The sequence below is a fragment of the Mustela nigripes genome, chromosome 3 (genome assembly GCF_022355385.1).
Source record: "Mustela nigripes isolate SB6536 chromosome 3, MUSNIG.SB6536, whole genome shotgun sequence".
NCBI classification, from domain to species: domain Eukaryota; kingdom Metazoa; phylum Chordata; class Mammalia; order Carnivora; family Mustelidae; genus Mustela; species Mustela nigripes.
The window spans coordinates 97509727-97653905 of record NC_081559.1 but is presented as its reverse complement, the minus strand read 5'-3'; the positions used below and the strand labels follow the sequence as shown (position 1 = coordinate 97653905).

The following is a 144179-nucleotide window of genomic DNA, read 5'->3' as shown; positions in this document are numbered from 1 at the left end:
GGGCAGCATGCTGGGGAGAAAGCAGAGTGAGTCACACGTGCCTCAGTTTCCATCCTCGTTCTACCACTTGTCACCTGTTACACCTTGGACTGTTGCCTTTAACCTCCCAGAGCCCTCAGTGTCCACATTCAAAGAATGGGTCTGTAAAGGGCCCAGCACAGTGTCCAGCCTGTCTTGTCCCTGAGTCAGATTCAGAATTAAGGACCCTCAGTTACGGCAGCAGGACATAGCCACTCCAATCCTGCCCCCCCACCCTGGGGTGAAATTCCCCAGCCCAGAAGATAGTGACCCTTCAGTGAAAGGATACTCCAAGGCTTAGATCCATCCCAGGCTCAGCACTCACTCACAACAAGCTCCACTCAGATAGAAGAGGAAACCAAAATCATCACACCCCCTTTCATGCCCTGACACCCAGCCATTGGTCTGGGAGAAGCTGAGAACCACAGGCCCACAGATTCCAGAGTTCCTGGCTGACCCCCCTTTCTAAACACCAGGCCTGTCCTCCCTACCATTTCCGGGGCAGCTGCTCACCTGTCATACCTGTGTCTTGGGGCCAGGTGGCAGATCCAGCTTCTCACACCTCCTCGGTGCCCTTCCAGACAGTACTTGCCACCCTTAGTCTGAAGCACAGTTGATTATCCCCTTTCCTGAGCCACCCTCAGGATCTACGGCAGAGAAGTTTCTCTCCTCCCCACTGTAGAGATCTGCACTGTCAAGTGTAGCTTGGGGGCCCTGAAATGTGGCAGTCCAACTTGAGATGGGCTATAAGGCCAAAATGTCGACCAGATTTTAATGACTTCGTATAAAAATAGTAAAATATTGAATATCTCTTCATATGGATTATATATTGAAATGAGACTATTTGGGATATATTGGGTTCAGTAAATGTACTGTTAAAATGAATTACACTAGTTTGTTTTACTTTTTTTTTAAGTGACTCCTAGAAAATTTTATATTACTTTTGTGGCTCATGTTATATTTCTGTTGTATAGCACTGGGAAGGACAATTCATCATATTATACTGTCATTATTTGTTTTCTTTTGGTCTCACCCACTAGACTGGGCGCTCAAGGAGGGCATGAAGAGTGGCTTCCAGCGTCCCGAGAGGCTCTGTCGAGGGTAATCTTCCACAAATGCTTGTTAAATGAATGAAGGTATGACCAAAACAAACACAACTATTCAGTATTTCTGAAATAATTACAAAATAACTTGGAATTATATGCTATGAATTGCTATTGAATTGCTCACTGATCTCTTTGGTGTGGAGATGACTTTCAATACATATGGTTGGTATGTATGCCCAGTTCTGCCCACAGGTGTAAATGAAATGAATATTCCAGAACAACACTGAACCTTCTGCATGCAGACTTAGGCTTGTACATTTATCTCGTAGGTGAGCTGGGATGGCTACCAATTTATAAAGCATAAGTAACAATTGCCCTTTCTCAAAATTTGGCTATTTAGTCAGCTGTTCTGTTTATTGCCTTGGGTGAGCCAAGGACCACAGCATGAGCATCACTTGGGAGCTTGTTAGAAATGCAGAATATCCAGTTGCATCCCAAACCTACTGAATCAGAACAAGATCTCTGGTTAATTGTATGCACTTAAAATTTGAGAAGCCTGAGCTATGCATTTTTGTTTCTCAACTCTAAGGAAGAGGACCACCTAGGAACTTGGCTATTATTCCCTTCTACTCTTCACACTTTTTTTTTTTTTTCTAAAAATGTGTTGAATTTTCACTTTGTATAAGATACCATCCTAGACCCTGAGATATGAGGATAAACCAGACACAGGACTGTAGTGGGTTCTGTGACTCATGTCTCGTGACTGAGCCTCACCGTGTGTGGGACAGCTGGACACACTGGGTACAGGAGTGGCTGAGAGCTCTACAGGAGGGTAGGACAGGAGTGTAGGGGTCAGAAATGGTGCAAAATGGCCCCCTGTCTTGAGCAAATCTACAGACAGATGCTTTATGAATCATGCATGCTGAGGGTGTCCAGAGGAAAGGAAGCAGCCAATATTGCCCTTCCCTTCAAGAAGAAAACTTTTCCAGAATCTGCCTGTTTCCATGGAGACCCAAGAATCTGCCAAGCTGCCATTAGTTCTCTGGTCCCCAGGCTCAAGTTCCAGCGAGCTTAATTCCCCCTTTGTCTAGTCTCTGGGGTAGTGCTAGTTTCCTTCCTTGGAGGGAATATGGGTTTGTCAGTCTCATCTGTGTGTTCCTGGAGATCCGAATCAACTCAAACTCTAACTTGGCAGCAGTCCCCAGACACTCTGTGCAGTGAAGCCTCAGTTCACTCTCATCCAAATAACCAGAAAATTGAACGACCAGGATTCTTTTCCTCTATTTCTACAATTATAATTGCCTTCACTTCATTAGTCAAATTCCTTGAGCACCTACGGAGCTTACAATAAAGAATAAAGAGATGGCCCTTCCTAACAAGAGCAACTGACAAGAAAACAAGTTATAGCCTAAAAATATTCCCACGGCTCCCATTGCTTCATATATGGAAATTATTGTACAAGTGCATGCCCTACCAGGCTCTGTTCTGAATGGCCCTGGCCCCTCTCGTTCCTCCCTGGTGCTCTGTGCATGCCAGCCATACTGGCTGTTCCCACTGCCTCCTCCCCAGCCTTCTCCTCTTCCCCTCATCTTTCTCCTCCTCCTCCTTGAAGGTCCTTATCTGGAATTCTCTTCCCTCCATCCCTCCGTATTCCTAGTAAACTCCTATTCATCTTTCATATCTCAGCTCAAGATCACCTCCTCAAGGAATAGTCCAGATGCTCAATGGACTACATGCCCTAGGTCCCTCTCTGTGCTCTTGAGCTGTTCTTCTTTATACTTTTTTCATTCGTCCCTTAGGATACACCTCTCTTTCCTACAGGTACAAACTTTATTCTGCAGGCTATGGGAATCTGAAAACTTTCAAGCCAGAGAGAGAGAAGATTAAAGTTTGCAAAGATGAATTCAGCAGCTGAGAACAGAGTGTATTTTTTTTAAAGATTTTATTTATTTATCAGAGAGCGAGAGGGAGAGAGCGAGCACAGGCAGACAGAATGGCAGGCAGAGGCAGAGGGAGAAGCAGGCTCCCTGCCGAGCAAGGAGCCCGACGTGGGACTCGATCCCAGGACGCTGGGATCATGACCTGAGCTGAAGGCAGCTGCTTAACAACTGAGCCACCCAGGCGTCCCGAGAACAGAGTATATTAAACAAAGGGAGAAAATGCAGGCATAGGAAAGAGACTGGAATGATTATCTTTGAAGTGCCAGGCCTGGGGCTATTTTTAAAATATTATCTTATTTTTTCTTCATCATAGATTTATGGGGAAGGCATTGATGTCCCCATTGTTTGGTTGAAGAGACTGAGACCACAAGGGGTTTAATAACTTGCTCCAGGCCACAGAGCTGGTGTGCCAGGTCTGCCTGGCATCTATAAGTCTACCTCCCAGAGAGACTATTGTAAATATTCCTTTATGTGAAGATATGGAAAGGAAAGAACTGACCTAGCCGAGATATTACATTGTGTTGTACATGGGGACATTGAGTGCAGGAGAGGAACTCATCAAAGATGATTGAAGTTCTCGTCTGGCCAGTTCCTCACAGAACTGTTCCAGACACATCTCCTATGTGTTCCTTTAGCACCCTGTGGATTCCCCCCATCAGAGCATGCTTCATAGATTTTTAAAATCCCCACTCTTCCCCGCCAAGCCCATTGTGGGGTTCACTGCTGGACTGATCCCCCAGTGAGGCAGCCAGCCTATAAGCACCCAGCGAAATCTTGCTAGATGAATATGAGCCAAGGAAGGAAGGAAGGACCACACGCCTGGGAGAGTGAGGATGCCAATGACAGAGTCAGAGAGAGAAGTACCTGGAGCAAAATGCCAAGCATCAGTCAGTTGAAGCAGGTGGATCAGCTGCTCTGGGGGAGACCCAGAGTGTTTGCCTAAGAGGACTTGGTGACTTAATCCCACTAAAGAATGGGACTTTTCCAGGTGCAAGTGAGGTGATCAGATGGGGCATGGTTGCAGCCGCAGAGGAGACTCAGCTCATGTATCCAAGGCTTGGTACAAAATCAATAATGCACAACTGCAAATCTCAGAGAATCCTTAGTGATTTGTTGATGGGAACATTTGGCACTTGAAGAACAATTTATGCCACAATTTTGTCAACGCCTTCCCCATAAATCTATGATGAAACTTTAACAACCCAAAGAATTGGTTTTCCTTGAGAGCTAGCAAGAATGTTCTACAGAGAGAATCCATATATTGGCTCCTAAAATGGCATCTACCTCAAACTTTATCTGTTCCCAATCTGGGGAAGTGTCAAAGAGCCTGCACACCTGTGATCACCATTTTATTCCCTCTGAAAGTTGTAAAAATCCCTCTTCACACTCTAGGGGAGTCTCAATATCTCCCCCACATCTCTCTGCATTGGCTCTCATCAACATCTCCTGAAAACACCATGCCAGTCACCTCCTTCTAATCTACAAATAGTATTTATCCCCTTCTCGCACTTTCCTCCACACTATTAATAGATCCACACTGATCAGAACCAAGAGTAGAAATTACAAGTTCTCGGGATGCCTGGGTGGCTCAGTTGGTTAGACAACTGCCTTCTGCTCAGATCATGATCCTAGAGTCCCGGGATAGAGTCCCGCATCGGGGGTCCCAGCTCCACGGGGAGTCTGCTTCTCTCTCTGCTCTTCTCCGCACTCTTGCTCTCTCTCACTGTTTCTCTCTCAAATAAATAAATAAAATCCTAAAAAAAAAAAAAAAAGAAAGAAAAGAAAAGAAATTACAAGTTCTTGAGCTGGCATTCATGATCCTTCATTCTTGCTGTCATCTACCTCCCTGGACTTAACTTCTACTGAGTCTCTTTCCAGGTTCACAGACCACAGTCAAGCCAATTTTTAGCTCCTCCTCTATCCTGTGCTCTGCTTTCCAGCCATATAGTCACTTTCAGCCCACGATGCCTTCTTTCCAAGGACTTTGTCAAAAAATCCTACTGTTCTTCCAGAATTTTCTCAAATACAACTTCCTCTCTGAAACTGATCTAAATTCTCTCAGTGAAAGTTAACCTCTCCCTTTATATATTCCCATAGTACTTCTTTTTTATGGCTGACAATGTTTTTTCAAAAGACTGCCTCGTATTGTATTAAGTTCCATGAAAGTTTATGAAACAGCCCAGTTGCATCATGGTCTCATTTTGCATAATATGGTTAAGGTACAACACATTAGCACATCAGTGGGTGGTTCTGGTGTTCTTTGCAACCTAAGAATTTCTGTATTTAATGAACCTAATTAAAACTCTCAACATATCAAAGCAATTTTTAAGAAAAACAACAACAACTAGCTTTGGAAATTTTCGCAATTTGTTAACTTTGTCAAGCTCAATAAACACTGTGTCTTTCTGCTTACAAGTCTTCCAGGGAAAGCTTTGAAATCCTGAAACTTCCCCTCTAATGAGTGGAATTAGCACGGGCAATCATTTTCAAACTTTTCTCTTTTTTCCTTCCTCTCCTATCTCAAGAGAAAAAGAGATTCTATATAGCCTTTAAGGAAAGTCAACTCAAGTATTCATTATCAATTGTCTTCTTTCTCTTTGATAGTTTTTAGCTTACAAGAATATGCTCAAATCTCCACATTTCATTACCTTCTCTTAACCTAGTTCCTCCCTCCATAAATGACAACTACGATACAATCCCAGAAAGGATTGTCTATATACTCTCTATTTATAGTTTCTCACTGTCTATTCTCTATTTTTAAATTAAATTTATACTTATATCACACTAAATATAAAATCATTGTGGAAAATTAGAAAATACAGATAAACTAAGAGAAAATTAAAAGCACTTTTATGCAAAACTGCTAAGCACATGGTAAAAACTACATTTCTCAGCCTCTTCTACAGTTTAAGTGCACACTTATATTCCACTGGTGAGTGCAATGTAGTCTCATAATCTACTCACTAATGAAATGTGAGTGGTAGTGCTATGTCCTACTTTTTGGCATGCGCCACAAACCCTCCTGCACAGCCTTCTGTGCTCTTTCCTCTCCCTGGAAGAATGAATTACAAGGACCAAGCAACTTAGAAAGCCAGGTTTTTTAAAATAGCAGAGTCAATATTAGCCTTGGTCCTAGAAGGACTTTGTGGAGAGAGACCATCTGCTAATATTGAATTCTAGCCCCAGAATACTCCAAGACTAAAAATAAACCTCCATTAAATTTAAGCCATTAAGAAATTGATTTCCAGCATTAAGAAATGACTTACTTCCCAGAGAAACTGGTGGAAATTATTTTTTAAAAATAATTATTCAAAGCCTTTGGTAATGGTCCTAAAGGTAAAAAGCAAATAAAGAAGTACCTATTCAAGAAAATCTATGAAAATTCAGAAAGAAAGAAAATCTATGGTTTCTGAGCCAGTACTGTTCCTTTCTTCTCCTTCCCTCCAGCTCAGTAGTTGGACACTTCACCCAGACTGCTTTAGTCAAGAGCCCAGGGCTCCTACTTGGGGACAAGGTATCTCTGTTTCTTATTCCATCCTCAGTACCTTACTGCCAAAGCTAAGTTTTGGGCAAGTGTCATTAAGAAGTAGAGATTCACTTCTTCCCAGTTCCTAATCTACCTTGGCTGTAGCACACTGAGTATACTAGGGCCCTGATGGTCCTTACTTTGACTCACAAATCAGTGGTTCTCCACCAGAAGAGGCTAGCTAAGGAAAACCTAGGCTGCTGCCTCCTAACAGTGTTCAGCTCCTAGAGTAGGGGTGTCCTTCAAAAATGCTTACCATTTTCCCTACTCTCAGCCTCAGAGTCCTGCCTAAGCAAAAATCTTAGGGGAAGAACAGATCATAAAACAGATAACTCCTAATCTCTTCCCAAAAGAACTGACTTCATTTGCAACAGAGCATGTAAAAGTTCAAGCCTAAGAATGCTGTCACAAATAATGAGGACTGTAGTGAAAGGCAATCAGAAGGAAATTCGTGAATCAATGAAGATACAGCTAGACTGTAGGCTGGCTACTACAGGAGAGAAATGAGGAATAACCTAGCTGGGAGGAGCTTTCTTGAGATCAGAACAAGCATCAAACACTAGCCACAAAAATCATTCCTCCCAAAGAACTACAATTTAACTGGATTAGTTTGCAGAGGAATATACACTCCAGAGCTTTGTTAAAACCCTAGAGCAATCGGGTTGCAATTAATATTAATTAATTAATTAATTAGAGAGTTAATAGCTCTGTGTGAAAGGAGAAGAAAGCTTTATCAGTACCACTGCCTTGTGGCGTCATCCTAGAGTGAGGAACGACATCAGAGGATTAATACTGTGGGAAAGGCAGGGAACAGACTTCACTAAAATGACCCAGACAGTCACTAAACAAATAAGCAAGCAAATAACAAGTAAGCAAGCAAATAACGACAAGTCTAGACAGTGTTGAGAGGAGACCAATACCCAGAGTTGCTACAATATGTTATCTAAAATGTCAGTTTCCTTTAAAAAAAATTACAAGGAATGCAAAGAAATAGGAAAGTATGACCAATAACAGGCAACAGAAGCTGCCTGTCAGAGCGAACAGAGAGAAGATTTAACATAAAAAAGGTTTCAAGATAGCCATTATAAGTATGTTCTCAGAACTATAGAAAAGCATGATTAAAGAAGTAAAGGAAGAGGCGCCTGGGTGGCTCAGTGGGTTAAAGCATCTGCCTTCAGCTCAGGTCATGATCTCAGTGTCCTGAGATTGAGCCCCACATCTGTGGGCTCTCTGCTCAGCAGGGAGCTGCTTCCCCATCTCTCTCTGCCTGTCTCTCTGCCTACTTGTGATCTCTCTCTGTCAAATAAATAAATAAATCTTTAAAAAAACCAAGTAAAGGAAGGCTTAATAACAATTTTGCATCAAATAGAGAATATCAATTTAAAATAGAAATTATTAAAAAATGAAAATTCTGGAGATGAAAGGTACAATGCATTAAAAAAAGACAGACTCAAATTACTAAAATCAGACATGAAAGAGGGAACATTATTACCAACCCTACAGAACTAAGAAGGATTAGACTGGATGAAATGGACACATTCCTAGAACAATGCAAACTACATAAACTGAATAAATTGACCTAAAACAAGTAAAGAGATAAAATTAATGATCAAAAAACTACTCACAGGGGCACCTGGGTGGCTCAGTGGGTAAAGCCTCTGCCTTCAGCTCAGGTCATGATCTCAGGGTCCTGGGATTGCATTGGGCTCTCTGCTCAGCAAGGAGTCTGCTTCCCTCTTTCTCTGCCTGCCTCTCTGCCTACTTGTAATCTCTCTGTCAAATAAATAAATAAATAAAATCTTTAAAAAAAAAAAAAAACTACTCACAAAATAAAGCCCAGGTCTTGATGTCTTCACCACTGAATCTGACCAGTCAGTTAAATTAGAATTAACACCAATTCTTCACAAACTCATCCAAAAATATAAGTGTAGATATCATCTTACAACTCATTTTGTGAGACCCAAAATTAATAACAGAACCAAGAAGATACCACAAGAAAATTACAGACCATTATTTCTTATGAATATGGATGTAAAACTCGTCAACAAAATGCTAGCAAACAATATCCAGCAGTGTATAAAGGAAGTTATACACTATGATGAAGTGGGATTTACCCCAGAGATGCAAGTTTGGTATAAAACAGGAAAATCAATAAATGTAAGCCATTATAACAATAACACAAAAACAAAAATGACATGATCATCTCAATAGACACAACAAAAGCATTTGGCAAAATCCAACATTCTTTCAGGATAAAAACACTTAACAAACTAAGAACAGAAGGAATTTCCTCAACATGATAAAGAACATCTATGAAAACCTCAGAGCTAATAATTTACTTACTGGTGAAAAATTGAAGGATCAGGAACAAGATCCGGAACAAGACAAAGATGCCCATTGTTGCCACTTCTATTTAACATTGTACTAAATGTTCTAGCTGGGGCAATTAGCCCACTTGGGCTGCTATAAGAAAAATACCACAGACTGGGTAGCTTAAACAATAAATATTTTTTCTCACAGTTCTGGAAGCTGGAAATCCAAGAGCAAGGCACCAACAGGTTCTTTGTCTTGTAAGAACATGTTTCCTGGTTCAATGATCAGTTTTCTCACTGTATCCTCATATGGCAAAAGGGCCAAGGGAGCTCAATAGAGTCTCTTTTATAAGGCTCTGCATTCAAAACTTGATCACCTTACCAAACACCCTACCTCCTAATGCCACCACATGAGAGGTTAGGATTTAAACATGAATTTGGGAGAGATACAAATATTTAGTCAATAATAGCACTTAATAAAGAAAAATAAATAAAAGGAAATCATATTGGGAAGGAAGAAGTAAAACTATCTCTATTGACAGGTGACATGCTCTTATACATAGAAAATCCTAATGAATCAATTTTAAAAAAACCATTAGAAATAATAAATGAGCTTGGCAAAGTTGTAAGGTACAACATCAATAGGTAAAAATCAATTGTATTTTAATACACTTGTAATAAATTATCCAAAGATGAAATTATGAAACAATTACACTCATAATAGTATTAAAAAGAATAAGATACTTAGGAATAAGTTTGACAATAAAAGTACAAAATTTGTATGCTGAAGACTATAATACATTATTGAAAGAAATTGAAGAATTAAGTAAATAAATAAATGTGCTATGTTTATGGATCAAAGGCTCAACATTATTTTAAGATGGCAATCATCACATGTAACATTGTGTGTCAACTATACTTCAAGAAATAATAAAAATAATAAAACTAAGTTAAGTTTTTAAAAATAATAAAACTAAGTTAAGTTTTAAAAGATGCCAATAATCCCCAAACCAACTTACAGATTCAAAGCAGGATCCATCAGATTCCTAGTGGACTTCATTGTAGAAATTGACAAGCCTTTTCCAAATTCATATGGAATTGCAAGGAATACAAAATAGCTAATAAAATTCAGAAAAAGAAGAAATAGGGGGATTATACTTCCCAATTTTGAAACTTACCACAAAGCAATGGTAATCAAGATAGATTGGTATCAGCACAAGATTAATATAAATGATGCAAATCAATGGAATAGAATTTGGATTCCAGAAATAAACCCAAACATCAATGGTCAACTGTTTTCCACAAGAGTGCTGAGACCATTCAAAAGGGAAAGAATAGTCTTTTCAACAAACAGCACTGGAACAACTGGATAGCTACATGCTAAAGAATGGAACTGAAACTTTTCTTTACACCATATACAAAGATAAATACAAAATGAATCAAAGACCTTAATGTAAGAACTAAAACTATAAAACTCTCAGGAGGGAACATAGAGGTAAATCTTTATTCACGACCTGGTATTTGGCAAAGGAGTCTTAGATATGACCGTAATGATAAGCAACATGAGAAAAAAAAAAAATGAACAAATTGGTGAGGACACGGAAACTTGAAATGTTCGTACACGGCTGGTGGGGATTTAAAATGATGCAGCCACTTTAGAAAACAATCTGGCAATTCCTTGAACAACTCAATACAAAGTGACCAATATGACCAACCAATTCTACTTCTAAGTATACACACCCAAAGTAAGTTAAAATATATTCCACACAAAAAAATGTACTTGAGTGTTTGTAGCAGCATTATAACAAGCAAGGGTGGAAACAACACAATGTCCATAGGCTGAGGAATGGATAAATAAAATGCAGTATATTCCATCAAAAGGAATGATACTGATCCAAGCCACAACATGGACCAACCTTGAACACTTGCTGAGTGAAAGAAGTCCATGACAAAAGCCCACATATTCTATGATTCAGTTTACACTAAATGTCAAGAATAGGGACATCTCCAGAGACAGCAAGTAGATCAGTGGTTACTTATGGTTGGGAGGTTAGCAATGTAGGAATAAAGGGGTGATGGTTAGCTAAGGGGGATGGGGTTTCTATTTGCAGTGATGAAATGCTCTAAAATTCGCCATGGTGGTAGCTGTATGTATCTGTAAATATACTAAAAAACCTTGAATTGCACATTTTAAATAAGATAATTGGATAGTGTATGAATTATATCTCAATAAAGCTGTTTTTAAAAGTTTGAGCCATTGACCATCGGTGTCTATTTGCTACAATGGTTCAGACTATCCTAACCAATAGAACCCATAATCTCACAACGCGGCGATACACTTATTTTGATATATATCCTCTGGACTTTGTTTTGCAGGAATATAGTTTTAAATCAAACCAATATTCTTTAAAATGCATTCTTCCACTTAATTATAACTATTTATGTCAATACATGTCTCTTTTTCATTTCATTTGCTATGCAGGACTAAAAACTTTCTGTTTTATTACAGTTTAAAATCTTGAGTTTGTCAAATAGCTAAATTTTCCTTTTCTTTCAGTTTTACTTTTCATAGTAGTATGAATTTTTTAGCTTTTCCCCCATATTTGTGTTATGTTTTATATTCTAAAGGATTTCCTTAACTTCATTACACCACTTCTTTTAGCACATTTATCTCCAACCTTCTATCTTTTTCTCTGAATATACCTTCATTATGGCATCCTATTGTTTTTCACAAACGTAAAATCTTCTCTTATGTGGCTGAAAGTATTGGAAGGTTTTGTCTGATCTCTGCATTGTCTGACTTCTCCAGGTTCTTTTTCTTTTCTTTTTCCTGTTTGTTTTATGCTCTGTGTTTCATCATAAAGGACTCTTCTGAGTATATGTTCTTCATTGGCTTTCTGTTCACGTCTAAAAGTGAGACACTAAAGCATGGCTGGAAGCTGTGTTTGAGTGCAGTATGCTAACTGGTGAGCTCAATGAGCGGTGAGGTAGTGAGTATCTGATGCCTTTACTGTGGTTCCTTAATGTCCGTATGTGGCCTTATTCTATCTCACACGAGACAGTTTCTCCAGGCAGAAGTCCTCCGACCTCCCGGCCTTCACACTTTCAGCTGCCTGGTTGCTGAGAAAGGCGACAAGGCAGAGGTTACCTCACCAATATGTGGAGTTTCCCTTGATCCTCTTCGCATCCTCCTGCCTTACTGCCTTGTGGCCACTCTTAAGTCCAGAGCTTCCCCCTCCCAGTTTCTCTCTTCAGCTCATTCTGACCAGTTTTCCAGGCCTCTGCAATGAGGAGTCTCTTATCTAAGTCCTTCATGGCCTCCATCTTGCTGAATCCCAACGATGTTTTCCTGCCCTCATCTCAGCCTCACGGAAGAATTGGACACAGTTTAGTGTTCCTTCTTTCCAGAAACTCCGTATTTACTCCAGAACAAGAGATCTCTTTGTTACCTGGCAATCCATTTCCCACAGTCTTTGTAAATATAATATAGACATGCCACTCTCCTGCTTAAAACATTTGAAAGCTTCCCCACACACTTTGAAAGCATCTGGCTTCCTCACCATAACCCACAAGGCTCCACATCACCTCTCCTTGTCTGCCCCTCACCTCATCTCTAACCACCCACTGTGCACTCACTCTGCCCCAGACACACTTGCCTTCTTTCTGTGGCTCCAAAATATGGATTCGGTCCCCAGGGGGCAAGGGGGTAGGAGTTTTTCACTTATGCTCTCCACTAAGCGCTCTTCCCTCAGATCTTTCTGAGGCTGGCTCCTTCTCATTATTCATTTCTCAGTTCAAACATCTCCTCCTCACCCAATTCAATTATGTATTCCCACCACCATTACCCCAGCTACCCTTACTGTAAGAAGCTCTTCTGCTGCCACCATGACATTTAAATAATTATGTGAGAATATCTTATTTTTTTATATACGATCTGCCTGAATTCTCCACAAGAATGAGGTGTTGTCTGATTTGCTCACAAGTGTCATCAATTGGTGCCTTGGCGTGCAGCAGTCCTTCATAAGTGTTCGCTGCATGAGGGAGTGACGTGACTCTACAGTCAAGAGCCAAGGCTTCCATGAGAAATCACTGCAGTATAGCTCAGTGAGTGACCTATTTTCAGCTCAGACTACTACCTAGAAGTAACTCTTCCCAACAGAACAGACTCAAATTCTCCTCAATCACCATGGTTCCTAGAACTACTTAGCACCTCAGAGAACACAGAACTTTTAACTAGAAAGTCAGGGGACATACCTCAAACAGACATTTCTCCTCAGTAGAAAAACAGGCAACCAGCAAGCAGGACCATCTTTCAAAAAAATTAGTCACAATAAAGTCAGCACCTTAAAACAGAACTTTGGACAAGTACACAAGTAAATATTAAGAGTCTCACACAGATAAGTGCAATATACAATTAGCAGGAGAGCATCCAAAATAGTCTAAAAGAAGGACTGTTCCCTTGGTCCCACTGGTCAGAGGTTCTTGCCACTTTCTCAGCGTAAAAGAATTAAATGTTGCCACCAAAATTTGTCTTTTAGTTTTCAAGTTATATAAATATGCAAAGTAAAGTATATAATAAAATGGTGCTGGATTAGTCACTGTCAATGAATTCTGACTTAAAGAATTTCTCTCAATATTTCTTACATACAGTACCCAAACAGATGGACTGTGCTGTGATTTCTTAAAAATTTGACCAATTTTTGGCCTTACAATTCTACTTTAAGGAAGTTAACCAAAGGAAATAATTAAGAATGTGCATTAATTTTCAGCTATAAGAATACTCAGTACACTATCATTTATAATAACAATCTAAATGTCCAACAATAGGAGGCACCTGGATGGCTCAGTGGGTAGTGCATGTGACTCTCAATTTTGAGGTTGTGAGTTCAAGCCCCATGTTGGGCATGGAGCCTCTTTAAAAAATTAAAAATAAATAAATAAATAAATATCCAACAATAGGAGATTGATTATATCCATTTACAAAATTATTCCATGGATAAATATTTATTGGCAGAGAATTAGTTCATTAGTTTGGAAAAGGCAGGTTACAAAGCAATATGATCCCATTGTATTCATACAATTGTATATAATATAAATTTAAGAAAGAGTAAAGGGGAAAGGAAGGGCATAGACTAAACTGAGATTTTAAAGAATTTTCTCTAAATAGTAATTTTATACAAGTTTCATTGTGTTTTTTTATCCTAATCTAAATTTTTTCTTATAATAAATAGTTGTTACCATTGCAAAATGAAAAAAAAAAAAAAAAAAAAAAAAAGCTGCAGCATGCCTGGGTGGCTCAGTGGGTTAAGCCTTGGCCTTAGGCTCAGGTCATGATCTCAGGGTCCTGGAATCGAGTCCCACATCAGGCTCTCTGCTCGGCAGGAAGCCTGCTTCCCTTCTCTCTCTCTCTCTCTCTCTCTCTCTGCCTCTCTGCCTACTTGTGATCTCTCTCTGTCAAATAAATAAATAAAATCTTTAAAAAAAAGCTGTAAAATTAAAATAGGAATTTTGTTGATGATCAGAATAGGCATAATCAGTTAAGAAACATTCTTCATAGTATTTCTTAATGGGTTTATTCTACCCAAAAGTGCCATATGCCACACACACAGACAATACCGACCATTAAGTCCAAAATAGCCTGACAGAGTGCAACAGACACCTCCGGTTCAGATGTTTCCCAGCACTTTCTTCTCCCTGTCTGATGCTCACCCCACGAAGCCCTTTCCATGTTTTCCCTCCAGCATCCCGGCAGTCTTCGCTTCCTTTCCCAGGAGCTCCTGTCTCAATCACCCTGGGCTGCCATTACAAAATACCACAGATTGGATGGCTTAAACAGCCGACCTTTATTCCTCATGTTTCTGGAGGCTGAAAGTTCACACTCAGGGTGCTGGCTGATTCAGTTTCTGGTGAAAGCTTTCTGTCTGCTTGTAGAGGGCACCTACCCCTCTCTTCTCATGGTCTTTCCCTGTGCATGCAAGCAGGGAAAACAATCTCTCTCTTCCTCTACTTGTAAGGCCACTAATACCATCTTGAAGGCCCCACCCACATGACTTTTTATAACAAAATGACCTCCCGAAGGCTCCGTCTTCAAATACCATCACTTTGGGGGTTAGGCCTTCAACGTGTGGAGGAGTGTGGTACAATTCTCAACCCACGACACTCCTCTTTCCCTAATTACACACGAATGTTTTCCAGGGATCTGTCCTGATGCCTTACACATTCTTCATCATTCACACACATTAATGGTTTCCATCCCATTTTTTTAAATCCCAAATATGTCCCAAAAGATTCAAACTCCAATCCCAGACCTAATCTCCCCCGAGTCCCACAAAGAGTTCAAACTCACATGCCCTGAAGTGTTCATCCTCTTCCAAACCTCCTTCTTCCCCATATTCACCACTGTGGGAGATGCATGGCATGACCATCCACCCATTTACCTGTGCTGGAAGACTCACTAGCAGCAGATGGCCTAGACTCTTCCTCTCATCCATAATGGCTAGGCACTCATTTTCTATCTGAAGCCTTGGCCACTCCTGCCCATAGAAAGATGCAAAGTATTTAAGAGGTATTCGGGCTGTGAAGCACTGGCAGAGAAAAGGGGAAATTGCTCAATCCAGAATCTCAGGACTCAGAATTCAGAGCTTAGCATGACAGGTGTGACTTGCCTTGTGTGGAACTATCAGATACTGATACTGACGTGGCCAGGCCACGAAACCCAGAACCTTGGCCTTCCTGACCTGGTGGACATCTCATGGAAGTGGACTGTCAAAACCTCCAAAATACAGGACCCATCCAGGAGAAGAGAGACAATAGTGTGTCACAAATGGCATATCATCTGCTTACTTGAGGTTTTAAAAGCAAAATAAAAGCAGCCTTGGACTGAGATGAAGTCTTCCTTCTCACCAAATCTGTCCTAACCCCCATGGGTCCTGCAGGTTTCTAGAACATGTCCCAAATTTCTTTTCCCCATTCCTCTTCCCTCTTGCTCCAGCCATTTCTCATCCAGTTTAAAGCTCAGCTCCTTGTTTCCTCCTTCACTCAAATCTCTTCTGACTCTCAGCTACTGTCCATGTTGTCCCAGGAATGGTCTTTCAACATATCAGTCTAACACATTTCACCCCCTGAAACCCCTGAGACGACTTCCCATTATCCCCTAGAACAGGGATCCTTTATGACCTGGCTCCTGCTTGCCTGTCCATACCTCCACACCTCATTCTCACTCATTCTTGACAAATTTGCTCTTCTCCAGCAAGCCACGTTTCCTCGGTTGCCTCCAGTCCTTGCGTATGTGTCCACCCTCACTGGGACTCCCGTTCGCAGCCTCCCAGCTCGTCTCCCCAGGGGAACTTCGCTGGGAGCCCTCCCCAACACCACCCCCAGAGATTTCAGAGTTCCTTTCTACTTGCCCCTGTTGTACCTTGTATATAGCCTTTGAGGTAGCCAGACCTCGCTATCTTGTGGACCTCTAACTCCTCCGTGATGTATGCATTTACAGAAGAGCTCTGAAGTCCTTCTTACCTTTCTTCACACTTACATTTTTGAACTTAGATTAAATGTTCGATATTTTGGAATGAGTTGATTAACAAGATGAAGAACAAATCAAACGACCAGGTGGCACCAAGGACAATAGACATTACCTCTAGGGTTAAAATATGCTTCAAAAGTGCTTGGGAATCCTTGTGGTCACGAATATGGGACATTGGAATTGGGAGAATAAAAAGGGTAGGGGGCCTCTCTGTGATACACGGAAATCAGGAAATTCAGGGTAATCCAAAGATGGAAAGACATAGGAAACTGGCCTAAAGAAATTTGCAAGCTTCTGTAATGTAGATTTGGTGATTTTCCAATACCCAGGAGAAGGAAACATTGGAGCTTTTCCTAGGAAATAAACCCACATTTCCTTAGAAAATAAACCCAACATTCCTTAGCCAAAAAATGACCCTGGGAAAACAAATCTCCCTGGAAGCAACATCCTTTTAATCAGGGTCCCTGAGATGTGACCTGCCCAGGCAGCTACTGGACCTCTTCTGCCATTTTATATTTCCTCTTTAATCAAATCCCTGGATGCCACAGTTCTCAACTTGCAGAGATTTAAAAGGCACTTTGATTAATGGACTTGATCAGTGTCTGCTCTTGTTTAACCACGGTGTTCTCCTCCACGTTTCACATTTCACACCCACATAGCACCATTCCCCTTTTATTACAGGAACTGAAGAATGTGATGGTCTGCCAGACAGCAGAGTAATTTATGAAAAATATATTTTTAAAGGGAGAGTGTATTAAAACTTGAAAAGAACTCAGTGCCTGTTGCTATTTTAATTTTAAATAGGCTATGCAAATAATTAAATGTCAGGTCATATTGACACCATCAAATTTAGGAGAGTAGAGATGGTATACAGCTCAAGAGTCCTAGGGAATATTAAATCAGATCAGATTTACTAGGGCACTGAAACATATCTTGCTTTTGACATGAACTAACAGTATCGATTGGGTTAAAAATGAGCCAATTTTCAAAAACCTAAAAACCTCTACCTGCTACAAATGTTTCCATATACACCACAATTCTTTAAAAAGAGATAAAAAGAAATCGAGATGAATTTGTAACTTTATATTTAATCACTAAATCCCTCTTCGGTTTTTTTTTTTTTTTTTCTCAAGCCTCTCCTGCCTTACACTAGCCTATTTCAAATATTGACTTCCAAGAAAGGATGGATGAGAACAGCCAATATTCAGGGCTAAGGTAATGGATACTGCTCGCCTTACTTTAAAATAGTTTAATTTGGATATTTACCTGAACTTTGCTCATGGCGTTGTACACTTGAGTCTTAATTGGTCACACAAATGTGCTCTGTGTACTGTGTACTATGGTGCAGCTATTCTAGATTAATAGGGAAGTCAAACATCCCTTTAAAATGACACTGAGAAAACACAAGTGGTCAACGAACAAATATTTGCTGTGGGAAGAATTGCATAATATCATAGGAGTTCTGTGATGAATAAGACACTACAGTACTTTTGAGGAAAGATAACAGCAGAAAATATACTTTTCTCCTTTTAAATTCTTAATTGGTGGTTAAAGGAAATTCCTATTCCCAGAGTACCCAAAGACTAGTCAATCTGAATCAAGCTGCATGTCAGGAGGAAACCAGTTTTTCCTCCAGGATTGGTTTGTCCAATGACCCAACCCTATGATGACAAAAGCTTGGCACTAACATCACGACTTGTCTATCCATGGACTATGACAGACACCACTAATCAATTACAGTGTTTGAGCAGAAATTCCACAAATATTTACTGAGTTTTCCCTACCCATCTGCACCCTAAAATGGACAGAGACATTGTAGGGGATGAGAGAAAAAAAGTCCTTGCCCTCTTGGAGCTCACATTCGAGGAAGAGAAGAGGCAATGCACAGGGAAGATTGATCATTTCAGATAATGAGAGGTGTTAGAAATACAGCTAAGCAAGGAAACCTGATAGATTATGGCTGAGAGGATGGGGGAGGAAGGAGTGGTTAAAGTCCTCTCTGTAGAGGTCACTTTGAGGAAGAAACTTGACCAGGGAGAGAGGGCCAGCAGTGAGCAGATCTGACTGACTCCTCCTAAGCACAGCACTGCAGGTGGCCATTAACTGCTGATTAGCTATGGATGAGCCCCGTGCAAGGCATGCTGGGGGATGCGGAGAAATCTAAGGTGAAAAAGCATTCCGTATAGCTATGGGAACACATTTAACAACATCAAACACCCCGGGATTCTGAAACACGGTATGGAAGGAGGATGTGGAATGCTTGGATTCTAGTCTTCCTCTTAGAATCTTGGTTTTCTCATCAGTAAAATGAGAGGGTGGACCAAATGATGTGTAAAAGTCTTTTTAGATCCTATGACCAACAATTCTCACTAAAAAGTAAAATAGGGTTTTAAACAATTGGAGAGATGAGATAGATTAAGTAGAGAAGTCCTTCCGTGACTGGGGTCATATGAACAATCAGATGAGAACTAAGATAGAGCTATGCCTTCCTGAAGGCTTCTTGGAGGTTTCAGAAAAAACCATCATCAGTCCCTAGTTTTTCAAACAGCTTCAAACTGCCACAATCCAAAGCAGTTTTTACCTTGAAATCTGGTTGAAAAATTAATTGGTGTGATCTTCCCAGCCATCCGCATATTCAAAATCAGCATTCCAATATGTCATCTGGTCATCTCTGAACACAAAGGGCTGCACAAAGGCAAATCACAACGCTGTAGAATAAAGAGGAAAGAGTTGTCAGGGATTCATATAGAAGAGTTCACCTTTCGCTGCTGCCTGACAACAGGAGAGCCAGCACAGAGCGCCACAGGAGAGAATTATAGGCTTGCATGGTAATGATGGGTCTGGATCAAGACTCAGGTATTTAGTTCAAAAATTCCTGGTCTTGCTTCACAATGGCATTAAAAGCAGGTCCCAAGTGCATGAAAATATCCCATCTTACAAGCAGTAGTTCAAGTTTGGGTCACCAGCCATAAGACAGATACTTACATGTGAGTTTGGATGATAAATGATTGAAATTCACTTTGTGGGTACAAAGTGCTTCCTAAATTCTTAACCTCCAGAGAGACTTCAACTTAGAGTTACTCACCATCTGGACTTCTCCAGGGTCACACAGGGTCCCTGTTCCTTTTGTAAATATTTCATGTTCTGCAGGAGTCTCTTCACAGTTCTCACTGTGGCTGATGGGTACTGGCTTGGATCTTGCCATCCCAGCAGACCAAGAGATCCAGGACAAGCCAAGAATGGTCTCTTGAGTAACTTCTGATTCACAAACAGCCTCACCGATTTACTATTTCTCAGTTTTTTCCATGCTCTGAAGCAAAATATGGAACTATCTCTGTGACTTATTCCAGATCACAGGGATGGATGCTTTCTCCAAAGAGAAGTCCTTACAACCAGCTCAGTGCTTTCGGTCCACAAAAACTGTCCATTGGCCAAGGTACAGACCCCACTTCTCAGCCAGGAGCTAAACAGGAGAATAACCAAAGGCTTACATTCTCTGGAAACGTAACAGGAAAGGACAGTGCCGACATCATCTCCTCTATCTCCCTCCCTAAAGCAACAGTTCAAAAGACATTCATTCAACATGGTTTTGGCCTGCACTCTGGAAATCCTTTAGGGCCAGGATGGAGTTGTACTGGCCAGAGAATTCATGGTTAGTGATAGAACACAGCAGCAATACTATGCCCTGTTCCTAATACTCAATCTTCTCATTTATAAAATGAAGCTTTGCATCTTTCTTGTAAGGCCTTAATATCCATGGTAGCCTGCTTGTTGGATAAGCCTGCTAGGTGTTCGAAACTCATCTCTGGCACTTACCGTTTCGGCAGCCTGACCTCAACTTACTTGTTCATGTAACAAAATAATGCCTACCTCACAAGATAATTGTAAGAAATAAAATTAGCTAAGCATATGAGTGTTAAACCACAGTGAGCTGTTTCACCTTCGTACATTACCATCCAGCACAGTTCCCTCCCCATGGAGATGCTCTCTAAATGCTAGACTGATTACTTATTGGACTTAAGCTGAGAACAAAATTGGACCCTCAAGGTAACCCAAACCCTGTTTGAATGAAGAGTTTATCTGGACCACCTCCGTTGAAGGTAGAGACCCAGGCTAATCACACCTCCCAACTTGTCATGTTTGGTTAGCGCATCCAGCCCTGCAACATGAAGGAGCCATGTTGAGAGAAAAGGAAAACCGGGAACCTAGGCACGAGTAGTAAGTGCATATCTCTTTCACTGTTTTCTTGTCTTAAGAACACACCATTTTATTATATCTCATGATTTGTAGGTCTGGAATTCAGGCCAAGTTTAGCAGGAGGACATTTCAGTTCCACATGGAAGTAACTGAGGTCAGTCTGTGGTATTTCAGGGGTGAACTCGCTGGACTCAAGGGTCCAAGACAGTTTCACTCACATTTTGGAAGCCCTGGCAAGACTGTCGGGAGGTCTGTCCTCAGATGGACCATCAGCTGGAGCCACAGAATGCAACTATGCCAACATGGCAGTCTCAGGGGAGCCAAACATCCCACACAGTAAGTTGGGAGTCTTGAGGTAGCATTCTACAAGACCAAGGCAGGAGCTGAAAGGCTTTTTCTGACCTTTCTTTGGAAGGCATGCACTGTTGCTTCAGCCACATTATATCGGTCCACTGGTTCTACTGAATGACTGAGGCTGATCCAGGTTTCAGGGGACAAGTATCTTTAATTTAGCTCAGTACCCAAGCCTCAGTTCTGCTGCATAGAACCAGCTATGCGTATAACCTCTTTCATCTTCTCATCCTTCCCATTGTCACCACCAATGTCTTCATCATATAATGAGAATGCTAAGAATGAGACATCTCCAGGGTAACAAAAAAACCCAGCAGGTAAGGACTGAAGGAACCTCTGCTTGCCACCCTCTTGAAATATCTGGCTGTGTCCAGTCAGCTTTCATTAGCCAAGAACCTAGAATACCAAAGATCTTCCCAAAGTCTCTACTTCACAGAGATGAACACTGTCAACAGGAGGTTCTCTAGAGGCTGACACTTCCCAGGATGCTGTCTGTCACCTACTGTTGATGGCAGGCATGCTGAAGTGTGAAGGGAATCAACCTTCCACAGAGAGGACAGGAAAATTGGGCAGCCAATAGGCTGTGTACTTCTGCAGTTGGTAGCCATCGTGCAAAAGGGACCCAAGTTTGCTCAGACTTGTCAGGGTGCTCAAGCCTTCTTCATTAGTATTAGCATCCAGGGTCTTACAGCAACGGAAGTTTGATTTTTCATGTGCTGCATTCATTGTGGGTTGACTGCAGCTTTGTTCTGCATCATCTTTACTCCAGGACCAAGGCTGAGAAAGTAGCCTCTATCTAGAACACTGTCAGTTGTCACAGCGGAGGGAAAGATGGACTCCGGGCTTTTTATCCTTCTGCTCAGAAGTGGCTCCTGCCACCTGACACACATGTGTCATTAGTCAAAGCAAATCAAATGGTTACACTGAATATCAAAGGATCAGGGTGTGGGGCCCTCCCACCACAGAGAGGGGCCCTCACACCACAGAGAGGGGCCCTACAGAGAAGGGTGCCACAATATTTGTTGAATAAGAACATAATCCACCACTGTCTGTACACTGTACACCATATATGCAGTTCCTTCCCCTGTGCTCATAAGTGGACACTTACCCTTCCCAAGGGAGACAGCCTCCAATGCCCCTCCAGGGGCCATTCTGAGCTCAAAGTCCAGGATGCATGCATATGGCGCAATCACCTCTCTAGCAAGTTTGGCTGCGCCTCCTTTAGGAGGGGACACTTCAGTAATTAAGTATGTCACTTGCTCCAACAGAGAAATTCAATATGCGGTTAGGGCAGGGACACAATAAATACTCCCATTTGGAAGTGGAAGCATGAGAGTCATTAACAGTCATTCCAGTCCCTCCAAGCAGACATTACAAGCAGTCCCTTGTCCTAAGGGTAGGACACATTCTTTGGTTAGCTCCCAATGATTCTTCCCAACCCCCAGAGAAACTCACAAGTCCACTATTCTCTATAGTCTGTGGCTCTACCTGCTGACAGGTCCTTCCTTTCTCACTATCCTCCTTTGCTATATCTAAAAAGGAATATGATCCTCTTTGGGGGTTAATCAAAGCTATCACCCTACTCCTGACCTATAAAATGTTGGGGGAAGGGGCAAAGTTTGGTTTAAGTATCAAATGGGTACAGTCTCTTTTACTCCAAGCTGGTGGTGTTTTTACCCATACAATTCTCTTAAAATGTTAGTTGGTTTCTTATATGTTTCATTCTAGTCATCTCCAAGGACCAAGAAAGATAATATTAAAATGACTACTTCTGTCTTAAGCTCCTCCATATGGGATTGGTCTTTTATGAAGCTGCGGATAAGCAGAACAAAACAGCTACAAAGTACAGACACCCAGGCCCAGGCCAGGCCAGCTGAGCTAGAATCCCTGGCAGAGAAGCCTGTACCTCACCAATTTGTTTCTCTGGATGATTCTGTTGCTGCTGAGCGCTGAAACCCTGTGGATCTTCTGTAGTCCATACAGGGAACCAAAACAAAGGGTTACACAAAACATCATCTTTGGCTTAGCCCTACAAGGGGCTTAGCCCTACGGATGGCATTGAGTTGTCTCCACGTATTTAAATGGTTATGGAAAGCTTTCTCTGCTTACTAGAAATCAATAGTAAGCCATTAGAGAGAAATCACAAGAATAAAGATTACACTTGATATAATTTATTGTGATAAGATGAAGAAAGTAGTATTTTCTTAGCAGCCATTACCAGAATATGTAACTAGGACAGGGATTTGGGCTTTTCACAAATAGCCTGTGTTCTTTCCTTCTGAGTACATGACAAATGTACAAAGGGGTTCCTCACCCCTTTGAGTTTAGGAATGACCAAATGACCCACTTTGACCAAAAAAAAAAAAAAAAGTGATTGGAAATGCTATATATTATAGAATAAAACTTCAAGAGCCAGTGTGCAAATGGCCATATCCCTTTTCTTTCTGTGATGTTTAGATAGTAGAGGTACCATTAGCCTGGGTCCAGAAAGGGGATGTGAAATGGAGCCCCCAAATAGCACTGGTGAATAAATTACACAATTTCTGGTTAAATTTGAAGTTCAAAATATTATAATAATTGTTAGTGTGCATTTTGGGGGACATAGTACACAAAAAAATTACCAATTATTTGAGGGTATTCTATATTTTCCCTTGCTAATTCTGGTAACCCTATCCCCAAGTGATCCACATGGGCCATGTAGCATTAAGAAATAAACGTTTGTTATTTTAAGCTGTAGAGACTTAGGGATTGTCTGTCACAGCCAAATAACTTAGCCTAAACAGTCTTAACAATTTCCCATTTTTGATACAAAAATATTTTGGTGAGGTCTAAGTGTAGCCCTAATATGTAAAAGGAGATAGGAAGCTTCTCTGCATAAAAAAGTGAAAAACTGAGAACTCCCAGTACATCCTTGGAGAAGAGGAGATGGAGAGAAAACTGTTAAAACAGAGCCTCAACCGTCAGGGACTTCCTTGTCTACTTGAAAAATCAAGTAAGAGGAAATGATGGTAGAGAGGAATCTTGAGGTCATAGAGGTCATCGTGGGTTTGGAGCAAGCATGGAAGGACTCCATGGTAAGCACAGGCTTGCCTGCCCCAGGGATGGCCGCATAAGTAGGAGTGAGACTACTGAAGAGCTAGCTGAGAGAAGAAATGCCCTGTGGGGGACAGGCCACCTTCCAGCTTCATCATGCATGTGGGCCCTGGCTTCGGGGCAGGGCTGGAGATAAAGCTCTAGGTGGCCACCTGGACCCAAGCCACAGGCCTGATCTGACGCTGAGAGACTGACTACATTCCATGGTGCAGCCTCTGGCAGGCAGGGGGGATGCTGGTGGGGAGCCAACATTTCAACCCCCAAAGCTAAACATGTTGCCACCCTTTGTTTGGTACATCAGTGTTACAGGAAAGCTCCTTGAGAGCAAGGCCTGGATCTCTCATTTCCATGTGTTGTCACTCCACATGGCCCTCTCTTAGCACGTGGTGGGTGTTAAATAAAAGTAGGAGTAATTGCTGGGAGGAGGCTCAGGAGTTTATTTTGAGACCCCTTTAGCAACTCCTTTTGGCCAGAAGGGGGCAGCATAGTGTCATGAACTATAAACTGGTGGGGCCTTCAGAATCAGGGTGCTCGTGATTCCTATTGGGAGGCCGGTCTTTGCCAACATTTTCCTGGACCACTGAAAAGATCATTTTTTTCTTTTCCTACAAAGCTACATTCACCCACTTTAAAAAGACTGTCCTTCTTTCTGAGATTTTTCTTAATTTTTTTTTTTTTTTTTACCATTGAAACATCCTTTCTTTTATGTGGTAGAGTTTTTGTTTTGTTTGTTTTTTACATCCTTATTTAACCAAATAAGTAATGGCAACCTTCTGATATTCCAGAATGTTTTCAGTAGATGACTTTTAAGGTTTGTGAAATCAACAGTCAGGAGATCCCTCAGTGTTGAATGTCAGAATCACACAAGGCCCATAATAAAAAAAAAAAAAAAAAAAGAAGAAGATGTAGATGAACTTTACCTTTGGGTCCCCCAGGCCCTCATTCCTGCCACCATTGCTCCTTCCTTTCTGCTCACCCCTGCCGTGGCCAGTGAGCCAGCTCAGGGTCCTCCTGCTCTCTCCCTACCCAACCTCCTCACCCAGGCTAAAACCTGTTCTCTGGAAAGAAGCAGCTATCAGCAGCTCGGACCTCCGTGAGAATGTAAATTGCTCCCTTTCCCTCCCATAAACCTCGCCTCCCATGTCTCCTCTCTGATTCCAGAACGCAGGTATGTGTGGCCAGTTCAAGGGACTTCAGGCATCTGCAGAGGACGATATGATAGTGAAAGGCAGTCAGCAAAGTGATAAAATCAGGCCACCCAAAGGACTTGCAGATCCTCCTCTGCTTTATTACTCTGGGTGCTACAAGAGCCACCCCCAATGCACGTGGACCAGTTTCTCAGACAGAGTGGCTCCAAATGTTTATTCTTCCCTCACCTTTTTGGAAAATCGTAAGTCACACCCGTAAGTGCTTATGATATTTTGATCCAGATGACAGAGCCTTCTGTCCATTGGATATTGCACGTGGGCCCTGGCTTCGGGGCAGGGCTGGAGATAAAGCTCTAGGTGGCCACCTAGACCCAAGCCACAGGCCTGATCTGACGCTGAGAGACTGACTGCATTCCATGGTGCAGCCTCTGGCAGGCAGGGGGGATGCTGGTGGGGAGCCAACATTTCAACTCCCAAAGCTAAACATGTTGCCACCTTTTGCCACATCAGGGTTATAGGAAAGCTCCTTGAGAGCAGCAAGGCCTGGATCTCTCATTTCCATGAGCCCAGGCAAGCCCAGGCAAGAGTCCATGCTCATAAAGGGGCTGCTTTGGTCACAAACCAAGACATATGGTCCACACTATGATTATACCCCTTGCTAGTGCTATGAGGGATACAAAGGAGTATGAGACACAGTAGGGGCTGCCATCAAAAATACTCCAAAACAATTGCCAGAGTTGAAAAGGAGATGACAATGTGTTTGGAAGACTTGGAAAGCCCTCCTGTGCCAGGCCTGGCATCAAAGGTAGGATTATGAAGGAAACAGCAAAGATACAGCCTGATCAAAGGGCTGGAGTAGAGAGTACACGGTTGTACTTGGAACACAGGGCCCAGTGCCATCTGGCATAGTGCCAGGCATGCAGCAGGGAAAACTAGAAACAATAATGAAGGGCAGGACGGCTGGCAAGCCGGCAGAAGCGGGCCTGAATCCCCCCGCCAGAGCGGACCACCCCGTGGCCGTGGTTGACTCGCTGGTCGACGTCCTAAACCTCAGCTCCTAGAGCAGCCAATCTTAGCCCACAAACCCAAGCAATAAGACAAGTTTCATAGTAATCACTCCATTTCTTACGCACTTTCTGTGTAAGGCCTCATTCTTCCTGATGTCAGAGGTGTCACTGCCCACAGTCCTGGCTCCCACTGTAGGTGTTCCCAGCCTCGGTGGGCCCACCCAGTACTCAGTGCTGGTCTCAGTGCTGGCCTCTCCACCTCCAGGCTCGCCAGCTGGGACCATGCTAAGTGCCTCTCCTCCACCCTTGTTCAGGTCGGGGTCATCGCCCGGGGCTGCTAGAAGAAAGCACTACAACCTGGGTGGCTTAAAATAGCAGACACGGATCCTCCCACAGTTGTGGAGGCTGGAAGTCTGAAATTGAGGTGTCACCAGGGCTCGGCTCCTTCCAAAGGCTTTGGGACAGGATCCTTCCTTGCCTCTTTGTCACTCCTGGTGGTGGCAGCTGGTAGTTCTGGGCGTTCCTTGGCTGTGCCGTCATCTTCACAGGGCACCTTCCCTCTTGGTGTGTCCCTCTGGGTCCACGGTTCCCTTTTCCTACAAGGACACTAAAGCATTGGATTAGGATCCACCCTGATCCAGTATCACCTCGTCTTAACTTGATGATATCTGCAAAGGCCGTTTCCAAATACCGCTGCGTGGTGAAGCCCTAGGTGGACACAAGTCTGGAGGGGCACCGTGCCGCGGTCCCCTCTCCGAGAAGTGCCTGCAAGCGCACGGATTTCCCCTGCTGGCTCAGCGCCTCTCTGAGGCACCCGAAGCTCTCTGGCCCTCTGCTCTGGGGTAAGAAAACAACCCTCTCCTCTCTGAGGTCTGCATCCCCCTCCTGGGTTCCCCCCCAAGCCAAGGGGGCCCGGGTCCTCGCCCTGAGAGCACACACTTCTCATCCTTGCCAGCAAGCTGGCAGAAGGCAGACGAGAGCCAACATGCTTCCCTGCTCAGAGGCCCGCGTCTCATCACCCCAGGCACACTCTCCTCTCTCCCCAACCTGAGAAAACTATTTATTTACCACGTCTTCTCCCAAATCTATCATTTAAGGCCTAAACTTTTGAAACTCAGAAGCCAAGAGAAGACCCCTTTCCTCCAGAACATTGCTTTCCCTGACATAAGTCTCAGTGGCAAAAGGGAACCTGGGAATCTGGTAGGAAAACAACAGCAACAAAATGATTCATAATTTCAAAATAGTATTGGCTGCCCCCAATTCCCCAGCTCACTTCGTGTATGTGAAGGTCTAGCCTCATCCCTGGTGTGACCATCCCAGGCAACCAGGATGACCAACCACCCCGGGCCAGAAGCAGGAAAGTACCAGATGGTGGGCCCCTGCAGTAAAGACCAGTTATCCTCCCATTCCAAGGATGCCAAGCAACCTGGGGAGACTGCTGCTCAGGCCTCAGAACCCAAACTGTTCAACGATGAGCAAGTCCCTCCAACAGAGGCTTTCTTTTGTGGGACATCTAGCCACATTTCAGAGCACTCAGCAGCGCTGGGCAGACCCCAGGAAATAGCACCGAGGCAGCACCAAGGACTTTTATGACCAGGCCTCCTGGGGGCTAACCTCAAAGTCCTACCCTCCCTGGGAGACTTCTCTATGACTTGATTCCACACATCTGCACGCGGCTCTCATTATAGAAAGGACCCTTAGGCTTCAGTCCCATATTCCTGAAAGTGAACACACTGTCGCTGCCCACCCACCCCTGCCCCCAGGCCCTCCAGTGCTCCCACCCGGAGAGGTGTTCTCATCAGCTTCCTTTCCTGGGGCAAGGGTCTGATTCTGTAGCTGGTCTGCGGGGTAGAAAAAACGCTGGAGTCCCGCAGCCTGAAACCTAATTTCTGGTAGGAAGGTACCATCTGGTGGATAGTTGGGAAACTGCTCACGTCCTGCGTTTGAAAAGGAGCGTCTGAGGGCAGTCTGTGCAGCAGCATGCCAATGGAAATGCCACTCGGAGACAGGAGGACAGCCCTGCATCCGAATAGGGGCTGAGACCCTTAAATGCTAGACTCCACGTGCAGATGGTTATTCTTAGGACCCATCTGAAGCATCCACCAGAGTCTTCTCCATGTTCTGGCCTCCGCTGTCCAGTGTACCATGAATTCAAACAGCTACTCGTTGTCTGTTTGCTTCCTCTCAAAGTAGAGTTCTTGCTTCTTACCACATTTATTGATGAGCATTTTATCTTGAGAAATCTAGTTACACCTCATTCCATGAACACACTCACACAGTCAGCGACCCTTTGTCGGGGGACTTCCCACGGCCCCTTCTGCCGAGACTCTGCCTGGCCTGGCCTTTATACCCTTGTATCGGCCAGTCACTGGATGTGGTCATGTGGGAAAGGCCAGGACCTTGGACAAGGAGGCTGTCTTCAGCTGAAGGCTGTCTGTTGACCACTAGGAATGGGGAGACAAGTCTTCCCTGAGGGAGACCCTAATCTCTGAAAACACACTGGGCTCTTAATGCAATCTTTACCCACTTGCTAAGGTCTCGTTCCCACTAAGAGATGGCATCTTTCTTGTTCGCTGTCTTTTTTTGCTTTGTTTCATTTGTTTTTTGTTCTCTTCCTTCTTTACCTCACTCTATGAGCAATGGACATTTACCTAAAGTAGATCAAACCATTCCCCAAAAATCGGGACCTCTGTGAGGAATACTGGGAAGTCATCAGTATCTGTTCCGTTTCTATTCTTGTTCCTTTGCCCTTTCCTTTTGCTGTACCCGCTCTCCATTCCTTCCTTCTACAGTCAGAGTTCTGATTTCTGAAGAATAAGCAACAGGATAGACTGATTTATACTATGGAATGAATGACTGCTAACCAACCATTCCCGTCCAATGTAATCTTCTCTATTCCTTCTGTGGACCAAACATTCAACACAAGTGTATTTAGACGCTCCTCTACCTGCTCTCCCTTCTCCACTTCCGAAGCCTACCAGCAACCTTAAATTTCAGTTTTGTCATGTCACTCCCTCATTCAGTGTAACCTCACCTCACTGACATGCCCAGTCCAAGGACAAGAGCACTGGACCAGGAGTCAGAGGACTGAAGCCTTGAGGAACTGAGAAATTAAGAGCACAAGCTCTGGAGCCCAACTTCAGCATTGGAGTCTCAGTTCTACCAGTTACTGGCTGGACTTTGAGCAAGGTACCAGTACTCTTCTGCCTCGGTATCTCCATGTGCGAAAATACCATTTCAGAGGTGAAAAGAACATAACCTGTATTAGATTCGTTGATACACTTAAAGCACTTAGAATAGTGGCTGGCACACATAGGTACTCTGTAGTCTTAGCTATTAATAGCACTGTTAGTACCATCATTGGTACTACTATTAGTACTACCAGTTGTAGTACTATTAATCACGGGGTTTCCAAGACCGAATGACCTTGACGTTGAACAAATCACTTCATCTTGTGGAGAAGAGACTTCAGTTCCCTCATCTTCAAATTGAGGGGATTGCCAGTGTTCCTTCCAGCCCCAGAATTTTGTTTCTCCCACCCTCTGCATATCATCTAGGACCTAGCCATCAACATGCATTATATTATTGTGCGGTGGCTGTAATTTTTGGCTTACCCTTACATAAGCCTCTGTTCAGATTTCTGCCAGCCTAGAATTGTCCATGCACCTCTCCTTGTGCTGTCCGTCTTCCTAAACATCGGACCGAATGTCGGTCTCTCTGACCTGTGTGTGTGCCTATGGACTCTGGAATAGCTTCTTCTATCTGGGTGTTCGGGAAGTGTTTATTGATCAAATTGATGTCAAGTACCCAATGGTTCTGGCCACATTCCAGCGATTTGTCTTCCCTGCCTCTCCCCCTCTGGAACGGCTCCTCTAACAGAGGTTCTGGAAATGCTCTGGCTTTTTCAATTGCCAGTTTAATTTGCCGCCATCTGTCATAGAGTATGTGTTCCCAGAGGCCTGGAGCACATCTTCCAGGGGCTCAGTGCTGTGCCGAGTCCAAGCACGCAGAGCGAGTTTACATGCAAGAAGCCCATATTGGTGGTGGGAGGGGAGAAGGAAGGTGGAAGCTGGAAAGTAACACGCAGTTATGGCCTCCACTTCCTGAACTACGCTCACTCAGGGAGCACTGATACAATTTAGGAATTGATATCTAAACATTTAGAAAAACCAGTGTCCTTGAATACAGAAATATTCCAGAAAGATAACCTACAACACACCATCTATTCTTTTGTATGTTGCCACTTACAGCACCAACCATAAGTAGGTTGAGGTTTGGCCACGATAAGAGAAGAACTGACCAAAAGTCTCAAGATCCGCAGGTGTGAGAAGGGATATGGAAGGTGCCCTTTATTTCTTAAGGAATCAGTGATAAATGTGTGATATCAGATGAAGAAGCCACCACAATGTGAATGAGTGCAGCAGCCTTGCACCAGTGTCTTCTGCTAGAAGGTCAACAAATATATTCACGTATTTTCAACCTGTGTATATTTGGGCCTTTTATGGCAGCCACACTGAGAACACTTGCTAGAGGTTTCAAAAAATATATCCTTTTTAAGAGGTAGCCAGTAGTATCTAAAATCTCTAAACACCTTATCAGACTCAACACCCAAAGAACAAATAATCCAATCAAGAAATGAGCAAAAGACATGAACAGACATTTCTGCAAAGAAGACATCCAGATGGCCAACAGACACATGAAAATGTGCTCAACATCACTTGGCATCAGGGAAATACAAATCAAAACCACAATGAGATACCACCTCACACCAGTCAGAATGGCTAAAATTAACAAGTCAGAAAATGACAGATGCAGGCAAGGATGTGGAGAAAGGGGAACCCTCCTACACTGTTGGTGGGAATGCAAGCTGGTGCAACCACTCTGGAAAACAGCATGGAGGTTCCTCAAAAAGTTGAAAATAGAGCTACCCTATGACCCAAGAATCGCACTACTGGGTATTTACTCTAAAAATACAAATGTATGAGCTGAAGGGGCACGTGCACTCCAATGTTTATAGCAGCAATGTCCACAATAGCCAAACTATGGAAATAAGCCAGATGTCCATCAACAGATGAATGGATCAAGAAGATGTGGGGTATACACACACACACACACACACACACACACACACACACACACACACTGGAATACTATGCAGCCAACAAAAAAAATCTTGCCATTTGCAATGATGTGGATGGAACTAGAGGGTATTATGCTAAGCGAAATAAGTCAATGAGAGAAAGACAATTATCATATGATCTCTCTAATATGAGGAACTTGAAAGGTGGGGGACACGGGGGGGACGGGGGGGACAGGAGGGAAAAAATGAAAAAAGATGGGACCAGGGAGGGAGACAAACCATAAGAGACTCTTAATCTCAGGAAACAAACTGAGGGTTCCTGGAGAGTTGCGGGGGATAGGGTGGCTGGGTTATGGACACTGGGGAGGGTATGTGCTATGGTGAGTGCTGTTAATTATGTAAGATTGATGATTTACAGACCTATACCCCTGAAGCAAATAATACATTATATGTTAATCAAAAAACAAAAACAAAAACAAAAAAAAAGAGAGATAGCCAGATCTGTAGCAACTTCAACCATCCAGAACACAAATGGGATCCCAAGTAAAAAGCCACAGAATTTCTGTCTTGCTGTCCACTGACATGCATTCAAGGAGTTATAGGATCATCTTAGACTGAGCAACACACGCTCCCAAGCATCATATCCATTGTGAAACCCATCTAATCTTCTGGGAGCCCCTTTTGTGCTGCAGATATAATTTTGAAAATGAATGCAAATAAGCAGTGTTTCTGAATTCAAAGTCTAGTGTGTCCCAGGTTTGCTTTGCCAGCCTTCCAGTCGATGCTAATCTCACCTGTTTGTGCAATAGGTCCATCCCTGATTAATTTGACCAAAGGACATGTGGCCAGTGTCTCTTGCTAACACATCATAGTTGGGTTCCTAACCCAGGGCTTGCTGCCATCTGCCACAATGTGAGAGACATTACAGATTGTCTCCTGGGAGGAGGGATCTGGGAGAGGGATCTCTACCATCTAGCCTGAGCAGTTAGAAGAGGCTTCCTCTATATGCACTGCTTTGAAATCCAATTTCCTAAACCCTAAGGAGGCCATTTTATAAACTTCATATATTTAGAGTAGATAAAATAGAAAATCTGTTAAGGAGCATGTCATGCCGAGAACAAGTGATTACAACCAGCATGCTCCATCCACACCCAGGAAGGGCTCACCCATTGTCTCCTCCTCTACTGCTTTAAGAGAAGACTGACTCTTCTCTACAATTCACTCACTCACCCCCAGCCCCGGCACTTTCCATCCCACTGTCCCTTATAGCTCTTCTGGGAAGCTGAGTCGGAAACACTCTCTGCCTCTTCTGCCCAGGTTAGGGACATGCTCAGTGCTTCCCAAGGAAACAAACCTCACAACCTATCCTCCAGCCTTTCCTCCCATTCTCCTGCTACCCAGAGCCCTTCTTTCATTCCTCTAAGTGCACATTTGTTGAAAAAAAGCTGTTATTGGCTCTATCTCAGTACCTCTTACTCCACAGCTCCTTGCAACCTGCTTCAACTCCCATTTCTCTTCTGTAATTGATCCTTCAAAAGCTGGCAGTAAGCTTCCAGTTGGCACATTTAATGACCTGTCATTGTTTCACCTTGGTCAGCTCTCTGAAGCTTTGGCATTTCTAACTACTTCCCTATCCTTTGCTCTCCCAATTCCAAGATACTCCATGCCCTGCTATTCTCATCCTAATGCTGTCACCACCCATCCTTCCCCCTTTGACTTCTCTTCTTCCTTGAGCCCTCTGCATGGCCTTCTTCAAAGCTCCATCCCTATTTATCTCCTGTAACTTTCCTTTCTCATGATTTCAACATTCACCTCCTTGTGTATAGAACTCTTGACCTCACCCTCAGTTCTGAAGATGGTATTGAACTGGAGATCTCTTTTACCGACCCCATGGACATCTCCAGTGTTGCCTTCCATACTCCCCTCAAAATCAACAGAAACCAAACTCACTCATACTTTTCCATCTTCGGCCTGGTCTACTCCTAGTTCTGCCATTGGCACCAACACTCATCCTTACTCCCAACCTGATCATGTCGGTCACCATCCAGGCTAAACAGCTCAGCCTTGTTCTTCTAGGACTGAGGAGGTACCAAATTTCATGGGTGCTGCCCCTGTACCAGCTCTCTCTACCTTGTTTCCATGTTCCACTCTAACTCGGGCCTTCCTCACCTCTTCCCAGGGGGACCATTGGGCAAGCTTGTTATCAATTTGTTTTCACATTACTTTTCCCTCCTCTATTCCATGGAGACACTGAATACTTTGTGCATCCTTGCCTCTAGTAAAGTCCTTAATGGCTTTTACTGGAGAAAACATACTTAATGCCTCTGAAATCAACAGGGAGAAGGAAATGCTTTTATGGAAAGAGAAAGAAAGAAGGGAAAGACAGAAAGAAGAAAGAAAGAGGAAGGAAGGAAGGAAAATACCATTCCACGACAAAAAATTACTAGGCAACAAAAAAGGAATGACTGTTGTCAAACAACAATATGATGACTCTCACAGATAAAATGTTGAGGGGAGAAGCTGGAGAAGGATTTTACTTATATGAAATTTTACAACAGGCCCACTCATCTATGGGGAAAGAACCTACAGCAGTAGCTGCCTCGGGGTAGGGAGAGGATTGCTTGGAAGGGGGCATGAAGGAACTTTCTGGAGTGATAGAAATATCCTGTACCTTCAATGGGATGTGGTTATATGGGTATTTGACTTCTCCAAACCCTTCTAACTCTACACAGAGGTCTATAAATTTCACTGAATTCAAAGCTTAAAAAGAGGTCGGAGATTGGGGCACAGTGATGGGAGCGGTACTGATGGCAGGACCCTGAGAAGGAAACACCACCTCATGTCTGTAGAGAACCTGGACCTTGGGCTACAAGGGTCTCACAAAGCTTTGCACATTCTAAGCCGCAGAAGGCCACCAGTCCTCGTGGATGTTGGTGCGACCATGATGGAATAAAGGTCAGGGATCCTTTCCAGGCCGGGTGTGTAGTAGTTTCCAGATTCCAGAGCATGCTTGGGAAGGCAGAAGTGCCAAAGAATGGCTGATACTGAATTTCCTACCAGCCCAGCAGAATGAAACTGAAAATTAAACAAGAAGAAAATGAAGAAATAGGCATGTCTGGCACGTCAGACTCCTACAAATGTAAAAACCTCTTATATTTCTCTCAATTCTTATCTACTTTGACAGATTAGTCTCCCTAAATTGCAGTCAGGGTCATGTCTTCCTGTGGCTAAAATCTTCAATGACTCTATATTCCTTGGAGCAGGGAAAAAAAAAAAAAAGTCTATATCCCTTAGCCTGAAATTCAAGGGACTCCTTAATCTGTCTACCTTCCCAAACTCAGTAGCCAGCACTTCTCAGTAAGGACAGAGCAAGAGGGACACTATAAAGCACTAACACCAGTCAGAGGAATTGTTTTAAATGCTGCTGCCCTGTTGCTGGGGGGATGAGGGTGGGGGGTAACATTCATGACCACAGTTGTTCCACACACCACTTGGCTGATGTTGAGAGAAAGTGAACACTTTAATATTTACATAACCCAAATATAATTACAAGTGTAAACTTCTCAAAAATTGGGATTTGTTCAAGTCATTTTTTTTAAGATTTTATTTATTTATTGACAGAGATTGATCGATCACAAGTAGGCAGAGAGAGAGGCAGAGACAGAGAGGGAAGCAGGCTCCCTGCTGAGCAGAGAGCCTGATGTGGGGCTCAATCCCAGGACCCATTCACTGAGATCATGACCTGAGCCGAAGGCAGAGTCTTAACCCACTGAGCCACCCAGGTGTCCCCAGTCATGTTTTTCTTAAGAGCCACACGCAGGAAACCCTCATCCACACGTGAGCTTGGGGAGTGAGACACACCTGGGCTTTGGGATGAGACAGACTGGGTTTGAATCCCTGCTCTGCTGAGAGCAGCAGAGAGGGTTGCACTTGTACCTAACCACCAAGCACGCAGGTGCATACACACCCCTTCCAAACTGCCAGATTTGTTTCAGTAAGTCACATTCCTCCGCTGGTCTCCCACTAAGCCAGTCACTGAAATCCACCCTACTTAGAACGGACATACGTGGCACCGCTGATCACTGAGACGTAAGGAGAGCTCTTCTGAGAAGCTTGCAGGAAATTTTCCTCTCTTAAAATTAAACGACCACCCAGGACGAGAGGGCTCTTCTGATGCTGGATTTGATTGTCTGGATGTGAAGCCTGAAACAGCAACATCTGTCAACCAGAGGAGGAGACACCCTGAGGACAGAGGCTCTCCACTGAGAAGGGCACGGCAGAAAGATGGGGGAAATGCTAGGGGTACAGGTATCGGTATCGGCAATCAATAACACATACCCCTTCCCAGGCTCTAAGAGGCAGAGATTTCCGGTTCCCCACCAGTCCCCTACATAAAGGGCAAGGCCCAGGGAGAAGGCACTGGAGTAATTGAGACTGTGCTTTTAATGCTGCTACATTCAAATCTAGTAATGTCTTCAGTGGTTTTCCTGAGCTATTTTTAATTGATGGTTTAGTTCACTCTTCTTCAACTGACGTGGTGGATGAACAAAAGTAAATTCGCAGAGGTCTGAAAAACAAATCAGATTGAGGTGAGGAATTGTACATTTACTTCTGCGCATTTTTAAATGCAAATGACATTGTTATTTCCTCAGAGTGGAATCTGACAGCTGATCACCTCTTTGAGTTCCTGTGCATCTATTTATCTCTAATGATACTGCTAACAGGGGGCTTATTTCCACTTACCACACATTATGACAAACACATCTCTCCATTGACATTTAGGTGACTGCAGACAAATGGAGCCATAAAAAGCTTCAATTGCTCAGCGCCTCATTGCCTAAGGATAATTTGTACATTGTAAGGTAGAGGTGGAATTGTGAAGAAAATGCCACAGCCTGCTTCTTTCAAACTTAGTGAAAGTATCAAAGAAACAGCTAACACACAAAGCTGCCTTGATTCAATGTGGAAAGTATTTATTGAGCATCTACTGTATGTACAACACTAGCTAACACTGTAAAAAATTCAGGTGAAATTTTAAGCAGCCAGACTACCCTCCAAAAAGAGATGCTACTTTTGTGGAAGTACCTACATATAAAATCATAAAAGTGAAAAAAACACAGCACTGGACTATATGTAATGTACATCTTACGTAAATACATTACACATACACATATACTTAATGCTAGATTTGAGAACTGTCAAAATGGAAAAAAAAAAATCCAAAAAATGGAAATTGTCAAAAAGAAGAAAGTTTACGTAGTCTCAAATCTGTAATACCAAATAAACTGTTAGTGATACCTAATAAATCATTAATACAACTGCCTTCTTAACGTGTTCCTGAACACTCAGTTAAAATCAGTTTCTGGATCTTACTCTGCTTTGCACTTTTAATGCACTTCTGTCCTAGGCCATCAGCCTAAGACTTCAGGGAAAAATCAACACTTTTCCTCTGACAATGTCAAGTTTATTGACCCATTACTATGAAGGATGCAGCACATTGAAGAAAGGTGGTAATTTAAGATCCGGGGTGGGGTAGTCAAACAAAAAAATGAAATAAATGAGCTCTGCGACAGACTCAGAGTAAAGCACGGCTGAAAACAGAGGGCTAGACATCAGATCTGGACTGCAAAGTGGACCAAGGGGAACATAACCTTGAAAACTAAAGTTTAGATGTGAAGTGCTATGTCCCCAAACCTTTCATCTGTAGCTCTGTATCTTGTTGGAAACCGAGGCAACTTCTTTGGATCAAAGTAAATTATATTATAAGTGGGATGTTTCATTCTTACCGGTATCATTTCAAACAGCAAAATTTCTGACAGTCTGATTTTAAAGAACAAAGTTCCTCTGAGTGAAAAAGCAGTAGACACTGGAAGGGAGTTGTTATGACAAGGGTACAGCTGCAGCATGTCCTTGGGAAAATTGTTTTCCTGCTAACTGCAGTTGCTTTATCTGTGTCTGATGGCAGGGCAAGGCAGATTTATATTTTCTTAGTCTGAGCTAATTTTTACTTTCTCACGTCCATGACAACTCAAAACACACACTGCCTCGCATTTTGGTTAGTACCATTCAGAGCTGTCTCCAAGCTAGACTACAAATACAAAGTGTTGTGTGCCCACCAAGAGCTAGCAGTTGTCTCTGATGTGGTCGGTGGGTGCCCAAAATATTTTCTGGATTTGATTACCAAGAAATAGCAGTATTTCAACTTCATCAATGAGGGCACATCAGGCCCAAGCAAAACTAAGATCAGGGGATATTAAGTAGCAGGTTAGGAATTTCTTCTAGCAACAAAAAAAAACCTCCCACTTCCAAAACAAGGCAGGCCATTCCTCCTTAGCTGGAAGAAACATTTAACAGGATTTCAACAGGAATCCATATAGCAAAGATGCACCTACAAAAAGAACTTGCAAAAGAAATAAGCAGCTAGGCACATGGGTTAGCCTTCTGCTACATGAACAGTATACTTTCAAATCTGCATCATTCGGATTTTGCTCTTTTATGAATGGTGACAGTGATCAGCTTTTTCTATCTTATCCTGCCCTAGGCATACATAATTGCTTAAAAAGGCATAGCCTGTCAAGTTTTATTTGTTCAAGTAATGTCTGTTCAATCATCTCAGTTCAAATATGTCATCATTAAACAATCACACCCATTATAGAGAACACAATGAAACTATTTGGAGTGGAAAACTGTTCTTAACCCCGAAGTACCCCTTAAGTAAAGGGCTTTTGTGTCATAGGAACACTTTCTACTTCCTCTCATCATAAAATGTTAACACAGTTCAACTTATTTGTAAATTGGCCTAGTGGGTGGAAACCAGAGAGCAATCAGTACAAAAAGCTGTTTTTCACAAGACCTAAAGAAATGACACTAGAATCTTCCTATGCATTTAATAATTCTAGGGTAAACTTAGGAGGATTTGGTGAATGCCACAATTCCCATCTCATAATGCAGTTCTGCTTTGCACCAAATTATAAGCAAGAGTCCATGTCAACATTGAGATTACTAAATGAAAACCATTCTTAAAGAACATTCCTTACCAAGAGTTCTTCCAGGTCCTGATGATCAGCCACATCTGGGAGAACGGGCATTCATCTCGGGGTGCGTAAGACACGGGTTCAGAGGCAGCAATGATGACAAATGTCAGCAATGCCTCTCCCTAAAAAAGGCTGCTTTGTTTTCATTCAACATGTGGAGCCCCCTTTTGAGGTAAGGAGCAACATGACACGTGTATTACTAATAGCTGTGTTTTAGAGTCAGGGGGTCTCTGGCCTGGTGTAATCTTCAAGCTCTCCCACGGTAAAGTGACTCAAGGCCACCCAAAATACTTATGCACAAAACAATACATGGGACATTTATTCCATTTTCTCAAAACATTTGTATTTCGCTTCAGGGAGCTTTGATCAATCTGAATCACCATCCCCCAAACTCAGAACAGCCAAGGGACATGGGGGGCGGGGGGCTGTCAAGAGTCAGCTTTGGCTTGTGTTCAGTTCATTTTGAGGTTTATGAGGATGCTCTAAAAGAACATAATAGCACATAGAAAAGAGAAAAATGCTTGTTTGATAAAGTATAACCAGTTTATTTACTACTTGGCTAAAATGCCCCACACCCACTTAACCTTTAATCACTTCCTTCTGCTATTGTTATGTCACTCACTTCTGAGACCATAATGGGTCCAAGCAGGAAAGCTTCTTAGGAATAGGCCATTATCTAGCCAAGAATACAAGAAACCCAGAGGACACAACTATTAGGACTCAGAACACCATAAATTCTCAGTTTTTGCTTCAATTGTTAAGACATTCATCAGTTAGGACAAAAAAAAAAAGTTGAGATTTTCTTTGGAAAATCACTAAACAATAAATTATTAGAATATGTAGTAGAGGAGGGAAGAATCCCAAGTTAATATATTCTGGGACCAAACCCACAATCCTCTCCCATCCCAAAGTTCAAGTTTCTCAGGACCAGACTGCCTATGATAAGTTTTCTGCTCAAGCAGTAAGAGCAACTGACTATACCAATTCATACTGTCATCCAAGGTTCAGTTCAATACATGTAAAACAACTCATGGAGTTCTAGATCACATGTTGCAAAGCAGTAATAGTTTTTAAACTTTGTTTCCAGAAAAGTATCTTCACGTACACTGAATATATTAATAGGAAAATGTGGGACATTAAGCTGATTGTTGCCTGATATCTGCATGATAAATTAAAGGCAATTATCATATCCATGTACCTTCATAGTAAGGGACTTTGTTGACTCTGCAATCAAACTCTGCACCTTTTCAATGATCCTATCACTAAAGAGAATTTGTACAAAGTCTAACCTTAGAGAAACATGGAGAACACTAGTAAGGACTATTTTTTTTTTCATATTTTATTTATTTGACAGAGACCAGGAGAGAGGGAACACAAGCAGGGGAGTGGGAGAGGCAGAAGCAGGTGTCTTGTGCAGGGAGCCCAACTCAGGGCTTGATCCCAGGACCCTGGGATCATGACCTGAAGCAAAAGTAGACAATGAATGAGCTACCCAGGTACCCCTAGGAAGTACTATTAAGAACTAAACTTAAAGCATAAAAAAAGGCTTGAAATGTTACCCAACCCCTTACCTTTTCTGGCTTTCCTTAACATAAGAATATAAATGATGATGGTTGTCCTATTGCAGTTTTAATATATTTTGCTGTGGCCTGAACATTCTTTTCAAGTTCCAGGAGGCAAAAACATGTCTGTTTTGCCTATTATATCCCCACATACCTTGAAAAGTGTTTAGCATATTAAAGATTCCAAATTGATCCTGCTGAATAAATAAATTACACTGACTTACTATCACAACCTAAGGAACATCTTTGTTTTTTTGTTTTTTTGTTTTTTAAATCATGGATATGTTGCCGAAAATGGCATGAAACGGCATTTAAACGGGAACATGAAATGTGTTACTTCCATAACTCAGATCCAACTTGCTTTTGACAGGAGCAAATTTAATTGGAATATATTCATTTACAGATGAGGGGAGAAAAGAGAGACATCTAGTGGATGGACTGAAAGATTCAAAACTCAAAAGCCACATCTGCCTTTCCATTCTTCTCTTGCTAAATGTCTCTGAAAAAAATCATAGTCTTTGTGAAAAGTTCAAGACTACTACTAGAATGCTAATGCCTGAATGAAAATTCTTCTACCTGGGAGTTTAAGAAGTCATTTCGTTCTCCTGGGGGGAGGTGTGGGGGAGTACTTAAAACCATTTCCGTTCATGCTGCAAGTACCCTAAAAAATAATGTTCATAAAGTTGCAACTTTTATAATGGTGAAGGAAAAAAATAGGTAGAAAAATTTAGTGCTGTTCAGATCAAATAACCCAATTTCTTTTGGGAGAAATATTAGAGGCAGGTGAATCCACAGACATACAATTCAAATGTAATCCAAATATGAGTTCATTAGCAGATTACTGATCTTGAGTTTATTAAAACATACATTCATATAAGGACTGAACCATTTTTTCAATGGATCATCTTGAAAGGGATGAATTTTTAAAGGATAGCTATAAATGGATATGTAAACAGAATTTTAATTTGTGCCAAATGTGATTTTAAGAGAGGGAAAGAGAATCCCAAGCAGGTTCCTCTGCTCAGTGTAGAGCCTGACACAGGGCTCAATCCCTCAACCCTGAGATCATTACCCAAGCTGAAATCAGAGTTGGACGCTCAACCAACTAAGCCACCCAGGTACCCCAAACATGTGACCTATTTTAAAAATAGATTTTCACCCTGCCTATATCATAAGTATTCTTAATCACTATCAAAACAGTAAGAAGATCAAAAACACCATTTTCTCAAGTGTTTTTTTAATCCAGAAATTTTTTCAACAAATATTTAAGCTCTTGCCACATGCCAAGAATTGTATTTCATAACATTATCACAAAGTACACTTTTATCTGTAACCTAAAGGTGATTTTCCAGTCTTTAAAACTAATTCAGGTACTTTCTAATTAATAAAAATCCAGTTATATCACTGGCAAGTTTAATTTTCAGTAGATCTGCTACTAGGTACCTTAGTCTAGCTAATCTGGAGAGACACGGCCAAAATGTGCAAGAGTTCTAATACAGTACTTGGCCTAGATCACGACAGTTCAATGCTTCAGAGGTTGTTCTGTATGAAGAGGGGTCTCTTTTATCTTTCTCCTTTTTTTAAAGAGATCATTTCCTTATAACATTCAATTCAGTCTCCAACAGATTTACTGAGTTTTTGCCTCCTGCTATTAGCTCAGCACTTTAGTCTGCTAACTGTGGACATCATGCATGATTTGGTAGACACATTTGATACCTCCCTCACATCAGCAGCATCTACCACAACAATGAGATCAGCTCTCCCAACTAAATGGCTCACTGCCAAGTTTTGAGAAAACTAGTTAATAAACTAAATGCTACTCCATATAAATAAAACATAAAAAGAATAATTACTAATAAGTCCTATTCTGCCCCTAACTACTAATATGGCCTTTGCCAAGTCACTTACAGTATCAGTTGTCTTCCCTCATCTGTAAAATGTGATTAGGACTAGACTAATCTGAAAATTCCGTATTACTGATGTCAGTTGTTTGCATGAGTGGTCTCAATCTTAACCGCATCCACTTTTTTCAGTCCATGTATGAGGACAGCAAATATTCCCATTGCAACCCACCACTATTTCCAACTTGCATACTAAAGTCACAACACACTCACCCAGACCGCAATCACTAATTGCTATTCAGGCTCCTTCTCCCATATTAAAATATCTTCCCTACCTACTTTCCATCTACCAAATTCTTACTCACTGTTCAATGTCTTGGGAAAGTCTGTTCAAACAGAACTGCTCTCTAAAGTACTTTGGTCATCCCAGAAATGTACAAGAGATCCCAATTAAGCATTATTGTACCAAAACAGGACTCTCATATTTTCTTATTGCACAACCCTCTGAACATTTTTAATTTGTTTGTAAAAGATACTATGTACTCCTAATAAGAGAAAGGATGTACTCTCAATTCCAGTATCAACTTTCTAATAAGACCTCCAAGAAAGAGAAACAATCTACCGTACCAATGATTCTCATTCATTGAAACTGGGAGGAAATTTGGGGGCATCTGGGTGGCTCAGTTGGTTAAGCATATGCCTTCAGTTAAGGTCATGATTTCAGGATCCTGGGGATTGAGCCCGCATCTCTTCCATGCTCAGTAGGGAGCCTGTTCTCCCTCACCCTTTACCCCTCCCCACTCTCATGCTCTCTCAAGTAAAGAAAAAAGAAAAGAAAATGGAGAAAGTTTTGATTTAAGTCATCATCTCTATATTTAGAGATAGGACTAAATAGAGATATGACTCTATTTAAGTCATATCTCTATATGAGATGTCATATATCTCAAAATGGAATCTGGGTTAAGAGAGAATCAAAACTGGTGAACAAAAGCAAAGCTAGAAATTAGTAGAGTTCCTACTGCTGATAGAGAATGGTACCAAACATTTCAAAGCATTTGTTAGCACTGTACAACGCTCAGATTTAGAGTGCACATTATATTACAAAGATTTAAAAATGACCATAAACTAGATGAAGAATTACTGAAGACTCACTTCAGAAAATTTATAATCACTTAATAATCATCTACTGTTTTATATAGAATATCACTGTTTAAAGATAAAATCTAGAGAAACAGAAAAATATAGTAATTTTTACTTTCTTGTTAAATATGGGTATCTTTTAAAGGACCAAAAATTATATACACAATTCAAAGTTTTAATTTCAAAATGAAGGATGGATTTTATATTCACTCATCCATTCATTTATCAAACACATTTATTGAACCATTCCTATGTGCCAGGTAATATGTAAGGCACTAGAAATACCAAATGAATTAAGAATGCTCTCTAATATGTAATTACTTTCTTCAACTATTGTTGGATTTAATATTTCTGATTGTTTTAAGAATGCCAAGAATACACAAAAGACTAATTTTAAACTGCAGCCACACATTTAACTTTTACCATAGTTTTTTCCCCTCAAAACAACCACCATCATCTTTATGAAGAAAAATCCTAGGCTTATGAAGACATCTCTGAAATCTCACTCCTCTGTGTATTTATCACTACACTAACCTCTGAGCTCAGTGCAGAAAGTTTTATTCATAATGAGACACAGTGCCTGAAACACAGTATGCAGTCAAGAAATGTCTCTTCAGATTGGGAGCCCAAACCCTGATGCAGTACATGGGTGGTATAAATGCGTTGTAGTGTTTGAACAAATGTGAAACCATTTCAATTCAGCACCTTAATTTTAATGTAATGTAGAAAAGTCACCAAAAGTGATGGAATGCTGAAATACAGTAAGGATCATTTGTTAAATCAAAGTAACAGTAATTGTTTTCTAATTTTTAACTTCCTCAGTTTTTTCCTTCAGGTGCCATTTTTGCTAAGTCACTCATTTGTATTTTTGTACGCCCCCCCCCTTTTTTTAACTGCTGCACCATTCATTAGAGCAAGATTAACACAATTCTGAAACTGAATAGGTGTTATTTAATTCATTTAATTCAGCTGCAAGTTCCAAGTGCATCAGTTAAACTGGGTTATGGCATGGAGAGTACCACAGACAACCACAGACTTCAATTTATTTCTGTTAAGATTCTATTAAGACCAAGCACATTACAATAAAGTGCCGGTATGCTGATAAATAAATACTATGGAAGAGGAATGAACAATATCGAGGACTCATCAACAAAGAATAGCAGAAATCCTTTTTCACTCAAGTCTACAGACCTTCCTACAGATCCAAAAATTCTTAAGGTCAGCTTAAATGTGATACGGGCCTAATTACAAAAGCAAAGTACTTATTTTTAGGTTTTGCTATGAGAGTCACATAACTTCTTGCTGACAAATCTGCCATGGCCAGGGTGGTTCAGTCCATTAGGCATCTGCTTCAGCTCAGGTCATGATCCCAGAGCCCTGCTCAGCAGGCAAGCTGATTCTCCTTCTGCCCCTCCCACTGCTCTCTGTCAAAAAAAAAAAAAAGGACTATATCTTTAAAAAAAAAAAAAAAAAAAAAGGCAAAAATACCTGCCCATGGCCAAGTGTATAGGCTACATGCTATTACACTGAAATACGCTCTAGGGCATAAAGAAGTAGAGGTTTCACTCTGAGAGTCTGTTAAGTATGTTGGTTTCTATGTACTTTAGGTAATATATTTAGTGACATTAACCCAAGTTGGGAATCTACATGCTAACAGCTTCAGAGACTGTACCAGGCTATCGGAGATACCCAGGCACGGTGATATGAACAAGATAAGGGAATAGAGGGTCACAGGAGTCAAAGCTTGAGCTGGTAACAAAAGCAGAAATACACTGGACTTTATCATGGACTGATTAGTCCAGTATTTAGAGGAACAAGAACTCTTTACAATAGCACCTTATGACACTAAAAATATTTCATCAAAAATGTTACCTGGTACCATCTTTATGATTATCTGAATGAAGAAAGTTTCTATTTTGTAGATATATTCTCTAGGACTTCTCTGTAGAAAATAAATAAATAATAAATATAATAGCCTATTATCCCTATACTTCATATTATTTCTGAAGCTATTTCTACAAATAACTGCAAGAACAGTTATTTCAACTTGTTCAAGTAGCTTTGAAAACAAACCAAAAAATTATATTGGTGGACCTTAACAATACTAGATTGTTCTTTTTTATAAAAAAAAGAAGGCAGACAGGAAGGTGATGAGTTGCAGTATATGCAACTTACTAATGGGTAAAGATTAAGTTGTGAAAACTGGCTTACTGAAGAGTAGGCAAACTAGAGAACCATTATCTACTTTATTTCTGTCCATTAATATTTCCCAATTGATCAAAGCTCTGCCTATTAAAATGGAGACATCAGAAAACACCTTTACTATCACAAATGAATCAATTCTAATAAATCACAAAAACTGCATTGTTAATCTATATATCACCTTCTATGTAAAGTGAATTAAGGTCCAGAAAATACAAAGAATTTGTCGAGGATTATACAACTGTATCTCCCATGTTTTAATAATAACAACAAAAAATAAAAGTTGAAGGAGTTCTATTATCAATTTGTAGAACCAGAATAAAAATTTCAGTCACTGGTCTCTTTTCCAATGTACCACACTCATGCAGCCTGGTATCAAATCAGTGTTACAGATCTGAATTAATCTTGGCCAGAATCTACACTTATATAACCAAAGGTGCTGTAAAATGAAAAATGATATACAGTAATAGGGAAGATGTAATGAAGAAAGAGCACTGTTTCTCTCATACTACAGCTCAGTCCCAGAAAAGCAGAGCAAAAGGGCCAACAAGAAATATAGTAAAGGTCTGAATTTTCTTGTTTCCCTAAAATATATGTAAGTTTAAAGGAAAATTTTTGATTCAGATTTTTTTAATCAATCAGTTAACATCTTTATATAAGTATGTATGAGACTGTAATCTGTAGCTCTGTAAACATGTCTTGAGCTTACTCACTTACTATTCAATAACACTAGGTGGAAAAGACATATTTAAGGTAATGCTAATTATACTTTATTGGACCAGGAGGATGCAATCTTTAATGCTTACCCATTTAGCTCTGTATCAAAAAGATTTGAAAAGCAGAATGAAGAACAGTATATGTAGCAAACTCCAATTCGTGCTAAAATAAGGGAGCTATACTTCTTTCCATATGCACAGAAAATTACAAAAACACAAAGACATTTCTAACTGAAATAAAATAAGACAAGCTAGGGTGAAAAAGAAAACTACTTTCACTATCCACTCTTTGGTACTGTTTGAATAGTTTTTTTCTTTACATGTTCATGAACTACTTTTTTTAATAGGGGGAAAAGTAAGATCTTTGATTCTGATACTATCACTACCAGAGGATATACACTCTGCTCTTTACTCCCAAAGTTTCACAGAAATGATTAATACAATTTTAAATACCCTGCTTCATTTTAAATAAAATCTGAAGTTTACTCCTCAATTCTATCTTTATATTAAACACAAATAACAAAGACCCTTTACTTGTTCTTTAACTTTTAGATAGACGTATACTAATTCTCTGTGCGTTTTCACAGATAATGAAGTTCAAGTGTGCACTGGCATTAATGCTGAAGTTCAAAAAGGCCTAAAAACATCTTCCATTTTTATTCTTCTATAAATATAACTGGTGAAATTTCAAGTTCACAAGGTATTTTCTACCATACACATTATAGAGATTTCAATGAATCCTATTATTCCAACAGAAACAGAAATCCTATAAGATACATAAACACAAAATAGAATGACACTGCTTCTTAAAAAAAAAAAAAAAAAAAAAAAAAAAAAAAAAAAAAAAAAAAAAAACTTTAGAAAAGGTAATTCAGTTTTAATTTATTTTCATCACTTTTTCTTCATGATCCAGATATTTTAAAATGCAAAGAAAATGAACTTTCCATGATATGTCAGGGACTGGCACTAAAAAAATTTTCAGACTGCAAATGAGTTATACAAATGAAAATATCAAATGGAGATCCAGTTATCAAAATGAAAGCACTCAACATATTAAAAGTTCACAATTATTTGTTTAGAGCACATAAAAAAGTCAGCTTGCTAACCAATTGTGATTTTAAAGAATTATAGCAGAGGTTTGAAGAAAATAGATTAGTTAACTTATAAAGAGATTAAAGAGCTTGAAACAAGTATTAAAAAGAAATTTGTGCCTTTATTAGAATGGTGTTAGGCTTTAAATATACCAATTTTGGTAATCAAATTTACTTTTAATAAGAAATGACACTACAGAACTGCAGTACTGGTCCAACAGTCTTCTCTTTACTTTTCCTTTAAAGCAAGAAACAGGATTCGAGTAGTCAGAAAGCACTAGCGCGCATCAGTTAATCCAAGATACTAGCTTCTTAGTTCCAAAAGCACTTGCAAAGAAAACCATTGGGGGGCACAAGGGGGTGGAAGCCATTTGTAATAACTGGAATCCCATGAGTGTGTGTATGCCAAGTCTCAGGAGGCTTTTTTTTTTTTAATTTATCCTTTACTTGGTCACTTGATTCTCCTCAAATACTAGTTTTTCTTTGACTTTTTTCCTCAAAGTATAAAAAGTATGAAATATAAACAAGCTCTTGCATTGCACACTTAGAAGTGTACAACTCAAGCATTATAGAGCTATCTACATACCGATAAATCCCATCAAATCTTGGATAATTCAATAATATACAAAATATCAGGGCACAGAAAGAACTAAAACCCACTTCTTTTTGTTACACATAAGATTCAAATATTCAGTCTAAAGAAAAACACTTAATCATTTTGGCTCTCCTCTACATTCGCATGTTGATACACTTATTAAAATATTCCTGTATAATTATGTTTGGTCTTCTTACTTCAAGTCAGGTTTAAAACCTCAAAACCAGCCATCCAGACAAAACAGGTAATCAGAAAGATTATTTCTTCCCCACCTCCCTAACCCCAATAATTATGAAATCAATTTTACGACATGACTCCAAACACTGGATTGTGACGACAAATGCTAGGTCCAATTTCTTCATAATCCTTTTTGGTGTGGCATACTTGGTAGAACTCGGGCTGAAAATAAAAACATGTATTTTTACAAAGGTCAAAAGTGTACCAGCTCTCAAAATACTTTAAAATAGAACAAAATGTTTACTATTAGTCCATCTGGGTATTTAAATGAAGCTTAAAAATTCTAGAAACCGTGACTTAAAAATCAGCTACAAGTAAGTATCAGTAATGAAAAGCAGGATTTAACACATGTCCTAACACACATCCTCCTATCTCAACATGATTCTGACATTCTGAGGACTGGAAGACTGATTCTCAAAAGCTCAACTATTCTGATGAGATTTCCCCACACTGTACAATAAATCAATATTCTAAAAAAGCAGCATTAATTTAAAATGTAAATAAGGGGCACTTAAGAGGTGCAGTTGGTTAAGTGTCTTGACTCTTCAGGCTCAGGTCAATGATCTCAGGGCCATGGGATCAAGCCCGCATTAGGCTCCATGCTGAGCGCTGAGGAGTCTGCTTCAGATTCTCTCTCTCTCCCTCTGCTTCCCCACTCGCACCGTCACTCTCTAAAATAGATACAATTTTTAAAGTAAAATAAAATATAAACTCCTCTTAGTCATATACAAAAACTTCTAGATTGTTTCCTCAATAAAGGTCTGACATAGACAGAGGCTCTCTCTCCCATAACTTCTTCAAAGGGCAAACTTACAAACTCATCAGGTTATGTGAAACAAAAGGAAGATAACTAAAATAAGGTAGAAAGTAACTACCTCTTATGGTAGTTACTACTTCAATGGTTTTAAAAATCCAACTTTATGTAATTTTCAAAAATTCAGATAAAATTTCTTTATCTTATTTAATACTCTGTGTACTACAAGATAAAACACTGATATTTAATAGACAAATGATGTTACATTATCTTTTAAAGAGGTTTTAAGATGTTTTGTTTTGGGGAAATGGCCCTTAGAATAATTCCCTTTACTAACTTTTGAACATCATACTTCCTATGCAGTGATCTTGATGTTTTTAAATATTTGCACAGAAAAAGTAATGACCTTCTGATATCTGTATCATCACAAAATTAACAGAACTTTACCTACAGATTAATTTTAAAACCCTTAAGTGTTCACTCTAAAAAACTGTCTAAGCAAGCAAAAACTAAAATCCAAATAACTACATTTTAAAATACTATGTACATACCAACGTTTCTAATTTTAAAACTTGTTCATGCAATCTACAGCTATATGCGATAAATTTAAAGAAATTTCCCTTGTTATTCTACACTGCATAAATACTGTATTTCTTCTCTCTGGGAAAAAAAAAATCAAATTTGAAATATAAACTTTATCTCACCGTGGAAGCCAGCATGGATCCTCCAAACCAAACTGCATATCGCTGCATGTGGTGTGTAATGACTTGTACATCAATAGGTTTTGGCTAAAAATGACATAGCAAGAGCAGTTCAATAGTAAATTCAAGTAACAATTTCTGTATCATTTAACTGTAAATGTAGGTAACACAAAACTGTGTACTCAAAAGTAAATAAAACTTTAGAAGAGGAAGGATCCATATAAAGCAAAACAGAATACAACAGAAACAAATTAAGCTAATTTTATTTTTAAAAAGTAGTAATAGCCACACTGAAGTGGGGAAAGAGACTAACCCAAGTAACTTATGAACACGGGATTATGACTAGCCCTCTGTCTTAAAATAAAAACGAAGTAGGGGGACTGGGTGGCACCGTAGGTTAAGCCTCTGACTCTTGGGTTTTAGCTAAGGTCATGATCTCAGGGTCAGAGACCTAGCCCAGCCTTGGCCGGCATCCTCAGGGCAGAGTCTGCTTAGGAGTCTCCCTTCCTCTTCCTATCTTTTTGTTTAAAAAAATAAAAAGGTAAATATTGAACTCCAGTTAGTATTTTTATCACTGTGGTATGGATTAATAATTCTGAAAGCACTATAATATGTATTACAGTTCGAGCAAAAACATAAATATATTGTTTCTGTCAGAGAATAGCATTACAAATATGGAAAATTGGAAGGCTACAATGAACTTCTGGTATTCTGGAGCTAGCAGTATCACTATGAATTAAGTTTTTAATTTATATAAATATAAAATTGGATATAGATGAGTGTGTATATGCATGTGCACAAACATCTCCCAGTTCGACTCCCAAGAAGGCCTAAGGCAGTGACCCAATAACATTGAGTATTTGGTTCTTTTTTTTTTTTTAAGATTTTATTTATTTGTCAGAGAGAAAGAGAAAGAAAGAGAGCACAAGCAGGAGGAGTGGCAGGAAGAGGGAGAAGCAGGCTCCCTGGGGAGCAAGCAGCCCAATGCAGGGCTCCGATCCCAGGTCACTGAGATCATGACCTGAGCTGAAGGCAGACACAATGGACTGAGCCACCCAGGCAATCCCCAAAATGTGTTTCCTAAATAGCATTCTCCACTAAAAGAAACAAGGGTGTCTTCAGAAAGGAAGCGGGGGGGAGGCTGATTCCAATATTGGAGAACAGAAAGTACAAGATGAATCTGAATTGTTCTGCTGTATCAAGGAGTAGCAAAGACCCTAAGGAATACTAGGGACACATCAAAAGGACAAAAAGCCACCTTTAATGGCTCCCACTGGCCAAATCTAAGAAAATTTGAGCATCAAAATTAAAGATATTAATAGTATTGATACGCTAATATTTTATTGCAATGATATTAGTGATACAGCCTAAAGAAAAATATGAGAAATCAGGTTTTTATAGAGGTATTACTGAATGAATGAATGAATGAATGAGAAGGGAAAACTCTTCCTTATAGTAAAATGAGACTAAAAACCATAGAAGGAATAACAGAATTTGCAAAATACCAGTTGGCAACTACCACATAGTGGTAACTATTTTAGAAAAGAGAAATGGATGTTAAAACCAGTGGTTCAAAGTCTGATAAGAAACATGATAGCTAGGGGGGCGCCTGAGTGGCTCAGTGGGTTAGGCCGCTGCCTTCGGCTCGGGTCATGATCTCAGGGTCCTGGGATCGAGTCCCGCATCGGGCTCTCTGCTCAGCAGGGAGCCTGCTTCCTCCTCTCTCTCTCTCTGCCTGCCTCTCTGCCTACTTGTGCTCTCTGTCAAATAAATAAATAAAATCTTTAAAAAAAAAAAAAAGAAAGAAACATGATATCTACATAGTCCGAAAGTATCTTCCCGTAGTATTCTTATTACACATAAAGAAAAAATAACAATTTTATAGAGAAACCCAGCAGAAACAACTAAAACCAACTGATCAAAATTAACATCTGGGACAAATTACACCATGTGTCTAGTGATATAACAAACTAAAAAAGGATACAACATCATTTCTGTAGTATTACTGCCAAAAGTACATAATCTAAACCTAACTAATCATGAGGAAATACCAGACAACCCCAAATTGAGAAACATTCTGTAAAATAAATGGCCTGTATTCTTAAAAAAAAATGTTAAGGTTAAATAAGAAAGACAAAAAAGGGGTTTTGGGTGGCTCAGTCAGTGTGGAGTCTGCTTCAGATTCTTTCTCCCGCTCCCTCTCCCTCAAACCCTCTCCACTCAAAAGCACTTACGCACACTCTCTCGCTTGCTCTCTAAAATGAATAAATAAATGGAAGAAAGGAAGGAAGGAAGGAAGGATGAATGAATATAAAAGAAGACTGAGTACTTACTCCAGATTGAAGGGACATGACAGCAAATTAATGAACTGAAACATGCAATCCTAAGATTGGATTCTAGACCAAAAAAAGGTGTGTTTTTGTTTTCTCCCTTTTGCCATAAAGGACAATAATAGAAGAAGTGGTGAAACGTGAATCAGGTCCATAACTAGATTTTTTACTTTATCAGGTTAGTTTTGTGACATTTGCAATGTCCTATTTTAAGACACACACACTTAAGTATTTAGGCGTGATGGGACATTATACTTCCAATTCATTCTCAAATAGTTCAGAAAAAATATTTGCACATATAGGTATGTGTGTTTATTTGTGTATGTAGGTATCTTTGTAGATATAGAATAAAACAAATATAAAATGCTAACATTTGGAAAATCTAGGGGAACAATATATAGAAATTCCTATTAGGTTCTGTACGTTTTCTGTAAGTATGAAATTATTTCAAAATAAAAAGTTTAAAAATATTTACATGTCATAAAAAATGGCATTATTTTTTGATTAAGAAAAGTTATTTAGTTGTCATTAAAAATTACAAATTGAAAGGCAATAAAGTCAGATTTAGATACAGATACATAAAAATGTGATGAAAATCCCTAAAAATATAAAGTAAAATAAAAAAGAAGGCAGAGTCCTCCAGTAAACTGGATTTCTCCTTTATCATTAATGTCAATACAGTGCTAATATCACTGAGGAGGGAAAAAAAGTCCTCATTTCTTATTTTGAAATGTACAAAAAGCCTAAAAATGTGAAATTTTTACTTTACTAAAGTACTATACTAATAAACAGCATTTGTTTCATTTCATTTATCTATAATGAGCCCATTACAAACTAAACAACTACTTTGAAACAAACTTTTTTTACTGTGCTCCAAGGGTAAGTTTAAGATAATCAAAATTTAGGGACTGAAAACAGTCCGCAGTCATGCAATTTCTAAACAAGCAGCAAACCATAGAGGATTATGTTTTATTTTTAAATAATTTTGAATGACTAGTAGTCTCAGATGAAGCCCTAATTCTTGATAATTCTCCAAGTTGAATAAAGCTTGTTTTTATTTAGCAATGTCTCCTCTAAGTCAATATTTTGCTTCAATATTCTAAACTGAACAAGGATGAAACATAACATTTACTGGAAAAACTATCTCATAAATATAGAAAGCAAGCATCTGAGAATTTAAATTCATTTTGATTTTGACAGCAAATCCAAAGTCCAGGACATGTAAAAGAAGTTATTTCTGCTAAACCACCAACTGGATTTCACACTATGAGGCTGCTGTGGGGAAGCTAGAATGAGTCTGTGCAAGCAGGATAAACCTCACAACATCAGCTTCTCTATCAACTAGGCTTTGTTGTACTGCTATAGTATTCTTTAAAATTGTGTGGGTCCTTATGGAATATTATCCCTAAAATATGCAAGGAATTCTTCTCTATGTAAGTTATCCGTGAGATACGTATGAAATATTGTCACTCACACAGGCTAACAATATTTTCCATAAATGTTGATACCATCCTAGAACAATCAAATGACCAATTAAGGACATGATATTCTTGAATGATTTCATGTATGTAAATCCTTTAAAACTATATGTTTTTACATGCACAGTTAAAAACATGACCTGGGTAACCTAAACTCATGATAGCAACTACCCTCAGGAGGAAAAAGAAAGGATGGAAACCAAACAGAGAAAGGAAAAGATCTAAGGAAGGTAAGATACTCTTTTTCTAATATTTTATTTCTTAAAATAAGATCTCAATATGATTAACCACTTTCCATTAGAAAACCTGACAGAAATCCTCTTATTTCCCTAAATAAAAGCAGAAGTTGGCAGACACCACCCATCCCCACTACAATTATCAAGGCACCCTCAACCCTCCCACCAATATCTGAAAAAACCAACCTTCAATCTGCCACCACTCAATTCCTCACTTAATTTCAGCCTGGCATCTACAGTTCTTTTCAAATCTCTTTGCAAGCGACGTCCAAAGTCCCTGAACATGGTTGAACCTCCAGAGAGGACAATATTCTATATCATTGGAGAAAAATATATAAGTATGATTTTTATTTAGAAAGAAAAACAACAAATTTTAAGACATATGAAACAGTACTAAAATCTTATCATAGGCTTTTGAAGAGAGGATTTTTAAATTTAATATTCAACAATGGACAGAAAAATAAAGAAGTTTTTTTAAAAGAAGACCTTGAACAATTTTGCTGTAAATACTGACCTTGTAGAGTGGACGTCTGACATCGATAGGGCAATTCTGAATTACTTCATCTACAACTTCTGAGATAGGTTGAGTAAAGTCTGGATTAGCAAACTGAAAAGTAAAGGTGGATACATGATAGAGATTAGATCCCTACTTAAATATCACAATAATAAATTAAAAAGTTTTGAGTTTTTTTAAAAAAAGGACTTTTTACAAACATAAATTCTGGTCTCTAACTCAAAATTAAAGACTCTGAAATCGGAGGTTTCAGAAGAAATCAAATTATAGTAATGATGATATATATCATTTCATAATCATCAGAATAGCAAAACTGTAAAAGCACACGTATACCATGAGCTGGTAAAAACCCAGAGGCATGCACATGAACAGCACTCTGAAAATCTGAGTTGACCAGCACATTCGTATTTGAGGTCAAAAAAGGAAATGCCCAGTCTTCTCATTTCAGCTTTCATACTGTAAGTGTCCTTTGCATGATCTATTTAGTGCCACAGCTTCCACATTTTTGTGGGTAATTTTGCTATTTAAAAGGGTCTCTGGGGCACGTGGGTGGCTCAGTCGGTTGGGGGTCTGCCTCTGGCTCAGGTCATGATCCAAGGGTCCTGGAATTGAGCCCTGAGTCGAGCTCCCTGCTCCACAGGGAATCTGCTTTCTCCTTCACCCTGCTTTTGTGCTCTCACTTAATCTCTCTCAAATAAATAAAAAATCTAAAATAAATAAATAAAAGGTTCCCCAATCACAGTAGTGCCAAAGTGCTATCTACTATTCTTAAGCTTAAGGCTATGATATATGTCATGGAGAAAATACAGTTTTGGATAAGGTTCATTCAGGCATGAGTCACAGTTTTGCTGCTGGCCATGGGATCAAGGCTAATAAATCAATGATATATACTAAATAGCGCATCTTTAAACACAAATAATAGCTCTATGTTCACCTGACAAAAGTGTTGTAACCTAAAGCTCCAAGAACCTAACCCTGTTTCCTGCTATGAGCAATGATTCAGTATTCACTAATTCAGTGTTCACAGCAACTTTTTGGAGTATCTACTGTGAATAATGAGAATAAACTATATACTCACATGATGATATAACACAGTTAAACTATTTCCAACAGCTGACACTCAAAAGCAAAATCATTTTTAAAAAGCTGACTTCAAAAAAACTTCAGTGATTCCATACATGTAAACCCTTTAAAAATATGTTTTTCTGAATATATGTACAGTTAAACACATGAACTGGATATACACTAAAATTTAAAGCAGCAACTGCCCTCCAGAGGAAAAAGAAAGAATGGAAACCAAATACAGAAATAAAAAGGTCTAAGGAAGAGAAGACACTCTTTTTGTAATATTTTACTTTTTAAAATAAGATCTCAATACAGTAAATATTAAAATATTAATATGTATTTATTTGGAATGGAAGGTACATGTATTACACAAAACTTTTCAGAATTCTTTAACAGACTGGATAAGGTGTGAGGCAGAAAGCAATTTGACAACTTCAATTATTATGGAAATAGAATGAGGTTAAATATAATAATTTTTTTAAAAATGTTTATATATAACAAACAGGCCTTACCAGATAAAGGGCTAGTACCCAAATTCCATAAAGAACTTATAAAACTCAACACTCAAAGAACAAATAATCCAATCAAGAAATGGACAGAAGACATGAACAGACATTTCTGCAAAGAAGACATCCAAATGGCCAACAGACACATGAAAAAGTGCTCAACATCACCGGCATCAGGGAAATACAAATCAAAACCACAGTGAGATACCACCTCACACCAGTCAGAATGGCTGAAATGAACAAGTTAGGATACAACAGATGTTGGCAAGGATGCGGAGAAAGGGGAACTTACACTGTTGGTGGGAATGCATGCTGGTGCAGCCACTCTGGAAAACAGTATGGAGATTCCTCAAAAAGCTGAAAATAGAGCTACCCTACGACCCAGCAATGGCACTACTGAGTATTTACCCTAAAGATACAAATGTAGTGATCCAAAGAGGCATGTGCACCCCAGTGTTTATAGCAGCAATGTCCACAATAGCCAAACTATGGAAAAAACCTAGATGTTCATCAACAGATGAATGGATAAAGAATATGTGGTATATACACATACAATGGAATACTATGCAGCCATCAAAAATGAAATCCTGCCATTTGCAACGATGTGGATGGAACTAGAAGGTAGTATGCTAAGCAAAATAAGTCAATCAGAAAAAGACAATTATCATATGCTCTCTCTGACATGAGGAATTTGAGAGGCGGGGGGGGGGGGTCATGGTGGGTAGACTGGGAAAAAAATGAAACAAGATGGGACCAGGGAGGGGAACAAACCATAAGAGAATCTTAATCTCACAAAACAAACTGAGGGCTCCTGGGGAGCTGAGGGGTAGGGATAGGGTGGCTGGGTTATGGACACTGGGGAGAGTATGCGCTTTGGTGACAGCTGTTAATTGTGTAAGTCTGATGATTCATAGACCTGTTCTCCTGAAGCAAATAATACATTATATGTTAATAATAAATAAATAAAGCTTAGCAACAAAAAACCCCCTTTTTTAATATACAACAAACAGGTCTTATAAAAGGAGAAATAAGATTAAAGAGGTCTTCCTTTCTTTCCCGTTATTTATTTTTATATGCATGCTATGACCCTCCAAAATCATATAGATAGAGAAATGTGGCTTAATCTGAACGTTGAGAACCCAACATATAGACTATTTGTTCTGTCAGAAGCAGTCCATACTGTATTCTGTGGAAAAATAGGAGAACATAACTCAGGTGGCTCTGTATGCCATGTATAGACAAGCTTAGTTAACTGGCAGGGAATGGCTCAGTCCATAACTAACTAGAATGAGCAAAAGAATTGGCACCCTGAAAATTTTATTTTGTCATCTGTAGAAACTCTCTAGGTTCTGACCACGAAATTTCTAAGGAAACTAAGTTCTCAAAACATGCTTTTATGATCCCATAAAGATACCTCAACCTGAGACCTTGATATGAGATTTAATCCCCAAAATGTGGACAGAGACCAATTTGATAGAAAATATGTTCCAGGCTATCTTAATACAGTATCAACTTATTAATACTGAACTTACAAATTCTCTACATTATCTTTATTAGCTATATTCCTTTAATATCTACCTAAACAACACACACATACACATACCCTCACAGAGGAGCACATGTGCTCAAGAGATTAACCCTCCCATAATTCTTTCCTTAACCTTTAAGACAGTTTCTGCTGTAACATAAGCAATAAGACAAGAATAGAGTAATTCATTCCTGTGCTGGGCCCTTCTCATAGCAATTTTTAATCAAGAACATACAAAAGAAAGGATTTATACATTCTTTAAATATTCACATATTCTGGACCGATCCACAGATATTTTGATTTAGAAAGACATGAAGTCTGATTTGAATACATCTTCACAAAAAGCTCATGGACTATTATGCTATACAGAATCCCGGATGAGAAGAAGAAGAAGATGTAATAAAGCAGCAAACATGGATACTTAGTAAGTAAACAAAGGAAAAGAGTAAGAATTAACAATAAATTGTTGTAGGTTACTTAATACTTGACTATGCTCAACCTAGGGTCTCCACTAAGACTATTTTTAGGCCTTTTGTTTTCATTTTCAGCAAAAGGGTTAGTCTTTCCTCTAAATGCTTTCTGATCAGGTCTTACTACTACTGTAAGTGGCTATCAAAGGAGGAGTACCTTTTCTCTCTTCTGGAAAATTTATAGAGAATACACCCAAGTCAACAAAACAGTCCAAATAGCTTTGTCAAAAAAACTTAAATTTCCTTCAGAGAAAAAAAATAAAAAAAATTCAGAGTGCCAAGTCAAGCTTGTTCCTTCTAAAAACAGTTCTTTCAAGCATCTGTGATGAATTTAGCTATTCAAAAAATAAATACCCTTACTCTTTCATACAGTTTATGTTCAGTGTCCAAGTTTAGATACCTACACTTTCATCTAGACAAAACAAAAAACAGAGTGAAGATTTCAAATGACAGAGGAACTCTGGCACAGAAATATCTAGAACTACAAAAGACAGAATCTTAAAATTCACTTGGGAAGTGACACAGTTCATAGGTTATAAAAAAAAAGTGTATTCTGGAAAAACATGGTGAACTAAGCACACGTATCTCAACTTGTTCTCCCTACTAAAAGCAACAAAAAAGAAATTTTTTTAAAAAGGAATAATCCCAAATGTATGGAGAGAACAGAACAAGAAGAAACAGCAACAAAATCTGGCAAACTGGAATCTGGAAAGCAGATGGACAAGACATGCACTCCCTCCAAAACACTTAGTAAGTCATCAGTTGGGAAAGCCAAGAATAAGGCTGTTTTCTATTAACACTCCCCTCCCCCAAGAACTGGCTGTACCTGTCAGCACTGAAAGTGAGGTAGAAGGACAGGAAGGAACACTGGTTAAAAGTCTCTGTGGGAAAGAAATAATCTATGAAATGCCTCCTCGTCCAAGGAGAAAGGTGACTTACCTATTCTCTGAAAGGAATAAATTAGAGCCCGGGGACTCTTATAAATGGCTGAAAAGAATGAAAGCTGGGGGTTTTTAAGTGAACGTATGCAGCCTACTGCTGACACACAATGTCTGACCCTCTTCCCATTTGACTGCCAACCTCTACCCTCCAGGCAGCAATCTTTCTGGGACTATGTGAAATGATCTCAAGAAACATGCACAGGGCATTCCCCCAAAGAAAAAAACATAGTCTTCAAGTCCCATCCACAAAGCTCAGATTTCCAATCTGATTTTTAGTGTTCCCTTCTTAAATGAGTGGCTCTCAAAAACCTCTAGCATGAAAAATACAAGAATCAAAACAAAGAAAACAAAGAGAAAAAGCAACCTGGAGAAAGAGACAAGGCAGAAAGAAGAAAACTTCAAAAAACCTAGACTAGGGCGCCTGGGTGGCTCAGTGGGTTGAGCCGCTGCCTTCGGCTCAGGTCATGATCTCAGGGTCCTGGGATCGAGTCCCGCATCGGGCTCTCTGCTCAGCAGGGGCCTGCTTCCTTCCCTTCCCCTCTCTCTGCCTGCCTCTCTGCCTACTGTGATCTCTCTCTGTCAAATAAATAAATAAAATCTTAAAAAAAAAAAAAAAAACCTAGACTAATATCCTCAGAGAGCCAGAAAATATGCAAACATGAAACAAGAACAGAGCAGCATAAAAAAGGAATATTCAAGAGCAGACATAGGGGAGCCCTTGAAAATTAGGTATGTTACCAGAAATAAATTCAGTTAAATGTTCAGAAGATAAAACTGAAGAAATAACCTAGAGAGTGGAACAAAAAGTACAACTAGAAGAGAAAAAGAGAGTACATCAGAATGTTAGGGGAACAAAGGGACAATATACAAGTATATGGAAAGAAAAAAAGCAGGCCCTATAAAAGGTTTAGGAATCAGAACAACTTTTTACTTCAAGCTATAACAGGGAGCAACTGAGCTGAGGCTTCAAAATGCTGAGGAAAAATGATTTACAATCTAGAATTCTATACCCAATTATCAGACAAGCATAAAGGTAAAATGAGTACATTTTCAAACATGCAAGATCTTGAAATTTTCATCCTTCATGTGCCCTTTATATCAGGAATCCCAACTGGAAATGATTTCCACCAAAATGAAGAATGATAAAGATATGGGATAGAGGGAATTAAGTGAGAGGCAAAAGGAATCTCCACAATGATGGTGAAGAAAGATGACAACTCTTTACCAAGTGCAGAAGGAAACCGCGTCTGATTGGGAAGTAACACATGCTCTGGAAAATTAAATTGATTATAAAACCCTATGCATCTGAATATCCTGAGAAGACAGTTTTAAAACTGGAAGGTAGAATTCAGAGATGAATTAAGGATCCATTATTTTAAAACTACACAAACAAGTTACTATTTCCCATGGAAAACAAAATATAGGACAGAAAAATATTTCATGGTAAACTACATAACTCATATTTGATCAGAATTTGTGTTCAGAAGATCTAATTAAAATTTGTGTTCACAAAAATGTAAGCACTGCATTTTTACCTAACTAAAAATCACAATGTAATTACTGGGACAAAAAGGTATGGAAAGGTACTGCTTGTCATGGCAAAAAAAGAAAGGGAGAAAAGGCAATCCTCTTCCTCCCTATCTGGAAACTGACAGAAAATGCCTAAAACTGAAAAATGCAACCAAAGCAATGTGTAGCAATGGAGGCAATCACCAAAACAATCAACTAAAAAAGGCTGAAGTGCTTACCTCTAGGAAAAAAATAGAGAAGTATGCAGGACACTCCTAGTTTTTGTTAGAAGTTCAATAATCAAGACTTTTGAACAATGTGCATATGCATAACTGGTTTTAAAAAAGAACTCAGAAGAAGAGAAAAATATGGATTTCTACAGAAGAAATAATTTACAAAGAAAAAAATGCTATATAGAGTAAAAGATGTCTCAAAGTTTTAAAAAACTTAATAAAGAAAACTTAGCTTATCAAATGATAAAGATTAAATTAAAGAAAAAATATTGCATATAAAACATTAGCAGCAAGGTAAACTGACATCCTGACAACTATCCCTTTCCTAAGCAACACAACACAACCAAAACAACAGTTTATTTATGTATCTAATATGTCAAAGATTAAGACTGTCAGGACCTTGCTGAGGGTGTAAGTATTCCACTCAAATGCTTCCTCCTTTAAAATCCAAGATACCTCTTACCTCCCACTCTATTATCTATCTTGTAACGATCCTATTCATCTAGGACTTTGGTTCTGGTTCTTCTGCAATTCTCTAATTCCTGTCCTCCACATGGAGGTTTAGTACGTCTCCCCAGTATTTCAACTTCAACTGATGTTCCTTAACCTGTGACCTTTAATACGTTCAACTTCAGCAGTTCACATATATATGACCCCAAAAGAAAATATGACCTGACTGCCAGCTACACAGTTATCTTTTGATCTTCTTAAATCACTACTAACACGACAGAGAAAATTACAAGAAAGGAAAAATGCCCAAGGATGAAAAGAGAAGGTGAGTAAACATGAATGAAATACTTCAATTCTGTTTGGAAGAAAAAAAGGAATGTTACATCCTAAGTGCCTCCAGAGGGCATACTGCTAAGAAGTCAATTCATTCACCCTGGAGAACCTTGGAAGTACCCAAAACTCAAAGGATAAGAAACCACAAAGAAAAAAAGTAAAACAAGGTTTTACAAAAAAACTGTTAAATTTCTCTATATAGAAATAGACCCCCAAGATCCCTTCAGATTACAGTTAATTATACAACCTCAATGAATAAATGAAACAAATGAACAGAGAGAAAATGACACAAATGAAGAAATGAAGTAAAAATTTAGGAGCAGCTCAATTTTAAGAGAAAAATTTACATTACAATTTTGCCTCTAAAGCAAAAAATATTAACAGGTAAAATAATATTTATATACTGTAAAACTACTGATTTAGCTAATAACTGTAACATAACATACAGACAAGCTGAAGGAAGAGGGTCTAAGGAAATACCAACTAACCTAAAAGGAAGGTGGTAGACAAATTACTTATGTTGCTATGTCAAGAAATAAGAGGACAAATATTTGGAGATGTGCAGGTAATTGCCAAGAGTGCGGGCTAAGTGAGAGCTAGTGAATGCTCTGCGGAACATAGAAAGAGTGAGAGTAGGGGTGGAGGATGAGGAGTTGCTATTTTTATTTAAGCCTGTCAGTGTTCTCTTAAAACTTTTAAAACTATGTACATACATCCTTTTATGAATTTTTATTTTAAAGACTGCAAAGAAAACGTGCTGTCTAAACCTTAAAACACCCATATACTTGTCTGGCCACAATGCCTTATCCCAGGTGCTCGCTCCCTCCTTTGCTCCCAATTCATGGCTATATGCCAATTCATCATGATCTCTGATCCCTGCCCATATCTCCTTCACATCCAGCTGTTCAAGTTACACACATGGGAATCACAGATTTCTCATATTTACTCCCCTCACATCTAAGTAATCAGTAAGTCACGTTGATTCTATTGCTTTTTCTTATCCTTTCTCAATCTTATTGGCCTGAAATTACTTATCCTTCATCTGGAAAACTGTAATAAACTTACCTGTTTCCAACACAATTCACACCCCTATTTCAAATCCATCCAAACCAGTGCTATCAGAGTGATCTTTCTAATCTGTGTCATTTGCACTGAAGATCTCTACACAGAATCCAGAACTCCTTTCTATAGCATATTAGTCCCTCATAAACACCCATCTGGGCCCATCTCCTACCAATCCCTTCCTTTCTAATTTTATTACCTAGCAATCTCCTATCCCAAACTTCTACCCAACCTATCTCTTCTGCCAGAAAGATACTTCCCTAACATACTTGCCTGACAAATATGTATTCACCCTTGAAGTCTCAGCTCATAAGAAGCTTCCTTAGTTCTCCCCAGCAGACTTAGATGCTCTTTGTTTCTATGCCCTCCCCAAATCCATGTATTTATTGAAACTATGCCTGTTTAGATATCATCTTCCTTACTCTGAGCTCAGTAAGAGCAACATAAAATACTTTTTCATCTTTAAATATTCCATACTTCAACTGAGACCATGAAAATTATATTCACTATTTGCTAAATGGGTAAACAATATTAAAAAATAACTTTTTAATGCCTAGTAAGCACACTTGGCATTTAATGTAATTCTATTAACAACTTTCTTCTATTAAGTTACCAGAATAATTTTTCATATTAAAAACACACCTTTTATTTACTTAATAAAACCTCCACGTTGCTAACATTTTCATAGAGACAGAAAACTATTTTGCTAATAAATATTTTGTTATGACAGTCGACTAACAGTTCTTGGTTTAATGGTTATTTTATACGGGGCACTGGTAGTTCTAGAACTTTTCCAAAATACTTTATTTAAATGGTCATAAATTTTAGGGGCTTCCCTCTTTTCATGATCCCACATAAGCCACAAATATTAAAAAGACAAGTTTTAGTTTTCTAAATATACAAAAAATAAGGCGCCTGGCTAGCTCAGTCGGTAGAGCATGAGACTCTTAAATATACAAAAAATAGTAACTTGTTTAGCCTATTTCAACATAGGAAACTATTCCTCTTGAAAATAACTCACAATAGGGCACCTGGGTGGCTCAGTGGGTTAAAGCCTCTGCCTTTGGCTCAGGTCATGATCCCAGTGTCCTGGGATCGAGTCCTGCATCGGGCTCTCTGCTCAGCAGGGAGCCTGCTTCCTCCTCTCTCTCTGCCTACTTGTGATCTCTGTCTGTCAAATAAATAAATAAAATCTTAATAAATAAATAAATAAATAAATAAATAAACTCACAATAGCACTTTAGTATAGGAAAAGTTTCTGAGATTAACTCCTCCCTGAATTTCTCAAAACAATCCTATCGGGGGGGGGGGGGGACGGGACTTACCTCTGGATGAAAAAAGATTTCAGGTCCCAAGAATCTCTCATAACCAACATCAATAGAAAATTCTTTCTTTGAGATAGCATTGATTCCAGTATATTGCTTGATCCACTTTGATCCATCTGTGTCATACTTGTTAAATTCTTTTACTAAATCTGGGCAGACATAACTATAGCGCTCCTAGGAAAACAAAGAAATGAGTAATTATTTCCTCATTTTAGGAACAGTAGAAAAGGATGACATATTTTTGGCAAACCAGAATCAAATGAACAAATATCGTTGGAAAATAAAATTAAGAAATTAAGCTGAAGATAATTTCATGTTAGGACATTAATTTATGTTTAGTACAAATAACTCATCTCTCATTTCTTATACATAATTCCTAGCTTCATACATACTGAATAAGACTTGATCAACTGAAGAGACAACCTCTACTATCTCAAGGTTATTTTATGAAAACATTCATTATTGTCATTCAACTTCTTATGCAGTTCCAATAATTAATGGAGTCTGCGTTATGAAGAGGAGAAAACATAAAATAAATACAGAACTAGAGAATAAGTAAAAGTTGATATAACCCACAAATTAATATAGACCCTTAATCCTTAACACCTTCCTGGAACAAACCTGAATATGATCTAAGTAAATGAGCAAAAGAAAAAAGGCTGAAAACAAAAACTATTCTTTTTGACTGTATCACCTACAATGCCAAATTGCCACTTTACTGATTAAGTCCTAAGTAAAAGTTTTCATTAAAAATGCAATTCAAAAATGTTATGAGTTGTAACATTCTATTTACAATTTATGGACTCCTGAATCCACGTTTCATTTTTTTTAAAAGAAAAACACACACTTCATATATTTTTGTTCATGAAGAATTCTAATCCACAATAGATGCAAATACTATTACTAATAATATAAAGACATATAAGGAAAGAATATGGAAAACAAAGAACAATTTGATGTTATTGTAGGTCTTTTTCCAACATCAAAAGTAGGAATTACATGGAAATTATAATTCTTAAAATACATTCAGACTGAGCATCAGTATTCTCTAAAATAGATTTTAATCCTTGGTGCTTTTTTTATTTTTTAAACCCCACAGGCTTCCCAAAGATGCTGAAGCAGTATTCATGTTAATTTTTCACATATTTAATTTTGATGCCATCCTTTGGGTTAGTTTTGGCAGCCATTTGATAATTCCCTTACTACTAGAAAGCAGTAAACTCCTTAAAGTTATTTTTGCTGCGGGATTTTTGCTTTCACATACTGAAAACATATGAGAAACCCACTAAAATTTTTGTAGGTATGTTGGCAAATGATAAATTTAAAAAGTGATTCTAAGTATTTTGACAGTTTACATAAAAAACTGATCTAACAAAGACTTATATAACATACAAATTAAAACACCTTAAATAGTCTTCACGTTTTTATTTGCTGTATCACGTGAGCCAAACACCACCTCTATTCTAGTGAAATGAAACAATTACATCAAAAAAAAATTTTTCAACAGAAAATTGTTAGGATTAAAATAAAGAACTCAGGGGCGCCCGGATGGCTCAGTGGGTTAAAGCCTCTGCTTTCCAATTGGGTGGGCTCTCTGCTCCGCGGGAAGCCTGCTTCCTCCTCTCTCTGCCTGCCTCTCTGCCTACTTGGGATCTTTGTCTGTCAAATAAATAAACAAAATCTTAAAAAAAAAATAAAATAAAAAATAAAGAATTCAGTGAAAAAACTGAGATACAAGAACTATGAAACAAACTAATTATTTTTACTATGGGGAATAATCACAAAAATGTATGCTGAAGTCAGCTGGTACAAATGTTCTTGACTCAAATGTGAAATGTGGAGACAACAAGGCACAGAGCTGATCATCCCGCAAAATCTCCTTACAAGAAATAAAGAGAAAACATATATATAATTAAGGGTATTAATTTATAACTGGCTAAGTAAAAAGTTTTCTTTTTTTTTTTAAAGTACCATTCTTCACCTGAGAGTTTTCATGTTAATATTGTAAATCTGATTTTAATTTCTAACTGAATTACACTTTCATCATTACTTTTTTACCTTTACTGCCTTAGCAGTTTCCAAGGATTGCTCTGGAGGGATTCCTACTTCTCGGTCTCTCAACAACTGCTGAATAAAATATGTTATATCTCGTCCTGCGATTGGAATGTGCTTAATACAGCTGCCAATCACATACCCTTCGGCCTATACGGGGGGGAAAAAGTGGCAAATTTACTTTCAGTGATTTCAAAATTAAAATAACCTAAATAATCATCAAAGATTAATTTCTCAAGTTAGTGTGTTTATATTCCCAAGTATTGCTTTATCCCAGGAGAGTTCTTCTAGTCTTTATTCTTCAACCATATTCCTCACAATACTGTATAATTTATAATACTGTACAGATATTATGAACAAGAATGGCCAGCAACTTAGATTATTCTTTCACTGGTAAGAGTTTATAACTAAGACTGAAATGACTTAACAACACAGAAATGACAAATTTCTGAAGTTTAAATGTTTTGATAGGAGACCAGATAGGAAATTATTTAAAACTCTTTAATAATTTCAGTAAACAATTTAGATAGCATTGTAGGAAATCTGATCGTTAACCCACAATCTCATTTTTCCTAATGAAGCAGGTACCAATTTCACAAGGCAAAGGCATTCTATGCATTATTATAATGCCAAATAATTAAATTCTACACAATTCATAAATTTACGGATATGAGTCAGAAGTACAAAAAATAATGTAACAAAATTAAATTTCATTAACAAAGAGTATCATCTGGCCATGACAGAGTATTAGGGATTGGATTTAATCTCTCACATTAAAGGAAAAAAAAGAACAAATTAAACGAAATAAACGTTTTCCGACACTAAACAGGCAGAATAGGGCAGTGTTCTCAATGAGAAGGGAAAGCAAATAAGATGAGTGCTATAAACAGCCCATCTCACTGCCTAGGAAGAGTTGCTAGGCAGCAATAATGGGAGGAAGAACCCAAGCAGAGTCAGAAAGTCTCATTAAGTTGAGGATACAAAATTTAGATTTCAGGGAAGTCTACTGCTACAGCTTACATGTCAAACTACTAAAGCTAAAATAGCTACAGTGACACAGAGCTCTGAGATGTGAAAAGTAAAACCTTAGCTGACTAGTAATCATCACATTCATGTTAGGAAACCAACATGGCCAGAGAAAGAACCTCTAGAAAGTGGGAACAAAACAATCCTCAAAGCTTGTTGTAGCTGGGAATAGTTTACATTCCCATTAGGCAGTGTAACAAGACCTCAAACACAGGACACTGAGTAGAATCCTCAGAAGAGTGCCTCAAGAGTGGGGACAAAGTAGGACCAGACAAAAGATTGTTCTGGACTTGCTCAATAATGTTTAAAAGGAACCCCTGAAAGAATCCAACTGATTCCTAGTAATTTAACTGTATCCCAGGAAAAATAACTCAAAGTATCTTTAAAAGTCCCCAAATCCAGGACATAACAATGTGAACATACAGTACCCAATGAAAAATTATACAGAAGCAAGAAAGCTGGAAAATGCAACCCCTGACTGGGAAAAAAAATTAAGAGAAAGAAACAGAAATATCAAAGATAATAGCATTCATAGAAAAAGACATTAAAACAACTACGATATATTCCTCATAATCAAGAATGGAATCATGAATGGAAACATGAATGAGAGAGAAAGAAAAGATGTAAAAGGATCCAAAGAGAACTGCAATGGAGAAAAATAAAAAATCTAAAATTAAAAAATACCCTAGGGCGCCTGGGTGGCTCAGTGGGTTAAAGCCTCTGCCTTTGGCTCAGGTCATGATCCCAGCCAGGGTCCTGGGGTCGAGCCCCACATGGGGCTCTCTGCTCTGCAGAGAGCCTGCTTCCTCCTCTCTCTCTGCCTGCCTCTCTACCTACTTGTAATCTCTGTCAAATAAATACATAAAATCTTTAAAAAAAAAAAAAAAAAAAACCTTAATTTGCCATTAAGAATTGGAAGCACAAAAGCCTTGGCAGAAAAAATGCCATCTCTGACAAATAATCCAATCTGATGCATTTTTTTAATATACTTTACTAAATACAAACCATAAAAAGCACAATTGTAACTTGACCTTTTTATTCCAAAAAAAAAAAAAATTTTCCAGGGGCATGTAGCTGGCTGAGTCAGTAGAACACGTGACTCTTGATCTTGGAACCTTGAGTTCAAGCCCCACACAGGCCACTGAGCTTAATTACAATAAATAAATCAAAATAATTCCCAAAAGTCATTAATGGCCATATGCTTATAACAAATTGTTAGTTAGCTAACCTATGCACCAAACTGAAATCTGTTAATTAAGGATAAGAGAGACTACCAACTGGCTAATACATGTAACACAGACACATCCAAACTAGAAGACAGAATTCCAAGTTTAAGAAAAGAAAGGCATAGTGGCACCTGGGTGGCATAGTCGGTTAAGCATCTGCCTTCGGCTCAGGTCCTGATTCCAGGGTCCTGGGATCTTGCCCCCGCATCAGGCTCCCTGCTGAGCAGGGAGTCTGCTCCTCCCTCTCCCTTTGCCTCTTCCTCCCCACCACCACTCATGCTCTCACTCGCACTCTACAAAATAAATATAATCTTAAAAAAAAAATGCAAAATATCTTTTACCATTCCCGTTACATCTTCTAATTATGAATTAGAAACAATTTCTACTATTTTTAAATCATATCCTAATTATAGCACAAACCTACAGAGCAGAAGAAAGATTTTGGAATTTCTTTATAGAATTTTAATATTAACTTGAGCAAAACACAGCCCTAGATGAACAAATGGCCAAACGAGTGCAAACTTTTCAAATGTTTAAAATTTTTTAAAAGTAGTATTAATTCGTATCATTTAACTCTGCCAGATATGTTATCTGATAGGACTATTTGGTAATTTTTAAATATCCTTACCACTGGAATGACATGGGTGACACCATCTCCACTGTCTATTACTGTACCAGTCAATGTCCGTTCTCCTACTTGTCTTGAGGTCCAAGAGGCAGCTAAGGCAAGAACAGCCTTAGACCAAAAAATATGACAGGAAAGAAAATAAAAACAAGCACAAAGAGTTAATAGAAAAAAATATTTCATGGAGTACTTCAATTTTAAATGTGCAGTTGACTCTGGAGCAACACCAGGGTTAGGTGCGCTGATCCCTCCAACACAAGCAGTCGAAAGTCCAAGTATAACTTCTGACTCTCCAAAAACTGAACTACCAAGTGTCTACTGTTGACCAGAACACATAAACAGAAGATTAACACAGATTTTGTATGTTATATCATATACTGTATTCTTATAATAAGAGAAAAAAAATGTTAAGAAAATCATAAGGGAGACAAACATTTATAGTACTCTACTGAAAAAAATTTGCATGTAAGTGGACCTATGCAGTTCAAACCTGTACTGTTCAAGGGTCAACTACAGTCATCTCTGACAAAAAAATACATAAAGTAATTTACATTACGCAATAAAATTATTCGCATCCTACAATTTAAGAAAAATGTAACAAGCTTGTATTTACTTCTAGAGGCATATTTGTAAATTTCCCATGTTTTTATGCAGGCCAAAATGGGGAAGACTAACATCATGTATCACAGCACTAAGACTGCTAGGACTTAAAATTATGTTTATATGGGCTAGCCTGTATACAAACCACAAAGTGTAAGTAAGATAAAGAAATATACAAACAAAATATATGTATTCCATACATAGATGGCTATAAACAAGTATCTATATCAAGATAAGCTCCAAAGTTTTAACTGCAACATGCTTTTAGGAATATATAACAAGTTAGTTAACCACAGGAAAAGCCATTATACACTTGTAAATATCATGAGTTAATCAGGAAACAAAGTTGATGAAATTATATTTTTCTATGAAAAAGACTGGCATGGACAATAAAGTATAATTCTTTTAAGTTTACAAATTAAGAAATTAACACAGTCATTTTTTAAAAACAGAATTTCATACAATCCAAGCCTCCAACAAGATATATGTCCAATAATTAAAAACAGAGCTAAACTTTCACCTATTTGCAATATAATAGCTGAAAGGGGTGGGCGCCATGGCTTAGTTGGTTAAAGCGCCTGTCTAGTAATAGCTGAAAGGGACCTACAAAGTTATCCAGGACATCCTCCTATTTTAACACAGAATCACACATCATAATCACTGTTACCTAGGAGAACTATACAATAGTTTATATACCTATTAAGCATTTGTGATATGCTAGGCATTACATTTGCTACAGGGTAAGAGGTGAGCTGTGATCCTGAGAGGTGGGAAAGAAGCCATTCCATGAAGATACATTTAGAAAGTAAGCTCAATATTAATGAAATTTAATTAATAAATTATTACAGGAATTTATGACATAGAATACAGAGGGGCACAAAAGAGAAAGTGGTCAAATATATCTAGCAGTAAGTGAATCAAAACAATGAAAAAAGGATACAACAAACATTTCAAGGATAAACGAGTATGAATATAAAGTTCTTGACCTGAAATAAACACTTGGTAAATATTAATACCCTTATTTCTGTCTCATGAAAAGCCTTAAATTATCTACAGATCAATAACTTACTTCCTTCAACATTTCTCTTTTACAAACTCCTATTTACTATGATTTCTAAATTATTGATTCAGGAGAGAACAATAATATGCTCTGAGGTCATACAAAATATGTATTTAAGAGTGAATTAACCAGATAAAAATTCAAGAGTCAAGCTTATCTTGACTTGTGAACTTTCTTACCTGCACAGCAATGTACAAGCCTGGAACATTGAAGGATTCAAACATTATTTCAGCAGTATATTCCCTGTTTTCTGGAGTATTCAGTGGAGGTTCAGTCTATTAAATGGAATAACATTTCAAACAGACAAAACCAGATTATTTTGACAACTTTTAAGCAATTTTTAAATAAAAAATGTTAGAAATTTTATTTAAAAATCTTAAATTTAGAGATACAAAGACAGACCAAAAAAAGAAAAATTTTATAAAGAATTCAAACAGACCTATGAAAAATATATGAAAAGAATATAATCACTCACACACAAAAAGAGAAACCAAATTTCTACATTACACCATTAAACACTTATAAAAGGAATGAGAGGGAGAAAGGAGACCTGGTCAAATCATCTTATAAAAAAGGATAATGACAGACCTCCAGCGAGACTTAACAACGGTGTTTCTAGTGGCAGAATTCCCACCTATGTAATGTTTTCAGCAGGATGTACCAGGTCTGTTTATAACCACAGTAAATAAGCCAAGATTCTACAAATTTATGCCATGCTTCTTGGAAACTGTTAAGTGATGTAACTGTTAAGAGTATTAAAATGGAGATATTTACACAGTTCTCTTCCATTTATATGACCGTATACTTCACTTAGAAACCTGCAGATTTAAGTCTGGGCCAAAACACGTTCTAATGAGGCAAGAGAGGACTAAGGAAACTGTACTTGCAATCCTGTACTTCATGTTTCCCATATGCCTCGTGATTACTTAAATCATTTAAATTATTACAGCTTGAAAATGGGTAAGGTCTGATTCTTATGAATCTGATCTGACAATCCTTGTTTTCTCAAATATCTAAAATGGAAGGCAAAATTTTCAAACTTCAGAAACGCAGAGGAATGATGTTTTTGACCTTGAGGTAAGAAGGACTCCTTAAATGTCAAGAACACAAATTATAGAGAAACATGAATAAAACTTGAATTCATTGCATTAAATCTTTTTGTTAATTTAAGAAAACACTGTAAGGCTTTTTAAAAAAAATGGTCAACTAGGAGTAGACTTTGTGCCTACATAAAACCTTTAATAGCTAAAACTACCTGATGTGTTTAAACTTATTGAAAGCAGTTTTGGAACTATTTTTCAAGACTTTGGAGATAATTTAGTGACAGACACATACTAAGCAAACTGAAAAAAATCAAGTTAAATTATAAACTCTAAGAAAAACACTAGTTCTATATAAAATAAAACATAATCAGAAGACCTCCCAAGGAAAATATACTAACAGCTAATAAGCACATAAAAAAGTGCTAAACATCATTAGTCATCAGGAAAATGCAAATTAAAACCAAATGAGAAATTTTACACACCCACCAGAATGGCTAAATTTAAAAAGACTAACACACCAAAGGCTGGATAGAGCAACCAGATTGCTAACACATTGCTGGTGGGTGTGCACAAAGGTACAATCCCTTGGAAAGAGCTCTGAGAATTTCCTATAAAACCAATCATGGACCTACCCTACAACACAGCAATTCGGTATATAGGTATTTATGTAAGACAAATGAAAACATGTCCACAAAAAGACTTGTATAAGAATGTTCACGATAACCAAATTTGTAACAGTCAAAAACTAGAAACAGCCCAGGTCATCAACAAAAAAAAACGGATAGTGAGGCACATTCATACAACAGAATATGATCCAGCAACAAATTACCAATATATGCAACAATGTGAATGAGTCTCAAAGTCTTACCAAAGAGCGTAACTTGTGCAATTCTATTTATATAAACCTCAAACACAGACCAAACCAATCCGTGCCAGAAAATGAGAACAGTGGTTGCCTCTAGGACACAGGGGCAGGAATTAATCAGGAAAGGGCAGAGGAAAACTTTCCAGGCTGATAGTAATGGTCTGTATCTTAATAATGGTTTAGGTTACACAGATGTATGCATCTGTTAAAAACAGAAGCTGGGCAAACTGTATCATGCATTCTGTAAGACAAACCCATCTCACCATTTGTTTTTGTAAACACGATTTTACTGGAACACATTTAGGTATCATCTAAGGCTGCTTTCCTGCTACAACAGCAGAGCTGCAGAGACCAGATGGCACTCAAAGCCAAAAATATTTACTATCTGGACCTTCAGAGAAAATCTGCCAATGCATGATCAATACCCACAGAATTGCAGAGTTAAGATATATACATTTTATAGCATGTGAATTTTATATATATAAAAGAACCATAACCAAATAATGTACTCTAAGTGATGATACACATGCTTATGTATTTAGGGGTGAAACTACTCCACCTGCAACTCATTTTGAAGTAATTAAAAATATAAGATGGAGTGACAGATAACCTGATAGATATCATAAAGCAATTATAATAAAATACTTGGGTCTAGGCTGTGTACATGCAGGTATTTAAAGGTCTTTCAACTTTATGTTTATGGTCTACCCATAAACAATATTCACAAATTATAATAAAATATAGAACATTGATTTCATATAACTATATTGTAAAGAGGGGGAGAAGACAGGGATTCTGTGTTAAGAGAAGGAGGGTAAAATAAAACCCTCATCTTTCCCACTTAGGAAGTCAGTAGGTAGTGTGAAGTATTTAAATAAACAATAAATAGAAAACATGTTTAAATTTATGAGATAACTATTAAAAAGCTCTTTAAAAATTTAAAGAGTGTGTCTCTAGATAATATGAATCAAAGGCTGGGAAAGGCGAGGAAGGAGAGTGCTACTTGTTTTTTTTTTTTTAAAGATTTATTTATTTATTTATTTATTTGAGAGAGAGAGAGAGATATCACAAGCAGGCAGAGAGGCAGGCAGAGAGAGAGAGAGGAAGGGAAGCAGGCTCCCTGCTCAGGAGAGAGCCCGATGCAGGAGGGACTTGATCCCAGGACCCTGAGAGCATGACCTGAGCCGAAGGCAGCGGCTTAACCCACTGAGCTACCAGGCGCCCCAAGAGTGCTACTTTTTTTGTTTTAAATCTCAGAGCATTTGATTTTTGTAAACTATAAACATGCAGTGCTTTGGTAAAAGTAAGTTTAAAAATTACACTGTATTGGGCGCCTGGGTGGCTCAGTGGGTTAAGCTGCTGCCTTCGGCTCAGGTCATGATCTCAGGGTCCTGGGATCGAGTCCCACATCGGGCTCTCTGCTCAGCAGGGAGCCTGCTTCCCTCTCTCTCTCTGCCTGCCTCTCTGTCTACTTGTGATCTCTCTCTGTCAAATAAATAAAATCTTAAAAAAAAAAAAATTACACTGTATTTTTGCTGCCAAGAATTACTAAAGAAATAATAATCAGGCCAGTTATTAAAAAAAGGCAAAGTGCCATATTTCCAACTTTTTTTGAACCTTACTGTTCCTATCATAAAGATTACGTATTGGGGCACCTGGGTGGCTCAGTGGGTTAAAGCCTCTGCTTTCGGCTCAGGTCATGATCCCAGAGTCCTGGGATCGAGCCCCGCATGAGGCTCTCTGTTCAGCAGGGAGCCTGCTTCCTCCTCTCTCTCTGCCTGCCTCTCTGCCTACTTGTGATCTCTGTCTGTCAAATAAATAAATAAAATCTTTAAAAAAAAGATTACGTATTAATTATGAAAAGAACTTTTTCTAAGTGCCTAAGCCTCAGTACTTCAACATATTACAACCCTACTGAAAACTAGAACTGGACGATCTTAAAGACAGTACAGCATTATAACAAAGTCTTTTAGACATGGGACAATTTAATAAACAATAAAATATGCCCTAGTGAGTACAGATGTGATAAAAACATTCTCATTAAGTTTCTTCGAAAATGTCCTTGGTGAAATTTTAATTTGTACTTACCAAAAGAAAATAATGGTCTTCTGGTTCTGCCCTTAAATATTTAAAAATCACTTGCTCCATAAACCTTTCCATCAAGTCCCAATCTTCAACTATACCATGGCGAATTGGCCACTATTAAAACACAAAACACAAATGAAATCCTTTAATGTCAAAAGTAAATAAAACTACCAAAAAAGGAGATTATTAAATCAGGACAGCATTTTTTAGTGTGATTTAATGATACTGTAGATCACCCTTAGGAGACGCATACTTTACTATTTAGAGAGCAAAGGCATTGTTCCCCCAACATATTTTAAGATGGTTCAATTAAAATACATAATGTAAATATTAGGAAGTGCTCACTTCAGCAGCACATATACTAAATATTAGAAGAGAACCATCAGAGCAATTCTGTGATAAACAAACCAAGAAGGATTAAAGATTATTATATACAGTGGGCTTTAACAAAGAGCTTAATAATAATCTGAGCACAAAGAATCTAAAACTAAGTAAATTTGGTACGTTTGGTTTTTTTTTTTTTAAGATTTTTATTTATTTGAGAGAGAGGGAGAGAGAGCACACAGGTGAGCAGGGGGAGCAGGAGAGGGAGAAGAGATTTTCAAGCAGACTCCCCACTGAACCCAACCTCAGGAACCTGAGAACATGAAGTGAACATGAACCAAAGCAGACGTTTAACTGACTAAGCCTCCAAGGCTTGGTTTTAAAAGAGGAAAGCAACAGCTAAAAGGCTCCTGAGGAAAAAGAAAAGGAAAAAAGACTGAGAGAAGTTTTTTTGTTTTGGTTTGTTTGTAGCATATGGAAGACTTAAAAATGTATTTAAGAGAACAGAATCAGTGCAGAAAACTCTGGCCTCTTAACTCACTGACTTCATCACCTTCAAAGATTTCTTTTTGCTGTTTCAATCTTTGTATCACTATCACATCTCTAAATTCCTAATACCCAAATGCATCCCTCTCTGACCACACCTTCTTCTCCCCCTACCACACTCTAGCAGCCCGCTATACTTCTGATCACAATTACACTTGTAGTCCACTGGCTCTAGTGATTACTCCTTAGCCATCAAACTTGCCCAAAGACACACAAACACATACATAGAGTTTAGATTTTATGCTCCATCACTTTGAGTATTCTTATTTCCTTTTGTCATTCCACCTATCAAAACCCAACCTAGCATCATCCTTCACTAACCCTGCCTATTTCCACAATGCTGATAACTAATTATGTGGTTAAAATTAAGAATTCGTAGTTGCTATTCTCAAATGAACCTAACTTTGCATGGCAACGCAAGTCTTTGTTTCCCTACTCTGTTCATCTTCACTCTTCACAATAATTTTAAATGTTCTCCCTATCACTCATTGTTTTACCTTCTCCCCCTACAACTTGGGCAGCAGAGATGATGTCACCATGTATCTCACAGGGAAAGGAGAGGACAAAAGTCAGAAGTCAACGTCCCTTCACCAAATCTATAAAACTGATTCTGTACTTATCCATTTCACTTTTTTATAATATGAGACCCTCCACATTCCAATTAGATCATCTGTGCTGTGGATCCCATTCCTCTAGCTTTCTCAGAGACCTGGGGATTGAACTACATCTTTCCTTTTACTGAAATCTAGTGGCTCTTTCACGTTATCATTTAAACACCTCTTCCATCTTAACTCCACAACTTGTCTATGCAACTATCTCTGCCTCCCAATCATACCCAAACCTCACTGAATATTACTGTCATTTTTTCCTGGCCTAACACTCACAATCCAACCTACCTGAACCCAGCCTCACTGAGTTCTCACTCTTCTAAAACTATTCTTATTAAGGTTACAAATGACATCCTTGTAGCTAAAGACATAAATACTGTATGGGTTCTAGCTTACTTGATAGCGCAGCAGCATTCCACACTGTTTACATTCCCTCCCGTCTAGTGCAGTCTCTCTAACCAGAGCTTCTCAGTCTCCTTCTTAGGCTTTTTGTCTTCTACCAAACCTAAATGGTACACTGAACAGGCTCCATCTTGGGCCTCTCCCCAAGTATACCCCCCTAAATAATCTCACCCTTTCTAGAGGTTAACTGATACCTTCCAAATATTTGTCTCCAGCTGTCTTATTTGACAGCCTAACAATGTGTAAGACGTCTCTCACGTACCTCAAATACAACATTCAAAACTAACATATATCTAGATGTGGCAATGTAGAGGCAAAAGAAAGCCATTCACATCAACAGCTTTAAGATCTAACAAGTATGGAAAAGTAAATACTGCTCATTTGGGTGAAAATTCTCCTCCCAGGACTAAAAAAAAAAAAAAATGTTAAAGTGAGACTGGGAAAAGCCACAGGGAAAAAGAAATTTCTATGGTGAAGAAGTTGAGGATATTAAGCCTGTAACTGAGTAAAATTCCAGATTGCACAATCACTGGACTAATTATTTTTGATGATTTTATTTATTCATTTGTGAGAGAGAGTGAGCACTAGCAGGAGAGAAGCAGGCAGAGGGAGAAGCAGGTTCCCAGCCAAGTAAGGAGTCCAATGTGGTACTCGATCCCATAACCTGAGCCAAAGGCAGACTCTTAACTGACTTAGCCACCCTGGCATCCCAAATTAATTTTTTAAAAAATATATTATTGTTATAAATCATAAAAATATACCTTTGTTGCATACGTAGGTTTTTCTATTGCTTCATCACCAATGAAGAAGTCTAGGTCATCAACTCCTTTCATCACCCTCCTTTGAGCTTGATCACCCACTTTTGCAGACTCCTTAATAGCAATACCTTAATAACAAAAGTTATTTATACATGTCAAAGTTTATTTTCAAATGAGACAGAATTTTAACTCTGGTTCTTTCAACATAAAGTATTATTAAACAAAACATGATCTAACATACTTAATCTGTTAAAGTTAAAGCACAGAGGTCGTTTAAGAAATTGACAACAAAATTCATTTAACACAATGAAATCTCAACTTCCAGCCAAGGCTTCAAGTGTAAAAAGCCCCCAAAAAAGTACTGTTGTGGGAATGTTTCAGTTGCATTTTTTAAAAACTCTGTAAGCTCTATTTCGATTTAAATAAAATTATAATCCTACAAAGTCAATCAATATATATACTTGATGGCCAATCACAAAGAAAAAACTAAAAAACACTAAATGAAAATAGGAAAACTGAAGGGGAATTTTAAAAAAAAAGCTGTCTTCCTATTTGCACTATTACAGACTTGCAATTTAAAAATAACACTGGCATTGGGTTCTGTTAAACTCTAATCACATATACAAAGGGAAATTTCAAGTCATTTAGGTAAAAATCAAAATAATCCCCTCAAATTATTTCAGAAATCCAGCATACTGTTTTTGACCTAAAGTTGTGACATATTTTAAATTAAGTTATAAATTTCTGAATCTGTCAAGCAGTCATTCATTCAAAATAGTTACCTGCATGCACTTAAATACTACACTTTTATTTAATAACAATTATTATCCCTAATAAGATGGATAGAAAATACTGAATGAATGACATTCTAAATCCAGTTTACTCCTTCAAAATTTTAGAAAGCTTCTCTAGTATTTATAATGTACACAGACATCAAGACAGCTCATTCTAAGTTCCCTGAAAAACTAAGATATATGCAAATAACCTTGAACCATATAAACAAGCTTTCCAGATCAAATATCCATGCTCATCAGTAGCAATCAACTGTATTTAAACTGGCTATAAACACTGGACTTGCACCATTAAAATCGGTGGGAAAAAAAACCCCAAATCAAAAACCTTCTTTCAATAGGAAAATGGATTTTTAACATGCTGCAACTTCTCATAAGACAGACAATGAAAACTAAAATTGCATATTTTGGCAGAGATGAAAACAAAGACTGCATACAATGGTGATAAGATCCTAAGGTTCAAAAGATCAATATATGGGTCTCCAATAAAGACAACACAACCACTTAAGAACATAAAATATCAGTAATCTCATGAAATAAATGTATAACCACAATATAAACCTTATGAAAGATTATAAGTTCTAAAATAACAAATTTGGCATTTTATGGGTTGAATTATCTTCCCAAAAGTTATGCTCAAGTCCAAACCCCCAGTACCTCAAACTGTGACCTTATTTGGAAATAGAGACGTGTGAGTTAAAATGAGATTATTAGGGTGGGCCCTAATCCCTTATGACTGCTGTCCTTATAGAAAAGGGAATTTGGACTCAGTCACACAGAGAAGACAGACAATGTGAAGACAAAAAGAAGACAGCCATGTGACTAGAGTAGTACAAACACGAGCAAGGTAATACCAAGCACTGTCAGCAAACATGGGAAGCTAAAAGAGGCAAGGAGGGTTTCTCCCCTAGAGCTGTCAGCAAGATTAAGGCCCTGCTGACAACACCCTGATTTTGGACTTCTAGCCTCCAGACTGTAAGTTCCGAATGTTTTAAGCCACCCAGTTTTTGGTACTTTGTTATGGTGGCCTTAATATATGTATGTATGTATGTGTGTGTAAAACATATATATAACATACATAATATGTGTGTATATTGCATATGCTTATGTATATTATTTATATGTGTGTTATATGTGTGCGTCTATATATATAGGTATGTATATATATGTGTATATATAAGCTTCCCTTTTAAATACAAATTTGATAATGCATTTCTCATATTTCATGTTTAATTATGTCCTTGCTACATTAATCACAAAACTACTGACCTATTCATATCCAATGAGTGCCCATTTGAAACTAAAGATTGGCAGTTTTTGATAAGCCCAATAATTCCTACCTTGCTCTCAACTTCACTGATTGAAACCTAAGTTTCTTTCACTACTATCCTACATGTTTATTTTTCTATTTCCTTATTTTCAGAAATTAAGAAGAATACACAAAAATATTTATTCACATAAACTCCTGTGTAAAACTGTTCTTTGGTGTGTGGACGTGATTACCGTTTGCCAGACCTGGGCTTACTGACATCCCTGATGACATTCCTGAGTCCGTGTTTTAAAAGAAGGATGACATCTCATTTTTAGAGATGAAAAACCTCTGGAGCCATTGCTTGGTGACATTCTAGAAGCCAGCATCACCAAGCAATGGCTCCAGAGGTTTTTTCATCTGTACATTCAAGTCTTCATATAGCAGTAGAACAAGTAGATCAGAGGTATTCCTATATAATGTACAAAAGGTGAACTATCTGAAAGTCAAAAGTACAAAAGTATGTCTATCAAGAACCAGATACATAATCTATACTAACAAATAAGAACACTAACAAACCAAATGTGAGAGTATTTCTTAAAACCACTAACTACTAAAAGTTGATGGCCAGCCCAGTGTGAAGTTAATAGGACAGAACAAAAACAATGGAAAATCAATCAACATCTCTAAAAATGAGATGTCATCCTTCTTGTAAAACACGCAGGGATGTCATCAGGGATGTCATCAGGGTTGTCATCAGGGATGTCAATAAGCCCAAGCCTGGTAAACGGTAATCACGTCCACACACCAAAGAACAGTCTTCACATATATGTGATGGAGGATGCACTACTTAATATTTAAATCCACGCATTGTTAACAGTAATATCCTCAAAGCAAAAAATATTTAATTAGCAGCTCATTTATTTTTGTCTTTTTAAAAGGAGAGATTTGGTAGATTTGGTAAACAAAGAACTAAACAGCTAAAATGAATGGTGAGAGGTTTGGAAACGAGGTCACATTCAGCAAACCATGTTTTTTTTTGTTTTGTTTTGATTTTTTGTTTTTTCTTTTTCATAATTTTATTTTTTTATAAACATATAGTATATTATTAGCTCCAGGGGTACAGGTCTGTGATGGTTTACACACTTCACGCAAACCATTATGTTTTTAGAGAGCTAAATCTTATACAGTATCAGAAACAATTATCTTTTACTTTAACTACTACAGAAAAAGATCTTTAAATCAGCTTATTTGTGACTTAAAAAAATACTTACAGGAAGGGATGATAAACTGTGGTTCTGTATTTCCAGCATATCCTAGCTTTGTATACCTGCAAAACAAAAAGGGAAATTATAAGGATTTCACTAATATCTTAGCGATTACAAATTTATTTCTTAGATTTTCATTTGTTATTAAGTGTAATTCCACTGTGGGTAAATATACAAAATTCTATAGCTTCAATGTATTTAAGCATCCCTACTTTCCAAAGCTGTACCAAATTTATACCCACAGCTTTTAACAAATTCTACTTCTAGAAACAGATCCTACAGGGATATTCATACATATGTGAAATAATATGCAATAAGACCATTTGCTATAATCTTGCTAATAACAGCAAAAGACAGCAAATAACTTAAACAAGATGTGAGAAACTAGTTAAATATGCTAAATTTATACTGTTACTTTATGCAGCTATTAAAAAAGATTGAGGAAGCTTTTTATGGACTAATATGGAACAATCTCCAAAATGTATTGTTAATTGAACAAAGCAAGGGACTGAACAATGTTTTAAGTATGCTATAGTTGTACAAAAGTAAGGGAGAGGAGTAAGAGCATATAAAATAATTTGATTGTACGGGCACAGAATATCTCTGGAAAAATATAAAGCAATCACTAATTTCACTTGTCTCTAGGGAAGGACCTGAGTAGGTGACAGGCAGGAGTGATGAGATTTTTTTTATTAAATATTTTTCATACTATTTGAATGCATTACTATTCAAAATAACTGTAAATTTTAAATGTTTTGCCACAGTGGATTCAGCCTATAATCTTACAACAGGAAAATAATAACAATGATGATTAAGAACTATAAAAGCTGAGCTTTGATAAGCTGCATGTTGTGGGCTACATAGGAGATAGCTGGACTTCTGTGGCCATGCATGAAAACCTATTAATGAATACTAGACTTTAAAGAGAAGGGACAGCATTTTACATTATTCCATATTCAGATTCACTGCTAAAGAACAGACAGGTAAATTGCTGTGAAATTCTTGAATTCTAATAATATCTGCATAATTTTTCCCCCTAATATAAGAAGGAAAAAAAAAAGTCTCTTTGGGGGATATTTTAGTCCCAAAACTTAAGTTCAAGAACTAATTGTGTTGAGTATGCTAAATCACTAAAATAAAAGTAGACGACATAAACTGGTCCAAATGGGATAATGGTCTGACTAAACCTCTTCCAAGATTCCCCACTGTTCACGTTTGAAAAATCAATAAGCAAAACTTCTTTGCAAGGCATACAGAAGAGCTCCCTTAATATCTGGTTCTTTATCACCTTTTCCAGCAGCCCTGACACACTACACCAGTCTCCCTAGCCATAAAATGGCTAACAGTCTCTGGACAAACCAACTCATTTGCATGGCACAAAGCCATTACCAACACTGTTCCAACTACAAGAGATGCTCCCCTTTCGATGCTGAATGCAGCTAAACTCTTACCCATCCTACAAAATTCAAGTATCACTGCCTCTATATGAAAATTTCCCAAATCTTCCAACAGTACACTTTGCCCCTACAGTAGACAAATGGAAATGACTTATGTCTTATTTACAATAAAGACTTACAAAACAGGATAGTCTATAACAGTCTGAGCCACAACACCCTAAAAGTCTACTCTCTTAACACCTAATTATTCCTTCATCTAGTCTCTCCACCTTTTTTTTTTTGCCATTAATCACCAAGCAGTTCAAGTCATTATACATAATACCCTTATAGAATACCTTACTTCCAATTTTATGACCCCTACAAAGAATAATCTCCCTAAAAATCACTGCCTAACTCAAAATCCTCAAATGAAGCTGTACTGCCCACAAAACTTGTTCCCATTTCTTTTTTTTTTTTTTTTAAAGATTTTATTTATTTATTTGGCAGACAGAGATCACAAGCAGGCAGAAGACAGGCAGAGAGAGGAAGGGAAGCAAGCTCCCTGCTGAGCAGAGAGCCCAATGCGGGGCTTGATCCTAGGACCCTGGGATCATGACCTGAGCAGAAGGCAGAGGCTTTAACCCACTGAACCACCCAGGTGCCCCCACAATTAAGCTTTTTAAGTGTCTCCCATCATTTGCTTCCATGAATTCAGCTCAAAATACACTTCACTTATTACTCATTTTCCCCTACATGACTTGCAATTTCCCCATCACATGTGATCCGTGCTTACATTGCACCCTCTCAAAATGCTCCCACCACTTAGGACTCCTCCATGAAGTCCTTTCTGATCATTTTAACTATCAGTAATTCAATAAACTCTATTTCAACAACCACTCACTATACAGGCCTATATTGTTATTTTCATGTGTGTAAATACCATCTCCTAAATATGGCAGTAAGATATTTGAAGTAAAAACCATATTATAGTAGAAATTCCCTTAAGAAAACCTCCATTTATCAAGTTCACCAGATTAATCAATATTCCATCCCTGGTCAAAATCAAATCCCCTAGGCTGAGCATATTCAGCAATAAATTACTTTCAGAACAAACACTATAAGAAGAGTCTAATGAAGGTAATATAGAACAGTCAATACATAACCAAAATAAGTGTGCTCTTCCCCAAAAGACAAAATTAGCTACCTATAACATATCAACCATATGGATATACCACAACATTTAATCATTTCTACTACATTTATAATACCATAGCCAAATAACTTCATGACACTGGATTTAGCAATGATTTCTTGAATCTGATACTAAAAGCAATCAATAACAAAAAAATAAACTAGACATCATCAAAATTTATAACTTTTCTGCACCACAGGACACCATCAACAGAGTGCAAAGACACACATGGAATGTAAAAAAAACAAAAACAAAAATACCCCACCTACACCTACAAATCATATACACGCAGTTCCCAACTTAGAATGATTCACCTCAAAATTTTTTGACTATACAATGGTGCAAAAGTGATATGCACTCAGAAACTGTACTTTGATTTTTTAATTTTGATCTTTTCCTGGGCTAGCAATATGCGGTATGATATATCTGGTGATGCTGGGCAACAGCGGTAAGCCTCAGCTCCCAGTCAGCCACATGATCATAATAAACAATGGATACACTTACAATCACTCTGTACCCATACAACTATTCTGTTTTTTACTTGAGGAAAGTAGTCAACAAATTACATATTACCTTATTATAAAACAGACTTTCTGTTAGATTATTTTACCTAAATGCAGACTAATTTAAGCTTTTGAACATATTTAAAGTAGGCTAGGCTTAGTTATAATGTTTGCTACTTTAGATATACTAAATACATTTCAACGTAGGGTATTTCCAACTTACAATAGGTTTATCCAGATGTGAGCTCATTTTTAAGTGAAGGAAGATCTTTATTTGATAAAGAGTTAATATCCAGAATACACAACGTACTCCTATAACTCAACCACAAAATAAACAATACAATTAAAAAATGAGCAAAGCACTTGAATAGACATTTCTCCAAAAAAGAGATATACAAAAAGCCAATACACACAGGAAAGATGCTCAACATCATTAATAACTAAGGAAATATAAATCAAAACCAAATTAAATGCCAGTTCATACCCATTAGATTGGCTATTACAGAAAGGGAGGAATGGAGGGAGGGAGTGAGGGAGGAAAGAGAAAAGAAAAGAACAAATGTTGGTGAGACTGTAGAGATACTGGAACCATTGCACATTCCTGATAGTAAAGTAAATGGTACAGCTGCTGTAGAAAACAATGTGACAATTCTTCACATAATTACTATGGGATCCACCGATGCCATTTCTGGGTATATAACCAAAAGAAAAAGCAAGGGCATGAAGACCAATATCAATAGCAATATGATGTATATAAGCCAAAAGGTGGAAGCAACTTAAATGTCCACTGTCAGGTGAAAGGATAAACAAAATGTAGTAAATACATCATACAGTAGAATATTAGCCTTAAAAAGGAAGGAAATCCTGGCACATGCTACAACATGGGTGAACCTTCAGAACATCATGCTAAGTGAAATAAGCCAATCACAAAAGGTCAAATATATTATGATTCTACTTATATGAAGTACCAAGAGTAGTCAATTTATAGACAGAGAGTAGGACATACAAGTCAGTTTGGAAGTTCCGGTTTGAGAAGATGAAAAAGTTCCTAAGATGGGGGAGACAGTTGCACAACAATGTGAATATACTCAATGCCACTAAACTGCACACTTAACAATGTTCTGATGTGTATATTTTACCATAATTAAAAAGAAAAAACCTAAACTTTGTAGCTACGTGAAAAATAATTAAATTGGGTACATGCCATACCATACATGCTTAAGTAATATAAATCTAAATGCATCAAAGATTAAAGGGAAGAAAAATTAAACCATAAGTCCTAAGATATAGGATAAAATGTAGACTTTCTAACTAAAATTTAAAATCCAGACACTAAAAAAGATATTTCAACTACATAAGAATTAAATACGTCTTCACAAAACATACCAAAAGTAGCCAAAAGAAAAATAACCAACAGAGAAAAACTGTACTCAAAGACAAAGAATTAATCTCCTTAACATATATAAAGGAAATCCAGAAGGTGATGATAAGGGAGAAAGGGAAATAAAGAGGAAAGGAGAGAAGAAAGAAAGAAGGAAAGGCAAAAGACAGTAGCCATTTGAGGAAAAAGAAATAGAAATAGTTATAAATGAAAAGGAGCTCAACTCTTTGGGCTTAAAACAATGCAGATTGAAAGTACACTGACTGAGATAATGTTCATACATTCATAGATGGAATGCAAGATAATAGTTATTTTGGAAAACATTTGAACATTCACTTACCATATGACCCAGCAATTCTACTTCTAGTACATACCCCCCCAAAATAAAAATGCATGTCCACACAAAGATGTGAACACGCTTGTTCAAAACAGTATTATTCATATGGCCCAAAACTGTAAGCAAAACATATGTTCATCAACGAGAAAATAGATAAACGAGAGTAGTATCTTCATATAAACCAAAATTACTCTACACATGAAGAATTTAAAAATGTAACCCATTCTCCAAGGAAAAGTATTCAACATAAGACAAAATGACCCAAATGTTGGAATTATCAGATAAAGACTGGAAAGAAGTTATGACAATGAAATAAAGAAAAGTGCACTTTTTTTTAGGGAAGTGCACTTATAATGATTAATAACATTGTAAACATCACCAGAAACTCTAAAACTACATAAAGAACAAATGGAATTCTAGAACTGAACAATGTAATACCAGATATACAAAAATCACCGAATGAGCTAAACAGAACACAGGTTAAAGAGGGTAAAAGAGGAAATAATCAGTGAACCTTAAAGCAGATCAGTAGAAATTATCATCTGAAAAAGAGAGATTAGAAAGAAATTGAAAGAAGAAACATGAAGAAAAAAAGAACAGAGCCCCTGAAACTTGGGAGACAGTATGAGAAAGGTGATATACTGAAGTCCCGGACAAAGAAGACACAGGGTAGTAAACACTTTCTGAAGGAATAAATGACAGAAAACTTTACCAATTTAGTGAAAGACATCAATTTATAACCTAGAAGGCTCAAACAACAACAACAGAGCAGAATAAATACAAAGAAACCATACTTAGGCACATCACAGACAAACTAAAAATTAAAGATAAAGAAAAAATACTGAAAGCAGCCAGAGGAAAAGGTCCATGAACAGGAAACAAAAATTCAAATTACTACCTCCTTCTGAGAAACTATGAAGCCCAGAAGACAGTGGAAAAACATTTTTGAAGTCTGAAGAACACAGGGAAACAGACAACCCAAATATCTATAGAAACCAAAATATCCTTCCAAAATGAAAGTGAAATAAAGACATTTTCAAACAAAAGAAACTCATTGCCCTGAAACCTGGACGAAAAAAGTTTTTCCACACTGAGGGAAAATGATACCATGGGACAGTGAGGCATTAATAAAGAACATCAGAAACAGTGAATACGTAAAGGTAAAAGATTTTTTTTACATTTAGTTTTTTGAACATACATATAACTAAAGCAAACACTATATTATCTTATAGAGAATTATACTGTATGTAGAAGTAATATCTATGACAAACAGCATAAAAGGACAGTGGGAAGCTCTGGCATGGGAAGCAGCAGACAGGAGAGTTAACAGACTTCCTGAGATGTGGGATCTCTACTCTTTGCATGAAGTTTTAAATTAACTCTAAGGAAACAGTGAGTACTAACTTTTCTTAAAGATGTATATTGTAGTCCCTACAGCAATCACTAAAAAATGCCAAGAGGTATAGTTAAAAGGCCACAGGTAAATTAAAATGGCATTCCAAAAAATATTCAATAATTCAAAAAATAAATACACAAAACAGCACACCTAAGTCCAACCACAACCATTATTACATTAAAAGAGACAAGAGATTTTTTTGTTTTAAAAATAATAAAGTAAGTAAGCCCCAACTATGCTGTCTCCATACAAAGATGGAGAATGAAAATGGATAGAAAGCAAAAAGCAAGCCTTAGAAAGCTGGAGTGGCTATATGGATATCAAATAAAACTGCTCTTTAAGAAAAAGAGTAAATACCAGAGATAGAGTAACTTTATAATAATAAAAGGATAAATTCATCAAGTCTTAAAGGTCTATGTGCCTATTAACATAAGTTTCAACATACTTCAAATGTTATCATAATTGAATGCTGAGATAATTCAACTCTTACAGTAGGAACTTTTGTCACCTATCTCTTAGTTAATGGATGAAATGATACACACACACACCCCAAATCAGTACAAGCATAGAGGATCAACATTAATAACGATTTTGATCTAACTAATCTTTACAGAATATACTCAAGAAATACAAATTATGAATTCTTACTAAGTACACATGGTACATTCATTTGGACCATGGATGAGTAAACTATGGCCCAAAAATAAAATTCTACCTGTGCTCCGTTGTATCACTAGTGAATTTAAAATAGTTTTTACTTTTTTTTTTTTTTTTTTTTTTTTTTTGCATTTTGGGAGAAGGAAGAGAAGCGAAGAGAAAAGGTAGGAGAGGAAAGCAGCAGCATAAACCATGCCTGGTCCACTAGCTTAAGACAAAGATGGTATGTGGCCCACAAAGCCTAAAATATTTACTATTTGGTCTTTTACAGAGAAGTCTGCCAATCTCTGACCTCGACCATATGCTAAGCCATAAAACAAATCTCAATAAATGTAAAAGATTAAAATCATAAATACATTGTTCTCTGACCAAAAAGGAATTAAGTCAGAAACCAAGAGCAATAAGGTACCTAAATAAGCCGCATACATTTGGAAATTAAACACTTCTGACTATAATCCATGATTCAAGAAAAAAAAATCACAAGGGAAATTATTTTAAGTTGATTAGCAATGAAAATAAAAATTTTAACATCAAAATGTGTGGGATGCAGCTAAAACAGTGCTTAAAAGGAAAATTCCAATTTTCAATGCTTAAACTGGAAAAAAATGAAAGGTCTAAAATCAGAGACCTAAAATTCCACCTTAAAGTTAGAGAAAAGAAAGAAAGTAAACCCGAAAAAAAATAGAAATAAACAATAAATAAGATGGGAAAATCAAGTTCATAGGAAAGAAATAGAGAAAATTAACAAAAAGATGGTACCAGGAAAAAGGATGATCAAGAAAAAATAGTATGGAAATTGCCAGCAAAAAGAGTGGAAAGCTGGTTAACACTACAAATAATAGATATGAAAATGGTTAAAAAAAAATTATAAACCATCATGCCATCATATTAAACTCAAGATGTAATGGACAAAATTGCTTCAAAGATACAATTTACTGAAATCAACACAAGATGAAACAAAAAAATCTATCTGAATAAGCCCATAGTTATTAAAGAAATTATCAGTAACCTTTCCAAAAAGCAAACTGCAGGCCCAGGTTTCACTGGTAAATTCTATCACTCATTTAAGGAAGAAATAACAATCATTTTATATAAATTCTTTCAGGAAAAGGAAAAAACTCATCCCAAACCCTTTCATGAGGACAGCGTAATTCTAATATCAAAATCAGAGACAGACATTTCAAATAGAGAAAATGGCAGGACAATATCCATCATGAATACAGCCGCAAAAATCCTCAACAAAACAAATACAACAATATGCCAAAAAGATATACATATACTGTAACTATGGAAGACTTAACCCAAGAATCCAAACTTGGTTTAATAGACAAAAAATCAAGCCTCTGCTTTTTTAGAACATCTCAATTAATTTCACTAGTTTGAAAACCACTCCTCAACATGCTATGGTCTGATGCCTACTTACCTCCGCAGATTCCTCTAAATACCCACTTCACTTTCATAACCCTCAACCCCTGCAAAACACAGAGTTATATCTGAAACGCATAGTTATACTCTTATAAAAAGTCTTGATAACTGATTAGGAATAGCACACATAAATCCTAGCACTTACATGACATAAATGCTCATTCTTCTTTCCATCATTGTTTTTGTTTTATTTCACCCCAATGCTTCATTTCCTCACAGGCCCTTTTCAAATCTCTCATTTTCATCATCCCTTTTGGAGACATTCAATTTTCATAGCATGATTCCTAAGCAAAATTAGTAGAGTCCTAATGCCTTCCAACTTGCCATTTTTAAATAAATGGTGTGTACTTATGTGTGTTCGTGTGTGTACTTGTATTATTGCTTATTACCTTGCACTTGTTACCCTGCACTACCTTAAGAATACTTTCAAACCTAGTCCTTTTTTAATGTCAATTCTAAACAGGAAAATTACACTTTGTGAATACCCTGAAATCTCAAAGATACTTTCAAAAGTGGTATCTTTTTTTTATGTCAACTGTAAACAGAGATTTACATTTACATACAAAGTAGAAATAAAATTACACATCAAAAATTCTATTACAGAATGCTAGAATATGCATACATTAATTCTTCAGGAACTCTACAAAAGAAACAGTAAATTATAATTGTCTCCGGGCAGCACGATGGAGAGAAGGGAGAATATTGTTTTCTAAATTTACACTGTTCTGTCTTAAATGATCTAACAATACACATTACTTTTTTTTTTTTTTAAGTAAAAGCACTCTGAACTGACTACATTTGCCCATCATTAAAATTTTAATAATACCGAAAAAATGTTAAGTTTCCCAACCATGCCTATATCCCCTAGCCACCCAGGTGCCATCCCAAGAGTAAATCTCTTACATATCCCAAGGATCATTCATACATGAACTTGCGTATGTATTACTTTGATTTAAAACATGCTCTTGGGCAAACTATGAGTACACTTTCTTTACACTCTCCCGTATTTAAAAAGAAAGTGTAATTTCCCAAATGGTTTTTAAAGAGACCATAAAATGAAAAAGGCAAAGCTATCCTACCTAAGGTTTATGAAGTGCATAAGCACAATACAATATTTTGGAAAACTAAACCAACCTTTGTGACCCAAGGCAGCAAGCTAAATTTACAAAAACTCCCTTAAGTATACAGCAATGAAAAAAATCTCCGATGTTGATCTGGGCCAGCAAGAAGGGAAAAGGAATTGGAAATGGCTTAGAGAAAAAAACAGAATTCAAAAAACACTTTTGAAGTTATCAAAGACTTGGTGACTAGAAGAATGGTAGTGGAAATATAATGAAATTATAAAAGAGAGATGACCTGCACTGGGAGTAATGAATGGCAAAACACAAACAAGTTTTATGTAAGAAATGCTTGGTCTATCATGCTCCTAACTGCCTCTGGGGTAGGTAAAAGTAGATCTGAGAATGAGAATAGTTATCAATAACTCACTCTCGCTCTTAAAAATAATGAAACAAATATGATAAAATGCTAGCAGGCAATAATTCCAATAGAGGAGTATCTGTCCTATTATTCATTGTACTTCTCTAAAAGAAAATAATTCATTTAAGGAAAGAATATTTTCAAGTAGTAAAATGCATTATGCTTGTTAAAAACATTAGCATCCCTTATGTTGGATATTAGTTTTGATTCTACAAATTCAAATCTTCCTTATTAAAAGCATGTAGTTGACAAAGAGTACTTTTATTTAATACAATGGTTCATATTTCTTTCTGCTTTGAAAACTATCTCAAAGCAAAAAGCTATCTGAAGATTCTAATATGTTATTAATACTGAACCACTAAATGGGAACAAAATCTTAAAAATAAAAAAGTTTGAAATTAACTAGAATAAAAAATCATTACAGAAAAGAACAAACATGTATTGACACTATCACAGTAAATCCAGTTAATAACCTACAGCCTATGTAAGGGAGAAACAGCACTAGAATTTTAACCTTCCATGTTTCCACAGTCTTAAACCATATAACAAAATGAATATAAGACTCTCAAACTTTAGGACAGAAAGAACCTTAATGATCTAGTGCAACCCAGTTTTCCAAAACTTCTGAGTATGAACCACCACTAATTTAAAGCTGAAAGAATTCTATCGCAATATGACCAGCTTCTACCTTTACCTTGTCATAAAAACAAAGTATGTATTATGTATAAATATCAAATTTTAAATGAAAATGGAGGTCCACTGCTTAAGTTCTGTAATACCTCAATTCTCAGCTATAGTTTTCTTTGTACTTCTAGTGTTGGGAATTTTTAGAACGACAATACAGTGGCTAATTCACAGGGAATATTGGCTATAAAGATAATTAGCAATTATTTGAAAAGAATTTCCAATGCCCTCCAATGTTTTTCTCACTATATTAAAGTAAATGTTTAACGTGACACACACAAAAAAACTGATAGAACTCCAGGTATAAGAAAGGAGTGGACTCCTCTGTGTAAAAAGAAATTATATTCTCCCATTCCTTTTAGGTCTAAAACATAAAATCTAACTCCTTTTCACTAGTGAGGAAGAAAGAATATGGATCTTAGAATCAAAAAGTCATGAGTGAAATGTCTGTTCCACCATTTACTAACTCTAATTCATAAGGAATAAAACTGAATTCACTGTCATGATGATTAAAAAAGGTAACAGTAGATGGCACTAAATATTCAGTAAACTCAACCCACCCCCAGATCATTTTCCTTTACCCAAGAGACTTCTTTTATTTCTCTACCCATCCCTATAATTTTTCTTTCAAAGACAGCAATGTTTTCCCAACCTCTTTGCAGGTACACCAGTCCAACTATCCACCACTTAAAGAGGTATTATTCCACTTACATGAAACGACCACAACAGGCAAATCCATAAAGACAGGAAATAAATTAGTAACTCCCAAGGGTTGAAGGCAGGGAGAACAGAGTTTGACTATTAAATGTGTATGATGTTCTTTTTGGGGTGATGAAATATTCTAAAGTTGACTGTGGAGATGGTTGCACAAACTTGTGAATAACTCAACTATACACTTTAAAAGGGTAAATTTTAGGTATGTTAATCATATCTCAATAAGCTTCTTAGAATAAAGTACAAGATTCAGATTGATACTGCATAAGTTTAACTTTCATCAGTCTTCTGCTTAATGATCAACACAATCTTCTGCCAATCAAATCAATTCTAAACCATTGTTTCCCATTTAAATCCTTCCCAAACAAGGCAAGATAAGTAAAATTAACTACCTACTGTCCCACAGCTCCAAACAGGGTCAATTCCAAGCAGGCCAATCTCCTAACTGATCACTCCCTCAAACACTTTGAAATTCCTGCCTGACTTAACTTCATCAATAAAATATTTAATGATCATTATTAAATACTATGCACAAGGCCATAACTTGGAGAGAGTGAACAAAAAAGTTATCCTACCATCATAAAGCTTCCAATTTAGCTTCCGTTAACAAAGCTTTCCCTCCCTTCCATCTATCATAACCTATTTATGATTTTCCAAGAATTTGAGCAAGTTCAGCTCCTTCATAAACCATCCTCCCAAATACTACAGCCTTTATTAATCTCCAATTAAATAATTATATACCATCTTCAGTTATTTCACATACATTTGTTTCATCTCTGAAACTAAACATAAGCCTAAAGAATAAAATCATGTCATAACTTTCTGTATGTACCAAAATATTCAGCGTAGAACTGAAAATTCCAGTGATGAAATAAGAAGTTGATTACCTGCAATACCTTTTTTTTTTTTAACATATATCAATAGTTCATTACTTTTTATTGCCGAGTATTATTCCATGGTACATACCAGTCTGTTTAATCATTCACAAATTAAAGGACATGTGGGTTGTTTCTAGTTTTTCTAGTTTGGGTTGTGGGTTTTTTGTTTTGTTTTGTTTTGGGTTTTTTTAGTCTTTTAATGGCTTTACTTGGGGATTTTTTTTAAATTAACATATAATGTTATGTTTCAGGGATAAGGTCTGTGATTCATCAGTCTTACACAACACCCAGCAGCACTCACCACAATACATATCCTCCTAATGTCCATCACCCAGCCACCCCATCTCCCCAACCTCCTCCCCTCCAGCAACCCACAGTTTGTTTCCTAAGATTAAGGATCTCTTAGAGTTTGTCTCTCTCTCTAGTTTCCTCATTTCATGTTTTCCTTCTCTTCCCCTATGATCCTCTGCCTTGTTTCTTAAATTCCACATATCAGTGTGGTGTATATACATACAATGGAATATTGCCCAGCCATCAAAAAAAAAAAAAAAAATGAAATCTTGCCATTTGCAACAACGTGGATGGAACTAGAGGGTATTATGCTAAGTGAAGTAAGTGAATCAGAGAAAAACAATCATCATACGATCTCACTGATCTGCAATACCTTTTCATAGTAATTTTAATAATAATTGCCGTTGTTACTCTATATCAATTATTTTGCTATGTGCTTTATATTTTCCCTCTTACCAAAACCATGCAAAACGGATCTATTTCCATATTGGGGAAACTGCACCTCACAGAAGAAGAAACCACTGCAAAGAAATATTAAAGCTAGATATGAACTCAAGATATCTATCAAAATCAATGACTTTTATACTGTCTCCTTTAAATATGAGGGGGTTACATCCAAAATAAAACCAGAGAAAGGACTAACAGTATAGTTTGCCGTGCTAACTATGGGGATCTTCCTCACTTATACTTTCTGCATCAGTTTCATCTCTCTCAATATCTATGTTAGAGGATTAGGTATCAAATGAATTAACAAATAACAGTGCCTGGCACACAGTATGCACTGAATAACTGCTGGATATTATTTTTATTTTCATCACCATAAATCACCATAATGAAGTCACCAAATATACTTCCTATTCTCATAAGCTTGGTTTATGATAGATTATGGCTTCATACTACTTATGGCATAAAAACCAAAGCAGTGCAGAATTCAAGGTCTTTCAGATCTCCATAATCCTGGGGGTATAGCTCAGTGGTAGAGCACTTGACTACAGATCTCCATAATCAGTTCTAACATATCTTTTGAATTCAACTCAAGAAGCACTTACTATCATACAACAGCCTCTTTTACTACTCTCCTATACTATATCAAGTATTCCACTACTTTTCTGTACCATATTGTATATCACTATTTCTTTGTACCATACCAAACCTAACATATCCAAATTTCAACCTATACTCTTCCACCTCACTTTGTTTCCTACCACTGTTCTCTCACCTCGTACGCTAGTCTTATTTCCGCCTATCAATACTTGATTCAACCTTAAAGGCCTACTTCAGTTATTATCTCTACCAGGAAATCTTTTTTCATCCTCCCTGGAAAAAGTAAATTTTCCTTCACCTATGATTCCAAGAAGTTTCATTTACACCTGCCAGAGCATTTACCGTACTGGTATTATGTGATGTGAGCTTCCTAGACGGCAGGCACCATTTCCTAATCATCTTTATATTCCCTACAACAGAAGTATGGCAAAAGTATGCATTTGCTCAGATGCTCACTAGAGTTACTGAAAAGCAGTTTTTCCAACTATCAACAAAAAAGATGCAAAAGCTATTTATTTCCTACTTTCTAGGATTTTGTCATATATCAATAAATATATACGGCCCATTATCTCTGAAAAAGAAAAAAATTAGCGCAGCTCAAATTCTCGTAGTTATAATTCAGGTTTACTATTAAAAAAAAAAGTTTAAAGAAATGGTCTATCATATTACTGAATTTATCAAGTTGGTCCTACTTTCCAAAATATTCCATAATCCCCAAATTCCTTGACTGTTACACCTCTGTTCTAATGAAAAATCCTGTATTAGTCACAACATCATTAATTATTCCTTTAATAAACTGTCCTTGATTCACACATTTAGAACGAACAGAGGGTGAAACACAGGGTTTTTGCACTTTTGGGAAAAAAACGTGTTAATTCAAACTGCTAGTTATTAAAAAGGATTAAGCAGTTATCAAAATGAAGGAATTTAAGGCAACATAAAGACTAATGGACAAAAAACTTCCCCATCCTCATCTTTCTAATGACAGTGGACACGCACTTTTTCTGCCAGCATCAAATTCCCACTACTATTTTGATCAATCCACCAAGGATTAAGTCTTTGCAGGACATGAAACCTCACATCCCTTTATAGAAGGAGGGACCTGATACTGATACATTCCATTTCTGCCACCTACTACACATAACATGATCGATATCAAATCAATCTGAGCTCAGGTCAGAACTCTGAATCTTGACTGAGTAAGTACAAGATGAAGAGATGTTTTAGAATTTATATCGCTAGTATCTAGTTGCAGCATCCTGCCAACTTCCTGCAACATGACTTCGACTGCAGACTCACGCGGCCTGGTCTCTGTGTTCTCTGCTTTTCTGAGCCTGGTTCTCCAGCCTTCCCATCAATTTTGTGATCTAAACCATATCCTTTCAGTAATTACTTTTTTGGCTTGTATTAGCTAGATATTTTGTTGTTTGCATCCATGATTTCTCACTTATATAATCACATTACATTTTCTTCGTTTCTACTTCTCAGAATCTTCCTATCAATTTAAATCCTGCTTCACTACTAAAAATAAAAAAGTTTTGTTTTACTTTCAAATCCTGACAAGGCTGCTTGAAACAAGCAAAGCAGGTCCCTTCAAAATGTATTTTGGAAGCAATAAAATTCTCAACTAGTCTATTATCTGAATAACAAATTAATCAAGAAAAGAAAAAAGCCAAGCCCAAATAGGTTTCCTTTGCTTTGTTACCACTATCCTTTTGATTAATATGAAGCAAAATTTTAAAATAAATACTTTCAAAAAGGAAACATAAGCTTCTACTACAACTGTGTACTTTTTAGATGAAATGTATCAAAATTCATCCTAAACTCCATAGATTAACAATCTCTTTAATTCTATTTGGGGGGGGCTACTTTCTGGTACCCCATGTGTTTCTCTTAATCTATATATTTACTACTTTCAGATCAAATACCTAATATTAAGTATTCTGAGTCTAATAAAAGAAGTTTCTTTTTTGTAATCCTACAATCTTAAATCCTTATTCTTAAATTTAACTTTCATTTTTGGGTTTTTTTTTTTTTTAATGCAGGCATTAATGAGAGAAATAACTTTGTAATGAATCAATTATTCAAACTGTATCTTCAGAAATATGTATACCTTTATTCTGAAGTTATATGTAATTAAACATTTCCTTAAGTGAGCTATCTTGAATTGACCAGTAACCATCAGCTTTATCATGTTTCATACAATGTCTGTCCTTACAATATTCACACAGTTAATAAACAATTCTATGTCAATTAACTTGCTTGTGTTTTGGGTTAATCAAATCAATGAATTAGTCACTAAGACTTTCCTACATATCTCATATTTGTACTAAAAACTAACAGTTCTAAAAAAAATTTTTTTAAGATTTTGTTTATTTATTTGACAGGGAGAGATCACAAGTAGGCAGAGAGACAAGCAGACAGAGGGAGGGAGGGGAGGAAGCAGGCTCCCTGCCAAGCAGAGAGCCCGATGCGGAACTCGTTCCCAGGACCCAGAGATCATGATCTGAGCCGAAGGCAGAGGCTTAACCCACTGAGCCACCCAGGCACCCCTAAAAATATATTTTGTTAAAAAAAAGTATGTTTAAATTTTAATACTCTTCAAAGACTTGGTTAACAATTTAACCACTGATACTGAATATATCCCAACCGAACCCAGTATTAACAGTGGGTTCTGGAACCAGACTGCCTGAAGTCTCAATGCTAGATCTAATACTTAACTGTAGCTACAATTTAATTGAGCAAGTTACTTAATTCTCTATACCTCAGTTTCCTCATCTTTAAAATAGTTATTATATCACCTACACATCATAGAGCTTCTGAAAAGGTTATGCAGAATTATCTCAAAAATGTAATTCCTAAAGGACTTTGAAAGGCTGATCTGTACACATCCCACGTAATGTCTTTAAAATAAGTGATAACCAAAAACTAAATTAAGTACTTCTAAAATTTAAATGCCTGAAACAATAAAAAAGCATATTTCCTTAAAAAAAGGCATTCATTTGGGGCGCCTGGGTGGCTCAGTGGGTTAAAGCCTCTGCCTTCGTCTCGGGTCATGGTCCCAGGGTCCTGGGATTGAGCCCCACATCGGGCTCTCTGCTCAGCAGGGAACTTGCTTCCTCCTCTCTCTCTCTCTCTCTCTCTCTCTCTGCCTACCTGTGATCTCTATCTGTCAAACAAATAAATAAAAAAATCTTTAAAAAAGAAGGCATTCATTTTATGAATAATTTCTGAATTGTGTTAAAATGTTATGACGGGAAACAAAATTAGTTTTGCATCTGTGCCATCTACTATGCATCTGTATTACAATAAAAACACTTAAAAGATTTCTGAAGAATGTACTGAATCAGGCTTCAACCAAACTACTTTAACCATTAAAAAAAATATACTGTTATTTCAACTGGCAAGAAGAAACTTCAACCACTGTACCTCAAAAACTCTTAAGAAAATTGAACTCAACAACGCTATCAAATGATTACTAGGAGCAATCCTAAAACACATTTCTCAACTCTGGACCTCTGTCTCATTTATAAATAAAGAGCAAGTTAAATTATTTCTCAAAGTCTTTTCGATCTCCATAACTCTATGTAAGTCATTTAGGCACTTCCCTTAATTCACTAAAGTTTCACAAATACACATTAAATGCTATTTTGTAGCCCCGAAATAACTGAAGTTAAAAATGCTTCAAGAAAAACACATCAAACTTATACTAAGCTCTAAGACTTTAAGTAAGCAAAAAATAAGAGTTTTATCACAAACCAATACTAAAAACATAGTAATTTTACATAGTTCCAAAACCAACCCTAAACTGTAAGGTCTTTTGCACCCTAATTCCCCATCTTAAGACTTTCAATTTCCTTGTAGTAATCCCTCATTCACACTAAGTACTGTAACTGAAAAAGTCTTAAAGACACCCTTATCAAGGGAATTGCATTTTCACAATGGGCAAGATGACTTAAAGGAGAGAATATTTAAAGATGTAACATTCAGCATCAGATCAGATAAAATATTTTTGCAAGGATGTGTTAGACGTAGAGAGGAGTTAGAAAGGAAAATATATCAGGCCACACAAATTCAAGGCTGTCCCTTTACTGGTTATAAAGAGTATGTAAGAAAGACCTGAGTTTAAGGCAACAGTTTTGAAAAGTTTTGAAAAAAAATCTTCAAAGAAAATAAAATTACAGGAATGATCCTTTGGAAAAATTAAAATACTATTTGTCTTTTTTGTTCTGGTATTAATCCATTATGGATGTATCTTTCATATATTTATTGTATAATATAAAGGTCCATATAAAGATAATAAAACCACCAGCACACAAAGTAATATCAGTCACTATCATATTTTGGAGAACCAAATTTAAACATTAATCCAATAATACCACCTTATCTTGTGCTGTTACTTAATAATTCATGAATTTATAAGTGCTTGGTAAACTATAAAGCATGTTAATGTAGTGTTATTATTACTTAACTGCTTTGCTCTTGCCTCTATGCCAGTGGCTATTACAAATCAGTAATGTCATAAAAGAGCCTGCAAGTTCCAAGAGAATTACAGACAAGCATTCAAATGCCTTTATAATACAGGAATTTTGTTTCAGAAAACATACTGCTTGAAGCTACATTTTAACCATTCCAAACTCCTGCCCCTACTCCAATCATTCAGCTGTTTTGACCTGCTGGAGGTGGGAAAGCACATTGGATAAGGAGGAACACTGTGGAGGGAAATTTACCCCTATGCTGAGCTAAAATCTCCTAAAAAGATTCTGCTTTAAAGATGTAAAGCAAGGGACGCCAGGATGGCTCAGCTGGGTAAGCAGCTGCCTTTGGTTCAGGTCATGATCTCAGCATCAAGTCCTACATCCCACATCGGGCTCCTTGCTCAGCAGGGAGCCTGCTTCTCCCTCTGACTCTGCCTGCCACTCTGTCTGCCTGTGCTTGCTCACACGCTCTCTCTCTGACAAATAAATAAAATCTTTAAAAAAAAAAAAAAAGATGTAAAGCAAAAGGATGAAGCAAAAGACCAGCTGTCAGCACAGCTGATCACTCATCATTTCAAGCCATATATGCTCACTCATTCTTCTCACTGTTATGCTCAAGAAGCCAGATTACATATCGAAGATTTTCAAAAGAAGGAGCATTAATATTCAATCTTCTTGCTATTATTTTATTAGCTTCAGCTTATAAATCACAATGATGATTGCCACATCTCTATCTTCATTCCTGAAGTTCCTGTATTTTTAACTTCCTTTAGAATATTTCCAATTATGATCGTCATCCAAATTCAGTAACAAATAACAATTTCACTCAGCTTCTTAAAACTAACTCCCTTAACTGTCCCGCTCAAACTCAAAATCCTGACATCTTCATTGATGACTACAATCCACCACAATCAACTGTCAAGCCCTAGCTATACCTTCATCTCTCCAAACAGCAAAAACATTGTGTGCAAAGAACTGTTAAGCCAAGCACTGCAGAAGAAAAATACCCATAAGACACAGTGTTCCTTTCCTTAAAAAATAACAATTCAATAAAAAAGAGCTAATTGATAACTATAATAATTATGATGTATCAAGTTTTTACTATGTGTCAAGCACTGTGACTAACCATTTTCATGCATTATCTCAAAAAACAAGAAACGGGCGCCTGGGTGGCTCAGTCCTTAAGCATCTGCCTTCTCCTCAGGTCATGCATGATCCCAGGGTCCTGGGATGGAGCCCCCAGAGGGCTCCCAGCTCAGCAAGAAGCCTACTTCTTTCCTCCCTCAGCCTCTCCCTGCTTGTGCTTTCTCTCGGTATTGTCTGTCTCTGTCAAATAAATAAGTAAAATCTTTTTTTTTTTAAAGATTTTATTTATTTATTCGACAGAGAGAGATCACAAGTAGGCAGAGAGGCAGGCAGAGAGAGAGGAAGAAGGAGGCTCCCTGCTGAGCAGAGAGCCCGATGCGGGACTCGATCATGACCTGAGCCGAAGGCAGCGGCTTAACCCACTGAGCCACCCAGGCGCCCAATAAGTAAAATCTTTAAAGAAAAAAAGAAACAAATGAAAAAACCCCACTCAAAAGGTAGATACTATGATCTCCAAATTAAATATGGGAAACATGCGACATGCAGAGTCTGAAGCGTACAAAGTCATACAGCTAGAAAAGCTTGAACTCAAAAACAGCTATGACTACAAAGCCCTCGCTAACCATAATACAAAACAATATAACTGCAGAAGTACAAACAAACAAACAAAAAAAGCAATGTTTCCCAAATCTATCTCTTCTGCTCTACCCCTACTACCAATATCCTATTTCAGAATTTCTGCAAAGCTGGTGCTGAGAGGACTGCTTAAAAATTCTCTAGGAAGATCATCTAAATTTATATTCCTAGGTCCAAGCCCTGAGATTCTGAGTCACTGGGTATGGGGTGTTTCCCAGGTAGTTTTTTTAAACCATACCCTAATTCTTGTTCCTTCATTCATTTGCTTGTTCATTCAACAAACATGTGAGTTCATATTATGTATCAAGTTCCATAACTTCATCCCAAATACCTAATCTACATCCGATTCAACTGCATTTCATTCTGCAAATATTCTAAAAGCCCTATTTACAACATTTAACTCCTCTTGTAAAGGATTTTTATTTCCTATCAAGTAAAAATATTTTGAATCAAAGTTCTGCTGACACACAATGAAAACCTGGTACAGTAAGTGCTCAATAAATGTTAATTACCCTTCACAGTATGTAATCTAGATTTGCATTATTACATGATCCTCAATTCCAACGGAAGAGGGTGGTGCAATGTATGCTAACAGGGCTAAATACAAAAAGCAGCTACTCTCTGCTGCATATGAACTTCCTTTTCCTGTATCTGTCCAAATCCGTAAAAGGAGAGCATACATCCTACCTTCACTGCAACTTCCTTGACTCTTCCTGACCACAATAATCTCTCATACAACCTATAGAGCAGCTATTACTATCACAAAAGTAAATATCTTAACACTTGATAAAGTCAATTTTTTATCATCCTAATTTTTTAAAATAATTTTTAGCTCTTATCTCATTAAGATTCTTGAAATCAGACTGTATTATACATTTTCATTACAATTCCAAGAGTGTCTGACCTGCTGCCAAATCTATAGTTAGCCTTGATTTGGCAATACCACTTCTTCTACCTGTGCAACTAATCCTTAAGTTACTAACACTGCTTTATGCCTTTACAACATCATAAATGAATTTTCTCAAAAAAATATCTAAATGATTCATTACTGTTAAAGGCTCATCCTCTATGTAAGGAGACTATTATATAGAGTAGGGACTATATCACATTTATTTGCTACAATACCTTGGGCAAATAGTTTAACCTCTTTAAACCCTAATTTTTTCTGCTTTAAAACAGAGATAATTCTTAGGTTGATGTGAAAAGTAAATGAGATGATATAAAGCACTGGGTCTGACATGTAATTCTTAATAAATATCAGCTGTTAGTATTTCCTGATAAAACGCAGAGTAAATTTTTTCCAGAATTTCAACGTAAGCAAAGTAACATGGAAGTAAGCTAGGAATTCACATATACTATATATATATATATCTTTTACATACATATAATTATATATATGATAGATATACATATATACTAATATAAATAAAAATCTGAAAGATTTCCACAAGAATTCTCTAATTCATTAAATCTAATGCATAAGGCTAAGATTTATAATAATATTTTAAACAAGAAGAGAATTAGCCTTACTAATAAAAACAAAGAAACGTACATAATTCTGATAAGGGCTCAGGAATCCCCACAGTGTAACAGAAAGAACACAGGGCTTCAATACAGAAAAGCTTAAGTTCAAATAGCAACTCTTACCAGCTGCTAACTACATGCCACTAATAAAGTAATTTATATTTCTCCAATCCTGTTTGCTCATTTGTAAAATGAGGTAAAAATGACTGTCACAAAACTAACAAGATAAATCCTGGCCAGCATGTCCTCCGTAGTGCTCCATAGTGGAGCTTCCCATTCTGTGCTTAAAAATAAATTTCTGAACTATGTCTTACAATTAGGCTGGAAAGTTCATTAGATAAAATATATATACACAACCCAAAGTCTGTATTTCAACACAGAATGTGCATGCAGGGAAAGAGACTGGTGGGGAAGGAAAGGAGAAAGATTTTAGGTAAGTCTAAGTAAGAAAGTGACTTCTCTTTCATTCCCATCACCCATTTACCCCATCCCCCGACCAACCTCCCTTTCTGTAACCCTCACTGGGTATCATATTAAACTAATGAATAATTGAAAATAATATTAAAAACTAATGATGTACTATACCTTGGCTAATTAAATTTAAATATTTTTTTAAATGCTCCAAAAAAGAAAAAAAAAAGTGACTTCTCAACAGGAGCCTGTTACAATTACTTCAAAGGGCATACAAAACATGACCCCTGAAAGAATAAGAATTTCTGTGTTGTTTTTTTTTTATATATTTTTTTAAAGATTTTATTTATTTATTTGACAGAGAGAGATCACAAGTAGGCAGAGAGGCAGGCAGAGAGAGAGAGGAGGAAGCAGGCTCCCTGCTGAGCAGAGAGCCCGATGTGGGACTCGATCCCAGGACCCTGAGATCATGACCTTAGCCGAAGGCAGCGGCTTAACCACTGAGCCACCCAGGCGCCCAGAATTTCTGTGTTTTTTATTGAAGGCACGGATTGCATGGAGCACTGGGTGTAGTGAAAAAATGAATACTGTTATGCTGAAAATAAATAAATTTAATTTAAAAAAAAGAATTTCTGCGTTTTTTGGTAACAAGAAGATACTGTAAATGTTTCTGCCCTTGAAGATAGCTGGAGAAATAGTGTTGTTTTTAAATATTATGTACAGAATTCACATAGTTAACATGAACTTCCCACTGTTTTTCCCCACCCACTCTCTCTTCCCCACTGGTTCTCAAAGAAGATCATCCTATTTGTACTAATTGCTAGAATGTGGCCACAGTATGAATTATATAAGCTCCTCATCCATTGACTCTAAACAAAATATTTATGCTTACATTTTAAAATTATACTAGGAAGCTTATGTCAATTACAGAAATTCCTGAACTCATTATAAATCTGAATATATCTAGATACCAATATATAGCGCTCCAGCAGGGCCATATTAACCTCTGCTATCATAATGGAAATTTACCACAGCAGTACTGATCAGATACAAAAAAGAGACATGGGGCACCTGGGTGGCTCAGCTGGTTAAGTGTCTGCCTTCAGCTCAGGTCATGATTCCAGGGTCCTGGGTTCGAGCCCCACATCGGGCTGTCTGCTTGACCAGATGCCGCATCTCCCTCTCTCACTACCCCCTGCTTGTGTTCCCTCTCTCACTGTGTCTCTCTCTGTACAATAAATACATAAAAACTTTTAAAGAGAGAGAGAGACATAAAGGGGAAAAGGAAATTTGACAATGCAGAGCTCTATAATTGAGCTATAGCATTAAAACAAGTATATAAGGAGTTCCTTTATTTGGCTTGAATGTTGAAGAAGTGAGTGAAAACATACAAAAAATAACTTAAGATCCTCTTAAACTTTGCAAGTGTTACAATTTCATAAAAATGCTTTTGAAAAAAAAGTTTCCCTCACAACTGATAGTTCTGTAATTTAGTTCTTAAGCAACCAGTTCTATCAATGAAAATCTCTACACAAGTATTTTTCCTACAGCACTATTCCAACGCAGACCAAGAAAGTGTGCAGAGATGACATCAATATGAAAGAAACAATTATTTCTAAATAATTTTCCAAAGGAGTTTTTTTTTTTTTATGATCTCAGCTTAGGTGATTCTTTATCTTATGTGGAGATAAAGGATCTTTGCTGAAGAATCTCTAACTTTGGTCTGGGGTTTAAACTGCGTGTTTCCTAACTCTTAAATAGCTTTTCTTATTGGTGAACACTAAGTTTCATAGATGGCCACTTTTTCCAGTCATCTTTTTCCTAACTTATATGATGAAATGGAACAAGCAACCAGATTCAGGTTATGACTTTTCACTTATTTTTTTAATTTTTTCACTTATGTTAAGTGGGTAATTGTAATTATAGACCAAATAGATGAAGCATTCTCTAAAGCACAAATTACAGGCACACAATTTGCATCTGGGGACCACAGTGCTCTGGAACATAAAACTCCCCGTGAAGGCCTTACTTAAATATGCTTATCACAGTCCCAATTTCAAAGAGCTATCCACTTCGTGCTAATAAAGCTGCAGGTGTGACTTTCCAGGAGTTGCATTAATAGGCAACACAAAAGACCAAAAACCTTTTGAAGACCAAAATAAATGGAGCTCTGACAGATGGTTAAAAAAAAAGGTGAAAGGCAATGGGGAATCCTAATTAGTTCCATTTAAATCATGAGTGTCCAGTTAACTACCTCACCTTGTGAGGTAAAATTAATGCATTCAAGTAAAATGTAATAAGGTAGTAATAACTGAAATATTAACACAAAAATAACCCTAAGTATGGACTGAACCCCTCTCACATCTCCTGGTCACTCAGCATGTGTTTCAAATTCAGGGTTGCCCTATCAGAAGGAGGTCACTTAAGGACAGTTAACCTCAATGAAATATACTAACGCAAAAATAACCAGAACTGATTTCGAAAGGGGAAAAACAGTGAGAAAAAGTAACATCTTACTTGTTACCATGTTAGTTGTTAGGACTACAATTATCTACACTAATTTTATTAACAACCCAATAATTTCTAAAGCATAAATTATTAATTATGTAGCAGTATTTTTCACTTTAACAAAACACACCTGAAAATTCCTTCTCACTCGGACTAATCTAATTTTAAAACTGACCCTAAGCATGAAACTACTCACCAATTTGAGGAGGAAAAAAAAGAAAAAAAAAAAATATATATATATAGGCTCAAGAACATTAGACAGGATTTAAAAAATATTTAATAAGCTGTCCATCAAAACAATACATTTAGAAGTTCCAAGGCTAAAGTAGGCTCTTGTTTCCCAAAGGAAAAGCTAATAAATCGGTGTTTCCTCATGCACGGCTGGGATTTTGGAAAGGCACACTACCAAAGTTCAGAGCATGAAGACTAGAGCTAGAGCTGTTTTACAGAGAACAAACCGAATGAGGCGTCTGTGTATACAATACCTTAAACAACAAAAGTCTGGTGAATAATGAAAGGAGGGAAACTTCGCTAATACTCTACCTCTCATAACCCCCCGCCCACTGGATTATTTTGGGAATTAGAAATATAACCATATATCGGCACAGGACACACACTCCCAACACTGCAACATTAAGAAGTCATTCCACATTAAAATATAGACAGTATTTCTAATGAAAATACAAAGTGTGCCAAAACTCTAAAATGCGTGTTTATGCACTTTAACGGCAGTCTACAGTTAAAAAGGCTATCCTACAGATCTGGTAACTCCATGAAAAGCAACCATGCCCCTTTATAGCTCTACACCTTCCTTCTCGATTTTGAGATACCTTCACAAAACGAACGCACACAACCTATTTTCTTTAGTGCTTCCCGTCCTCCCGCCCCACGAAACATCAATGCATATATATTTTTAAGTTCACATAAACTGGTAACTGGCACCTGTAATTCAATGTTTGGAATACGCTTAATTTTGAAAGTTCTAATAAGATGTGTTCAGGTTGGAAGCGAAAAACTACCTTATAAGGGTATAAAAGACTGAAAGCAGGAAGCGGCTTTGACAAAACTAAGGAAGTTGCAGCGCGCTTGCTCACTGGGGGACTTTTTTGAGGCAAGAGAAGTAACACATGACATCTTTCTCTCTCAAATTAAAATGTGACTTGGTCCACCGGTATAGGCGCAGTAGGAGATGGGAAAGACCGGAGTCGGAATAGGAGAGGAGGTGGGTGGTCAAATAAAAGCCCCGACCTAGGTTCCCATTTTCAGAGTCTGATTCTTCCCTTTCCCCACCCACACCCCTGGGCAGAGTGTTGTCACAGCAATCTTGCAAAACCTACAAGGAGTGCTTCTCTTTTCTCGCTCCTCTGCCGGCTGTCCCCGCGCTCGATCCACTCGGTCCCCAAATCCACGGGCAGGAAGGGACATGGAGGCAAAGGAGAGCCGGGTGCACGGGGTCTGAGACCACCCCGACCGCACCGCGGGCCCTGGAGGGGCGACCGGCCCCACGTCTCCTTGGGCGGCGCTGCCCACCGCGATGGGGGAAGGGCTGGGAGGGGTCGCACGGAGCAAGCCGCTCCCAAGGGGTTTCTCGGCCCCGCGCCCCCGCCCCGGTCCCAGCGGGTGAAGCCAGGCAACAAGGGAGGCCCTGGCTCCGGGCCCCACCCCTGGCAACACGGCGCGGCTAAGATTGACACGGCCGGCGGCACCACCTTGCCGCAGCACACATCTGCCGACCTCCACCCACCCCCGCCATTTTCCCACCTCCGCTTCAGTTTCCCCACCCCCTCCCCCGCCCGTCAGCCCCCTTACCCCGTGCCACAGTCCACCACACAGGCCGGCAGCCGTCCCGCCATCTTCCTCCTCGCCTGCTACTGCCGCTGCCGCCGTCTGCTCCGTGCTGATTGGGGCCAGGGATTGGCGGCAGGAGATCGGAGCTATCTGACCATCCACAGCCGGGCCGCCGTCTCCGTCCGGGGGGGGAGCCGGGAAGCCGAAGCAGTAGCGAGAAAGCAGCAGGCTCGGTCAGCGGCTACCACTTCCGCAACCCAGGCGGGCAGACAGTCCCCGCCCTGCCCCGCCGCGGCCTCCTCCCCCTCTCTCCCCTCCTCCTCCCTCCTGCCCCCACCCTACAACTTCTTCCCCCCACGCCGCCTTGCCCCGGGAAGCCAAGATGGCCGCCGGTGCCGCCGCCCCGGCCAGGCCAGGCCCAGGCCGCGAGCGCTCCCCCTTCCGGCTCCGAGCGGGAGGGGCGAGAGAGCATGCGCAGTGACGTGCTGCCGCCCGCTGCTGCTCACGTCCCGACGTTAATGAAGTCCACTTCGGGTTTTCCCAGAGGGTAGGGGCGGGGAAGTCGGCCGGAGCCTCTGATTCTCCTGAAGCTGGAAGGGTTCTTTAGTTTCAATTACTAATGTGCTAGGATGGAGGAACTGCAACCCCCAGCCGCGAATATCTTCTCCATTTCCCCGGGGAAAACTGGCTTAATAGAAAACGTTCTACACACAACCTTCTTGTAACTTGGAGAGTCCGCTTTTCTGGGTGGAAATGAGCGATATCAGACCGAGGGTGAGCACTCGGGTGGGATGGGTAATCAAAGGCTTGCTCCGTATCCCTTCTGCCTGCGTGCGGAGTTTTTAGTCATTTACACCTGTGCATTGTTACATTGCACAGGACAAGTGTTACAACATTGTCTAGATTGTAGGCCACCCCAGGGGCAGGCCTGTACCCACGAGGAAGACAAACCTCCTCGGAGTGCGTTCTACATAATGTTCTCTATAAACGAACGGTCCGTTATTCAAGGCTTTTGGATGACGGCAAAGATAACCTCTGCAATAGTTCAGGCTTTTACTGTTTTACCAGCAGGATTATACCAAAAAAATTAGGAAAAAAAGGTTAAAAACTGGAAAGCCTAGAACAATGGTTTTCAAACTTAAATGTGCATCAGAGTTACCTGGAAGGCTTGCTGAAACAGATTGCTGGGCCACATGCCTGGAGTTTCCTGTTTAGGCGGTCCGGAGAAGGGCCTGGTAATGTGCATTTCCAACAAGTTATCGGGTGATGGCGTGGGACCCCACCTGGGGAACCTAGAAGTTTAACAGCTTTCCACCCGATTTATCTTCCGATAAATCATCAATTTGCTTATGTAGCTGAAATAAAAAATATTTTCCCTAAGAAGGGATGTCTTATTCACAACAGAAGTTAAAAGTAAGTTGTTAGACTGGGCTGCGAGATGGAAAGTGGGCTTTTCACCTATCTGACAGGTAAGTATTGCTCACCTACTCAATTATGGCAGGGACCCTACTGCTCCTGAGTAGTCATTGGGCACAAAATAGATAAGGTCCTTATCTCAAGAGTTCACAGTTTAGTGGGAAAACATAAATTGTGTTAAAAGCAATACCAGAGAGCAGGGGGCTATGAGAAATGAAAATTAAGGGTGGGAGAATGGGAGGGAAGTGGAATATAGGGAAGGCTTCTCTGACAAAGTGACATTTTAAAGATGAGGCAGGAGATAGGGAAAAGGGTGAGGAGGAAGGGGAGCCCTCCAGAACAGGAAATGGCAAGTCAAGGACCTGAGGTGGGAAAGAGCTTGGATCCTTTCACCAATTCAAAGAAGACCCAAATGGTCAAAGTGAAGTGAGTCAGGGAAGTTGCAATGGGAGATGGAGCCAGGGAGATAAGAAGAATCAAAATACAAGGATTTGTAGACTTCTAAAAGCAGCCTGGAAGCCATCAAAGAGATTTAAGCAAGGAAAGGTGGCTGCTTGGTAGAGAATGGACCCCACAAATTAAAGATGGAAGTGAATGGTCTTATAATACATTGTGTGCTATAAACCAGGGATAGGAATTATGTGAGCAGTAACATCCAGATGGGACCAAACATGCAGAGAGACAACTTAGAGAAATCATCATCACCAACTAGTGCCCAGCACATCCACAGCTACTCACAGAAAACAGATAAATAATCCTCTGGGGAGGCTTTCCTCAGTGATTGTCTTCCAAGAAGTCATGCAGAAGCGGTTCTCTGTTCAGATGCATAGTTGCTTTTCTCCCTACATTTTAGAAGACACTAAGTGAGGATTCTTTGCTGCCTTTCACAACAGCAGATATTTAAGGTCATTTAAGGTCATTTCATCTTTGAGAAAAGATACCTGAAGATCAGCTGTGTCAGAAAAGGGAAATGTGGGTTGGTTGGGGTAAACAGTTGTTTCCAGCAATACCAGTAGTAAGTCAGGAGCAAAAGGATCTTACCAAATGGGTCCTGAGAACCGAGGTTGGAACTTAAACAGGTCCATCAGGGAAACCCACACTGGTGGATCCTCAAGATGGCTGCTCACATACAGGCCATGTGTGGTTTGTCACAGAAATAGTTACATCAAGGGTCAGGAACTGGAATGCTCCCAGGGTCCAAACAGGTGCATTATGTGTAAAGAGGACCCTGAGGAGGTTTGGTGATATGGAGAGTCCACATCCCCACCAAAGGCAGTAGAAAACTTGCTCCACAGAGATGTAGACGCAGTGTTGCCCAAACTTCCCTTTGTGGGGGGATAATCTATATTTTTTATCTGTTGGTAACTAATTCTCTGCAGGCTATATCTGACCTGCAGGCTACCAGTTTTCAACTGTTTGAAAAGTTTTCAACTTTTGATCTGGGAAGCTCTTCAACATTTACATAGAGATTGTATTCAAATATGCAGCTCAGGTCAGTGCTAGATACTGTATCTCATCAGCATAAGGGAAGCTTCTAGGATAGTCTCTTTCATGGAGTCAAGTCTGCTCTTTGTAAAAGATGCAACTGTTAGAAACCTTTGGAAGCTTCTAACACTCACTGATGGCATTATTTATGCTTGTTCCTCATAATTTGTCTACCCAAAAACACTTTGCTTGCTTAAGACCCCTCCTACTTCCTACTTCCTAGTGCCAGAATTGGTGAGCCTCTGGAGTGTTGCTGTGGTTCAGCCTTCCTCAGCGTCATGCAGCCTTCAGATGCACATCTAGCGAGAGTGCATCTGACCACCCTATTTGCATATGTGCCCTTCCTCCTCCAAATACAGAGAAGCAGAGGATGTCGGAGCTAGAAGGGCTCACAGAGATCATCCTTAGACAAGAAAAGGAAAGCAGTGGTGGATGGGTGGGGTTTGTTTGCCCCATACCCATTCATCCCTAATAGCACCCCAATTTCCTTTTAGTTCAGATCAACTTGTCACTTTCTAAGCCGGGTACCCAACATTTCAAGCATTTGTGAGTCTTGTAATATCTTTCCAAGAAAGCCCCTTTTGCTTAAATTGGTAGTAATCAGCTTTCATTGCTTACATCAAATTTAAGAATACTAAGTGATACAGAGGACAACAGAATTTAAGTGACTTTCCCAGTATCTCAGAGAAACTAGGGAACAGGACCCGGACCAAAGCCCAGCTCTTTTCAGGGCTCTTTAGTTGTAATGCCACAGCATTGTTTAATTTTGACTGATATACTAGTTAACCAGTTACTGTGAGATTTCCTAAGTTATTTGTGTTTTAAGGCCAATTTAGCAAACGTTTCTGGATCTTAAATGTCCAAGAAACTCACGTATCACTCAATCTCCATTATGTTAAAATGAGAAATGTTATTTTTTTTTAAAGATTTTATTTATTTGACAGATCAAAAGTAGTCAGAGAGGCAGGCAGAGAGAGAAGAGGAAGCTGGCTCCCTGCTAAGCAGAGAGTAGATGCAGAACTCGATCCCAGGACCCTGGGATCATGACCTGAGCCAAAGACAGAGGCTTTAACCCACTGAGCCACCCAGGATCTACATGATGTTGTTGCTTTTAAATCAACCTAAGTACTTGCTGCAAGGATGACTATTTGCAAATTAGCAGACCAATCAAATCCACAAAGAATATTGATTAAGGGCAGATAGATAAATGGTCAAGCTGTCCATACAGCCTAATGGTGAGAGGAAATGGCTGTGAATCTTGGCTTCTCCCTAGTCCCATTGTGTGATCTTAGTCAACTAACTTAGTGTAGAGACAGCACTGAACTTAGAATCAAGACACTTGAGGGTGGGGATTCCTGGGTGGCTCAGTTGGTTAAGCGTCTGGCTGTTGGTTTTGGCTCAGGTTGTCATCTCAGGGTCGTGAAATGGAGCCCTGTGTCAATCTCAGAGTGCAATACAGAGTCAGCTTAAGATTCTCTCTTCCCTTCTTTCTGCCCTTCTGGCTCATGCACTCAAGCTCTGTCTCTCAAATAAATAAATAAATAAAATCTTAAAAAAAGAGAAAGAGACTTGAGAATGAATTCTTTAATCTATTTTAATCTATAAATTTGCAGAAATAACCTATGGGGTTGTTTAAAGCTTGAATTTTAGGAAAGGATATTATAAATTAGAGAATGATCTTATATGGACAAATCAAGAGGACGGTGGTGTAATTTTAAATTAATGACTCTTACTTATTACCTAGACATACAGACTTAAACATCCAAAAATGTGTCCTCCTCATCACAGAGGTTATCTTGTGGCCTACATGCTTACTCTTTTCATGCTACCATTGTGCAGAATATTTTTAGAAGATCTCCTACAGACTTGCCTTCAGAGCCCATGGCACATTCTCTTAAATGTCTCCCTTGGTGGCTGGTCTTGGCCTTTTGTGGTTAGATTTGATTTTGGAATTGGTCAAAAGTCATTTGTGTAAGAGCTCAAGTTCAGTGAATAAAATGGCAGATCAACTAGAGCTGTTTTTTTGATGGAACTGCTTTGTGTGACTATAAAGTAATAAAACTAGTTTTCATAAGTGACTTTCTCAACTGCTACTGCCCACAAACTTCTAAAATGAAGTTCTGGAATGATTTTACTCCATGGCTACATCCCTGGGATAAAATATCTTATACTCATTATATGCTTCATTTCAATTGAAAATATATTTCATATAGTAATAATATTGTACAGTGTTTGAAAGGAGGTGAGAATCTGTGGGATCTATCACTATCTGGTCTCCATCACCACTGCAAAAAAATGAAGTTTATTTAATATATAAATCAGTTGGAAAGAAAATACAGGTTAGACTCCCTCACCCCCTCCCACATACATCATATTACATATAAACACAAGTTGCAGATAGACTACATAAATCTTCAATATAGAGTAAAATCCATATTCCTCATTGTGGTCTGCTAAGCCCATTGTATCCGGGTGCCTGCCTCCCTTTCCAACTTCTCCTGTCCCTCATGAGTTAGCCACATAAGCCTTCTTGCTCTTCCTCACACACACTGAGGCTGTTTCTACCTGTGTCTTTTCCCTGGACTTCTGTCCTATCATTAGTTATTCCAGAATCCATTTAAATTTCATTTGCTCAGGACAGCCTGTTCTGACCACCGATTCTCAAGGAGACTTTCTCACTCCCCCATGTCACCATGTTTTAATTTTCTAATGAAATGCCTTTTTTATATACTGGTTTATTTGCTTATTATCTATCTCAACCAGAAAAACATGCCCTCTAAAATCTGAAAAGGAATGGGCTGATAACAAGTGCACAACAAATATCAATTGAATGAATTAGTTAAAGAACAAAAATAAGACTCTAAATATATTAGAATAAAATTTAGGAAAATATTTGTATAATCTCAAAGTGGGAGAGACTTTCTTAAGTAGAGACTCATAGCTATTAACAGAAAGACTTGGTTATATAAACAATTGGATTTTCATTGGCTAAAGCTTTTTCTAGAAATTATAGATTAAAAAAATATTTATATTACATATAACAAAGGTTAATATTCTAAGAGTTAAAAACAATAATTAAAGTGCAAATAATCCAACAGAAACATTGGCAAAGGCTATTAACATAAACTCCCTACAGAGGAGTAAGACAATTAAAATAGACAACTATCATAGAAAAAGAGGCTTTTCATTGCTGATAGTAAGGGAAATACAAATTAAACAATGGTAACATCTTTAACCCACACTTCACAACATTTAAAATGAGAAAAAAGAGGCACCTGGGTGGTTCAGTTGGTTAAGTGGATGCCTTGGGCTTAGGTCATGATCCCAGGGGGATGATGAAGCTGGGCTCCTTCTCAGCAGGGAGTCTATTTCTCCCTCTCTCTTTGTCCCTCCCCCTGCTTATGCACACTCCCTCTCACTCATCCTCTCTCAAATAAATAAATACAATCTTAAAAGAAATACGATAAAATGAGAAAAATATGCAGAGCTGATAAGTGTACATGCACTTGCATTGTACACCGTTCTGAGAACATGAATTGCCCCACTTCCTACGAAGTTAGCCATTGATCTCAATTTTTTTAATTTATGTGTATTAGTATGTATTAGTCTTAGGAATCCCATTTTGGTGAATCCTAAAAAAATAAAAGTACTATAATAGGAGGGAGAGAAGATTATGATCATGAAGAATTATTTTTAAAATTTGGAGTTTTAGAAATACATTCTTTTTTTTTTTTAAGATTTTATTTACCTATTTGACACAGAGAGAGAGCACAAGCAAGCAGAGCAGTAAGCAGAGGGAGAGGGAGAAGCAGACACCTGCTGAGCAAGGAGCCCAACGTGGGACTTGATCCCAGGACCCTGGGATCATGACCTGAGCCGAAGGCAGACACTTAAAGGACTGAACCACCGAGGTGCCCTAGAGATACATTCTTCAAGTTCCTCTCTGACCAGGTAAATCTCAGGTTTCTTCTAACATAGAAGAAGGGGAGCTTGGGTCTTAAGAGGCATTCACAATCTCTTCCATATGTCAGTAATAACCTGCAGGACAATGTAGCAGAGACTGGTATTTTGTCTTCTCCTTAGTAACAATACCTGAATTTTACTAATGAGCCTGTGTGCCCCAAAAAAGGCAATATTTCTCAATTGCATTTGCAGCTGATTGTGGCAGTGCAATTAAGTTTTGGCCAGTGAGATACAAGTAGAAGTAGTGGAGTTTCTAGAAAATAACTTTAAAAAAAGTTTACTCAGAATACCAATTTTTTCCCCTTTGCTTTTCTTCTGCCTACACCGTGGATAAAGTACCTGGAGCTCTTCAGCCGCTATGAATGGTTAACTGACCTTGAGACCAGGAGCCATGTCCTAAGGAAGATGGGGCAGAAAAATGGAAGGAGCTCAGGTTCCATATGGCCCTGAAGTGCCATATTAGCCCTTGACCACCTACATTCAGGCTTATTTTACATAAGAGAAAAATAAACCCTTAGTGGTTAAGCCACCATAATTGGGTGTTTTTAGTTATATGCAGCTGAATCTCATCCTGATTGATAATGCCGTGGGTGATCAATAGGGACTGGAGAGACCATATTAAATTCGAAAGCCCATACAGCATCAGTAATATTATCGCCATGTAGGCATGTGGAGCCAGATCTTCCAGTTTTTCATATTAAATTTTCCCCAATATTTTGCCAACAAAACGTTTTCTTTGCTGTATCTAGACCAAAGGCCACCAGTTTGTGACCTTGGATTTGTAGTGTGATCTAATATTTGGAAAGATGCACAAAAGCGGGGGGTAAGAAAGGGAGAAAGGAAGGAAGACCTCCTGCATGACACAAAATGAAGAAACCTTTTAGAACCTCTAAAAGTAAGGAGAGTTTAATTCGAGCCCAAGTGAAGACCGCTGCCTGGGGAACATGTTCTTTACAGGGAAGAATGTGCTCCAGAGAATGAACTGTCTTTAACAGAGTTAAGTACTTTCTACATCTTATCAAAGCTCAGCAACTTATAGATTCACATATAGAGAGGAATCATGAATTTTATCGTAAAGCATTGCAGGCAGTGGGAGCACTGATGGATATCTCAAGGATAAGACAGTTTCCCATTAGGCTACTCATTCACAAAGCAGATGTACAATGCGTGCATGGCAGGCCATAAATCAGGCTCTGGGTTTGAACAAAGTTTATGTACAGTCATGTTGATTTAGAATGAAAGCTACAATGGCTTCCTTTGTATATCAGGCCTTTAAAGAGGTTTTTTTTCATCACTATATATGTACCTTACCCTCCCCTTTCCACAGTCTTGCTTTCTGTGGTTTCAGTCACCTAGGGACAGCCACGGTCTGCAAACAGATGACACTCCTGAAGTAGCCTCAAAGGTCAATAGTAGCCTAACACCATATCACAACACTTGTGTCGTTCGCCTACTTCATCACATCACATAGGCATTTTATCATCTTACGTCATCATGACAAGAGCAATAAGACATCTTGAGACAGAGTGAGAGAGACCACAATCACATAACCTTCATTACAGTATGTTGTTATATTTATAATTGTTCTGTCTTACTGGAAGTTATTGTTAACCTCTGACTGTGCCTAATTTATAAATTAAACTTGATTATAGGCATGTACATACAGGACAAACATATATAGGGACCAGTATTACCCACGGTTTTGGGAATCCACTGGAAATCTTGGAATATATTGTCCAAGGATGAAGGGGACCACGGTACCTACTTATATGTGGTTTAAACATAGAGACATTATGGAAGATTGCACAGAAAACAATGGAAATCTAAAAGGAGATGCGACTGAAGGGGGAGGTTATTGACTTTTTCCTTTAACTCTGAATTTCCTGTCTTGTTACAATGAATACACATCAATTTTGTAATATAAAAAGTCTAATAAGATAAGAGGAAAATTGCTGAAGTTAGCCAGACTGAAACTCCAATGCAAATGCCACAACATAACCATAGAAAGCTTTTAGGATAACCCAGTCAGAGGAAGTTCAATTTGTTTAGGAGCAAGTCATTAATTTAAGTATTAATACCTAAAACTAGAAAATACAGATTTGAGAGGGAAGGCATACACATATTATAGGTTACAGTGACTTTTGTTAGGTGTAGATGAACTGGAGGTCACATATATATGCCTGTCAATTACAGAAAAAAATGCTCCAGGAAATGGTACCCTCATTATTTTTTCAATGAAAGATAAAAAGAAGTACATTCTTAGTTCTCTAAAATTACATTGTGGCTCAATGTGTGCATTGCATTTAGTTTAACACATTATGCTATTTTATTAAAATCGATTCTAGTTTTGGAGTAACTCAGATTTTTAAATATTTATTGCTTTTTTTTTTTCCTGCTTGCCTCTCAGGCATTGCAATGCTCTTGAAAACACATATTTCAAAAATGTCCTGGCTTCTCATTCCAATTTAAAACTGCATTTGGTTCCAGTTTGAGGAGAAGAAACTAAATTGTGAATACATTTGTTGAGACACATTTATTTTCATCCTTTGGTAGATTTGACAACCTGTAACAGTTCTCACATTTCTGGAACAAGTCCACTAATTATAGAAGAAACTAATAATAACAATATGATAAATAATAAATTACTTAACTGTATGGAATTATCCAAAATGAAGTCATTGAACTTTCTCCGTGTGCTTGTTCCCCCCAACCCCAACCTACCCCGACATGCACCATGTACCACAACAGCATATATGCCTAGGAAATTGTGATACTTAAATAGTAGTCAACTGCTCTAACATGAAGTCAGTGTTTTTCTCATAGAATAATAATTGTACATGAGAGTCTTGGTATTAACAAATGAGTAAACTGGAGCACAGAACTAAGTGACTTATTTAAGATCTCACAACAAACTAGTACAGTGTATCTCTACTTAAATATGTCTCTAGAGGTTCATAGATGATAAGAGCTATATTGAAAATCCAAACGATTGGGGTGCCTGGGTGGCTCAGTTGGTTAGACATCTGTCTTGGGCCAGGGTTCTGAGATCCAGCTCAGTGGTGAGCCTGATTCTCCCTCTTCCTCTGCCTGCCTCTCCCCCTGCTTGTTCTCTCTCTCTCTCAAATAAATACATAAAATATATTTTTTAAAAGAAAGAAAATTCAAACAATTCTTGCGAACTATAACAAATTCAATGATGTTATAAAATCTTGGCATAATTTCTAGTAGGTAGAGACACTTACGATGGTAAATTAGAGAAGCCAAACTCAAATCAGCTCAAAAATTAAAAAAAAAAAAATTCTTTAGAATGAGTGATTTCAAATAAGTGTAAATTCCGAGAGGCAACTGGGTTCAAGTGTCGCTGGATGCAAAGCTCAAAAACAGCAGAATCTGCCTCTCTCTTTTTGGCTTTGCCTGCCACTGTGGTCATTCTCAGGCAGCTTTACTAACACAGTGGCAAAAGCGGCCTATGTTCTAACAGTTCATCAACAGCGGGGCAGAGAGCACATCTTTCTCAATGGCCTGAACAAAGGAATTGGGAGTAGCTCTCATTGGCTGGTATGCATTGGGTGTCCTTCCTGGCCACTTCACTGGAGCTAGTTGGCTAAGCCTGAGTCACATACTCTACCTCTTCCCTACAAATTCCATCAAAAAGAAGTACCTGTATAGGAAGTGGAGGAGGCATAGTCACACAGCGGAAAAAGTGCTTATTACCCAAATAGAAGTAATGAATATAAGGCAAAGAAAAACAAAATCTATTAAATTTACATTGAATCGTAAACTGATATACAATTAAGTGCTAATTTCTTGCTTAGTGGTTGGGTGCTCCTGGTATTTTCATTAAAAAAAAAAAAAAAAAAAACAAAAAACAAAAAACTACCAACCCTCTAGAAGAGGATACTGTAATACCAGGAAAAACTGAAATATGCTGAAAAATATTGTTGAATTTGGAAAAAAAAAAGATGCATGGTATGTGTATGTGTATACTGACAGTCCATAAATGAAAACAAAGGCAAAAGAAAAATTAAGATGTTGGACATCTGCCAAACATTACATTAATTTAAATGCTTAATTATTCCCTCAATCCTGTACTGGGAAAGCAATCATTATGTTTTTGCAGTAGCATTTGTTTATTTTGGTTTCCATTTCATCTCTAATGCTGATGAGCTTGTGCTAACTTCACTTAATCGTATTCCATTGGAAGGCATATAATTATTCAGTCCATAAAGAGTAATGGCCTCATACATAGCTAATTTTTATCACAGTGTAACTAGAACTCTGCTCATTCATTTCTCCATTTGTTCATTTATGCATGGGCCAGTTACGAACCAGGAACAACGCTGGACATAAGATTAGAGAGATGAGTAATCTGCAGCCTCACCCCCTGAAGAAGTCAAAGTGCAATGACGGAAACACACAAATAAAAGTTAAAGAACACTATGGCAAGGGATTTGCACAGGTCTTTAGAAGCAGAGGAGGACCCATAACTTACACAGCTGAGAGACCAGGCAACGCTTCAAAAAAGAAGGTGTAGGGCATTCTTTCCAGGGCAAAGAGGGTGACAGGTAATTCTGGAGAGAATGACATGTGCGGCAACACAAAAGCTTAAAAGGAACCGTGGGAGTTTCAGAAAAAGGATATAATTGTGGCTGTGGTATAAGCTGTGTACAGGGTCAGAGTCAAGGTGAATGACTCCTTGTGCTAAGTTTGGACTTGATCTTGCAGTTCGAAAACCCTGGTTCCCAAACTGGGACCCAGCTGACAGCAAAGAGCCATCTGGAGAGCTTGTTAAAAAGACAGATTGCTCAGGCACCACTTCCGGAAATTTGCGTTAAGGAAGACTGTGTTTTAAGAAATTTCCCTGTGTGATTCGGGAACATATGCAAGTTTAGAGAACCACTGTGGGGATCCTTCAGAGGGTACTGGGAAAGAGAATAACATGTTTTGGAAAGACAGCTCCTTGCCAGTGGAAAGTTGCAGTAGAGCAGGTCAAAACAGGAGATGGAGAGACCTGATTAGGAGACCATTGTGATAGAACAAATTGAGAAATGGCTAGCACCCACACGGCAGCCAAGGCAGTGGGGGTGCAGAGGAGGTGAACGCTCAGATATATTTCTGAGAAATGTAACCCTCGGGACTAAATGATCTGTTTGATGTGGGAAGTGGTGTGTGGGGGCGGGGGGGGGAGGGAGGCGGGGGAATCTACTTTGCGAAGGGTGTCCTTGAGAACCGGAAGTAAGAGGCAAGCAGGAGGTGTGGCTGTGTGTACCGCAGGGGGATGTTAGCTCAAGGTGGGGGACCAAGCTGGAGCTTGCCAGGGGCAGGAAGCCAAGGCTTGGGACTGGGCTATGCAAGATCCAGAGGCTCGGTTCTGAGCTTCAAAACTTGCTGACGATCTTCACCTGGGGATACCTCCCTTCTTTGTGCCACTTGGGGTCCCTGCCAATAGTTATCTCTCACAGCCCCTATAGTAGCTACTTAGGCTTTTTCTCTGGCTTATAAACTGAAGCCAGGAATTATGTGACTCTATGTTCTTAGAGCCTAGCCTAGTGCCTGCACATACTTGATGCTTATGTTTCTAAGTAAATGAATTTTATTAATTACCTAGATACAGCTACAGCCTCATTATATCTGTACAGGTTAGGGCTTCGTGTGTGCGTGTGGGGGGGGCGGGTATATAAACTTATATTTCTATAATTGTACATGCTTCCTTTATTACTTTCCAAAATGCACATTTTTATGAAGAATAAGAGTATGCCAGATACAGGGCTTTCTTCCAAACACTAATTATTGCAAGATGCATGTGTAATTAATGAACCAGGCATCTGCCGCAGATATTTAAATTCTACCAAAAAGAGCTTGATTAATAAAAAATTACTTTCTAAAACTTTTAAGCTAATTAATTAAAGACAAGGAGTAATTTTCAATTCAATTATCCAAATAAGTGCATGTGGATCTACAGAGATTATTTTTAAGTAGAGTGGTATGTACTTCAAGGTATCAGTCTTTTTCTCATTGGTAGTACATGGAATAAATAAGAGAGGCTAAAGCCCCAAGGAGTCACTACCATGCAAAATAAATAATAGGACAGAAAATGTAAGGCTAACTGAAAGGATATGTTTTCACTTTCTTCACTGATTGGATCATTCTTTTTTTTTTTTTCTTTAATTCCCTATTATTTTTGCCTTCCTTATTGCAGATGAGCGCCCACTGACTACTGAACTGGAACATCTTATTTACAGGGTTTCAAATCAACAGAAAATTCAAATACTTACAACTTCCCTTTATAATCTACCCTCATGAGAAAAAGCAATGACAAGTCAGCAAGTTAATATCAGTAATTACAAAGTACAATTTCCAAACAGATGTGGGAATTAACATCAGAGAACCAAAAAATGTAAAATAGCAAAGATATCAGCAAAAATTAAGAGAAGTATTTTGAGGGGTACCTGAGTGGCTCACATGGTTAAGCACCTGCCTTCTGCTCAGATTATGATCTCCAGGTCCTGAGATCAAGCCCCAGGTTGGACACCCAGTTCAGCGGGGAGTCTACTTCTCCCTCTCCCCTGCTCATGTTCTCTCCTTCTCTCTCTCTCAAATGAATAAATAAAATCTTAAAAAAAAAAGTAATTTTTGGATTCTAATGCCTACATTTCAAACTGGTTATTTGTACTTAATTTTTATATATGGATACCAAATTATACCTCTCTATCCCTCTTTAACTCTTTGTTATTTCCCCGTGTGTGTAAATGCATTTGATATAACCTAATACTGTGAAAATTTGTAAGTTCCTGTTTCCCCTGATCTCCAGGAGCTTGTTTTATGCTTCTCAACTTATAATTTACAATATGTATGTGCTAGTTCATTGCCCTTCTCTTGCTCTGTCTATATTGAAGGAAGTTGGGTCTTGCCAACTCCATTTGCTAGGCTCCTTTGCCTATGCCACAAAGAAATTAGCACAATGAGGGGCGCCTGGGTGGCTCAGTGGGTTAAAGCCACTGCCTTCGGCTCAGGTCATGATCTCAGGGTCCTGGGATCGAGTCCCGCATCGGACTCTCTGCTCAAGCGGAGCCTGCTTCCCTTCCTCTCTCTCTGCCTGACTCTCTGCCTACTTGTGATATCTCTCTCTCTCTCTCTGTCAAATAAATAAATAAATCTTAAAAAAAAAAAAAAAGAAATTAGCACAATGAAAGATAAAAAGACAAAGTAGGAACACTGGCAGAAGAAGAGGAGAAACCAAGGTATTTCTCCTCCTCTCCGACTCAGAGAGCTTCCCCCACAATGGCTGCTTCTCTGTGATTCTTATTTCAGGTCTAGCCAGAATCAATGGCTCTAGGACTCTGTTGACCCTAGGGATGGAGAGGAGAGGCTTCCTGCTATGGCTACTGGCTGGGGTGCCCATCCTTCTCCAGTTTGGCTTTTCGGTCCTTCCAACACATTTGTACCTAGTTCCTGGTGTTAAATTCCCTCAACTGACCTACCTCACTTGGGCTCTGATTTCTGGTTGGACTCCCATCTCATACATTGAAGTCACAATACCTGGAAAGTGGTTAGGCAAAGAACAAAATGATTATCATCACGGAAGAATTTATGCAGGTACTGCAAGGCTCACATCCAAAAATGTGAGATATAAAATAACTAATGAACGTGTTGTTGAAAATATATAATACAATGGAAACAGTTATTTAATTTTTTAAAGCCACTTTCACTTAGTTCTTATCTTCATTCATTAGTAATCTCCCATCAATAGGGAAACTGTGGGGAATGGAGCAGAGCGAACAAAGAATCATGCCCACGCTGAGCCCGAAATAGTTCCAAGTAGAATTGCCTGTACAAAAGAAAGAGAAATGTAATCAGCACTCAGGGTAGGAAACAAGATGCATTTACATGGTTACTGTTAAATAACAATGAAGACCTCTCTGAAGTCCCCCGCAGCTAACTCCCCAGACACTCTTTCTTTCTCTGCATTAATCTGACCTTCCCAATATACAAAAGCAGTCAAGCTTCATTGGATGGAAGAGTCTAAGACAGTTGTCAGTGACCTAAAGGGCCTGGGGATGAGCCATCCTTTGAGATAGGCTTTGAAATCAGATTTGGTGCTCTATGAAAAGTGGACGCTGTGATTTCATGATCTTGGGCAGGGTTTGGTTCATCATGTCTAGCTCCCAAGCAAATCCATTTCTGATTTTGTTGAAGCCACACTGGAAGCCCCATAAGGGGCCAGTTTTATTCTCCAAGGAGTGATGGGTCCTGTGTTGGTTTCCTGGGACTGCGGTAGCAAAGTACACAATCTAGATGGGGGGCACTTAAGCAACAGAAATTTACTGTCTCACAGCTCTGGAGGCTTAAAGTCCAAGACCAAGCTGTGGGCAGGGGGGCTCCCTTGTGAGGGTTGTGGGGGAAAATGTGTGCCAGGCCTCTCTCCTCATTTCTGGTGGTTTGCTGGCAATCTTCTGTGTTCCTTGGCTTCCAGAAGCGTCATCCTGATCTTGTCCTAGCATTCTCCTTGTGTGTGCATGTCTGTTTCACACGTGTGCATTGTCTACCCCAATTTCCCTCTCATCGGGACAGCAGTCATTTTGGATTAGTGCTTACCCTGATGATCTCAGTTTAACTTGATCACCTCTGCACAGATCCTATCTATAAATAAAGTCACATTCTGAGGTCCTAAGGGTTAAGACTTCAGCAAATCTTATTGAGAGGAACACCATTCAACCTCTAACTGGCCATTTATACAGATTAGCTCATTGTTTCTTGCTGAACTTTTCTTCCCACACCCACCTACCCATTTCTTTCCACCACAGCCTTCTGGCAGAACTTAGGTCAGGAGCCCATTTGGTAAACTCATTCACACTGAAGCATAATTCACTAGAATTGTCTTTGTCTATTTATAAAGTATAACAGTCCAAAAGGATATGAAGCAGCAATAAGAAAACAATAAAGTTTAATATACTGTCCCTTCTGGAAATATGTACCTTTTATCAAATCACAAGAATATACCCATTCCTCACTGTAATGTGAATGGTAGCAACACTTTTTACTTTAAAAAGTTGCTAAGAAGCCCTTGGTTTTCATTGTAATTAACATAAAAACTGCATTCTCTATTAATGGCAGAATAAGGTTAAGATTCCATGTTGTTGATACAATGGTTTGCACTCATAATTTCTTACTGAAGATTACTGTAAACTTCTTTAACACTAGCTAAAAACATAAACACTGCTGAAGGAACTGTAAACTTGGTAATAGCTACTGAAACATTATTTATTTCATAAATGGTGCAAAAAATTGGCAAGATATTTGAACCACTCAAAGGAGCAATGGCTTTTTTTTAAGTCCATACCCTCCTATAATGCCTCTGTCCATAGCATTTAACCCACTGAGCCACCCAGGCACCCCTACCCATAGCATTTAAAAGCCATGTTTGCACCCAATGAAAAATTTATTTTTTTAAGCTAAAAAGTGTGGGATATGATGGCACCAATATCACATTTAAGAAAAACTTAAAAATAAAGTGACACTAAGAACTCAAAGGTAAGATAGAACAACTTCATGCTCTAAAATACAACTGATTCGTAATATTCACAGAATCGATTTTCTAGAGCCTCTGCCAACCTGGAATTAGCAAATAACTAGGCCATCATTCTTTGGGAAGGACAGGGTGCAAGGCTCTGGTCACAACTTTTTGTCAACCAAATGCATAATCTTATTTTGTATGTGCTTCTTTTTAAAGGCACATTCCTTAATATACGTTGCTGATTCATGAATAGTGAACCCGTGGCCAGCAACATCGTAACTCATGCCTGAATGAGGCTTGTCTAACTGTTTTCCCCTTTGGGCACATCACGGTCTTCTTGCACTTAGGAACATTAAACAGCATGTCAGGACTCTGCTTGAGGGCCATTTTAAATAGCAAAATCAACTGCGAAAAACACAAAAATGTGAAAAATTAGCACTAGATAAACCACAAGAGGGATATTTGTTTACAGTATCAGAGCCAAATCAAGAAGGCAAAGAACCCCCTTGTTGGACCTTAGCTGGGAACATGCCCAATCAGCAACTCAAATTTTGCCATTCTGTGCATATCTGGGAATGACCATGAAAGTGGCATGGGTATTGATTTTGGGGTTACAAATAAAATTTTTATTGAATAGAATTCTCAAACATGGAAGCCATGAATACTGAGATACTTTAATCTGGCTTCCATGACCCATAAGTTGAAAGAAATAAAAAAAGGCTCTATTTGTCTCACAAAATCAGTTATTTACATTTAAGGTTCATATTTGTAAGCTGAGACCTTGTAGAGTGGTGGATAAGTACAATGTTCAAGTCCTTCTACTGATTATCTGAGTGACCTTGGGCAAGAAGGCAAGATCTCTGTGGGCCTCAGCTTCTTATTCATTAGAAGGTTTGGACTACAGCTAAAACATGTGTGTGTGTGTGTGTGTGTGTGTGTGTGTGTATAAATATATATATGCATACATTCACATACGTATATATATATATACAGATACTTTTCAAGTTATCTTAGAATTCTAACACACACAACAATGCTCACCCATAAATGTGTTTACCATCAGGAAGACATATAAGAAATAATACCCTAGATAGATGGAGGGCAGTGGTGTGATGGGAGATGTTTCACTGTATTTCTTTTGGTGTTTGAACAATGAAAACATATTAACTATTTTAAAAATTAAACTATATAAAGAAGGAAGAGAATAAGAATTAGACTTTAAGAAGAAGGAAGGGGAAAGGAGGAAGAGGTATTTTAAGCTCAGATGACATTATGACCATTAGGTCACAGGGTTTTCTTCTTTTACGTATCTTTTTATAAGTCACATATTTATTAAGGACTTACTGAACACCAGGGACAGTACTAGACATTATTCATTCTATTTAATTTTTTCTTAGGCCTGTGAAGTACTTATTAGGTTGAATCACACGAAATTGCTGATTTTTAACGATTTTGACCTACACAAATGTCTGTTGCTTACATTTAACCTAATGTTAACATCCTCGTTTCAATGATGAGGAACCCAAGGTTCCCAAAAGCTGAGTAACTGCCCAGCAGCACACACAGCTTCGAAGGCCCCTGACCTGAACTGAGATCTGTTCCCAGAGTCATGTGTATGAATTTCAGGCCATGAAAATAAATGTACAAGAACTTTTTTTCTTTTCCTATATGTGACCTTAAATGCCACCAAGTGGCAGAGATGTGATATCCATTAAGTCAGGATCGTCTCCTCTCACCACTTCACACTCACTCCCTAGAAGTGCTACACAGATGCCTCAGGCTCAGGAGCCCTGGGGTCTCCCAGTCATTCCTTCTGATTTCCGCTCCTTTTTGGCAGGGAAAGGGAACTCTGGGATCCCACTCCCTCCTCCTTAGCCTTTGGGGGAGTGCCACATGTCCCCTTTGTTCTCAGGGAGGAAGTATACATCACAGACTACTTTCTCTGAAACCACCACTGTCTTCCTCACTGGGTCTCCTGGATGCAGACCCTTAAACTAGTTTCAAAAGGCAGAAAAGTCAGGATTTGACATATTGTCCACAATCCAAGGCTTGAGTCCTTTAAGGCATTGGTTTGAAATTTCAAAAGCTTAATCTTCTACATTTATAGACTCTTCTCTTTAACTCTTTCCTGCTTAGAGTTTCAAAGCCTATTTTTCTAACTAAAAAAATAAAAAAAAATCAAGAATCTATGTTTGCTTTCATTCTTTTCTTAAGGCAATAAAGGCAAAAGAATTAGTAGCCTGAAAGGTGAGTGTCTGGGAAAGTATAGGGGTAACAGGAAAGAAGGAAAGAATGGATGGGAAAAGAGGAACACATAAGTTAATGTTCAAAATACTGTCCTGCCGCATACGTGTGCTATTCTTCTCTCAACCTGACTTCTCAGGTCATCGTCATGCATAAGGAGAAGGGGTGCCTGGGTGGCTCAGTCAGTTAAGCATCCAACTCTTGATTTTGGCTCAGGTCCTGATCTTAGGGTCCTGAGACAGAGCCCTGCATTGGGCTCTGTGCTGGCCATGGAGCCTGCTTAAGATTGTCTCTCTCCCTCACCCTCTGCCCCTCTCCCCAGCTCACTCTCTAAATATATAAATACATAAATAAGGATGAACAAGAAGTTGCATAGACCCAGCTTTATTTGAAGAATACAGGGTTAGACCATGGAAATATGGTTACAGTGATTTTCATTTGTGACCATGTCTAGATTAAAACAAGAAGTTGCCAGTCTTACTAAATAGAAGGGATCTTTTTAGGCAAGTGAAACTGAAACTTAATTTCCAACCAAGAGTTGAATAGCAACCTGGCACTGATTGAATAGGAAAGTCCATTGTGGCTGCAGCTCTGTGGCCCTTTTGCTTTGCTTGTGAAGCAGTTCTTTTAGACATAGATGGGGTGCTGGGCCACTATTTAGGCAAGACTCACATAAAAAGAAATCTATCAACATGACATGATAAATCAGAGAGGAGAGTCAAGCAAACAGTACTGCTATGCTGCATCTAAATTGTAAAAGTGAGGAAGGATGGGGAAAACTGTAATTAGAGGCATGTGAACTCTCTTGTAGAAGGAACAGCAAAATATACTATATTTGAAATTATAGTGGGAACTTGAAGTCCTAAGGAGATGGGAATAAGAATAAGAGAACAAGAAGAAGGGTAGAATAAAAGGGAAAAGGCACAATGTGTTCTCAGACTCAGAAAAGTATTTGATTAGACACCTCTAAGAATCAGAGAAGGAACAGCAAAAAAACCCCATTTCTCCTAAGTACAGTAAGAGATACAAGGTTGGAGAGGAAAAGAGTGAGAGGTGGTGGGGGAGGGTTTGACACTAACAAATTTAATGGAAGAAGAGTGAATGTAAGAGAAAAAATAAAAATTGATTTTTTTGAAGTAAAAATATTTTCAAGGTACAAAGTCCCTTGGTCAACCATTAATGTTTAATTTAGATTATACAACTTTATCGCACTTACTATGTATTTTTCTAAAAATAGTTTGAAGGTGCTACCCAACCTTCGTGGCCACAGTTCAGAATACAGTTATGGAGTCTCATATAATCCCAGATAGTTTCTTCTCCTGAAGGCTAATTTTGTTCTCTACCTGCCGAACTGAGAAAAGAAGCATGCGCGCGCCTGGGTGGCTCAGTGGGTTAAGCCACAGCCTTCGGCTCAGGTCATGATCTCAGGGTTCTGGGATCGAGTCCCGCATCGGGCTCTCTGCTTGGCAGGGAGCCTGCTTCCCTCTCTCTCTCTGCTTGCCTCTCCGTCTACTTGTGATTTCTCTCTGTCAAATAAATAAATAAAATCTTAAAAAAAAAAAAAAAGAAGCACGAGTTATTTCTTCACCAAGGAGCGATTGTTAAACCGGCTCTAGTTCTTGAAGGCGAGGCAAATGTATGGATGTTTCAAGTTTCTCTTATAAAGGTTTCTCCTGAGGACACCTGGGTGGCTTGGTTAAAGTGGCCTTTGGTTTGTTTGGGTCATGATCCCAGAGTCCTGGGATTGAGTCCCACATCAGGCTTTCTGCTCAGCAGGACTCAGCTTCTCTCTCTGCGTCTTATCCAACTCATGCTCACTCTCTCTCTCAAATAAATAAATAAAATCTTTTCAAAATAAATAAATAAATAAGTAAGTAAAGGTTTCTCCTTGCACAAAGGATCTCTTACAATTGTGGGGGCACTTTATGCTCTCAGCAGTTTCAGATGACTGACTTTGTTGGCATTTTGGTAAATTCTATCATAAAGGGCATTTTCTACAACATGTGTTTTCACATACTGCTTTTCCACTATCAAAACCAATAAAATATTAGGCGTGGTTAATTCATTAGTTTCTTATACCCTAATTACTCTCAACCTTTCTCTGTTTTCCCTCAGTTTTGTCTTTTTCTTTCCTTCTGACTAGACAGCTTTTTAGGCCCCTGGTCAGTTCTGTTGACGTTCTAAATCTCTAGTCTTTCACTTGGCAAAGTAACACAAAACCTAGAAGACTGAGAAAAAGTCCACAACGGGGTAAATATTTGGCCCCCTGATACTGTAATCAACTGCTGCCAGGCCCTACATTGGTACTGTGGGAGCCACTGTGGCCTTTTGAGGTAGTCAAAGTGCATCAGGGGTTATCAACCAAAGATTTAAAGCCAGGCTAGACCTGACTGGATTTATCACTCAGCTATGTGGCATCCTACATGAAGTAGTGATATCCACTTGATACCATTTATAAAGTTTCTAAGGGCACTACAGTTCCTGCCATAGAATAGGCATTGAAAGAATATTCATTCCTCTCCCCTACCCACAGCAGACTGTTGAAGTGCTGAGTCACTCACAGGTTACATGACAAGGGCTGGAGTTAGATCTTCCTGACAGAAATAGAGGTGGAAACTCGACCCTCACACCCTAGGGTCATTGTGCAGTGCTGCTGAACTCTGACCAGCCCACCAAGCCTGCTGAAACCAGGGCATCAACTGACACCCAAGTGGATGACATAATCTCCCTGGGGGCAGCCCATAATCCCAAAATAGCCTAAATGCATACTGTAATTTCAAAGAAGACCACCCTAATTAGCCCCATAATTACACAACAACAAATGCAGATATTCCCAGCCAAACAATATCACTCAGAACTTTTAATTTGTTAATGTGAGACAGACAAGGTTTAAGTGTTTGGGCTTTAAAACACTTAGCGCCTGGGGCACCTGGGTGGCTCAGTCTGGAGTCGGGGGATGGAGCCCTGCATCAGGCTCCCTGCTCAGCTAGAAGTCTGCTTTTCCCTCTGCCCCAGACCCCGCTCATGTTCTCTCTCTCATTCTGTCTCTCTTGAATAAATAACATCTTTAAAAAAAAAAAAAAAAAGACCTACCTGCTTTCTCCTTCCCTAAATCTCATCTGTGAGGAACTCCTAGACCTCTGTCTCTGTCTGGCACATGTTCCCTGCTTTTCTACTTCAGCACTTAATCTTAGGTCTCTAATAGTCTTATTATTTATGGTTTTTTTTAAAACAGCATATAAGAAAAATTAGTGTCAGCCTTTGTGGAAAAGACTTGGCCTTTCTTCCTCTAGATAAGAAAGTAAAAGAAAGTCCCTGTGAACACAATAGGACAGATGTTGATTCTCTGCATAGAGAAGAGAACAAAGCTGGCAGAACTGGACTGGAAGGTAGGAAGAAGTTGCTTCAATATTACAACTGATCTCTGGGGCAGACAGTGGCTTGGTTTCCGTGAGGACACAGTGTACGTATATTGGCCAAATACTGCACTAGCTACCAGAGGTGTGAAGATGAATAGAAATGGTCTTTCTCCTAAGGACTTCAAAGCCTAGTAGGACAACTGAAGCACAGAGTACCAGACATCATGATTGCAACTGATGCTAGGAAAGATGCAAAGTGAAAGTATTCTGGGTCATAGAGGGGAGCAGTCAACTGTGATGGGGAGAGGGGAGAGCAGGACACCTCACACAAAGGGTAATAATGATATTAATTAGGATCACCATATTGGGTCTAGCCAACTGTTATTTTTGTGAAAATGAAAAAGAAAATTACAGCTTAGTGACATTTCTGGTCTGTCCTAATTCTTATACCTTTTCTTAAATGATCCTTTCACTTTATCCATAAAGTGGATATGTTACAAATACATATTTTTATATTTTACAAATACACATATGTGTATGTGTGTGCATTACATATATGTGCATGGTTGTATGGATATGTATGTAGGTGTTTGTACAGAGATATATGTTAGAAATATTGTGCTTTCTTTTATGACTTGCTTCTACTTCTCCAGCCTGTGTTAAAAGGGTTTAAATATGCTTGAAGTTATGTTTCTCCATGGTAGATATTAATAGTGATTTCTTCTAAATAAGTCAAAATCGGAGTTGGTATGCATATATATACATGTACCCCTATTAACACTAACCCCCCCTCAAAAAAACCCCTTCCTTTCTAAAACTTGGCATCTTTGTTGTCTGTCCTGTGTTTTCTTTCTTTTTTTTCTTATTTCTATTTATTTGACAGACTGAAATCACAAGTAGGCAGAGAAACAGGCGAGGGGGGTGGGGGAAGCAAGCTCCCTGCTGAGCAGAGAGCCCGATGCAGGGCTCGATCCCGGGACCCAGAGATCATGACCTAAGCCGAAGGCAGAGGTTTAGCCCGCTGAGCCACAGGCGCCCTTGCTCCGTGTTTTCTTCACTGTGTTTCTTGCCAGCATCATACAGCCTGTAACTCAGCAACATGCCTCAGGATGCCTTATCAGGGACATCTGGAGAGGTTCAGGACTGTTTGTTGTCTTCGCACGCATTCTCTGTCCCAGCTTTCACGCTGCCACTTCCAAATAGGTGTGCACTTTGGAAAGCGCCGCGGCTGTCTTTGTTGCGAGGAGACGCCCTGTGGCCCGCGTTGCTCTCAGGAGCGTTTCCTGTTAACGGAAGAGTTGCCGGAGCTCTCAGCTTTGACCTGTGTGTGGGAAGCCGGTCCTCCTTGAGCTCTCTCCGAGTCACGCTGATCCGAGGAGAAGGCATCTGTCCCATTCACCTTTTAATAGGAAGGGAGCTTGAAGGGGCGTAACCTGATAAACAGTCCTTAACTGGAGCCAAGACTGCTTTGTCCAGTTCCCTAAGCGGCCTCCGCAGCCGCCACTACCTCCCTCCACACCCGCCCGAGAGTGGGGCAGCCTGGGCTGAAGCTTACCTCCTTCTCCCGATTCTTTAGGCCACAAAAGCACTTTGCAAACGCTAATGCATTGCGCAGACAGAGAGTCATAGAGTATGATTGCAGTTATGTTAGAAACAGCAGCCCATTCAAGACTAAAGGCTTTCTTCGGAGATCACACCCGCCCGGCTTTCCTTTATCACCGTTTACGTGAACTGCTTTGGAACTAAGTTGCCCTGCTGTTCCCTGGGTTCGTTTCGAGACTGCCCCTGTGACGCAGAGGCCCCAAAGAACACAACTTTTCAGGAGTGTTTCTTTATTTTAAAAAAATGATGAACATTAATATTGCTTTCCTATTATCTGTGGGATTTTTTTCCCCTGCACTTATAAATACCTTCAAATTTTAAAAAAAATTAAAAATACCCCAAGCAGAACTGCATATGTGTGAAAACATACACAATTAATGTCCAAGAAGCAAGAACCCAATTCTGCTGAATTCACTGGCTTCTAACTTTTCCACATTTATCTTCTTCCTTCTAAAAATTGCTCTTTTCTTAATTTTCCTTAGTGTATCCTATTTATGGTGAAGAAAAATATGCTTATAGGACCATATTTATAATAGGCAACTGGGAATAATAGGTGCTAGATGCAGAGATTAAGAAGACTAAACTGGAGTGCCTGGCTGGCTCAGTCACAGGAGCATACTCTTGATCTTGAGGTTGTGAGCTCCTGCCCTGTACTGGCCTAGAGGCTACTTACAAAACAAATTAAAACATAAAATAAAATAGTATCAAATACATGTTAAAAAAAAAGAAGAGTAAATCTAAAAACTGTGTTAATGTAAACATGAAATTTTAAAGAGTGGCATGCCAAATTGTATATTATACTATGATTAAAACCGGGTAAATATTATATACATACTCTGTGTGGGGTGTGTGTGTGTGTGTGTGTGTGTAAAGGGGATGGATAAAATTATGAAGGAATCTGAAAGAACAAAAAATTATTGTATAGTAATATGGGAATTATGGGTGGCTTTAAAAAAAATCCCTTGTAGGGGTGCCTGGGTGGCTCAGTGGGTTAAAGCCTTTGCCTTCGGCTCAAGTCATGATCCCAGGGTCCTGGGATGGAGCCCCACATCTCGCTCTCTGCTCAGCAGGGAGCCTGCTTCCTCCTTCCTCTCTCTGCCTGCTTCTCTGCCTACTTGTGATCTCTGTCAAATAAATAATAAATAAAATCTTAAAAAAAAAATCCCTTGTAGGGGCACCTGGATGGCTCAGTCTGTTAAGCGTCTGACTCTTGATTTTGGCTAAGGTCCTGATCTCAGAGTCCTGAGATGGAGCCCCATGTGGAATAACGCCCCCCAGGAAACCCCTTGTGGAGCCCTGCATTGAGCCTCTTGTTGGGCTCCTCCCCAGCCAGCCAGCCAGCCACACAGCCACCCCAGCCAGCCAGCCAGGCAGCCAGAGAGGAGCCTGCTTAAGTTTCCCTCTCCCTTTCCCTCTGTCCCTCCCCCTTAACATAAATATGTAAATCTTTTTAAAAAGATTCCTTAAAAATTTTAAGTCTGTTTAGTAATAAAGAAAAGTGAATGCCCTTACATTTATATCTTTGTGGCACTGAGTTTTTCTTTACCTCCCCTTCTTTTAAGTTTGAATTTCTTTTGTGACAATTGCTTCTGCTTCTCCAGCATGTGCTCAAGTGTTCAAATGCTAGATGGTATGCTTCCTCTGTTACACATCCTAGCTCTCATGGATGACTTCTTCTGCCTAAGCTGAAAATGGGGTCAGTTCACAGATCTCCGGCCCTTTCTTAAATTTCGTTTCTCTGATGTGTGGCGTGTACTGTTAAGCACCACAAAGATCAGCCTTACCTCATGTTCCATTACACTCTCTTGCTCTCCACCCTGTGCGCGCAGTGAGGAGACCCTGCTAAGGAGTCTCCTCTTTAATTAATTCCACCCATGGGTGGCCCAATCTTAAATCTGTATTGGTGCAAGATTAAAAATAACTTTCCTAATTCTTTCTTTTGGCATATCCCACAATCCCTCTTAAGTTATCAGGCTATTATTTTTTACTCTTTTTTTTTTTTTAAGATTTTACTTATTTATTTATTTGACAGACAGAGGTCACAAGTAGGCAGAGAGGCAGGCAGAGAGAGAGGAGGAAGCAGGCTCCCCGCTGAGAAGAGAGTCCATTTTGGGGCTCGATCCCAGGACCTGGGGACCACGACCTGAGCCGAAGGCAGAGGCCTCAACCCACTGAGCCACCCAGGCGTCCCCCACTTTTTACTCTTTATTATCTACTTTGTCCCCTGTGAGTCATGCTCTGGGAACTTTCTGCTTGCTAGCAATCAGATTTGACCCCAAATCTGAGAATTTAGAATTACTAGTGATTCCCAATTCCCAGTAGCTTCCATGTCACTATTGCAAATGTCACTGTTAATATACAATCGATATATATGTGTGTATAATATATATGGATGTCAAAAATAATATATATGGATGTGTCAAATATAATATATATGGATGTGTCAAAAATATAAAGTCATGTGCTAGAATGATACACACTGAATTAATGAGAGACACTTTGATATAATGATAAACACTGATGTAGAAGAGAAATAGGGGAGGTCATTAGCATAGAGGCCCTCAATAGACTGGTAATGTTTTCTTTCTTTCTTTTTTTTTTTTAAAGATTTATTTTTTTTTTAAGTTTTTTAATTTTATTTATTTGACAGAGATTACAAGTAAGCAGAGAGACTGGCGGAGAAGGAGAGAGGAGGAAGCAGGCTCCCCGTGGAGCAGAGAGCCTGAAAAGGGGCTCAATCCCAGGACCCTGGGATCATGACCCGAGCCAAAGGCAGAGACTTTAATCCACCGAGCCACCCAGGCACCCTAAGATTTATTTTTTATTCGACCTAGAGAGACACAGTGAGAGGGGGAACACAAGCAGGGGGAGTAGGAGAGGGAGAAGCAGGCTTCCTGCCCAGCAGGCCCCCAAATGTGGGGCTCAATCCCAGGACCCCCGATCACAACCCGAGCCGAAAGAAATTCTGTCACAGTGTTAAGATCTGATCAAGTTGAAAGTGGATCTATATTCTCTGTATCTATGGGTGTGTTCCCACATTAGTCTCTATTATTGCCTATGTGCATGAAATATTTCACAATTTAAAAAACGTCATTGTTAAGAGTTTTTATTCCATGGTGCTGGCCATTTTAACTTCTTTATTGATATGTTTTAGAAAACAGAGAATTGAGAGATGTAGGTCATAGATAATGGAACAGGAAACAAAGGTACAGATGTTGAGAAAGGCATAAAGAGGAAGTAAAGTAAGTGCAATACCTATAATTACACTAGGGGAATTAAGAATAGGAGGCGGTCATACTGTGGGGGAGGGGGGAGGGTATAAGTAAACTAAGTACTCATCTATCAGAATGGGAAGGAAGCCCACAGATAAAGTCTGTCTGATAAATGAAGAAGTGGCTATTTGACTGTATTACTGAAAGATAGGGAAGTAATCGTGCAGAGAAATTAAGAATGTTGTTACAAAGTTAAACTTGGTGGCTTCTCAAGTGTGAGTCTAGGGTTTGAGTGGAAAGCTAAGGGGTGGAGTAGGGGTGAGATGTAGCAACAAAGCCTTCTGACCTTTTGCAGTAAGTGCTACAACACCATTGATTTTTTTGCAAATGTGCGTATACACTGCTTTGATTTAAAAGATAGCACAATGGTAAGATCATGGAACCCAAGAAAATGTCCCTCCCTTCAATCATCTGATCAAGTTAGTATTTACTTCTTAAGCTATGTTGCCTGCTTGCTGATAAATTATTTACATCTTCACCCATTAATTGGTATCCCAGGATGATCCTCCGTTTTTCTCTGTTTCTTTTCTTTCTTTTAATTTGTACCCTCTGCAAACATTTTAGCAATGGTTTCTTTATATAAAAATTTTAAAACTATTTATCCACTTAAGGAAAGCTTGTTTCTGATAGACTATTAAGTGAACCAAGGAAGTCTCCTCCAATTCAAATTGCTTAAAACATGCCTATGACAAACAGGGAGAGGTAGAAAGTGGAGATTTGAGAGGGAGGCATGGGGATAAAAGAGTAACCGCTAATGAGCTTTGGAGGAGGGTGGGGTGACAAAAATATTTTAGACTTAGAGAGCGATGATGGCTGCACGTCTTTGCAAATATACTTAAAGGACTGAGCTGCACATGTTATAGGAGTTAATTTTATGGTACGTGAAATGTATCTCAAAAAATATGCCTATGAAAAAATACTATCAGGGAAAAAACTAAAATGATCGTCATGTAATATTCAGGGAGTATTTTTTCTTTCACTTCTCTTAAGCTTTAGTAATGTGATATCACCTTTGTAATTCTGGATGTATTTTAAAGTAATATCATTAACATCAGTGTGTAGTATCATCTCCAATGTATCTAACTTCTCCTCCCAATTCCATGACACATTTTATTTTCCAATGACTTCTTATGTGCGTATTTATTTGAATTTTAACCTATTTTCTTTATAGCTTGGGATTTGGTGTTACTCTTATTCTTGTTTGACTATTTCTTTTTCTTTCTGTCACCTCAATGCTGCCAAATCTTTACTTGTAATTTGCTTTTTCTGCTCTGTTTTCTTCACTCACTATACCACTTTGCTTTGCTGCTTTTCTTGAGTGCTCTCCCTGAAAGACATACAGATGCTTTAACCAAACGGTGACTCTGGGTAGGAGGCGTAAACTTTCCTGCCTTGAATCATTCCTCAGTCCAATCAACGCTGGCAGGCAATCTGGAGAAGGGGTGGGGGTGGAGGGCGAGGGGGAGAAGAACAAGGAGAATAAGATGAGGAGAAATGTATTTACTGAGCCCCTTCCAACTGCTAGGTTCTGTACCTGCATTTTCTCAATATTCCCTCAAGCTGAGGAAGCACTGTTACCCTCTCCTTTTCTTTTTCTTTATTTTATTTTTTTTTAAGATTTTATTTATTTATTTCTCAGAGAGAGAGAGAGAACAAGCAAGCGGAGCAGCAGGCTTCCTGCTGAGCAAAGAGCCCCATGTGGGACTCTTGATCCCTGGACCCTGGGATCATCACCTGAGCCAAAGACAGAGGCTTAACCGACTAGGCCACCCAGGTGCCCCCACCCTCTCGATTTCAATGCAGGCTCTGTGACTCAGATCACTTAAGCAACATGCTCAAGGTCATACAGCTGGTAAATTGCAGAGGTAAGTGTCAGACCCGGTACTGCCTCACTTCAAAACCAACACTCTCTTGCCTTACACCTTCATGTTTAGCTAGGTCAATTTTATTGAAACATATTGTCAAGACAGCCTCCAAAGGTTATACCAACTTATGCTAATGATTACTGAATTTTCATGTTTATTGGCCATGTATATATTTACTGTCAGTAGATTTTCTGATGTATGTTACCCATTTATATAATTTCTTCTCTGAATGTCCTCCTTATTCCCTTTTCCTGTTCTCCTACCGTATTATACATTATTTATAATTCCCATTGATTTATAGCATTTGATCTCTATCATGGATAAGGATTCTTTATTTTCGTGTTATAACTGTGATTTCCTAGATTGCCATTTGCTTCCCAATTTTGTTTATAGTGCTTTTAAATATAAATTATAAAATATATAATTGTTCTCATTTTACCTGGTTTTCTTCATAGTTACATGTTTAATGTTACTCCAAAAAATGATTTTACTACCTTAAGGTTATGAAAACATTTCTGTGAATTTTGTTTTTAGTAGTTTTATAATTTTTTTATTAAAAAAATGTAGGTCCTTAAGCTATCTGGAATTAAGCATATGATATGAGAGGAAATGAACATAATCTCTGTCCTGAACAATAATCAGATATCCCAAACCAATTCATTTAACTTTATATACTGAATTTGTAGGCCCCCTTTGTGGAATTCTAAAGGCTTAGAGAGACCAAATTGAGATACATACACACAGGTCTGTCTCTAAATTTTCTAGCCCATTCCATTGATTTCCTGCCTATTCTTAAACTAGTAGCATGCTGTTAATTTTGAAATTCAGTAGAAAAAAAATCTTATCTTCTTACAATATCTTTTAAAATAATAAAGAAGCCCCCCAAAATCACATGAATAAGTAAATAACTAAGTAAACAAATAAGTATTGCACCCAAAGATGCTAAATGACTTGCTCAAATGCATGTATCATTTAGAGAGAGAGTTCAGAGAGCATTCTGTGTCTGGAGCTTGAGTCATTTATCCATTTATTTAACACAGGTTTCCTGAGCACTAACCATATGCTACAAGTTGTGGTAGTGTCTGAGAAGCCAGCAGGGAAACAAACAAACAAACAAACAAACAAAAAATCCTATGCCCTCATGCGGTTAATGCATATTCAATATTATTATTTGTTCTCAAATAGATATAGCCTCCTTATACCTCTGCTACGTTTCCCAATTTTTGCAAAATACATCTTAGTTATTATTTCAGCATTATTAAAGAAGTTAGTCTAGCACTTTATATTTCATAGCCTCTTTTTCTTGCATATAAAATTTTCAGACTCTACAGTTTCATTTCCTTTTTTTTTTAATGCAAAGTAGTATCTCTTCTATATCCTAATTTCTTTTCTAAAAAACTCTTTGTAGAGAATTCATTGTTAAGGAGCTTAAGGCTTTGTGAGGAAAACCAGTTTAGGGAAATCAGGTCATAATTAAACTAGAAAAAAATAAATATTTTCCTTAAACATATATTAAAATAAAATAATACATCTAGCATGTATTATGCATCTGAAGTTAGTAATTAATTCTCCTTAACCATTTATTGCTTTTGGCGAACTTTCCAGAACTTCTCTTTTATGAAATTTCAGCAAGAATCCATGACTATTTTATTTTATAGCTCATGACATTCATGATGAGCATTCTCCCTATTAGTTTTGATCCCTACATTTTAAATTTTATCACTTGGATTAGTTGACTCCCACTCTGTAGTTCCAAAATGACACTAAAGAAAGTCACTTGACAATAGTTAAATATAGTTATATATTTGGGTCCTGAAGTTGTAGAGATCTGGATTTAGAATCAGCTTTGCCTCAGAATCACTGTGTGACCTTGGGCAAGTGAGGTAAGCTCTCTAAGTTAGATTTCTCCATCTTTAAATTGGTGAAAATAATAATAGTGCTCCATAGTTTGTTGAGAAAATCAAATAAGCTGAATACATGAAGTTTAACAACCAGTGCTTTTCACATGACATGTGTTAAGTAAATGTTAGCCAATATTTTTATTGAGATCATCGTCAATATCCTTACGCTACAAAAAACAGTGGTTCATTTGGGTGATAGAGGATATTCATGGAATGAAGGGCTCTAAGAACCTCCCGGGGACTCGGGGGAGGTTAGGCCCTATGGATATTGGCAGCCATCCAGGCCACTAGCGACATCCCTGGAAGAGTCACTGACCTGAGTCATCTTGGGGAGCTCAGGGATCCCATAACCACTGTGACTCGGTAGCCCTCCACCTGCGCCGCTCCATTTCTATTCCTTCTCATCAATTTCTCAACTCCCTGTGAATACCTTTTGATTTCAGCTTACCAGAGGTTCTGCTTGTTCATAAGGGCTTGCTCACCTTCTCTAATAATGCAAAGCTTCAACTTATTCGCAATTTGTCAGTTCCATGTCACATTTCTGAGAGGTAGAGTCTGCTTGACCTGATGATATCCCTCTTGCACAGATTTTTTTAAAGATTTTATTTATTTATTTTTTTTAGAGAGTGAGAGTATGAGAATGGAGAAGGTCAGAGGGAGAAGCAGACTCCCCATGGAGCTGGGACCCCGATGCGGGATTTGATTACAGAACTCCAGGATCATGATCTGACACGAAGGCGTCGTTTAACCAACTGAGCCTCTCAGGTGCCCTGCACAGATATTCTATGCCAAACCATCTCATAGACCTTAAACACATCCAAAAATTGTTTGGGGGCTAACACTGAGGTGGGAGAACAGGGGCTTGAGAGATTAGGTGGGGGTTACATGGTCATGTAGCATGGAACATGCCTACCCTTCTAGTAGGAGTCACAGGCTTTGTGGTTCCCCCAAGAGACTCGTCAGCGCATAGCTATACTTTGAGGACATTATATCTAATCTTTTCAACATAGCCAAAAAGGAATCTATCAGTCTTCTTCCTTCCATCTGAAGGAAGTAAGTAATTTCCCTTCACCATTATTTTATTATTTAGGCTGGTTTCCAACTTGGTGTAAAATGGGGAAGTTTTTGGCTCAGAGGATCCAGTCAAGGATTAAAAAGTACATGCACAAACTCTGTTTTTCTTCCTATATTATTTTGTTTCCTATATTAAAATTATTCCCTGGGTATGCCTGGGTGGCTCGTCGGTTAAATGTCTGACTCTTGATTTCAGTTCAGGTCATGATCTCAGGGTCCAGGGATCAAACCCCACATTGGGCTCTGTGCTCAGCATGGAGTCTACTTGGGATTCTCTGCCTCTGCCCTCCATGTACTCACATTCTCTCCGTCTCTCTCTCTCTAAAATAAACAAATAAATCTTTAAAAAATAAAATTATTCTCTGCTTCTTTCCTCTCTGACCTCCATAGACAGTAACTCTAAATTTGAGGGATCTAATGCTATCTCAATGACCTGTTTCTGGTTTATATAATGCTTGGCCCATATGTGTATGGTTTATTTTTAGCTCCTCTAGGCTTACTTTGAACTCCTTTTACTTCCTTAGATTCTTAATTTTTTACTTCCTTTAGTTTCAGGACTCATGTTACTATTTCTCCTTCTTCTATCCCTCTGTCTTCAATAGTTCAGGCTCCCTCCATGGTGCTTCTCATCTCCTTTGGGCTTTACCTCTATGGATTTCCCTGGGACCCCTTTCCTCCCACTTCTTCCTGCCTCTGTCACTGAGTTCATGAAGTTTTCTCCTCCATTGACTCAAAGCAAAGGTATCTCTGCTTATCTCTGTACATAATCTTGCTATTATTTCCTCAACAATGTTCATGTTGGCAATCACTGTCCACTTTTGTTTATTCATTTAATTTTATCTCCACCATTTCCTGAAAATCATCTTGTTTTTATCCACATGCTCCTATTGCCCCTTTGTTTCCTATTTCTCTAATGGAATCAGTTAATTCCCTGCCACTCAAAGGACAAGTGATACCAGACATTGCCTGCATTAATTTTCTAGGGCTTCTGTAATAAAGTACCATGACTAGGTGAGTTGAACAACAGAAATTTATTTTCTCATATTTCTGGAGGTTGGAAGTCCACTAATAAGACTGGTTTCTTCTAAGACCTCTCCTTGTCTTGCAGATGACCTCTTTCTCCCCATGTCTTCACATGGGCTTCCCTCTGTGTCTGTCTTAATTTCCTTTTTTTCCTAATAGGATAACAATTATAGGACAACAGTTATATTGGCTTATGGCCCATCCTAATGACCTCATTTGAAAATTACTTTTTAAAAATATTTTATTTATTTATTTGATAGACAAAGATCACAAGTAGGAAGAGAGGCAGGCAGAGGGGGCGAGGGAAGCAGGCTCCCTGCTGAACAGGGAGGGCTTGATCCCAGGACCCTGAGATCATGACAGGAGCCGAAGGCAGAGGCTTAACCCATTGAGTCACCCATGCACCCCTGAAAATTATCCTTTTAAAGAACCTGTCTTCAAATACTATGATATTCTGAGGTATTGGAGGGTTAGCACTTCAACATATGCATTTGATGGAGGGTGGCCATAATTCAGCCCTTAATGCTAACTATTCTTTAAAATACAAACTGACATTTTTCTCCTCCTCCATGATGTCTTCTGATCCCAAAAGCCCACAGTGACACGGTCCTTCTAGAACATGTGTGGGAGTTATTATCCCTACCATATATCTGGTAATCAGTAGTGAGCTCTATTGTAACATCTCTTGTTTTGCCATATTAAGTTATTATGTATGATTTGTGTTGATAATTCCTTCTGTTTAATTTCTCAAATAGGGTAAATGATACCTCTCACTCTCTGAATCACCATATCAGGGGCAGTACTTTGCATGTCTTTTGTTCTCAGTAATTTTGACAATTATAGTCAATGTTCTCCTACTTTAGATTCTTCTAAATTCAAACCACCTCAACACTTGTCATTAATTACTTGTTTTCAGTCAATTAAAAATATGTTTTCCTTGAAAAAGGGCCTTGTTGGCCCAAGTTAGTCAGAACCCCATCAGGTATGAACAAGGCAGATAAGGAACATGGTTGAGGCTGATTCTATAGGGGTCAAAAACAACTGAGATTACTGGTAAGGTTTGGATGGGGTCAGTTCAGGGCAAGGTCCTTGATAAGACCTAATAAGACTGTGGTCATAGGGTGGGTGATGGGGGTCTGTTTGATCGGCAAGGTGAGTATGGAACAAAATACATGCCCAAGTTGCAAGTCAGGCTTTTGTTGGAGAAGCAGGGAGAAAGCATTGCTAAGGAAACAGCACCCAGTGTGGGTTTGAGAAAGAAACACTGTCTTAATGCTCAGGTGGTCAAGAATCCCTTCACTGACAGTGCATAGTTGGAGCAATGACCCATGTATAAGATTTCATTTTTCTAGAGGGCCCAATGGGTGTGGCCTTGCAGAGACCCTCAGTTTCTATCTCATGGAGTCTTGTTCTACTGGTGCCTCACTTTCCCTCCCACCAGGCCTTGATGCATCCTTCCAGTTTTTCCCAATGGTTCCCAAAGACCAGAGGACTTGAGGTCTTCTCCCATCGGGCCACATATGCATCACTAACCATGGCCCCCTGCCCCAAGCAACATGTGTTATGCTCGAGTTTTTGCGTCCGAGAGACCACCAAGGAGCCAAGCACCAATGCAATCACACGAGGGTTTATTTGACAAGCTTAATCTTGGGCTCAAGTATACCTAACACAGTGGAGTAGGGACTTAGACCCCCAGCCAGATTATAGTCAGAGTTTTTAAAGGCAGAGTAGGGGTGGACTCGGCGGTAGGTGAGGACAAAGGGGGTTATGGATGATGTAAGTCTCTAAGGAATTTTAGAAGCGAGGTCTCTAGGACCTTGAGGGGTTAGCTGTTTTCTCAGGAAAAGGTTATTCATTACCAATAATAAAAGTCTTCTTGTGAGACCCTTTAGATGCGTATCAGTGGGTCATATACTTGGGAATGATTCTCGACACTATCTTGGAGGTTTAGAGATAAAGTTTCCTAAAGGAATTGTTAAAGTAGACTTACAGGATTCTGGTCGGACTTGTCGGGGTAAGGGGTAGGTCAGGCTAGGATTGTCCTTAGCAAAATCTCAAGGTGAGGGCAGTTAAGTCCCCAGGCGAAAGCCACTCTGTGTTTTAAGGGCTTGTCAATAGGTGAGGAGTTTTAATGATTTTCTTCTCCCTCTGTTTCCCACATCAGCTAAACTTGAGGTGGGATGGCCTTAATTTTCCCGGCCTCCACACATGTAGCTTCTTTCCCTACAGAACCCTTACCCCTTGTGTCCTTTCTTTTTTAAATCTGGTCATTCAAAATCATTTGTAATGTTTTTAAGTGTATTAAGCAGGCCTAGTCAAATATTTCCAGATTGGGACCACAGGTGGAAGATTGGGTGGTACAGAACAATCACTGCACAGAACAGAGTTGTGCCAGAATTGTTCCTCAAATCCAGCTGATCATCAGTCACCAAGGGGAACTTTTAACAAGATCTCAGAGTCCCAGTGAGTTTAGGACCAACAATGGAGGGTGCCATGTGGTAGGTGAGAGACAGGGAGCCACCATTCTCAACCATCTTCAGGTTTGTAATTTGCTAGCCCTGATGATCGCCATCAACATTAATGTTTGCTAGTTGTCTCTGAAGCTCTTTCACAGCAGGAGGCTTGGTCCTGTGAGTTATTAGTCCTTAACAATTCCATCGGGTCCTCTTACTGAGAGCACACTTATTTTTACCAGTGGGCCACTGAATGAAAGAAAACCAAAGTGCTTCTTCTTTAACTTTTTTTCTTCTACGTTGAGCTGTGAGGTGATAATTTTATTTGCATAGAAAAAGACTTCTGCTTTTATTTTTTATTTTTTTTAAAGATTTTATTTATTTATTTGACAGACAGAAATCACAAGTAGGCAGAGAGGCAGGCAGAGAGAGAGAGAGGAGGAAGCAGGCACCCCGCTGAGCCTGGGATCATGACCTGAGCCAAAGGCAGAGGCTTTAACCACTGAGCCACCCAGGCGCCCCTGCTTTTATTTTATTTTATTTTTTTATCTTTATAGAAATCACAATTATAAAATATTATCTGTATTTTATTTATTTATTTATATTTTTTTAATTAATTAATTTATTTTCAGCACAACAGTATTTATTATTTTTTCACCACACCCAGTCCTCCATGTAATCCGTGCCCTCTATAATACCCACCACCTGGTTCCCCAACCTCCCCCCCCCCCCCGCCCCTTCAAAACCCTCAGATTGTTTTTCAGAGTCCACAGTCTCTCATGCTTCACCTCCCCTTCCAATTTACCCCAACTCCTTTCTCCTCTCTAACTCCCCATGCCTCCATCAGAAAGGATGAATACCCAACTTTTGTAGCAACATGGATGGGACTGGAGGAGATTATGCTGAGTGAAATAAATCAAGCAGAGAGAGTCAAGTATCATATGGGTTCACTTATTTGTGGAGCGTAACAAATAGCATGGAGGACATGGGGAGTTAAAGACTTCTGCTTTTAAAAGGAATGGTTTGAAAAGAACTGGGGCGTAGAGGAGGAAGGAATGCCAGTCTTTGAAGACACACAGACCAGGTTTGAATCCCAGCACTGCCACTTCTCTCTGGGTAACCTTGGGGGAGTTGCTGCATCTCTCTGAGTCTTTTCTTATCAGTATGTGGAGAAAAATAGACCAAGCTTGGTGGTGGTTCTGAACTCTTTGAAGTCACTGTTGTATTCCTAGCTCTTGGCACACACAAAAAAACATTTGCTGAATGAGCTTTTCGATATGTAGACAGTAGCACAGCCCCTGCCTACTAAAGGGGAGTTAGTGTTATTACAGCAAGCAACCCCAAACCCTCTTTTTTTTTGGACTCGTGCTCAAATATGACATGTGCCTCACTTCACAGTTCAGAAAAAAATCATTTGAGGAGACGTGGAGATTTGGATGTGGTATAGTTGAGATGTGGCCAGAGGGCAATTTATTTTGACCTATAACTTTTGTAATTGTGGAAAGTGTTATGCCCCAATAATGGGTCCGTGATTAAAGGAGCGAGACTGATATAAAGCAAAGGTCAAGCAAAGCTTTATTTCGTGCCAAGCATCAAGAATCTAACTGAACGTTCAGGGACACACCTCTTACAAGAGAGGGCGACCCTTCTCTGTTTCACAGACTAGCTTTTAAGGGCAAAGGCCATGCTGTCAGGCCTGGCCATGCACGGGTGACCAAGGAGATTGTCACACACACAGGAAACTCCACAGTGATGCTAGGTGATCAATTGAGTTACAATTTACTCTAGCAGACATTTGAACCAGCCTATTACACCTTGATTGGGATTGACGCCCAAAAAGGTCCCAAAGGGCAGGCCCCATACTCCTTGGTAACCAGGGAAACAGTATGCATTCCCCCCCAATGATCGATGTCTCCACCTGGCCTGACCCACCTTTGTATCTGGGCTTTGTAACCTGAAGTTGGTTTCCGGGACTTGTCTCCAAGTAAATCCCGTGGGGGGAGGGGAGCAGGGACAGTTTCTAAATAGGTCCTTACAGAAAGGAAGACAAATTTATGTGTTATTTGTTCACATAAGGAAAGAAATAGAAAGATTGTAAAAGTAAACTAAAAGTCTCCCTCACATCACCCCATAAATGGTCTGTCAGCCAGCTTAGGGGTTCTTCTTGGATCTTTTACTCACAGTCCCGCATGTGCGCACAAACACACAGACACACACACAGACACACACACGGACACACACACACCAGACCTTCAGCTTTCCATCTAATTAACATATTTTCCTTTTCATTAAACAGATTGCCTCAAACTCTTCTACTGGAGAAATATGTATATTTCTTTTTATTCAACAGTTGCCTCACCCTCTGCCATCTGAGCCCCTTATCATGTTCAGAACAATTCTGATTAATTTATTTAAATCTTTTATCTTGAGAAGTACTCCAGTTACAGCATCTCTCTCTTAGTGGTGTGTGCTGTTTATGCGGCCTGGGCTGAGAGTGGTCTCTCTCTCTCTCTCTTTTTAAGATTTTATTTATTTATTTGAGAGAGAGAGAGAGACCACAAGCAGGGGAAGTGGCAGGCAGAGAGAGGCAGAAGAAGACTCCCCAGGGATCGGGTAGCCTGATGTGGGCATCAATCCCAGGATTCTAAGATCATGACCTGAAGGCAGAGCTTAACCGTTGAACCAACTTCTCTTAACCCTTTGCTGCCCTGCAAAGTTCTCCATTTGATAGCCATTAGTCCAAAATTCTTTGCTTGCCTTTGCTTGCCTGGCAGGACCATCCAGGTTTGGTCCTAGTGGTGTGTGCTGTTTATGCGGCCTGGGCTGAGAGTGGTCTCTCTCTCTCTCTTTTTAAGATTTTATTTATTTATTTGAGAGAGAGAGAGAGAGACCACAAGCAGGGGAAGTGGCAGGCAGAGAGAGGGAGAAGAAGACTTCTTCTCCCTTCACTTCACCTAGTGGTCTCTTTTTCTAGTGTAAACCTCTCAGCTCTTCTAGGGGATGATGAATTCCTTGGGAGTGGAGCCTAAGCTATCAACCTGTTTATCTCTTCTGTCCAACAGTCCCTTAGTCATGGAGGAAGTGCTCCTGTTGGATGAATGAAACTGGAGTTTTAATCTTGTAATGTTTTTTTTTTTAATTTGTCTGGTTACTACTTTTTATCTACAATAAATAGAAGTTGTGCCCAAGGGGCAACTTCCCCTTTTTATAACGGGTAATTTCCAACTGTCTATTATTTTCAAGGTCATCTCTAACTTCCGGTCAAGTTTTTAAAATTTGGATGTTGTAACTTCTCTTGGTCATTTACTTAAATTCATCCTGGGTTTTATTCTGAATGCCCTCGTTTTTCCACTCTATTAATTTGGCTAAAGACAGTCTTAACTTCTGTTCTGTTCTTGCAGAATATGCTGATTTTATAGCTTATTTTTTTGTGACAACTATGTCACTGGATGTGAATATTGGAGAAATTTCAACATCTTCTCATCCACAAGGTTTTTTTGTTTGTTTGGTTGGTTTTTGGTTTTTCTTAGTAAGGACTGCTAGCTTTGGGAAGTCCTGGGTTTGAATCCTGGGTCTGCCATTTAGTAGTTGTGTGG

General features: G+C 38.6%; 1 protein-coding gene and 1 long non-coding RNA gene across 2 annotated transcripts; one reads left to right on the top strand and one right to left on the bottom strand.

The window, feature by feature from the left end:
- Positions 1-46600: 46600 nt before the first annotated feature.
- On the bottom strand, positions 46601-105694 carry ACTR3 (actin related protein 3). The gene is made up of 12 exons (XM_059394418.1): positions 105434-105694; positions 79631-79686; positions 76320-76444; positions 73682-73792; positions 69865-69960; positions 68029-68136; positions 65155-65298; positions 63097-63270; positions 53675-53767; positions 53347-53472; positions 49120-49203; positions 46601-47823 (listed from the first exon to the last, which is right to left on the bottom strand). Exons 1-12 carry the CDS (start codon positions 105475-105477, stop codon positions 47728-47730), a joined length of 1257 nt encoding a protein of 418 aa, XP_059250401.1. The 5' UTR covers positions 105478-105694; the 3' UTR covers positions 46601-47727.
- A 131-nt stretch (positions 105695-105825) lies between these two features.
- Positions 105826-118858, top strand: LOC132013942 (uncharacterized). Its single transcript, XR_009403174.1, has 3 exons — positions 105826-106186; positions 112075-112264; positions 118476-118858. It is a non-coding gene; the product is annotated as an uncharacterized LOC132013942 (long non-coding RNA).
- Positions 118859-144179: the final 25321 nt, after the last annotated feature.

Bases quoted from the DNA above. Each gene is read 5' to 3' on its own strand.
- ACTR3 (XM_059394418.1), bottom strand. From the start codon at position 105,477: ATGGCGGGACGGCTGCCGGCCTGTGTGGTGGACTGTGGCACGGG. The intron at 76,445-79,630 runs GTAAGTATTTTT...TTTGTTATTAAG, and splicing joins ACAGTTTATCATCCCTTCCT to GTATTGCTATTAAGGAGTCT. The intron at 63,271-65,154 runs GTAAAAAAGTAA...TTGTTTTCCTAG, and splicing joins AAACTGCTAAGGCAGTAAAG to GAGCGCTATAGTTATGTCTG.